Source organism: Gopherus evgoodei, chromosome 10, assembly GCF_007399415.2.
Source record: "Gopherus evgoodei ecotype Sinaloan lineage chromosome 10, rGopEvg1_v1.p, whole genome shotgun sequence".
Classification (NCBI taxonomy): Eukaryota; Metazoa; Chordata; order Testudines; family Testudinidae; genus Gopherus; species Gopherus evgoodei.
In genome coordinates, this window is record NC_044331.1 from 15,331,390 (window position 1) to 15,473,505 (window position 142,116).

General features: G+C 48.7%; 3 protein-coding genes and 1 pseudogene across 6 annotated transcripts; 1 reads left to right on the plus strand and 3 right to left on the minus strand.

The window, feature by feature from the left end:
• Window positions 1-2,002: 2,002 nt before the first annotated feature.
• Window positions 2,003-72,235, plus strand: ACAN (aggrecan). Its single transcript, XM_030579019.1, is given in 34 exon segments — window positions 2,003-2,060; window positions 35,394-35,449; window positions 35,452-35,469; window positions 35,951-36,136; window positions 36,139-36,330; window positions 37,772-37,924; window positions 37,927-37,945; window positions 38,708-38,835; window positions 39,489-39,686; window positions 39,689-39,730; window positions 39,733-39,780; window positions 42,058-42,519; window positions 43,107-43,127; window positions 43,130-43,280; window positions 43,733-43,779; window positions 43,782-43,859; window positions 43,995-44,099; window positions 44,102-44,188; window positions 44,191-44,286; window positions 44,715-44,897; window positions 46,215-46,263; window positions 46,265-46,539; window positions 46,542-46,685; window positions 46,688-48,388; window positions 48,391-48,482; window positions 48,484-48,547; window positions 49,143-49,256; window positions 58,771-58,865; window positions 58,867-58,885; window positions 63,742-63,900; window positions 67,281-67,363; window positions 67,856-68,000; window positions 70,084-70,266; window positions 71,956-72,235. Coding segments are annotated over 33 exon segments (5,475 nt in total). The 5' UTR covers window positions 2,003-2,060; window positions 35,394-35,400; the 3' UTR covers window positions 72,045-72,235.
• A 3,596-nt stretch (window positions 72,236-75,831) lies between these two features.
• On the minus strand, window positions 75,832-87,077 carry HAPLN3 (hyaluronan and proteoglycan link protein 3). Of its 2 annotated transcripts, none has more exons than XM_030577937.1 (5): window positions 86,988-87,077; window positions 83,286-83,439; window positions 81,365-81,733; window positions 78,482-78,784; window positions 75,832-77,319 (listed from the first exon to the last, which is right to left on the minus strand). In XM_030577937.1, exons 2-5 carry the CDS (start codon window positions 83,437-83,439, stop codon window positions 77,039-77,041), a joined length of 1,107 nt encoding a protein of 368 aa, XP_030433797.1. In that variant the 5' UTR covers window positions 86,988-87,077; the 3' UTR covers window positions 75,832-77,038. The 2 variants fall into 2 exon arrangements, with proteins under 2 accessions (XP_030433797.1, XP_030433796.1); XM_030577936.1 differs by having other exon boundaries at window positions 83,286-83,443.
• A 10,259-nt stretch (window positions 87,078-97,336) lies between these two features.
• MFGE8 (milk fat globule-EGF factor 8 protein) lies at window positions 97,337-116,460 on the minus strand. 3 transcript variants are annotated; one of them, XM_030578198.1, is made up of 10 exons: window positions 116,159-116,460; window positions 111,758-111,883; window positions 110,146-110,271; window positions 108,846-108,959; window positions 107,760-107,941; window positions 106,860-107,015; window positions 105,081-105,225; window positions 102,605-102,789; window positions 100,576-100,731; window positions 97,337-100,157 (listed from the first exon to the last, which is right to left on the minus strand). In XM_030578198.1, the coding sequence occupies exons 1-10, from the start codon at window positions 116,229-116,231 to the stop codon at window positions 100,014-100,016; spliced, it is 1,407 nt and encodes a 468-aa protein (XP_030434058.1). In that variant the 5' UTR covers window positions 116,232-116,460; the 3' UTR covers window positions 97,337-100,013. The 3 variants fall into 3 exon arrangements, with proteins under 3 accessions (XP_030434058.1, XP_030434057.1, XP_030434059.1); XM_030578197.1 differs by having other exon boundaries at window positions 102,605-102,807; window positions 116,159-116,394; XM_030578199.1 differs by lacking the exons at window positions 97,337-100,157; window positions 100,576-100,731 and adding an exon at window positions 100,738-102,141 and having other exon boundaries at window positions 102,605-102,807.
• An 11,397-nt stretch (window positions 116,461-127,857) lies between these two features.
• LOC115658784 lies at window positions 127,858-128,482 on the minus strand (annotated as a pseudogene).
• Window positions 128,483-142,116: the final 13,634 nt, after the last annotated feature.

Here is a 142,116-nt window from a genome sequence, read left to right on the forward strand (position 1 = left end):
CACAAGCCGTGGCATTAAACTGCAGTACTTTGCTGTACAGGTGACATTGTAGGGCTCCTTGTTTATCCTCGCAGAGTTTCCAGATGAAATGTGAACAGTGTAAAGGTGAAAAGATGTGTTTTTAAAGGTGCTATTCCAAATGGACAATATGGTGGTGGGACAATGAGAACCTTACAAATGATGGATAAACACTCCACCCAACCTTGAGGGCCCTCTGTTGGTGTGAGAAAGGTCAGGCTCCATAGCAAGGTCAATCCTTGGTTTTTCTGTTGAGGCTGCCACTAAGGTGTGTCGGTTGGGAGGTTTTCAGGTGGACACCCATCAACTAGATTGAATCCAGCTACTCTTTGCATATAGGCCACCCCACAGCCATCCTAGAGTAACAGCTTTTGATCACTATTGGCCTACGCTGGATTGGATATGGTAACCTGGAGATGAAATCCTCTGCAATGTCCCACCAGCCATCCCCTCTGCCATCCAGTCTTTCTACCAGCCAAGGTTTAAATCTGCAAAAGCAAATGTATTCTAGCAGTTAAGAGACCAGCTTTGCTGCTACTGGAACTTGCCCACGGCCAGTAGAGTGAACACCCGGTGAAATGTTTCAAATCGCTGTGCCCTCAGCATTTCCCCATGTCATCAGACTAACTCAGGACTAAGGCTGCATTCATTTATTGGAACCTAGCTGAGGTTTTTTGGTCATTGCTTCATTCCCCACCATTTCCAAGCTCTTCCTGGCTTGGCGTTTTCTCCCACCTCATCTTTTATTCCACCCAGCCTTTAAACAGGCTTTTTTCGTTGACAGTATCTCGTTACCTCATCACTTTTAAGTGCTCATTGGTTGCTGAGGTTTTGGGGCCCTTTCTGTTCCTTAGCGCTGGAAATCCTCACCAGCTTTCCATCTCTAAATTCTTCCTTCCACTGCCTGTCCCCCTCTTCTTCCTACTTTCATCCACTCCCCTCACTAAGTCACACAGTCAAAGCCACACCTGAGTGCTCTAAACCTGTGGTTCTCAACCTATGGTCCGCAGACCCCTGGGGGTCTGCAAACTATGTCTAAGGGGTCTGTGGACGGTTTTTGTAACCATAGAACTGTGGTTTTCAACCTGGAGTCTGCAGACTATGTCTAAGATTTCCAAAGGAGTCCGTGTCTCCATTTGAAATTTTTTGGGAGTCCGCAAATGAGAAAAGATTGAGAACCACTGCTCTAAACTTTTTAACATTTTCTGCCAGTTCCGGGCTCTCCCCAGTCTATGTTACTCCGAATAAATCTGTTAATTCCCAGTCAGACTGCAGTGATATCAACTGCATTGCAGGCATACTCGAACACTCTTTAATTAGTCATCTCTTGTTTTATTTAGCATAAACTCCGCATATTTCTCTCTCTTCTCATTACCTAACCTATTCCTTTCTATCAACTTGTGGTCCCCAGTCTAGCTGGTTCCAAACTGGAGAGCTATATTTAATCCCTATCCTCTCCTCCCCATTTAGTTTTCTCCCTTTGCAGTTTTTTTAAGTCATCTTTTCTTTTCTTTTTCTGCTTTTTTTCCTCTTTCCAAGAGGCTGGGCTTCCTTTCTGTCCTAGAGCCCTCCTATTTCCCCCTCTCCATGTGTTATTTCCCCTGGATGCCTGCCTACCTTTACTCTGAGAGTTTGAGGAGGATCCAATACACTTAGTAATCTGCCAGCTATTCCAGGAGGTATCTAAGGAGGCTGACAGGAGGAGTCTGAAGGTCTCTCTTACAGCCAGTGGCAGCTATGGTCTGATGTTGCAAACCGTCTCTCTTTTTTCATACTCACACATAGTACTCTTCAACCGTGCTGCTGCTCCTGCTGCCACTGTCTGAAAGGAACCTGACATACCACATAGGGAATTTTGATTTTTTCTGGGGGGACAAAAAAAAAAGGCTGGAAAACCCATCTGGAGGCTGTGAAGAAGACATACAGTAATAGCAAGAAGTGGCAAGCTCTTTCCTTATTAAACACAAAAAAGGAGAAAACCTAACTTCTCTGCCAGGTGTATGGGACTTAGATTCTTGAAACACTGCACTGAACTGTTAAAGGTAACGTATAGCACTTTCATCCATCATCTCTGCTTTGGTATTTTTTAACCTTTCTTTTTCTTTCCTCGGTGCCCTAAGGAAGCAGGGTACCGATATGTGGATTGGTTGTTTCCCTGGTGGGCAGGGGTTGGAGGATGTGAGGGCATTTGCTAACAGATCGATTCCAAACTTCTCTAATAAGTTCCACTCACACACACGCACAGCTCCAGCAAGAGAAAAGTTTGCCTAGAACGTAAATGTTGTTCAAGGTTGCCAGGAGCACTTTCTGGATTTCAAACCTACAGCCAGAAGCAGCAATTATGTATTGAGTTTGTTGGTTCCCTTAGCAAAAAAAAAAAAAAAGCTTAGTGTCTGGTTTTAAAGAAAGCTCTGCCAAGATCAACAGGTGGGAGTGGAGGAGGGGATTAGTTCCCCCCCTACCAGCAACTCCCTAAACCCTGAATGTCTCTTTAAGACTGATTTCAGCTGGCAGCCAAGCACCGAGGACAGTTCTCACACTAATGATGAGCAATGTGGGAAGGAGCTGCTGCTTCTTCATTTCTTTAGAAATGTCCTGACCTGGGTTTGTGGTGGTGATGGTGATGGTGATGATGATGATGATGATGTTCTACAGAGGGTAAAGGGAATAACTTAGTTAAAGGACTCTTGAACCCTGCATAGGAGATGACTGGTACATCAGTTCATCCCGGTGATGGGAATAAAATGGGACTGGATCCTGAAGGTGTGACAATGCACACTGCTCATGTTAGAGTCATGGCAGCTGGAACTGAACAACCTGTCGTGAAAGAGGCAGCAGAGATGCTAAGAGCCTCTCTAAGGACCTGTCTCTCTTTCTGAATGAATGCACAGAGTATGTTCTGAGCAATAGTCTGCAGGAAGTGCAGGCTTCGTGTATTCATTTCTCCCAAACAGCATCAGAATTTTTCTCCTTAAATCAGTTAATTGCTTTTAAAAGTTTTCATTTAAATCAGATGCCAAATAAAAAGCTTTCTGCCAAGTGCTGTGGAAAGCCTGCCCTGGTTTAACCCTTTCCTTCTGAGCTTTCTGGCCAAGCACTGAAAGCTTTAGTTTGTAAACTTTAATGTTCACCAAATGTTATTGGTTTTAGTCTGCAAAAAGGAAAAAGAATTCCCAAAGGACAATAGCAAGGGGGGCTGATGAGCCTTCCTTGCTGCTTTGGGTTTTTTTATTTGTTCGGGTTTTTTTCAGACTACAGATCAGGTAAAGAACTTTGGTTCTGAGGGAGGAAACAATCATTTGGGAACTGACCTTAGTAGATTTTTCAGACTCTTCACCCACCCAATGGCATCACACAAATTTGGAAGTTAAGCTACTGCCCTAATTCCGGTAGGAGTTTCTTTTTTACAACTTTAACATCTGGGGAAGCAAACTTCGATCAGTAGAAAGCTTGGGTAGCTCTGAACTAATCCTCTCTTCTTGGCATTGCTGGTTGCTGTGGATGAGTTACGCCACACATAATATGATTTTTTTTTACATTAAATTCCCATGCTTGTTATAAGTAGCTAGCTCGACTGATTCTGTCTCTAGAATGACAGATCAAAGTGGTTATTTCTCCCCTCACTGAGACATTTCAAGCTGGTGTCAGAGTGCTGGAGGGGGAGGGAGACATACTGTAGAAGCAAAGGTGTTGCTTGCTCACATGCCTCTCAGGTTAGCTTTGGAGGCTGGATTCAGGCAGCTGGAGAAGTCTGAAGATTTGCATACACAGGCTGTTCTCAGAAACATGCATGGCCTTTGGGGGGGACTTCCATCTGTTCCACCTGAACTACTATTTAACGTTTCCTCTAATCAACTCCACCTACAGCAGCAGTTACTTGGCAGCAGCACAATGTCTTGGACAATCAGTGGGGAAAGAAAGCTGAGAAGATAGGAAAGTGAGGGAGTGGGGAAAGGGAACATGAGAGAGAGAGACTAACTGAAAAGAGCATTAAATAACATTTAGCAGGCACCTGTGCTTTACATCTTCAGAATAAATAGGAATTCATCACTACTACACTCTTATGTAATTAGAATGTGAAGGTAAAGTGTCGGGGCGGGGGAGAATGGCTAATACCAAATAAACCAATGTAAGAAAAGATCAATACATATTTAAGTGACAGGGGAACCCAAGTTATTCATGGCTTGTTCAGTGCTCTGATATCTAACCAGGGATTCGCACAGCAGCCCGAAGTCTGGGGGGAACTTGTTATAGTATTTAAAGAGTGAAAGAGAGAGAGATCGCTTCTCGGCTCTATGAACTAGGATCAAGTATGGATTTTTCCTTTCCTGTCTCTGGTTCAGCTCCTCAGCCAGTGTAAATTGGCATAGCTCCATTGGCTTCAATTGACTTCATTGGAGCTACTGTGATTTACACCAACGGAGGATCTAAGCATGTCTGCATTCAGCTGTGTGCTACAGGAATTGTGGCCAGCTGGTCAGTTGCACCATCCCATTTTAAAAATCAACAGGATCCTTCTAAACATAATGAGGCAACTTTCCCCCTTACGCCCTCCTGCCCCGCCTGCCCCCTTCCCTTTGCAGTGTTAGAGCAGGGTGTTCTGCTACCACAAGATGATGCCAGTCTTGCCTGGTCTCCCTCCACACACTCCAATTTCCATGTGCTGAACAAACCAGCCTGTGTGTGCAGTTCACAGCCAGCTTCCCAGCAGCAGCAACAACAAAAGCCGTGTTCATGGCAGGGTCTGGACCACATACAGTGCCAGAGCTCAGCTGCTGCAGAGCTGCTCAGAACATTCAGGGCCATTTAAAGAGTGAGAGAGAGAGAAAGAAGGAAAGAGAGGGAACCGTTATATAAAAAACTGCTTGAGCCCAGTGCAACAACGGAAACCTTAGAGTTTACTTTTAAAAACTCAGTGCCTCCTTGTGAAAGAGCAGAACAGCTCAGCCTGTGTGTGCGGAGCTGATCTGTGGGCTCCGGCTGTATGGACAAGGGCAGAGTGTGTGTGTGAGTGGCTCCCTCTCCCTTGCTTTCAATGGACTTACAGTATAAACCTAAAGAAGCTTTTTGTTGGGCTCATGAATAGATGTGGGGGAGGCGTTTGTAACGGTCACCATCCAGCTTTTTAGATTCTCTTCACGTTGAGGCTTTGCTTGGATTTTTAATTTGTTTGTTCGTTTTTAAATAAAAATTTCCACTTCTTCCCTGTAAGATGCTCCCATCTCCTTCGGGATCAGTTTGCCCTTTGCACTCATTGCTCAAAGCTGGTCCAGACTAGAGAAGGCACAGGGTGTGTATGTGGGTGTGAGAACAGTAGGACATTTGGCTTCAATCCCAAATGATGCCCAAAAGCCTCCGTGGGCCTTGGCTTGGAAACCCCCAGGCTGTTGACTGGCAGGCGGGCAGGCAGCTTCTTTCCAGCTGCTAGAGTTTCCTCCTCTACTTTACAAACCCATCCCTGCTTGAACTTGTTGGCTTAAATGAACTTACATTAGAAATGGAGTTAGTCCATTACCTGATTAATCTTCATGAGTCTCCATGAGGCAGGTGGATATGTTATTGTCCCCATTTAGCAGATGGGTAAATCTGAGGTAGAATGAGGTGAAGTAACATGCCCAAGACAGGAGAGGAGAGTCAGAGTCAGGGCATGTAACAAACCTTTGGTGTTGCTGGCTCTCAAACCCATGCCTGCTGTCCTCAGCTGAAGCCACTTGTTAGTAGAGTTTGCATATTTTCCATGGTCCTGCATTTCACTGTTTCACTAGAGAGACCCTTGGGAGGGGAGGATCTAGTGTGTGTTTGGGAATCAATTGGTGATGACTAAGCGAAGAGGACAGAGCAATGTCACTTCGAGAGGGAGAGGTGACAGTGGAGAGGAGTGGGAGGCAGTGGTGTGTGCTCTAGATTTGGACTTTCTGCTTTGCAAACGTTAGTTTCAGCAGCCAAGACACCACTGCATGGAAGTTCACTAAGGCCGGCGTTCTGGACTCCGATGTAAGCTAGATAAAAGTGAGGTGTCTTGCACTAAGAGGAACCTTAGGGGAGGAGTAAAATTCGGAGATAAGCTATATGTGGGCTCCTCCCTTTCTCCCTTCCTTGCCCCCAGATTAACAAAGCTGGTCAAGTAACCAGTGTGAAGAAGATATAATCAACACTGCTAACCCTGGAGCTGGTTAGCAGGAAGGTTTACACAATGAGGAGGTGCGGTTATTGTTGTAAGGGATTTTGGTGAGGAGGTGTCTTGAGAAAGGGAGGTCTGTGCTATAGGGCCTGGGAGATGTGTGTGTTATTATGTGTGTTATTATTATAGATCAGAGCCCCATTGCGCTAGGTGCTGTACAAATAGAACAATAAGATGGTCCCTGTTATCATAGTGTTACCAGGCAATGATACTGGAGTGAAGGTTGTTCACAAGGACTTTGAAGTAATATGTGTCAGGGAGAAATGACGCGGTACAGAACCTTTTCCTAGAGCTTCATGTGCTTATACAGAAAGCCCAGTGGAAGGGCACTTTATGTTAGCAGAGGCAGTTCAGGGGGACAAATGAAGGTGCATTTATGAAGTGAAGGGCGACACAGAAAACCTCCTTGTCTTTTAGGTAGAAAATGTGTGTGACAGGAAACTATTTGGTGGGGCAGGGAGGGGCTATCGTTAGGCTGGAGAGAGTTGAAACTGTCTGTTGAACCATGGCCAATAAACTAGCTTACATTAGGAAAAAATATGGAACATAAAACCGTCATGCTCCAAGGCATAAGCCAACCACTAACTGCCTAGTGTTGGAAGAAACTTCCTCCTCAGCAGTTTATTTCATATTTTTCCATGATGGGAGCTTTACACTCCAAAGCTTTTCATGCTGACCACTGTCAGAGACAGGATATTGGCTTAGACAGGCCATTTGTTTGAGCTGAGATCAGGGCCGGCTCTAGCCATTTTGCCGCCCCAAGCACAGCGGCACGCCGCAAGGGGCGCTCTGCCGCTCGCCGGTCCCGTGGCTCCGGTGGACCTCACGCAGGGGTGCCTGCGGATGCTCCACCGGAGCCGCGGGACCAGCGGACCCTCCGCAGGGACGCCTGTGGGACGTCCACCGGAGCCACCTGCTGCCCTCCTGGCAACAGGCAGAGCGCCCCCCGCGGCATGCCACCCCAAGCACGCGCTTGGCGCACTGGGGCCTGGAGCCGGCCCTGTCTGAGATGGCAATTCCTATGTACCTATGGCTTCTGGAATGACATTGGTTAGCATCAGTCAGAGGTCTCAGAGACTTTGTCTTCAATAATGTAGGCAAAAACAGAAGGAAGGGAGGATTGAGAGACAGCCCAATGAGTAAAAGCCTTAAATTACTTAAGAGGGACTTTAGATTAGATAAGAAGTTTAATTTGAGAATGGAACAGCCTCCAAGAGAAGGCACTTGGGGACAACAAAGGGAAACATCCAATGTGAGATTAGATAGCAAACTGAGAAGGGCGAAGAGTCAGAAGATACCTGGCGGGAACAAGCACCTTATGAAACAGGTGGAATTGAACTGTGAGTCCCCTCCAGCTGGAGTCCTTATACTTCATCAGCATCTGCTCCTGGAGCCTCTGTTCAGAAGGTGGAGTAATCTGTAACTCTTCACTGCATGGAAATACTGACCACTGCAGGTCATTACACACGGTGGGCCATTGATTTCAATGGATTTACAGCACTGTAACAGAGCCACAGTAGGTCCAAAATTAATAACCGTTGCATCATCTGAAACATTGTTTCAAGATCAGCAATAACTAAGTAGTTCTGTTACTAGAAATTATAGGATAGTTTCCATGTAAATGATAACCTGCCATTGTTAGTTAGCTTGTAAATAATACCTAGGTCTGTATAGTATTTGGTGTGTCAATAACACGCTGCTGCTCTATAGGATTTAGCCTGTAGCTAATACTTGATGCTGTATAGTAGTGATTACCCTTGTGTTCTATACTAACTAGCTTGGAAATAATATCCTTTCCCTCTATTGGAAATTATACCCTGCTGCTGCTGCATAGAATCTGGCCCGTAAATAATACCCTTCCCTAGTATAGTATTTGGTGTTTAAATATTACCCTACCCCAGTATAGAACTTGGCATGTCAATGTCACCCTGTCCCTGTATAATACTTGGTGAGTAAATAATACCACTGCTGTATAGTAAATGATACCATTCCACTCTATACTGCTTGCCCTATACATAATACCTTGCTGCTTCATGTAGCATTTACTGTATAAATAATACCCTGCTGCTTTATAATAATTGATATGTATCTAATACCCCGTGGCTGTGTAGTGCTTGATCTGCAGTTAAGAATACTACCTGTCATCAGATAGTTTGTGGGCTACAAATAATCATTGAATCCTAGGACTGGAAGGGACTTCAGGAGGTCATTTAATCCAGTCCCCTACACTAAGGGCAGCACTAAGTATTATCTTGACCATCCTTACTGGAGGCAGTGTAGTATTTGGAATGCAGATGTATAGTGAAGGGCTCCCATCCAAGCACTGAGAACGTAGGCCACTGAGTATTATCTGCACTCTGTATCTATTCTAAATGCATCCTGGAGGGTCACGAAAGGCACTCAGAACCTATGGTCACAGCACCATAGAAATGCCTAAAATATATATAAATGACCAATAGAGGAGGATATCGTCTGGGCTTGAGCTCAACAGCCAAGTCAGTGCAGCAGCCTGGCTCTGCCTTCAGCTGGAAGGGTCATTACTGTCCCTGGTGACACGGATGAGCCAAAGTAGTAGGGAGGCAGACAAGTTATAACAATGCTGCCGAGTCCCCAATGGAAGTGATGGTTTCTATCAGGCTTTTCATTCCCCTTGCTGTATGTTTGCAGATATGGTGTGATTGTGTGGGATATTGCAGGGACAAGATGAGGTCACAGGATATTTCTTCACCTTGGACCTTTTCCAGCTGGTCCTTTTCCATTGCTGCTTTTGGAATCGGATTGCCACTGGAAAAGAGCGTTGGCCCTGATCAGTACTTGGATGGGAGACACCTCTGCTCTCCCTCCCACAGCAACTCCAGAGTGCTACAGTGAATGGTTTGGTAAGAGGCACTCTTCTCTCTGAACCAGCGCTAAATGCAATGCCTCAGCGCAGTGCTCATGGGGCTGAGCTGCTGGACCTTCCATCCCTCAGATGAGACATAAAACAGGGGTCTTGACCATTCAGGGTCCTTAAAGAGACCTTGCTACTTTACCAAAGAGTCGGGACATTAACGGTTGTGTCAGCAAATTCCAGCTTGGGTAATTACGTTTTGCCTTCCTAAAGCGATTCTTTACATTTCAACTGAACATAGTCTTCTTCGTCCTATCCTGAATGGATGAGTTGTGTGGCTGTTCAACAACAGCAGTGTTCCACCCCAGAGATAGCTGCATTTCACTGGGAGAGTGAAGTGATCCCTGTAACATTTAGAAGGCTCTTGGGCATCTGGTTTGCTACAGGAGAGAAGGCATTCCACTTTAACTAGCACTCAGCTCAGTTTCAATCTCCTCAGGCTTCTGGAAATATCTGGTTCACACTGGGTATGCTCAGAAGCTCACTGAAGAGATGCTCCCCATCTCATTTGCACAGTTATTCCCATACTAGTAATTTGATACCTACCCTTCATTCCCCCATCCCCTTTAAAATTATTTTAATTCATCAGTCTGAAACTCTAAGGCAAGACCTACAACTTTGAAAGAACATAGCAGAAAGAGGCTTGGTGGATTTGAAATACTTGTTGGAATCAGTGATTGTTTATTTCTGTCCCCATATGTGTCCGGATGGTTTTCTCAGGACACTGCCACTAAGAAGATTCACTCCAGGTGGATTATGTTGTGGTATCAACCCAGTGCTACTTGCGCTTGTGATGGCAATGCCTGCAATTATTCTGCATGAGGTGACCTCAGGGATGCACTACCTTTTATGGTTCTGCTGGCTGTGGTACAGTTTCTTATTCCCTTGCCTATTCCAAGCACAATCACATCTGCACCTGTAATTTTTTTTAATTTGTAGTTAACATCATCATGTAGGTAACTGGAATGGGTTACCTAGGAGGTGGTGGAATCTCTTTCCTTAGAGGTTTGTAATGTCAGGCTTGACAAAGCCCTGGCTGGGATGATTTAGCTGGGAATTGGTCCTGCTTTGAGCAGGGGGTTGGACTAGATGACTTCCTGAAGTCCCTTCCAACCCTGATAATCTATGATTCTATGATTAGATATCTGGGATAGCCTGATGGTTTCCTCTTTTTCCACAGCATATGACTGTGGCTGTGGTCTGATTTATGCTTCCAGCTGTTGTCCATCTGTTCTCAGGTAGAATGGTTGCTCAGCTGTCAGGATGAACAGTGGTTGTGCATAGTGTTATAGGAACAGTTTTGTTTCTTTTGCCTTTCTTCTGGCTGTATCTGTAAGACTTGTATTTGCTTTGGTTGGAGTAATCATGTCAGTTATCTGAGCTCTCATCTCAGCACAGAACTCTTTCTCATGTACACCCCATCTGGCAATGTAAATCACCAGAGGGGTATAAAGGGGCTTTAATGTAACTGAGAATCCAGCCCAGTGCCTTTTGCCTTTTATTTACATTCTCCAGTACCCAGATGAGAGAGATGTATTTAAATAAGCAGTTATTAAAATTAATTTCTTTGGGGCTTGAGTGCCTAACTCCCTTAGTCTCCTTTAAAATCTCAACCATAATAATTTCTCACTTAAATATAGCCTTTTAGTATAGTGGTAACTCCCATATGCCTCAATCAGGATGTCATTGGGCCGAGTGTTATTGTGTTGACCACTGTACAAACATACAGGGAGATAAGATCCCTGCCTCAAAATGTTTCTAATCTTCCTTCCCCCGTCATTCCCCTTTTAGTAAGATATGGTCCACCTCAATTTTGCTCTTTTTTAAGCCGCCTATGTAAAATGGTTAATTTCAGTTTGTTTAAACTGGAGTTGAGTGATTAATTGACTTTTTTGGTTCAATGGCCAACATGAAAAACTGGAAAAAAATTGTTTCAAGCCAAACAAAATATTTTTTTAATAATAAATAAGCTTCGGGATGTTTTTACCCCTTTTTTTTGTTTGTTCTTTTAAATAAATGTAGCTGAATTTTTAAATGAAATGTCACTTCAAAATGAAAAGTTGAAATGTTTCATTTTGAAAATGTCAAAATGAAACTTTGACTTTTTTAAAATTTTTTGCTTTTTCATTTTTTTTCCAGCCAAAATTGTTATGCTGAATTTAACCCACAACTGCATTTTTCAGCTGACAAAATATTTGTCCTAAAAATTATCGCGGGTTCGGTTTAAAACTGGCCTCTTTGAGTTTCAATTTGAAATCTAATTTTGAAGTAGTTATGAGCATGTGCTTCACTGCATTAATTTCATATTCATCAGTTTCTTTTATTGGTGGCTTTGATCTGGTTATTTCCCTGCTAAAGGAATTTGCAATGTGTAGTTCCTCATCTTATCTATATTCTTCCTGGGAAATCAGATCTTTGCAGTCTCAATGCCATATTTTGAATTCTAACAGGTGCCAAAGATGAAGGATTTTTTAAACAAAATTTCAAGTACTTTGTGATTTGTTTCTTTTCTTTCTCATATGCAAAACTTAGCAGAATCTTTAGGGTCTATTGGTGCCTCTATACAGTATATATTGCCAGAACTGAAGATAACCAAATACAATTGTCATCGTTTCCTCTTCAATTTAGACACAGTTTATTGCTGTCACTTTCTATTCTGGAATCTTCAGGCTAGTGCAATTGGTTACTCTTCCGGCATAAACTATGCACTTCTTTTGGCAAATACCTCTGCTGACAGTGCAACAGGCTTAGTTAAATACTACTAATTTAAACCTGGCGGATTGGTGAGTTGTGATTTTAGTTGCTCAAATGTCTCTTATATTTGACTCCTCAATGCAAGGTTATGCCATTTTCCAGCAGCTACTTTAAAGGATTGGGGCCAGATTTACAAATGGGTTTAGACACCATTAGATGCAGATAGGTGCCTAGTGGGATTTTCAAAAGTGTCTGGGTGCCCAACTTCCTTATCTGCCTCTTCAGGTGCCTAAATCCCTTTGAAAACCTGGCCACTATTGACCAGATTGGAAATTAATTTTGCTAAATGCTTTAAAATCCCCATAAATCTCCGTGGATCTATTTTATCCTGTACTGTGTGCATTTTAGCTATTGCTGTTGTTATCTGAATCAGTCATCAGTCTCTAATTTATATCATGTAGGGATGAGTTCCGTTAGACCAATTGTTGTGGTTGCTTAATGTTCAGTGTTAAGTGTCTTTCACTTCCTCTGCCCAAAAAAGAAAGGAACAGGCTGAACCAGGGATGGAGAATTAGTGTTGGGAAAAAGTGATTGAAAAAGATGGAATGGGTACAGCTGAGCAGTGTCTCAGTCTGACCAGGTTGCTGAATGCCTCAGAGGGAGAACAGTCTCAGAGAGACAGAGAATCTCATCCCTAAAGTCCGTTTCTATGTATGGTAGCCCTGAACGCTAAAATATCCTTGAAGTGACTGGTGACATGGCAACTTGCTAAGGCAGATAGAGTCACTTTGGGGCACCCCATTCCCTGGAAGATGTGGACCAAATGAAGGGAATTAAAACAAATGGAAGGATGAGTTATGAGGAAGGCTAAATTAACTAAATATGCGCCATACATCTTAGCTGAGAGAAGAGGGTACGGTATGGGAGAGCTATCTACTAGTATGTGAAGGGTGTAACTATAGAAGAGAGAGAAGAATTGTATAAAGTAGTGTGCAGAGGTGTAATTAGGAATCATAAGACAACATTGATCACAGGAATAAATCAGCATGAATATAAAAAAAAATGTCCCAAGAGTGGTTTGTGCTGGACTCTGGAAGAGCCTATCAAGAGAAGAGTTGGAAGCCCCATTGATAGAGCTGGTCAAAAATGGACAACGTACTGGATCGTACTCTGAAAGGCACAGTCCTAAGGTGGATGACTTAGTAGGTCTTTTGCACAAATCTCTGATTCTGTGATATGACAAAAGAATGAGGCCTCGGACTGCTGCTGCCTTTGTACTGGAGACAGATTGTATGAAATGTATATGCTAGAAATTTGGTGATGCTAAATTCCGCAAACAAACGTGAATTTCCATATGCTGGGGCCAGCTGAGGCAGGAAACTCTTCCCAACTCTCAACACACTTCTCTTTAAAGATCAGTTGGAGTGCTGGGAAAATGTGCTCCAGAGACCCAAAGTCCTGTGCTTACCTACAGAGCAGGTAGTGGTACAGCACAGGCAGTTGGAACACCAATCATGTTGTCTTGGCCTTGGAGGGAAAAGGGAAATGCACTCTTCATGCCTATTTAATCCTTAGCATCTCTGCTAAAACTGCCACCAGCAAGGTTAAGCATGGTGCTTTCTGGGATGTGAACTGAAATGGCCAACTACCTTCTCACACTGTAGACCACAAAATAGTTTAAGTGTGGTAGTGACATCCAGTTACTGTTGAACTGGACCTGACTGGGCCCAGCAGCATAAAAGTGGAAGACTGTTTCCCAGAACTGATCATCTACGCAGCATACAATTCCCCAGACTAGAGCCAGATTGGCATGTCTGATTTAGCAGTGAAAGGCTGTCTCCCATCTCTGATCCATGAGCCATTCAGTCACACCTTTCCTGGAGAAGCAGGATGTTTCTGAGCCACGAGTTCCCATCTGAGAAAGCTCCAGCTTACGCGTAAAGGGGCATGTGCTTCCTATGTCAGCGTCTCCTTCTCAGATTATATTTGGAAGGTCACATTAGTGGCCTCAGTTGGCACCGTGCGCTGACCCATGAAACTAGACTGCAAATGTAACACAAAGACGCCTGCTCCGGGTGAGATCCTTAGATACCAAGGTGTACCTTTATAAATACCATAGACACACAGGCAGCCCTAAAGAGAAACATACTCAAATGCTTTGACACAAGTCCTTTTTCAGACACAGGGAGAGGCAGGATCCTTTGTCATGAGTAGCAAAGTTCACACATGCTTTTATACAAGGTGCCGCTCTAGCAAGATGTCTGAACTGCTTGGTGAATGCTGGTGCCTAGTTGAACATGAATGAAAGAGCATCTTTCGCAATACGGATCTCCCTGCCTTGTGAAATGAGCCGCTTGCCAGTTTGAAGGGACCACACTGGTGTCAGTGCTTATTGCACATTTGTGCAGCTGGGTTTCCACAGGCAATTGATTGCTTTGTTTGAGCACTGGGAAAAGAGGGAGCGAGTAATGGATGATTGCCAACAGTATCTGGTGGCACCAGCATTAATGCCACCAATATCTGCCACCAGTATCAATGATCTCAGTAAAATAAAGAGCATTCATCCTGTATGAGGAAATTCCAGAGTTGTGAAGAGAGTGAGTGTCACACCCTAACCTCAAATCTTCTACAATATTTACAGCAAGCCAGTGGCATGTTGCTGGCCCATTGGCGCTGCCTAGTGAATATCACAAGAGAACATCTTTCTGTTTCCCAACTGCTTACCAGAAATGCATGGGACTCCTCCCATGCAAAGATGCTTTCATTTGCCCTATTGTCTTCCAGCGGCCAAAAAGGTTATAAGGGATGGAGGTTTCACCTTAAAGATGAAGCTAAATTGTTCATTCCCTGAACTTATAAGACAGGAAACAATTTGGTAGGAAAGTTTGGACTGAAACAGCCTCATTTAAGAGAATCCAAGCCCAGTGTTTACATAATGTCTGGAATTAATGCAGAGAAAACTTTCAGGTGCCAGCACTGGAAAGGAAAAACGGGGAGCAAAAAGGGGCAGATACTGGACCTATAACAAAGCTGAAGGCTCGTTACCCAAATGGAGGGGATGGTTGGAAAGTTGCGTTCCCACTCTATGCAGCAGAGAGACCTGGTTTTTCATCTCATACGCCATGAGCACCAGCCAGGTGGGCAGTACCATGCTATGTCCTTAGAGTCAGCTTGGGGTGTGGTCACATGAGAAAGCATGTGATTAATAACAGCTGTATATGCAATCACATGATAGAGTATGTCATTAACAACATCAGTGCATGCAGTCACATGCTATGTTATAAATACCAATAGGTGTGCAGTTATATGTTGTGTCTTTAATAGAAGCCAAGTTTGTAGGCTGTATGTGTAACCCCACACATGCACTAACATGACACTGAGTCACTAATGCTAGGTGTGAACTCACATGAGATGCAGACCTTAGTAGTAACTGACCAAGTCAATGAATGGTCCCAGGCACGGGTCTCTGAAATCTCTATTTGCCTTTGGATACTGTCTACTGTGACGTGCATACCATGGGTAACAAACTCCTCCACAGTAATGGTGTTACACTGACAGGTTCACCAGTCACCCTTGTTCTTTTTGCTACTGACATCTTGCCCTGTATTAGATTTTGGTGGATTTCAGTGCATTGCCCTCTGGCTGATCTAAGCTTAGACAATAGGGGTCTGTGATGTATCTAAGCAAACAACTTTAATATTTCCCTAGGGCACTTTCTAAAAAGCCAAGGTGTTTAATTAGGAATGATTTGATTAGAGCTCTTTAAAAGCCCATTTTGAACTTCCCTGGCTCACAGCCCAAACTGCTGTCTCCACACTTGGCACCCACAGATAGATCACTTTCTAAACTGACTTTTTTTTGGCTCTGTTTGACGTTTTGCCTCCAACCCAGGCTGCGGAAGGCTGCGGAGGGCCGGCAGTGGAGCTGGAAACCAATTGTTACTAAAATCTTGTTTGGTGTATGCAGAGCTCTATGGTAGCAAGAGGCAGCTAAGAGATAATATTACAGTTCGATGTCCATTCTGCTCCCACTGACAAAAATTCTGCCTCTGATAATGACCAAGTGGACTTGGGTCAGAAACTTTGGTATCCATGAAGATACCCAGTCCCTTAAGTCCTGCATGTAGGCTCCACAGCAACCACAAAACACCTGCTCAGCTGCCACTTAACCCTGTAAGTGCCTAAACTCACTTGGCTCTGAAGTTTTTACTTAGGTATGCACACCGCAGCCTCACTCTAGCCCCCAGGTGCCTGTGTCTTGCCTGAGCCCCAGACCTGTTCACAAGCAGAAAGACGAGCTGTCAGCTGTCGAAGTTATGTGCAGGGGCACCATCTGGCAGGTGCCTTCTGAGCATGCCTACTAGATCAGACACCCTTAGGTGAGTTCACACAAAACAGCTAGGGGCAAGAGGATCCACTCCCTTATAACTTTTACCCCAGTGTACTCACCTGGTATGTGGAAGACCCCCAGTTTGAGGTCCACCTTGAGGGGGAGAAGAGGTGTGAATAGAGATTTGCCACCTCTCAAGGGAGTGCCCAAACCACCAGGCCACACCATCATTCTAAATGCTGTTTCTGGTTCAAGTAGTATTTAAATAGTCCATTGTTTAATTAAAGTGAAACAGCTTCAAGAGCAGAGTTTGAGGGAACTCACATCAGAATATTCCATAGCTCGGTGGTTTGGACATGCACCTGGGAGATGCTCAATCCCTGTTCAAATCCCTTCTGCCACTCAGAAGGTGGAGGGTGCTGACCCAGGGGTGTCTCACATCCTGGGTGAGTACACTAGGTGAAAGTTAATAAGGGAGCTTCCCTTTCTCCCCTGCCAGCTGTCCTGCTTCAGGTCCCACATTCCACTTAGGCAGCTGTGCATCTATCTTCCCTGTTTGCGGATCACTAGCAGAACTAGGCACTTCGCAGCAGCCTGGGCTTAGATGCTTACCTCTGAGGAGGGGCGGGGCTAAGCACGCACCACGCCCACTGGAGGAGGGATGGGCCTACACATGCACCACTCCCACCGGCGGCTATTAATGATAGTTAATTAATGTTAGTGAATTGCTTACTAAAAGTAAAAAAAAAAATTAACACAAAAGGCTTTTTGGTCAAAAGACCACTTTTTTTTAAACAAAAAATATCACACAAAAACCTGTCATTACTGTCCAAAACGTTTTCCACAAAAAAGTTGTGCTTTATATATTGTTGCTAAATTTTTATTTAAAAAAATATAGAAAACACTATAAAATAGTTATACATTTTTCAGTTACAGAAAACCCAGGTTTTGGTAAATGAAACATTGCTTTAGCCATTAGCTATTTGTTTTATTACTTTAAATGAAATTTTTTAATTGTTTTCACAGTTTTGATTCAGTTTTCAAATTTTTTTTTAAACATATTGGAAATAAAATGTGCTTAAAATGTTTTTTAAAAAGGAAAATTGGATCTGTGTCCAACTCTTTCAAATTTCAAACATTTTTCATTAACCTAATAGTTCATCTCTAATGAAAAGTACTAATCATTCTTATTAGAATATAAAATAATTAATCTATATCATTCAGGTGTATGAGGTAGCTGATTCACTGCCTGCTGAGGACTCTCATCCTTCAGTGGTTCATTTTCCAATCACAGACTCCTTTTTACGCCTATGGGTTAGTGGCTGTAGCTTCTGCATGTGCATGTTTGAGAAATTTGTGCTGGGAACAATGGAGTCAGAGAGAGAAGGCTGGGTTGGCTTTCTTACACTGCTTATGTCTTACACAGAGTGAACTGCCAGCATTGGTTTGTGGCGTAAGAAGGAAAACCTGTCTGGGTCTGAGCTTGCGAAGGTAACTCAGGTCTGGTCTTCACTATAGAGTTTGGTCGGCGCAAGGCAGCTTATGTCAACCTAACTATGGAAATGTATCCACTTAAATTTCACTCCTGCTGACAATTGCCCTGCTATGCCGACTTAATAGCACCACCTCCACGAGCGGTGTAGAGTGAAGGTCGATGTAGTTAGGTCAATGCAGCATCAGTGTAGACATTGTGTTGCTTATGTCAGGAGCTGTCCCACAATGCCCCACTCTGACAATACAATCGATACAATCGCTCCTGGTGAGGACATGCACTGCTGATACAAAGAGTAAAGTGTAGACATGGACAAGCAATGTATTTAGTGTGGGTCTGTATGCAGATGTAAGTTAGGTTGACTTAATTTTGTACTGTAGACATGGCCTCAGTGATACAGAGACGGGTGCAAAATCTCTACACAGGCTCCCATCCTGCAGACAAGGATACTTCCACATGGGAAAAAAAGGAGAGATTCTATTCCCTAGAGTTGTTAGACTTTGTATCATAAAGTGCTGGGCAAACAGCGGTAATATGGACTAAAATGGCCATTTTTCTAAAAGCTCTTTTGTATTTAGGCCCATGCACTTCAGTGTCTGCCAGACTTGCACCATGTATGTGCATGCAAACTGGGCAGGGACAAATGAAGATCTGGGTCTTCGTTTTTTCTGGTTTCCTTTCAAGAGTGTAGGGAGGGGAAGGAGGGCATCTCGATGTGATTTATCCACACCCACAGAAATATATAGGGCCAGACTTGGCACAAGAGGGTGTCAAGGGGCCAGGTATGGTTTCCTGTCCTAACTCTGAGAGACTTAGAGTGGCTGTCAGGCTACTCTATGATACACGACTGGTATAGGGTTCTTAGATGGATTCTACGCCAGTGGAGGATCGAAACCATAGTGTTTCCTTTGCTGCCTCCCCTCCCGGCCCCTGACATGACCTGTGTCCATCCCGACATATCCCCTACACCGGGGATGAGGGTGGCTGTCACAGGAACCTTGTGCCAGGGGAACGCTCTCCTGACCATTTGCGGCCAGGTACCAGGCCCTTTCGCTGCATGACAAGTGCAGAGGGGACAGAGCTGATTAGCAAATCTGGCCAGTTTTGTTTCCCAGGGAAAATGTCACTTTCTATTTACCAGTAAATTGGAAACTAGAAACTACTCTTTTTTAGTAACAGGAGGAGTGATTTAAAAAATAAAATGCCCACGTTTAGTTCATGGGCTGCAATTTCTAACAGAAAAGCGCAGTTTAGGTGGAATTTGATTGTTGTTCTGGGAGGTGGCCTATTCCGCGGAACAGAGATTTCAGAATATCACTTATTTTTTATGGGTTAAACTCCCCTAAGGCCTGTGCACCATTTAAGTCCCCCTTAAGCCCTCAAAACAGGATTTGAGTAGGGCTTAAATGGTGCATAGGCCCTTGGCCAATCCTCCGCACTGGGATGAATTTCACTCTCTATGTATAGCTCTTTAAGGCAGCTGTCAGGTGAGCAAACGTAACAGGCTGAATTTGCTGTAGCTGATGTACCCACAGAAATGGCACTGCTGGAATTAATGCATTCAGGGGTGGAACAGGTAAAATTCAAGATGATTCTACCCATAACCCTGACCTGACCTGGTCGTAGCACAACCCAGTTTGATGAACCTCTGATTAGGCAATTCTCTTTGTGAGAGGCTTTGTACCCAGTGTTTAAAGCATTCTCATCTATATCTATCTAGGCATAGATATAGGTATAAATATACAACAAGTGGTGGGCGAGTAAGATTAAGTTGAAGAGAGGGAGGATGAGAGCCATGGAAGCTGGAGAGGGGAAAGTTCATCATCCTAGACAGAGAGCAGTGATGTGAACTGGGATTAGGCAGAGGTGACAGAGAGGAATGGGTGGATTTTACAAATACAGAAAGAGAAGAGATGAGAATGGATGACAGCCTGGATGTGAGAAGAGGAGGAAAGGGAGGAGTCAAAAATCTATGAGGAAAGGTTAAAAATACTGGTCATGTTTAGTCCTGAGAAAAGAAGACAGTAGAGCAGGAGTCGGAAACCTTTCAGAAGTGGTGTGCCAAGTCTTCATTTATTCACTCTAATTTAAGGTTTTGCATGCCAGTAATACATTTTAACCTTTTTAGAAAGTCTCTTTCTATAAGTCTATAATATGTAACTAAACTTTTGTTGTATGTAAAGTAAATGAGGTTTATAAAATGTTTAAGAAGCTTCATTTAAAATTAAATTAAAACGCAGAGACCCCACCTCCCCGAACTGTGGCCAGGACCTGGGCACTGTGAGTGCCACTAATGATCAGCTTGCATGCCGCCTTCGGCACGCGTGCCATAGGTTGCTTACCCCTGCTGTAGAGGGATCTGATAACAGTTTTCAACTATGGTAAGGGCTGCTACAATGAGGAGGTGATCAATTGTTGTCCATGTGCACTGAAGGTAGGACAAAAAGTAATGGGCTTAATCTGCAGCAAGGGAGATTGAGGTTAGATATTAGGAAAAACTTTCTAACTATAAGGATAGTTAAGCCCTAGAACAGGCTTCCAAGGGAGATTGTGGACTCCTCATCATTGGAGAACAGGTTTAGACAAACACCTGTCCAGGTTGGCTGTGTTATTTAGTTCTGTCTCAGTGCCGATGCCTCTCGAGGTCCTTGCCAGCCCTACATTTCCATGATTCCGTAATCCCAAGGCTGCAAGCTTGAGTGACAGAAAGAATAGCAGAATTCTCAATGGCGACAATGAAAGCAGGGTGGGGAGTGGGATGGAAGATCCAGAGACCAGCTGTGTTCAGGTTCGTCTCTATTTAGTTAAACAGGTGAGACTGGAAGAGATGCAAGCTTGGATGCGGGTGGCAAAGAGCAGGTAAGCTGTGCAGGCCAAATAGATACAGTTCAAGGAATTTAAAAGATCCATTGGCAAAGCCTACAGAGTTTGTACAATGAACAAACTAGATAGTGATGGATTTTTCCTATGTCCCCCCTTTTTTTCATTACAAAAATCCAAGGAAATGAAAACAAACAAATTAAGCAAACAAACAAAAAAGGGATTAACACAACTTGCAGAATGAGAAATCAACTGCTCAAATACCAGCCAGGCCCCAGTTTCTCCCTGACATGCTAATTCAGGCATGTTGCACATATGTAGTGTTGTCTTCCTGGGCACAAAGTCCAGTCTTCACATCTCCCTCGTGCACACTGTCCTCCTTTCTCCTCAGTGCTCCCTTCTCTCCGTGAGCTCCCATCTCTAATCTCCACTTGGATGCTCTCTACAGTAGTCTGATTACAAATCAGTGTGTAAGACCCATTTGATTCAGTCTGTAAGCAATTTGGGGCAGGTACCTCGTTTTACAAGTTTGTAAAACACTGTGCCCACCTGGGACGCTAAATAATAATGATAGGTGAGGGTTGTTGTCTGTCACATCCACCTCACTAACGGACAGAGCAATGAGTGGAATCATTGTGAATGTGACCACAGTTACTTCTTGAACCAGGACCTTTGAGGTTTGTAGGCAGCTAGTCTGCTAGACAAGGTGGGTGAGGTAATATCTTTTATTGGACCAACTTCTGTTGGTGAGAGAGACAAGCTTTCGAGTCATACAGAGCTCTTCAGGTCTGGGAAAGGTACCCTGAGTGTCACAGCTATGTGCAAGGTGGGAGAGAGAGTTTAGCATAAGTAGTTAGCACATATTGTAAAGAACCTTTCAAGGTAGAGTCGCCCGTTAACACCTCTGAAGTCATAGGACAAAAAGAGGGAGTTAGTGGATCACAGATTGTTGTAATAAACCATAAATCCAATGTCTCTGTTCAGTCCATGACTTTTAATGTCTAGCAGAGTTATGCTATCTTTTAATGTCTAGCAAAATTATCTTTTCAAAGTGTTGTGCAGGTTTCCTTTGCGGATGAGGACTGATAGATCAGATGTAGAGTGATCGCTCTGTGAAAAGTATTCACCTACAGCTGATGTGGTGTTTTCGTCTTTTATCATTTTCCTGTGTGAGTTCATTGGAGAGCGTAGTGATTGTCTGGTTTCACCCTCATAGTTGTTATTGGGACATTTAGTGCACTGGATGAGGTACATCACATGTTGTGATAGGCATGTGTAGGATCCATGGATCATATAAGGTGTGTTGTGGGCGGTATTGATCAATGTAACAGTGGAGCTATGTCTGCAGGTTTTTGCATCGGTTGTTCTGGCAGAGCCTGGTGCTGCTTTGAGTTGGTGTGATATGGTTTGTGGGAAGCTTGCTTCTGATGATGAGCTTGGAGAGGTTGGGGGTTATTTTAAGGCCAAAAGAAGGGGATCAGGAAACAATTCTTTCAGGATGGGGTACCCATTGAGTTTGGATTGTAGTTGTTTGATGATACCCCATATGGATTCCAGTGTGGGATGGTAGGTGACAACTAGAGTATGCGATCAGAGGGGGCGTTATTTCTGTATTTGAAGCAGGTTCTCTTGGGGTATTTGGGTGGCCCATTCCATGATGTAATGTACTTCTCAGGTGGAGTGTCCTTGTTTGGTGAAGGCTGTTCTGAGTGTGTTGAGGTGTGTATCCCAGACGTTCTTCTCGGAGCATATTCTCCATGATATCTGAGTGTCTGGCTGTAGATAACAGATTCCTTGGTGTGTTTGAGGTGGCTACTGGATCTACAAAAGCAGGTATGGTGATCTGTGGGTTTCTGGTATATAGTTGTCCATAGGATTCCATTGTTGAAGCTGATTGTGGGTCCAGGAGGCTGATGCAAGTGTGGGAATGTTAGAGTTTAATGGACGGGTGCTGCAGGCAAGCTGAACGTAAGCAGTCACTGGGAGAGGGTAGGAGATGTGCTGAGCTGATCTCAGATAGGAATCATTCCTCTGAGCAAGCCATAGAAGTCATGCTGCTGTATGATGTTTTAATGGAAGACACACTAAGAACAAAATTCAAGAGCAAATGAGCAGGTGCCAATTTCCTGGCCTTGCCTGCTAATGACACTAGATGCCAGTAATGATTTAGGGCCAACTTCACACAGAATGAAGGGAACATGATCTGCCCCGTGGTTCTGTAGTTTCATGGGGAGTGCACTGCACATGGGAGCACTATGGCGGAAGCAGGTGTTATGTACCAGGCAGGAGACTAGGATATTTGGAGACTGTTTGCAAGATTCTCGCTTAACATTAGTTCACTTATGTTAGGTACACAGTGAAACCAGTACAAGAGATCAGTCCTATTAAGCAACCTCCTGTTTTCAGAGTCTGCCCCCAAAGTATCCCCATGTGCACAGAGTGCAGTCCTAGAACACCTCTATTAGCAGAGCCAGCACTGTTATACAGCCACTCTTTGTTGGTTTCTTTAATGGTAGTTTATCACACTGTATCCAGCCATCCCTTTATCTCTCTCGCTATTCACACTACAACTAATGCATCACCTTTAGAGCTAGAGTTCAGCAGATACATGGGTCAGTTAATTAGTGTTTAAAGCACTATTTCCCACTGTTCATTTATTTATCAAACCATGCTTCTCCAGAGAATATGTTTCCCTGATGTAGACTCTGCCATTGCCTGATGGTTTGAAACAGTAGGTTGTTCCTAGGAGATTGGCCCTTTGGAGGGGAATACATTGATTTCTCTATATGAAGTGTTTTCTGAAATGTTAGAAGTATGTGATAAGATTCTTTAGCAGACTGTGTCTAGTAATAAGCAAAGGAGTTTACATAAGAAAGAAGCCACCAAAACCTTTTTTTAGAACTCTCTGTGAAGGTTTTGGTGGCTTCTTTCTTATGTAAACTCCTTTGCTTATTTTTAGGGTTTCAAAAAAGCCAGCTATATCAGAAACAATTTCCCTCACCAAAGCACTACCGCAAAGATTGTTCTCCCGATACTTCTCCGAAGTGTTTTTGTCTTTTATCATTTTTCTGTGTGAGTTCACTAGAAATCTCATGGCAGAACCTATTGTGGTGTCATTTCTAGCTTGGTTTACAGACCAGAAAGGTTCAAAAAAGCATCCAGACTTCTAGGTGAGAAATCAAATTTCTCAGCAGTTTTTTGAACACGCTGTTTATTCTCAGTCCGTATCACGGTGCCTCATCAGAGTCATAGTTTGGACATCTTATGCCCCTGTTCTGGATTGTATCTCTCATGAACAAAACTTCCATTCAGCTGCAATCGTCTTTCTACTTCACAGGGCTGAGCTAAATTCCCAAAAGAGTTCAAAGGCTGTGTAGGTGGTTTGTCAACTGCTTATTCCACTGTACAGGTCACCTAAAGCAGTTGAAAATCAGAATTTTCACCCTGTGGGAAATTCCAGTATTTCAAAATTTGTTTTTGTCCTTGTACAGAATCAGGGCCTATCTTATAGCCCTCTTTTCCTGTTTAGGTTCGAGTTTACACTTGCTAAGCCAGTTTCCTCTCTGGGGAAGTCTGTCTGGAGCCGTCTCACAGAATCCAGTGAACCAGTTTCCAGCAGTCAATTGTTTTGTTTTTTATTTCAAGCCTTCTTAACAAAACAAGATCAAAGCTTCACAGACTCTTCCCTCAAAAGTCTGTGCAGGCCAAGTGGTCCCTTCCCCAAAGCTGTCCCTCACACCCATAAGTTCATCAGTCCAAGCTTCCTGGCTCTCACTTCAGAACCTCAGCGGCAACAGGACTTCATACAGTCACCCATTATGTATTCGGTTCTTGGAACAGTTCCTCTCTGCAGTTGCTCCAGCCACAGTCCATCTGGCGCACAGCCACTAGCCCCTCAGCTTTCTGGCAGGTATTGTAGTCCCTCCCCTCCATGTCCTGCTGCCTTCTTTTATGAGGATCGGCCAATTAAGTTGAAGGTCTTTTACCCATGTGCAGTGGGAGGAGCTAATCAGCCAGTCAGCCAGCTGCAGGCCTCTGACCCAAGAGCAATGGTGTCCCCTTATACCTTCAGAAGTCCTGAATTAAGATAGAAAGCTGAAACATTAAAACTTTTCATGGAATAGAAAATTTCAATGCAGAAATATCAAAATGCTTCATTTTGGGTCAGTTCAGCATTAATCTGTACCCCTCTGCATTATCATGGTGCCTCATCAGAATTATAGTTTGGATATCTTATGTCCCTGTGTGTATCTCCTATGATGTGTATCTGGAGTGTGTCTCCTATGATGCGCCACGGTAGTTCAACAAAAGAAGAGACTGTCGTGCATCAGAGGAGGTATAGTCCATCAGGAAACCTGGCCCATGGAGGATAATGGAGGCATGAAGAGTTCCAGCAACTCAGATTGGAGTTGACCCAAAACAAAAAAAATCATTCTGATTTTCCCAACAGAAAATCAAAAATTTTAGACAACATCAAGAGATGACATTTTCTATAGAAAAAACTTTTCAACCGAAAATCTCCAACCAGTTCTAGTCTGAAGTCACGGATCTGAGAGCCAGAGGATGCTGGTTTCATGTCAGAGAAAGGAGAATTTTGTGGTATAAGTGACTGCTATCTATCCTGGCTCTAGAGAGAGACAGGGTGGCTCATGGTTAGTTGAGTGGACTGGGAATATGGACTCCTCTGTGCTGTTCCCATTTCTGTCACTGCCTTGCTGTACAAGTCAGTTCTCTACTCCATGTCTTAGTCTTTCCCAAGAATACAATGGAGATGGTGATCCTTGCCGCAGCCCTCATTGGCCCAGAGCAGCAATTCGAGGCCAGTGGAAGCCATGATCAGCCAGACCTGCGGACAGGGCAGGTAAACACACCAGCCCAGCCCGCCAGGGGCTTTCCCTACACAAACGGCGACCTCTGTTTGAGAAACCCTGAGCTACATGAATAATATAGCTAAAGTCAACGTACTCAGATCTACTTACCGTGGTGTCTTCACTGTGGTGTGTTAAGGGGAGACACTCTCCTGTCGATTCCCATTGTGCTTCTCCTTGAGGTGGAGTACTGGAGTCGATGCTAGGGCAATCGGTGGTCGATTTATTGTGTTTACACTAGAAACAATAAATTGACCCCCAATGGATCGATCACTGCCCATCAATCCGGCCGATAGTGTAGACAAGCCCTCAGTTAACTAACTTTTGTGAAGAGTTTTGTAATCCTCAGATGACACATGCTAGAGACGAGCAAAGGACAATTATAGTTGCTTGTATTTGGCACCCACGGATGTCCTAGGCTTTGATGGATAAACTAACGCGTAGAGAGGACCAGGAGACAGATAACTGCAGACATTTGCCCCAGCTCAACCATTTGCCAATAAGAATTAGATATATGAAGAACATGCTATCTCTTCAGTTTACAGGGAGAATGATATCCTAATCCTCTGTAATAGCTGGTGGAACAGATAACAGACACTCCCATCATAGGCACACAGGCAGCACAAGGAATTTGAGACCTGGAACCCATGCCAAGAATTGAGCACCTCCTGGGGAAAGTTAATAGTGAATCAGAGTTTTCCTTTATTTACCCTCCTAAATGTTGTAAATGTATTGTGGGACTCAGCAGGGAAGCCAGGGAGATAGGATTTCCTAAGCATTCATTTAGCTGACTGTCTAAGAAATGTGCATATACAACACAGTTAGAAATAGACATGGGTGATCCTTCTTTCCTGAATCACTGAGCAAGATTTTGAGATAATGACTTGGTCTCTATACATGACCTGCATTGGCAACCGCAACACTTCAGGAGTAATTCAGTGCTGATGTTGTATCAAGTGTGAAGAGTGCAACTTGTTTCCCACTCATTCCCAGATATATTACACCTTGTTCTTAAATGTTTGAATAGTGAAAACGTTGATGGTGTCCATTGCAGGTGGCAGGGCGTTCTGCTCTCTGCTACTAGTTTCACTAGTGATTTGTTGGAAAATTAATGTTAGTGGTTGAGTGGGAGATGTGACTGTGCTGTTGGGGGCCAGAAGGACAGTCTAACCTAATTCTGCTCTCACTCACGCCACTGTGACTCTGGAGTAACTGTTAATGTCAATGGAGTTACATTGGTGTGAGATGCGTAAATGAGAGGAGAAGAAGGTGGCCCATTGTGCGGTGGGTACAGCCCATAGTCGTTTATATGGTGTTAATATGCATTCAAAAGGAAATCTGCTCCATGCAAATTGTGGGGTGTGAATCTCCACTCCCTGAAACTTAGCAGTATTAGTGGTTCAGGGTTGTGACTGGAATCTCATCCTGGCATCTCACTCCTCAGACAGTGGGAGCTTGTCAGCCTGGTAGATGGAATGTGATATCACTGTATCAGTTGCCCTTGACACCCTTCGTTAGTTTGGTGTAAGTCTGTATGTGGATATGCTTATTTTGGTATAAGATTGCCTTTGGGTTGATTGAATTAAGCTGGTAGTTATAGTTATGTCATATGGAAACAGGGATCTTATATTGAAATGAGAGTGTGCAGACAGGGACTTAAACTGAAATAACCCAGGGTGTGAATTAGAGCTGGTTAGTTATTTCGGTTCCATTTACTGTATAGACAGATGAAAAGAGAAGGGCTAAACCATGTGTTCTTGAGGTGCACAACATTCCTGCCAGTCAGGAGGGAGGGGCCAAGTCCTGCCAGTGTACCGAGCTGTGTATAAGAGAGACCATGACCACAACAGTAAGGGGTACTCCAGGACAAGAGTGAGATAACTTGGCTGAGGTGTATGATGAAATCTTCTGCTTTCCTGAGTCCTAAGCAACCCCTCTTTTTCTTGCTACCCTCACTCTAATAAAGTCTCTTTCTGTGCCTCCAACTTGCTGTCTGACGCAGGAGGCTGATGTGGGGAATGTCAGCCCCCATCAAGCTGTGGGCAACACATTGCAGTGACACAATATCACAGTAACCACTGCCACGTTTCATTCTTGGTTCAAAAAAGACTTTCTTGTCCCAGGAATCACGTCAAAAACGGTCTTGGCAGGAGCAACATCTGAGCAGCCCACTGCATAAAAGGCTTAGTCTCAGAATGGTTTGGAAGTCAGACAGAATGGAATAGTTTTCCTATTTTCTTTACAGCTGAGAACACAAAAAGTCACAGGAGCATATTTATTACGATACTTCTATTCCAAAACTTGCTTTATTTAAAAAAAAAGAAATAAAATTGTTTCTCCCCATCCTTCCCCTCCTTTTTTTCTTCCTCCCCTCCCATTTCCTGGAGCAGGGTGGGGTTTGAACAGAAAAGCTCTCAGTCCTGGACAAGAGCTTGTAGCATGGGGAGACAATGGGGAATTTGTTTGTGGAGGTGATGAGGGAGCACTCCGTATTCTCACTGAAACAAAAAGCCACTGACAGTTCTGAAGACTGAAGGAACCTGGGACATCCCATAGATATGTACATGAGAGATCAAAGACCTGACATCCTCCTCTGTCAAGAGGAGGTACATTTTCTTAATCCTCCTTAAGCCTTCATCCAAAGTTTTGCCATCATCATTAAGTCTTGAAAGCAGCTGAACTGTGAGAGTTAGTTGAAATAAACAAGATTAGATGGAAGCAGTTGGTGTTCCCTGGAGAAACTGAGGTACATTCCCTGGAGGGGAAAAAAGGGAGACTAAATCTTTGAGGAAAGAGAGTGCAAGGCTAAAGTATCACTGGTTTGGTTTCTTATTAGATGCCTCTTTATATCCAAATTTTAAGAACTATGTTCTCCTGGAAAATGCTGTTATGCCAAAGGCACAGGCTCCTGCCCATAAATGTTTTATTACCAGTCTGAAACCCTACTAAGATTCTCAGAAGTTTCCATATCTTAATGTGCCTGGGTCAAATCAAAGTATGGGAGCTGTGTGAAGTATAGTAGCGGTCAGGTGAGTTTGCTCTGATGTTTTGAGATGACATTTGTATTGTCATGAAGATGGTGTGTTGCAATGCTGTAACATCAAGATGTGTAATTGTGTCCATTTTGTCCCAGATTTCAAAAGCTGCAGATCTCTGAGTGGGTAACAGGCTCAGAAACAAGAAGGAGTGAAATGATTCCAAGAAAGAGGGCATTAAGGATGATTAAAGTAAACTTACTTACTGCAAGGGTGATTAATGTGGAGTGGACAACCAAAAGCAGAAGGAAAACTGCAAATGGATATAGATTCAAAAGCAAGCTAGAAAAAGACTGGAAAATGCATGCCAAAAAGCAAATACATTGGATAGACAGACTGAGTTCTAAATGGGCCACATCAGCCTGCCTTCCTGGGATGTTACTGTGTAAATACATTGTTGGATCTACAACTTTCCTTTCCTCTAAAATGCAATTTTTACTCTCATAAGGTTTTCTAGTTCTGTGAAAATCTGGGGTAGGGGGTAGAAAGAGAGAGGGCTTTAAAAAATCTGAAATGCTCAGATTTTTCAAATATGCACTTTTACTTGTAGTCCTCTTGTGACTGTTTGCATACAATCCCTGGTACATGAGCAGAAACCAGAGGTTGTACACATGTATAAGTCCATCTTTGAAAAAAATGGGCTTAATATAAAATGGCAATAAACCCAAGTGTCAATTGTTCTCCAGGGAGGAAATATCCTGTGCTATCCAATCCTTCTCAGTTCTGGATGGTTTGGAAACTCCAGGTCTTTTTATCAATTACCTCCAGATCTGGCTGAATTAGGAAATGTGGATACATAAATAAATCCAGTGTAAAATGCTAACCAAGCCTCATTCCATTCTCAGTTAATGCTTAGAAGAGGAAGAATGGCTGGAATTTTGGGTGACTGGTAAGTTGTTGTTCATCCAGACTGGTTGACCTAGCATGTGCTCCGAGACTCCATGTGGGTGGCAGTGATCCTGTATAACACCTCCTACCTCCTCCTAGCCCTCTTTTCCACAAAAGCCAGAAGAAATTGTCTTGCAAACTCCATCTTCCCAGTTTCAATGGATCTGCAGTCTTGCTAAGCACAAACACAGCCTTTAAAGCACTTTGGGGGCTGGAAGATGTTGTTTCCCTATAACACAAACTCTTCTGAGATGCTCAGTACAATCCTGACTCTCCATTTGTGGCACTGGCTGCCATCAGAAACAATTCTCACCCTTTGCTGGTGCTTGGTAGTTCCTGTCTTCTCAGTATAACCTATTCAGACACCCACCCCCCAAAGTACCCATTCTCAGAATCTCTCTGCCTAGGGGTAAGGTTTTCTACTGGAGGATAATGACACCCACAGGTAATTTGGGTTTGCCTCTAGTGACTAGTGTTAGTTACAAACTAATTTTCTAGCAGTACAGTACGGGAGCATTCAAACTGAGACATTTTTAGAACTTCTGTGTTGCATATTTTACTTCTTATGCATTCTGTGGTTGGCAGCTTAATTATATCTCTAACCCTATGCTAAAATTCAACTTTGTAACACTAACCTTAACTATAATCCTAACTACTAACATTAACCCTGTCTATGACCATCAGAGTGACTGACCCGAACCACAACTTTAACTGTAAACCCCACATTAGCCCATACCCTCAAATGATATTTTGTGTACTCAGAAGGGTAAGAGCCCAGGCAGACTCAGGCAGGGAGGAGCTTTGTAACAGCCCTGTAAAGAGGCTTCCAGTTTTCATTTAAAGCATTTTATTTTTGTTGTCAGTCTCTATCTCTTTTCTTTGTGAAAAGCCTTGAAAATGCAACTGATGCAGGGGAGAACTGCCCCAACCCCCCATCCCAGCCAGTGGCAATCCATTTCCTAACTGTCCACCCAACCTATGGCTAGACTCAGTCCCCATATGACCAGTCAGCACACAACCAGAGGCCACAGAGTCACTTTCCTGCTACAACTGAGGAGGGCCACCTAGTGGAGCCTTATTGAGGTCCTGGGGAGGGGCCATTCCCATCTTTCCTTAACCCCCTCCAGACTCCAGGGCTTTTGCACTTGAAACAGTCACAAAATTAATGGCCACCAAGTGCCTTCCTTTCCTTGAAAGCCCATGATGTATCCCAGCCATAGCAACCACACACCACTGCAAGTTTGCTCAGCATTGTCCTGACTTGACCGTCACACACTGAGGTCTTTAGACAAGGGCCTGTTGGTTACAGGAGCGCTCTCTAAAACAGAGATGTTCACCCACTGTCGAGTGCCAGGCACGCTGACATCCCTACAGAAACAAAGCAGAATCATAGAATAGTAGAATATAAAATCATCACTGCTAATGATAGCAAATTATCCAGGCAGCACAGAGCAGGGCTTTGTATGAGCTGCAGGATAAGATTTCCCTGCGGTAGTTAGAATAGTGCAAAATGGAGAACATGTTGCAAACATGACCGTGAGGAATAGGCTGGCAGACCATGCACTCCACACACTATCTTCACACATATTGTTTGAACTGCCACTGAGAGAAAGAATTCACTGTCTGTGGGATATGGGGCGTTTCTTTTTCATGAATAAACCAAACTTGGAAATGTTCCTGTCTTCCCTGCCCTTACAGTATGATGAAATAGCCCCCTGTGTGAAAGACCAGCACAAGGCAAAGTGTAGGGTGACCATATGCCCCATTTTGGCAGGGACAGTCCCATTTTTAAGCTCTGCCCCAGGCGTCCTGACTTTTTTGACAAAAATGGGCATTTGTCCCATTTGCTCTTCCCCAACTGATCAGTTGGAAAGAGCAAACGAACAAATGCCCAGTTTATCAAAAACGTAGAGGAACATTGGGAGGAGGGTCAGCAACATGAGGTGCTGGGCTGAGGACTCAGGAGTCAGCCCCAGCCCCAGCTGGCACTGGAATCAGCCCAAGCTACAGCTGCATGTGGCATGGATCTTGGGAGAAAGTCACCCCCAGCACCAGCTGGTGTAGAGGTTGGAAGTGGGGGGCGTGCCAGCCTCAGCCATGAGCAGCACAGGGCTCTGGTACTCAGCTCCAGCTGCAGGGTGGCACAGAGCTCAGGGGAGTGGGGGTCAGCCTCAGTCCCAGGCAGTGCTGAGCTTGGGTGGGAAGATCAGCCAAGGGTGGCACACAGCTCAGGCACACCACCTGCGGGTGACACGGGGTGCAGAGCTAGGGGAATGGGGGGTCATCCCCAGTACCAGGCAGTGCTGAGCTGAGGGGGAGGGGATCAGCCATGGGTGGCACACAGCTCAGGCACTCAGACCCTTGGAGCTTTGGGGCGGGGGTCATCCCCAGCTGCGGGTGGCAAGGGGTGCAGAGCTCAGGGGGATGAGGGGTCAGCACCAGTACTAAGCAGTGCTGAGCTGGGGGGGGTCAGCCATGGGTGGCAAACCTTGGAGCTTGTGGGGGGAGGTCAGCCCCAGCTACAGGTGGCGCAGAGCTCGGGGGGAGGGTCTTCCACAGGCAGCACAGAGCTTGGGGGGGTCAACCATGGTTGGAACAGGGCTCGAGTGCTCAGCCTCAGTTGCAGGTCGCACAGAGCTCAGAGCTGGAGGGGGTCAGCCCCAGCCATGGGAAGTTCGCAGCCTCGAGGCAGGGGGTCCGCCCCAGCCATGGATGGTGGGGGTGGCTCTGGTAAGTCCTGCAGGTGGGGCAGCGGGGTGGCTTGGGCTCAGGCAATCCCCGTCCATCCTGTTTTTACTTTAGGAAATATGGTCACCCTAGCAAAGCGGGACTCCAGGGGTGCATGGGGCTTGTGCTGGCTTTCCATACAGGAGTGAATTTCACCCATTCAGAATAATCAGACTCTGCAAATTCCAACCAGCGCTAGCATGAACCTGCTTTCCTGCTTCATGTCTCACTGACAATGAATGCTGCCAGAAACAACTTTTTTGCTACAACTTTTTAGTGCTTGGTGACAGTACCAGCCTATAATAGGTAAAAGCCCTGGAGGCCCATCATATTTGATTTCTCTGTTTCAGTGCTCTAAGATGCTTCAATTCCAGGTTTCTTCTGCAGAAAAACCCAGACAAAAGGATGCCTGTCTCTTTGCTAATCCAAGGCTATTATTTTAAATCGTTTTTAGCATAATGCTGGCGCTGCTGAAAGGTACGAGATTTGCTGACTCTGGAGAAGTGACAGCTTGTCTTTAAAGCTAGAACAGGTACAACGCAAGCTGCGACAGTACGAGTTTCCGAAAGGCTGACCCCACCAATGTGCCTTCTGCCTTGGAGGCCTCCCCCCCACACCACCTGGGGATGATAGGATAATTCCATCTCCTTGGCCCATCCAATCCTTGGCCTCTCTATTGATTCTGTCATCAAGACATCCAATAGTCCCCAAGGCTGCTTATTGTAATTTCATATTTCACATAATGTGCTCACCTATCACATTAGAAACTGAATTGAGCCCCTTCTCCATGCTCCCAATTCATTTAATGTACAGAGATCACCAGAGGGTAACAGCTGTATAGGGTTCACTTTGAGTTGGAAGGTGTCATTTCCAGTCTGAGGAAACATCACCCACATAGCTCTGATCAAGTTAGCACACTAAAAATAGAAGTACAACCATAGCGAGGGCTAGACACCTGAGTACAAGCCCGTCTGAGACACTCGGATGTCAAGCCCCTCCCATCATTCGCTGTGCCTCAGCTAGTCTCCATATCGAGTGCACTAACTTGATCGGAGCTAGTGCAGGTATGTTTCCTGGAGCTAGAATTTACACCTCCAGCTCTCAGTGTGACATAGCCTAAGTCACCGATGACCTGGGCCTTATTACAACTAGTGACCTATTGGTGAAAGGCTCCCTATTACATAAACAATCTCCTGAGTCATGCTGTCTCCAAGGATTTGTTCTTTCTAACAAACTGGGAATACATTGCCGACATTTGGCTTGATTTTTTTCCCAGTGCTAAAGTCCTTACCTAGAGACTAGAACTGAGTCTGTCTGCTTTTACGGCTTTGGGTCTAAAGTGGGACTCCAAGCCTCTCAGCGTACAAATAAATAAATAGCAGCCAGCACTGAACTTAAAATGTAACAGTGATGGGTACGTAACTTCAGCAGCCAGAGAGAAACTGGAGTGTTTCCCCATGATACAAATGAATATCTTACTCCCTGTCTCTTGCTGGTTAACTTTCTACTCAGCCTCTGCATTGCTGTTTGGCAGAAGGCCATGGGGTACTGTGCAGACTGAGCAATGGAAATCTGATTCTGGTTTGTTTTTTTTTTGTATTTATTTTACAGGGAGCTTTTGGTCATGAATGCTACAAGATAGTTAAAAAAATGTGTATGAAGTAGTTATTGTAAAATGACTTTTTGTACTGCCTAGAGCCAGACATAATAAATAATACAAGAGGAAAGATTGAGACGTCTCATACATATTTCAGTCCTACCCTGCAGCACCCACTGCTGTTCCAGTCCTAGACACTCATATGACTCTACTACTTCTCCCAGTGTTGTCTGGTAGCCCCTTCCCCACCCCACTCCCCCTGCACATCAGTCCTGTCCTCCAACAACCCAAGTATTCCAAATGTGGGCCCACACACATCTCTGCCAATGCACCTCAGCCCTGACCTTCAGCAGCCCCTGCTAGTTCAATGTTTAGCCTCTCTTAGTAGAGATTTCCAAAGGGTTTAATATTTGGTTATGGGATAAAGTACCAGGTTGTGACTTATCAACACATTTTATCTTTCGGCTTAAGTAGGATTTGAACCCAGTTCTTCAGAAGTGAAAGCCTTTTGGAGGGAGGGATAGCTCAGTGGTTTGAGCATTGGCCTGCTAACCCAGCATTGTGAGTTCAATCCTTGAAGGGGGCCACTTAGGGATCAGGGCAAAAATCAGTACTTGGTCCTGTTAGTGAAAGCAGGGGGCTGGACTCAATGACCTTTCAAGGTCCCTTCTAGTTCTAGGAGATAGGGATACTCCTTTATTAATGGCCTGACTTTATAAGATGTAATTTACATTTTCTCGAGTCCTGTGCCAAGCTTTCAAGTATGCTAGTTAATAAACTTTACTACTGAGCCAACAGACACGTACGCTGTCCTCATAATGTTCCTGACTGCAGTCAGAGGAACACTAGCTGGGATCCCTCTAGTTCTCAGAAGACAAACTGCCAGTATTTGGATAAGTGACCGCCAGGGAAAACCTAAATGATTCAGTACATGAGGTTCTTCCTTTTGGCTCGTTCTGAGTCAGTGCTGCAGTGCAGAGTTAGTGGGTGCTGTGCCATCTTGTGAATGAAACATAAAACACTAGTGGTTATTTAAAATCCCATGGCATTATACACAAGACTAAGGGCATTAACCTTGCTCTCTGGCCAAATTCCAGTTTGGGTGATTCCATTCTGCCTCCCTTCATTCCTTCTGCCATTTCTGGATACAGGACAGTCCTCCACTGTCTGTCTGAAACTGTTCTGAAGTGGTGAGTTCCCCTGACGAACGGGATCCCTACACAATGTATGTCATGTAGTTCTTACAATGAAGTTGCTAAAGAGGTGTGGAATCCATTTGTATTTAAAGAGGTAGACTATAAATGCAGGATTATTTGTCGTGTTGTGATCTTTAGCCTTTTCACCCTGAAGGGGCCAGACTTCTGCTAGAATAGTTGTACAAATTACATCCAAGCAGCTGGCCAAGGATTGGCTTAGTAGAGGAAGGATACTGGTAATGTGAAGATGCTTCTATTTTGGGTGTTCCAGGCAACGGTGTAGGGTTAGGTAGACAGGCATCTGACCCAGTGGTTGTTCCTGGAATAGACGTAAAACAAATGAGAAACTCCATGGCAAAATTGTCTTTCTGTCCAGAAGTGAAGATCACAAGAACGAGTGCGAGAATAGAATAATAATGCTACTGACATAATGGGTACCCTTGTTTGGAGCAAGATGCCTTGAGCCTCCCTCTATTAGACAAGGTATTGCCCTGAAATCTCTCTTTTGTTGCTGGTCGTATGTAAAAAAAACCCTGCTGGGGTGTGTTTAGGTACTAGGTTAATGGGCTTGTTCCCTCTTAAGAGTCCTTGAAGGGTATCATTCCCTTATATCATCCAGCAATAATTAACCCCTGCCTCCCTGTGTTGTTTGTTGCAGGTAAACTATGACCACTTTACTATTAGTGTTTGTGTGTTTGCGAGTCATCACTGCAGCCTCTCTGTGGAAGTTTCAGGTATGTACAGGCGGACCACTGTTCAGTGCAGTGGACCATACATGTAACAAGCCGACATGCCCCTCACACAGCAGACACGAGCAACTTAACAGGTCTACCTATGAGCTCACTAATTTCACCCCTCATTGCCAAGGGCCTCTCTCTGAGCTGCTGCAACACCATGACTACATGGTGCCATTGCTGTGCTTGGTAGGGTGGAAGATAGTCACAGCTTGTAACCTAGCGCCAAGTTCCCCAACCTGCCTTCAGTGTAATAGCATTATATTCCACCAGGGCTGTTACCACTGCTCAGGGGCTGCTTTAGGAACATCAATTACTTCAAATTATATTTACTAGAATATACCTAAATATATATTTCCAAATATTGTGGGTGCAGATTTACAAGCTAGATTGAGGCTACTTTGAAAATGTTGGTAGTTATGACTGATGTGTGTTATTGATTAATCCTCACTTTGTCTCTCTCCATACTGGGACTGGGCAGATCATGGTAATACACTGAGTGTCAGCATACCTGAACGGTCTCCCCTGCGTGTCGTCCTGGGAAACTCTCTGACCATCCCCTGCTACTTCATCAACTCATTGGATCATGTCACCACAGCCCCCTATACACCTCCTCTGACCCCAAGAATCAAATGGAGCAGACTCTCCAATGGGAAGGAAGTCGTCTTGTAGTGGCCACAGAGGGCAAGTTCGAATCAACACTGAACAAGGAGGTGATCTCTCTGCCCAACTACCCTGCCATCCCCACCGATGCCACCTTGGAAATCAGAGCGCTGAGGTCCAATGACACTGGGATCTATCGTTGCGAGGTGATGCACGGTATTGAGGACAGCCAGGATACGATAGAGGTCATAGTGAAAGGTGAGGCCATTATGTCAATGTTTCCTCTTGGTGATAGTGTTGATTTTACATTGGTTTGACTGGGGAGAAAGAGGGAGGAAGAAATCTGACCAGGTACAGTATGAAAAGAAGTAGAGGCATTTTACCCTTTCCATGAGCATATGGTATCACTCGCTGTCATAAAGGATGCCAGACTTGATAGATCATTGGTCTGATCTTGTATGTGAGCAGCAGCCAAACATAGACCATTGATTTATTCTAATGTGGGCAGGCTCTGGAATGCCATATTAAACAGCCCAACCATGTCACCCAGTGTTGTAAAAGCTGGCACCAGTCTGTTCTGATATGGGCAGGAGATGGAACACTGGATGAGATGGATGGGTGGTGTGATGTGGTGTAGCAGGAAACATATTGGACCTATGAGATGTTTGGCCTCACTTAGTATGTTAGGATGGGATATTTTCCAGATGGCCCGTTGGCCTGTTTTGGGAGAACCATTCTTATGTTCTTTCAAGAAATGTAAAAGTGGTTCAGTTAGCTAATATGTAGACAATATTACACACAATTAAATTTCCCCCAGTTAACATTGTTACTCTCATCAATAAAATTGTGAGTGAGAAGAAGAGGGGCCAAGAAAGAAAGTATGCAAGAGGTTTAAACCTTCTTGTGCCATGCTTAAGTATGCATACAGCCCCCTACTCCTTTTAAAGGTCACTCTATATGGAACAGTATGGCTTAAATGCATTTGCAATACATATACTCTTCAAAACACATTTGCTATAGTATAAAATGTGTGTACCATCAGGGCTAGGACCATGCCTTCCTGTGTGTTTGAACAATGCTTGGTGTACTGGAGCCTCAGTCCTGATTGGGGCCATTGGACATTACCGCATTCAAGTCTATAATAAATTAGTACAACTTTGTACTGATAACCCACAATTAGCCAATTTCCACAGACTGTTTTTACAATGCTGTGCAGTGTCATGCCAGCCACTTTAAATATCTTGAAAGTTTTGGATCCTTCTGACAGTGATGTATTTGTTGCATTCTGGGATATTGGTTTACGCTGAAGCTGTCAACATTAAAACATCAGATTTAGATGTAGCATTAGTGTGCTCCAGCGTCACAGGAGAAAAGAAACTGGACTGGACAGCAGGTCTATTCCTGTAGATTTTTCTGTTCACCAAAGGGAGTACATCTAATTCCCCTTAGATTGAAGACTGGCGGCCTTGGGATGGTGGAATATAGCATGGGGAAAAACAGAGTGTCTTCAGAGCACAGTAGACTACCCATGCAATATGAATGATCTGTGGCAAACACATGATTTTCTACATGAGATAGAATTCCTTTTCTCTGACTTACTAAGCCTTTTGAAAGGGAAACTGGTGAGGGGCTGGTTCTTCACTGACTGATATGTGTGTGTGTGTGTGTGTGTGTGTGTGCTGGTGGATGTGTTTTCCAGGAATCGTGTTCCATTACAGAGCCATCTCCACCAGGTACACTTTGGACTTTGAAAAGGCAAAGCAGGCATGTATCCAGAACAGTGCTGTCATTGCTACCCCTGAACAGCTGCAGGCTGCCTATGACGATGGGTTTGATCAGTGTGATGCCGGCTGGCTGCTGATCAGACTGTCAGGTAATCAGCTGAAAAAGGGGAAGCAAGGTTGCCAAGAGGGAAGAAAAGGAGGGCTATCCAGGCAACAAGGGGCTGGGAATGGGATACAGAGTCTTTCACATCTAGGTAATTGGTTTAAATCCCATCCCAGGTAAATAATGACTAGCACTTATCATCTGATAGTCATTTGTTGTGGAATGAGCTGGTGGATCTCAGTCCAATTCCTGGTAGATAGGTGTCCACATCACAAAACCACTCTCACAATTGGCCCCCTTGTTTGGCAGTCACAGCTGAGAAGCTAAGGACTGAATGGCCCAGAGACTTGAGAGTGGTGATTTAATCCCGGTCCCCATGCTCTCTACTTTTGCCCATGCGAACTGCTGAGATGATATGCCAAGCTCAACAGATGTGACTGTATTTTGCACATGTCACTTAGTCATCTAGCAGAGCTCAGAGGAGTCTGAAAACCAGCAACTCCCCGTTTATCAGTATCTTTGAGGGACACCTGAAGGATCTTCTCCCCTCACTTCCAGTGTCAGGAATGGAAGGGAGTAAGTCCGCTTCTCCCTTGTCTTCTGTCCAGGAAAAGTTCTGGGGGTTTGGCCTCCCTCCACTTCCTCCCCCTCCCCCCAGAATGTCAGATCCCAATTCTGATTCTCCACCACCTGTTCAGCTTGTCCTGATGCCTCCCGCACCACAGAGCCATGTGACACTTATCTTTCTAATGAAGCTTCTTTCTGCTCACTAGACATTTCCTGTGCATGCTCCCTCTCTCACTCTCAGGTACCCAATGCACCATCCTCGGGAGGGTTGCTATGGTGACAAGGACGAGTTTCCTGGAGTGAGGACCTATGGCATTCGGGAGACAGATGAAACATACGATGTTTATTGTTATGCAGAGGAAATGCAAGGTGATCTTGGGTTTCTCCTATGTAATTCTCTAGGGAATGAGCTGGCAGTATCATGAGCATCCTCACTGCAGACAAGGATAAAACAAGAGACAAGGGAGCTAGAAGTCAGAAACATTAGAGATTCAAAAGCCATGTGAGATCCCATCTAGTCCCACCCCTGCCAAGGCTGGATTATTCCCTAAAGCCATTTTTCTGGGCTTTGTCCACTCTGCTTTTAATTGATTAAAGCAATGGAGCTCCCATTATTTACATCAGGGACGATTCCACATTCTGGAAATGATTTTCACAGATGCTGACCGCCCATGGCTACAACTGAAGTCAATGGGAACAGTGGGGCCATTGAAAACCAGGCCTCAAAATTCCTTATCTTAATGTCATTGCATGACTCCAAGTAGAACGTACACCCCCTTGTTCCACCCTAGAAAATTCCTCTCCCTCTTTGAGGTTTGCACTTTCCTAACGTTTGTAGACAGCGATCATGTGTATGTCCCCACCCTGAGTTGTCACTCATCCAAGCTGTACTTATCTAGTGTTTTTAACCTTTCCTTCATCCTACCAGCCCATAGGGAAGAAAAGCGAAGAGAAGAGAGAGGTAGATGAAAGAGAATTAAACACTACAGTCAGTCCTTGAGTCAATGGTTGTGTGATTGCAGGTGATGTCTTCTATGCCACCTCCCCAGAGAAGTTCACCTTCCAGGAAGCTGCAGAGAAATGCCTGAGTCTCGGGACCCGTCTGGCCACCACGGGACAGCTGTACCTGGCATGGAAGGGTGGCATGGATGTGTGCAGTGCAGGATGGCTGGCAGACGGCAGCGTTCGGTATCCCATCTCCAAGGCACGTCCCAATTGTGGTGGAACCTGGTGGGTGTGCGGACAGTGTACCTCCATGTCAATCAGACGGGTACCCTCACCCCCATTCACGCTACGATGCAATCTGCTACACAGGTGAGTTGCACTGGTTTTATTGAATTAAGTACAGTGCCTCTGTCAGTACTCGTAAGCAGCAGATTCCAGGAGCTGGGTATGGTGCTTCCCAGTCAGAGCTGAATTATCGCACAACCATGGACATTAAAGATGAAAAACTCCTGTTAAGTCCCATCTTGTCCAATGCCTGATTGTTTGTCATGCTCTGTTTCCCAGTGTTGTGTCTGCTCCTGGTTTTGAGTTAAGAGACAGAACTTCCATAATTTCCCTTGGGAGACCATTCCAGTCTATTCTATTAAAAAATAATTAATTAATAATATGATGATGATGATGATGAATAAAAATAGTTAGAACCACAGGGATCACACTAAACTTCCCTCCAATTTTAGTACTTCCTTCAAATACTTGCAGATGGCTATGAGATCCCCTCTTAGTCATGGCAGTGCAAGATTAACTCAAATATTATGGTGATGGCCACCAACATAAGAATCAGATACATCACTTGTCATCTTTCCCCACTGATCATTTCTGTTGTCTGTCTCTGAATGCCTTTGACTCTGTTGCTAGCCCCACCTCAGAATTAAACACAGAAAAGCTTCTTACTGTTTCACTTAAACAAGAAAAGCAGATGTAAATTTATAGACATCCAGTACCCAGCAGGCCAGTGCCCCTCCTTTCTTGTCCAAGCAGAGAAAGAAGAGTTCGGAGGGTATGTTAGCATTGCAGTACAACTGAGTGTTCTCAATGGGAGGTGAGTGTGATATGCCTCTATCCACTTCAGATTGTCAAACACCTTCCAAGTTTGATGGCCCTCCAGGAACCAGGCAGCAGAGATCAAGTGCTTGCATATTAAGTAATTTAATATTATAGATAGGAGAACAGAAAGAAGACAGTAGGTCAGCTGCTGAGCAGCAGTGCTTTGATAGTGCCTATGGTAGGGGTCCGTGTGCAAGGACTCCATTTTGCATTTCCTTGGTCCTGGTGTAGCCATTGTGCAAGGCTGGCCGACCTGCACTAATATTGGAGGGTTGCCTAGGCTGCAAATTTTCATAAGGGGCCCAACTTGCAGCTAAGCATCTGCTCGCCATGCCCCTGTCCTGCTGTGCCAATTGCCAGCAGCAGGCAAGGAGGGTTGTGTGTGTCTACACCAGGTGTTGGAGGTTCAAATTTAAAATGAGTGGGGTTATCTTCCCAGGGCCAGTGAAGCCCACTTTAGGATCAGATTATGCCAGCCATATAGCACAAAGTGGCCTGACCACACCAGCAAATCAGTCCCAACATGTCAGTGCCCGCAGTCTCTCTCAGGTGCTACTTCTTAAACCACCTAATATGACAGGTAAGTTTTTGAGCTTTGATGCCTGATTCTTGGAAGTCTCTCGGATCTGTGAGGTACTGGCGACCATGAACTAGCCGGGTAAAGAAAATGGAATTTGAAATAAACCAGCTGGGGAGGCAAAGCAGCATTAGGGTGGAGGTCTGATCGATTTGTTCTGCAGTGTTCAAGCCTGTGTTCCCAGCTTCCCACGTGCACTGCTCCCCAGCTCAGTCCTGCCTCGAAATAGGACAGGGACAGCACCCCCTTTCCTCTCCCCATTTTGAGCTTTGTATTTTAAGTTCCCTGCTGCTGGCACAAGAGATCACGCAAAACTAGATGAGTGTGTGTGCTAGCGGATTAGAGTCAGGAGTATAAGGTGGGGGTTGGGGGAGAAGGGAGCTCTGACTCCCTAACTCATATGAAAGCTATAGAACATATGGGAAGAAAAACAAGAGACTCCTCTTTTAATTCAATTAAATTCCACTGTAGAGTGTTTTAGAGAGACGAGGAGTAGCGGGAGGGGAAATGGTCAATACTTTACTTTTTAAAAGGTTGAGTTTAACCCTCCAAACAGGGGCACCCAGTACCCAGCAGGCCAGTGCCCCACAGGCTCGCTGAGTCCATTTGCAAGATGGAATAGCTCCTAGAGTATCCACATGCTGTCACTCATCGTGGCACCTACTCACATGGTCTATATCTCCCAACACACGTCTTGTGCAATAGCATCTCCTCTCAGAACACCTGTACAACTACCTCATTATCTACCCTAGTTCAGATCACATCACCCGCCCCATCTCCCATCACACCACCTATCGCCTACCCAGGTTCCCATCACAGCCCCCCCAACCATCCGATCGCCCTCCCCGTCTCCATTCAGAGCATCCGCACACCCAGCCCCTTTCTTGAGTGTCCATTCATTGATTTGTTTCCAAAGCCTGTGTCCCTTGGAGACACCAATAAAGGAAACGTGCCTCTTGTTGTAGATGAAGACTTTTTAGTCCCTGAGAACTTCACCATCCAGACCGTCACCCAGACCGAAGTGGAGATACCTCTTCCATACAATGTCACAGAGGAGGAAGCCCGAGGCAGCATTGCAACTCTTGAGCCAATCGACTTCACACCCACTGCCTCAGAGCTAGAGGAAGAGTCCACAGTGACTCCAGATCTCTTTGCCACTGGTATCACTGCTGAGACAGCTTTCCCGGAGGCAGAGAATGTGACTGAAGAGGGAGTCACAGCTGTATGGATGACTCCTGCAGAGGTCACCACCTCGCTCCTGGACACACTTTTCACCAGTTTGGCACCGGAGGTGAGCTCAGCGAAGGAGGACTTGGAGGTGACTGCCACACCAGAACTAGAGTCTGCCTCAGTGGAAGAGATGATTGTGCAGGTGACAGCCGCTCCTGCGAGCGGTCTCGTTCCCGAGCAGCCCATTTCTCCCACTGGTAAGTCATAGGGACAACAAGAAACCTCACAATCCATTTCCTCCAGGGCCAGCCACACTGCTGCTTCAGCTGACAAAACTGGAAAACTGTCTATCTACCAATGGATTTGGCTCTACTGGGGAAAGTGTTGTTTGGGCAACCCCCGCCTTTCCCCTGCCCCTAGAAGTTCATGCAGGAATAGCTATCTGCTTACTGCCAGCAGCTCTCCTTCTGTGCATGGCACAGGAATGGGCAGGGGAGCCTGGAGGGCATCTTCTGAGGTTGTAGAATGACCTCCTCTGTCTGAGGATGAAAGCTGCATTGGCCAACACCAGATTCCAATGTTCTGTGAGCACCCCTCTGCAGCTGAAGGGGAGGTCACTGTATTGTGATCATTGAGGGGAGGAATGGGAGACCCCAAGATAACCCCTCCTTTTATAGCCTCTTTAATAACTGCAGAGACCAGTAAACAAGGGATTTGGCTCAATGTGGCTCCAGAAGGTACTGCTCCTACCAGGTTGGTTTTGAAGGCCCTTCCTGAATATCCATCCAGAGTCCCTGGGGGTCTCCATGTCCATATGTCACTGCTCTCTCCCTTTCCCCACCAGGCGTCGTGTTTCATTACCGACCAGCACCAGCAGGTATTCCCTCACCTTCACCAAAGCCCAGCAGGCCTGCTTGGATAACAACGCTGTCATTGCCACACCCGAACAACTGCAGGCCGCTTACCAGACTGGCTTTCATCAATGTGACGCTGGCTGGCTGCGGGATCAGACTGTCAGGTAAGGGGAGGCCAGGTCAGGTCAAGATTACCTGAAAGAAACATTCAGCCATCAAATGGAGTCACTTGGATTACAGCCAATTTGCCGCACAGCCCCACATGGACGCAGGAACCAGTGACAGCACAGTAGCACCTGACCGGATAAAACACAGTTCAGACTATAGCGTAATGTGCTGCTGAATTGTGAACACGTTCCCCACATGTGCCACATTTTCCTATCTTGCGTGTCAATGACATATTTCTAAATTATACTGATGAAAAGGCCAATACAAGAGTTAGGTATTACCACCATTATTATTATGATTAAGGACATTGGGCACCTCTAAATGCTAAGTATTGTCATTATTCAATGGAGAGCTTATGTCCCTTCCACAGGAACACCCACCGACAGTCTTCAATCACAGGGTATGCAGGACCCTCACTGGGGAGGCCCCTTTCTTTCTGTTTTGACAGATACCCCATTGTGACCCCACGGACTCAATGTGTAGGAGACAAGGACAGCTCCCAGGCGTGCGGACGTATGGCATGCGCCCAGCTTCTGAGATGTATGATGTGTACTGCTACATTGACCGACTGAAGGGTATGTTCTCCACATGTCTGTGAGCACGGCTGTTATGGAGTGTGTGCGTGATTGTGTGTGTGCAATGTACAGCGGAGGGGCAGAAATATCCATAGTTCTATGTGCCACTGACTCTCACTTGATTTTTATCTCCAGGTGAAGTGTTCTTTGCAACCCAAGCAGATCAGTTCACCCTCCTAGAAGCCCAAGAATACTGTGAGAGCCAGAATGCCACCCTGGCCTCTGTTGGGCAACTCCATGCCGCTGGAAGCAGGGCCTGGATAGATGCCGTGCTGGCTGGCTTGCTGATGGCAGCATCCGATATCCCATTGTGACCCCACGTCCTGCTTGTGGGGAGACAAACCTGGTGTGAGAACCATCTACTTGCACCCCAACCAGACGGGATTCCCTGACCCACTGTCAAGGCACCACGCCTTCTGTTTCAGAGGTACTGACCCACTCTTCAGAGCCATCTACCATAGCACATACTGCTGATAGCACAGGGAAAATTCTGCATTCTGTGGGGAAAGGATTTCAAGAGGGAGATGATTACACAAGGGTTCCACTGTATGTTTACCAAAAGGAGCTGTTCCTTCCAAGGACACACAGGGACACCACATGACTTATTCTTTTGCATTCATTTTACTCTCACAGAATCAGAAAACCTGAGATGGAAACAAGGTATGAAGTCTCCTCTTCCCCTACTTTCTCCAGTCTAATTTAGTCTGTTTATCTCCTATTAAGAGAAATGCCATGTAAATAGACCATTCTATGTTGCTTTTCACCTTGGTATCGGGATAGTTAATGAAGCATCATCAGGTTTCTGAGAGAGCCAATTCTGCCTTAGAAATTCTCTTCAATATCTTTCTGTTCCAGCCCTGCCATCTATGGACAAGGATGAATTTGTTGAGGAGCAGATAGTAACCCAGGTGATCCCTGGCTTGGAAGAAGTACCCTCTGGGGAGGAGCCAACTGTGGAAACGGAGTTTGCCACTGAACCTGAAAATCAGACAGCGTGGGGAACAGAAGTCTTTCCAACTGACATTTCCTTGCTATCAGGTGGGTCGGGCTGTTCTCTGAACCCAGAAGGGCACTAGACTGGCAGAGGAAACGTTTAGGGCAAGGGCAATCCAGAAACAAAAATTCTGTGCCCTTACCAAGGAGAATCCCTGTCTGAATCCAGCTGGGAAGTAGCCCGATGAGGGAGGAAGCTTTGAACTGCAGCTCTCTCTTCAAAGAGAGTTGGTTCTCTGGCTCAGTAACCCAGATTCACCTCACATGCCCCTTTTAGCCAAGCAGAGCTCTGAGGCCTAGAGCTCAAGCCATCACACCCCCTGATCACACTGAGTGAAACATGGTATTCCTCATGGACACTACATTATCCACAGGCAGCCCAGGGCAAATGGGGATTAATGTAAATGGAGAAAGGCTATTCTGTGACAAGAAGTGTGGGCTCTGAGTTACTTAGAGCAAATAACACCTGGGACTCCCAGCTGTTCCAGCTCTGCTTGTGACAAGCTTTTTGGTAAGGGGGCCCGGAGAGGTCAGATGACCCAATGTATGAGGCATCTTTGGTTTTTTTTAAGCTGTTAGCAAAATCCAGGTAGTTCATTATGGCCCAAATTTTCGAAACTGCACGTACAGAATATGTGCAAACAGTTACCACAAATGCAGGTGTCAATTTTGTACATGCCTTTTCACTCACACAGGTCTGGAAAACTGAGCTCAGACATTTTTTTGTTTTTTAAAACAGATAATTCAGTGCTTCTTTTTAAAATAAAATAGTTAAAGTCAGCATATTGGACTCATTAGCCAACCCTACACTAACAAACTAGTGCCAACAGTCCCGCATTCCTGAGCTATCCTCCAAAAATGCATCAATGTGCATGTAAAGAGGGAAAATCAGTCAGGAAACAGATTTCAATTTCTGGCTTTCAAGGGGAGGTGCCACTTTACTGGAAGCAACACTGAGACAAAAACTGCAGGATAGGTTTGGATTTTTTCTTCTTCTATGTATTATCAGCAGAAACAGCAGCAGTTTCCATCCACTAATGGTTGCTGGAATGCTGGCTTTGTTCTGATGATTATCCTTTGGGAATTTGTGTTGCAATTGTACTGTCACAGGAGGTGATAAATTGAACTACTTTTCCAGAGTTATTTGAGATAATCCTCATTAACAGGGTTTAGGGGAGGGAGAGCGATCTGGAAAGTGTATAGGATTTGCTGCCCTCATCCTCAGAGTCTGTCACTATTTTATTTGATGTCCATTTTTATGCACAGTCAAACAGGAAATTTTCAATAGCTCCTTGAAACTGATTTGTTAAATCTTTCTTCCTCACTCGCTCTCTCCCCCCACTTCCCCTGCTTCTTTTCCAGTGAGTCCATCAGCTTTCCCCCCTGTTGCTGCAATACCAGATGAGCCCAGTGGAGACTTCTCTCAGTGGAGTGCCTTCAGGGGAGATATCTGCATCTGGAGTACTTGAAACCAGTGGTCAACCATCAGCTTCTGGGTGGATACCTGGAGAATTAGCTTCTGGAACATTTGAACCTAGTGGAGAGCCCTCAGGGATCGAAGAAAGCGGAGTGCCATCTGTAGACCTGGATTTCAGTGGATTTCCTTCTGGACTGCCATCAGGGGATGAAAGTGGGCTGCCCTCAGGCATTATTGAAGGCAGTGGGTTACCTTCTGGCGAGGAAGACTTATATCTGCTTCTGGAATCCCAGACCTTAGTGGGGTACCATCTGGACTGCAAGAAATCAGTGGAATTCCAGAAATCAGTGGGCTGCCTTCTGGAGAAGTCTCTGGTGTTGAGCTTACTAGTGGCCTGCCATCTGGAGAGTATGATGAGGTGGACTCCCATCTGGTTTTCCAACTGTCTCTCTTGTGGATACTACTTTGGTGGAAGTTGTAACAACAGTAGCAGAAAGTCAACTAGAAGGAAAAGGAACAATTGGGGTCAGTGGAGAAGGAGGCCTATCGGGGTTACCCTCTGCTGAATGGGACATTAGTGGAAAAGTCAGTGGGTTGCCCTCAGGAGTTGATATCAGTGGAGCACCATCCGGGATACCCGAAATCAGTGGAGCACCGTCTGGGATACCTGATATTAGTGGGTTACCCTCAGGAATTGATTTCAGTGGCGCACCATCCGGGATACCTGATATCAGTGGAGCACCATCTGGGATACCTGATATCAGCGGCTTTCCCTCAGGAATTGATTTCAGTGGAGAACCATCTGGGATACCTGACATAAGTGGCCTTGTAGACCTAAGTGGCCTTGTTTCTGTTGTTGATAGAAGTGGAGAGCCCTCAGGCATTACCTTTTTAAATATCAGTTTGGTTGAAGTGACAACCCCGTCAGTTACGGAAGCCGAAGCAAAAAAGTTTTTGGAAATCAGTGGATTGCCCTCTGGGGATGAAGATATATCAGGCACAGTGTCTGGAATTTTAGATGTTAGTGGTCAGCCTTCTGGGCAAATAGACTTCAGTGGAGGGGTTTCTGGAGCTCCTGAAATGAGTGGATTTCCAAGTGGAGTAATTGACATCAGCGGAGATACTTCTGGTGTTGAAGTTGTTAGTGGCCTGCCATCTGGAGTTTATGATTATAGTGGACTCCCGTCTGGCTTTCCCACTATCTCTCTTGTGGATACAACTTTAGTGGAAGTTGTAACACAGACATCTGTTGCACAAGAGGTAGGAGAAGGGCCATCTGGGATATTAGAAATTAGTGGACTTCCTTCAGGGGAAAGAGAAACATCTGGAGAAGTGTCTGGAGTTATGGATATTAATGGGTTACCATCAGGGACAATAGACATCAGTGGAGAGACATCAGGCATTTCATATTTTAGTGGAGAAATTTCTGGACTCACAGACTTAAGTGGAGAGTCCTTAGCAGTGACTGGAGTTAGTGGAGAGGCCTCCGGACTTCCAGAAGTCACCTTGGTCACTTCTGATTTGGTGGAAGTTGTGACAAAACCAACAGTTTCACAGGAGCTAGGTGGAGAAACAGCTGTGACACTCCCCCATATTTTTGAGTCAAGTGGAGATGGGGAAATTGGTAGAGAGGCCTCTGCATTTCCTGAAATTAATGTAGAAACATCTGGATTTCATGAAATTAGCATAGAAACATCTACAGCTCCTGAAACTAATGGTGAAACATCTGCATTGCCTGAAATTACCATAGAAATTTCTACAGTTCATGAAACCAGTGGTGAAACATCTGCAATATCTGAAATTAGCATAGAGACTTCTACAGTACATAAAACCAGTGACAAAATATCTGCATTGCCAGAAATTAGCATAGAAACTTCTACAGTTTACAAAACCAGCAGTGAAACATCTGTATTGCCTGAAGTTAACTTAGAAACATCTGGCATAGTTGTGGTCAGTGGTGAAACTTCTGGAGCACCAGAAGAAAGGAGGGAAGATTTTTCAGGAACGCTCGTAACCCCACTCCCATTTGTTTCAGGGGAAACCTCTGCACCAGAAGTTGTAATAAGTACCAGTATGCCAGACATTGAATTAACACAAGAGCCCATGGGTCCTGAAGAGCCTGGCTTGAAATACAGTCCTCTGCTCCCATGGTATCAGAACAAGAGACCAAAATAGCTATTGTTCAAGAAACTTTAGAGATATCACCCACTGCCACTGACTGCTATCTTGCCTCAAGTTTCACCAGAAGCCACCAATGTGCCAGAACCCACTGCAGAAGGTATTGTTAAAAATAGTATTGCTTTTCCAGACCCTTTTATAGAAAGGGGGTGGGGCTTCCCTTCTGTATACGGCAAAGGGATGTAGGATTTGCCTATAGGGCTGTAGGATGTATTTGCCACACCATATGAGACCATTAATCCCTCAAGTCTAATATCTGCCTCTCACAGTGGCTGATAAATGATGGAACAATCATAATGCTCCTGGCCAATTGTGCAGCTCTGCACACTGTGGGAATGTGAGGGGGGTTGCTCTTTTCTCACACCTGCAGCAATCAGGTTATGCCCTGAAACACAAAATATCCAACTGCTTTTATCTTAAAAAGCACAACTATCGGTGCTATTATTGGCCATACAATTATCCCGCCCTCCTCCTTCCCCATTGTTTGACTCTGACCTTCCATGACAGTGGAGATAAACTAAAGTAGCCTTAAACCAAAGATAAGTGCAGAGTAACATGGCAAGTAGAGAGTGAAGCAGCACTGAGACATGGATGGCAGGCACCTCCCCTCCTGTGCAGCAGCTGTAGGCACACTATATAACAGCAAAAGGCATCGGTATAATTTGGCTGATATCCTTCTCTCTTGGGAGTTACAGTCATACCCAAGACATGTGATGAGAAGCCCTGTGGAGCTGGAACCTGCCAGGAAAGAGATGGAAACATCACCTGCGTGTGCCTGCCTGGATACATGGGTGACCACTGTGATATAGGTAAGCTCTGTCCTCTGCTTTGATGGGGGATGTGCAGCAAGGGGAGAATATTTTTATTACCTAAAATGAGTGTTGCTGTGGACATGTCCATGAGCACAGCATATCTGGGGGAAACCAGGAGTTCACTTTCCTGTCACCGTCATTGCTGAATGTTGCTCCAGCCTAGAGAAATCAGGGAAGCTCTGTTCTCCTGAAGCCCTAGAGAAGGCAGCTGCTCCTTCCTCTCTGGATCAATAGGAGAATTTCATCCTGGCAATTGAGGGGGTGAGAGGAAGAGGCAGAGAAGCACTGTAGAATGGGATAGTCACCACTGTCCTATTTCCTTATCACCTATCCTGACCTATATATATATATATATATATATACACACACACACCCCTATATCCAGAACATTAGGATCTATATATACTTATGGGTGGATGCCTTGTGTTTCATGATGTTTGTTATGGTGCACTAGGTCTGCTGTTGTGGACCTCCTGGCTTCTTCTGCAGCATTCAAGGGTCAAAACAAGCCAGCAAGAAAATCAGAAGTTTTTGCTCTCTGAACTGCACCTGCTGGAGGCAGTATGTGCTCATCCAAACCGTCTTCCTAGCCCTTCACATTGTCCCTTGGCAACTGTTGGCAGACAATACCTCACCACCCTTAACTTAGCCTGGGTGCCCTTCTGCCATCAGAATCCTACTGTCACTTCACTATCTATGGCAGCTAGGACCTTTTGGACTTTCATCCCCATCCAAGTTTCAAGGCACTTTGCATCAGTTTTTCAGGCCCAACTATGCATTGGGAATGAAAGAAAATATATTTCTTCAAAGCTTTAAAGGAAGAGAAGTGAACTGAGGTTCTGCTTGATAGTATTGGGTCTTGTGCCTCTGTTTGCTGGAACTGGCTACAAAGGATGATGCACATGAAATGGAGTCTAAAGCAAATTAACTTGTGTTTTTTATTGGCTCTTTTGGCACATGTCTGTTTCACTACACTCTTTCAACCTGTGGATTGGTGGGCTCATTCACTGGTGTACATATAAATTGCTACGGTACTTAAGATTGTGAAAACATCATGTGTCTTTCATGGTAGACAACCAGCTCGATATAATTCATACAGTGAGTGTGTAAGCTGCCTAACCTGATGCTACTGGAAAAAGTCATCCCTTAGCAATTAGCCAGGAATTTTCTTCCACAGCAATCGCTTCCCTGGCTGTTGCTGCCTGTCAGGGTGAGGAGAACTAAGTCAAGGATAACCCGAAATTCCTTGGCACTTCTCGTTCCTGGTTCAGTTTCACTTTGATACCAAGACAGAATGTATCCTGTGCTAGCCCAAGTCAAGGTTGCAATAGGCAAGGATGGACATGCACTCTGTATAAATATAGGCCTCTTTTTAAGAAACCTTAGGTCTGCACTCGTGTGTATGTTTTGTGCATAACTGTGCCTCTAGAGTTTTTGAAATTTTGCCTTCATGTATATTTGCTTATACATGGTACAATCTGTGAATGCAACCGGACTTGCTCAGTCATTTCTAGTGAAAAAAAAAATCCATTATCACAGCCCCCAGAACTATTTTCTCAGTTTAACCACTAATGCATACTGCTTTGGGTTAGTTAGGGGCTTTTTTGGAAGCAGCGCTTCTAGTGGTTGGAGTGGAGGGCTGGATTCTAATTCCATACCTGCCACTGAATCACGGAGCACCTTTGGGCAAATCACTTTACAACTCCGTGCTTCACTTTTCTCATCTAAAAACAGAGAAATTAATAATTATCTACCTCAGAGGTAGGTTGTGAGGTTTAATTCATTTCCATTCATAATGCATTTGATACCCTCAGGTGGATGATGTTATAGTGATATAAAGTATTATTATGTCTATGAGATCTCAATTGGTCATCAAGCTTGTTGTATTTCTGATACGTCGGTGCTCTCTTGCTCTCTCCCCACCTCTTTCTCTTTTGTCTTACTAATAAAAGTTTTACTTTGTCTGATACTTTCTTTGATGGTGTATCCCTTGCATGTGATCATTACTTCAAACCCTGCCCATACCTTCAGTAGCCAATCAAATGGCAGTCTTTCCATGTTTGCAAGGTTACCAGCAAGATATAGTTCAGATATGAAGGACCAAGCCCTGAAATCAGAGCCTTGTCGCTTCTTAATACCCAAAGATGGCGAACAGGGGACAGGAGCCAGCCTCTATCTTCATGAAGCTTCAGTACTGTGGAGCCTACATGACTCACTGGAGTCTCCATCTCATTTGAGTTGTAGTCTCTCCCCTTTGCTCATGAATCAGTGAAATCAAAGGATTCTAATATCCCACTTGCACTTGTCATTCCACTGTCACTGCGGTGACTCTTCAGAACTGACCTGAATACCCCAACATGGTAGCAGGGGACACGTGCGGCAAGGAGCAGTGTGGGTGACTCTGTAGGGGCACTCCTCCCTATGACTAAGTATTGACCGTGATACCCCAGTACAGTTCTAGGTGCACTGTGCTGCAGGGAATGGTGTGGGTGACTCGGTAGAAGGCACTTTCCTTTCTGAGTCAATACTTGCCCCTGTATGTTCCTGTGTTGGTGTAGGCGACTCAACAGGGACATTACTGAACCACTGCATTTATGTGACACCAGGCATGGGGCTTGGCACTGTACTAATGGAGTTATTGTCCTGGTCATTAAATATTCCGCAGCACTTTTTGCAAGAGTAATAGGTAGTGTCATTGGCCCACCACTGTTGCCACGTTTCACCCCAGAGGTGATGAGTAGCAGTGAAGGAGGAAGTGACTATATGGCTGTACATTAGAACTCAGAAATAAGTTGTAAGAAATAATTTGTCTCATAGTTTTGCTTCTTTTTCTATCTGTAAATTGCCAACAAAAATTGCAAACGTCTTATGTTAGCTTGTTCAAAATTCTTGGCAACTCTCTTCAGTGATCTGCATCTAGAGCTCATTGCACATGTTCAACATCTCAAATGTGCTTTGTAGTGGCAAGTTACAAAAATCACAATGTATTGTTTCTGTTTGTTAATTGGACAATTTATGTAAGTAACCAACAGTATAAAGTTCAAACGAATATATGACAGTTTATTATGGGGTTTAGAATTTGTGTTCAGTGACTATTCCAGCATTCAAGCTGAAAATGTGCCTTTTAGGCTAGTAAAGCTCATTTGGGAACGTATTCATGGAGAATGAAATTCACCCATGGGCAAAAAGCCCACACAAGGCCTATTTCAGAGCAGAACTTAAGGAGGCCTAGTCCTTGAACCAGCCTTCCACAAAAGGGTGAATTTCATCTAGAAGTAATACCTAAATGTGTAAACAAAGTGTTTTTTTTTAAGATGGAACAAATATTCACAAAGATTGTTTTGCAATATTAGCTCAATTCTACTATAAAGATAGTCTTCAAAGTGCTTTGAGATGAGAGATGCTAGAGAAATGAAAGAGGGAATCTGCATATTGAGAATACTAGTATATAATAATAGACCTATGCTGCCTCCTTCTTCTGGTTCTTCTGGTGTGTCTTGTCTTCCTAATCTATAAAGTTAGCTCTTTGGGACAGGCACTATCTTGATAGCTGTGTCTGGTGCTGTGCTGAACATTGGTGGGACCAGAAGAATGATCAAAAAAGATAATTAATAATAAAGTAGAACGGAATCTAGTTCATCTTGCAAGAAGGAGCCCAAAGCAAAGACCCAGCTGAAGTGGGGCTTTAGTGCTAGTTTTTCATATACATTCCTACTAAGCCTACTTTGATAAGGTTTTCAGTGGATTCGTGATCACAGGTTTTTTTTTAATGAAAATTTCTCTACTCTACCATACCCTATGATTCCCCCAAGATACCAATGCCAGAAGCCAAAGTCGGAGTTGTCAGCCAGTGGATTGAACGTTAACCCTTGGATGCTGGCATTTTCCAGGCTTCTAGCCAAGGAATGCTAAGGTCCATGTGATCAGTTGTCAGCATTCTATTATTGCCCTCAGAATTAGGGTCCCACAAGAGCCTCAAATTTGAAGTGTTGTTCACTTAACTGATCTCTTTATCCAGACTTTTGCCAAATGTGTGCAGAAGCCTGTTACAATTGGCAAAATTTGAGGGCACACAAGTATTAGCAAAAATACTGTGCTGGCATTTCAGTGAAAAAGCTGTGGTTTGCACTAGCTGATGGTTTTAAAGACTTCAGTCAGGTCAAGGGAAAAAATGACATTTGCTGAATTGTCAGCAGTTTACCAAAAGGTTTGCATCTCTCTGGAACTGCTGCCCATCCAGCCAAAACAGCTGAAGTGTATTAGGTGATTTTGAAGGAGTCTTGATGGGTGCAATGCTTTTCTATGGTCTGAAGGATATTTTCTGTTGATTAAAAGAAAGCAGTAGAAGAAAAACCTTTTTTAAAAAATCACACAAGTGATTCATACAATTCTATTTAATGTGAGAGTCGGGCTATGAAGGAGGGTAAGGTAGCTCTAACCAGTTCCAGCTGAGAACTAGGCACTGGCAGATGTCTTTACTGGCCAATCTAGTTATTTGGTGTTCTTGGCTGTTTCATGACATTAAGCCAAAGGATTACAGTATTTGCTTATGGAAAACCTGCTCTGAGGATACAACCTAACATAATGGCCTGTTGTATAGATAAAGTGAGTTTTCTTTTACAAATAATATTGTGGAACCAAGGTTTCCCGAGATTTCTGAGGTCTCAGTGCTTGTAATCAAGTCATCACTTGTAAACATAAAACTGAGAGGGAGTACCACAAGATAAACATGTTTCCTGATAAGTGTCTGAGTTTCGTAGTTTAATAGAATATTTTCTATGTTATGGCAGATTATTTTCTCCTCCTCTGTATCCTGAGGCTTAAATTTCATTTTTTATTTATTTTTCTATGGCTTAAGTCAGAGAAATTGACTCTTTCCATCTGTTGTCAAGCCACTCCTTGGCGGTACTATTGCCGAGAACCATTACTTATCTCTTACATCTAAAGAATTGTTTTCTCCAGCTGCTTCTTTTCTGCTTTGATCAGGATCTGGCAACAGAGGTAAAGTGTGAATGGAGTTATCTTTTACGTGCCACCACTGGCTTTGGGATATTCTTCCCTGCTTAACCCACCAGATCAATGTTCATAATGGTCCCAGGAATTCCTGGAAAGCAGAAGCAATGATTTCTGGCAAGATTTTCTTGGCTCTCTAAAAAAGTATTGTTTAGTCAGTCTTTCAAGTCCCTATTTAGCGGTTCATACACATCAGTAAACCCTATAAAAACAGGTCAGTGTGGGGGATGTACACCTGAAAATCTCTTGCTTTTCAAGCTGCAGAATGGAGTCAGGATTTTGGATGCCAAGTTGTATTTCCAAACAGATTACTCTCAATCCCAAGAAAACTGTAGGAATTTTTCAGTGTTCAAGTGGTGTTTCATATCCTTCCTGCTTGCAAGCTGTTCCTCCTTAGTGACTGTTTTAAACACAAAACTAAACTCGTTTAATCAGTCTTAAAATCTATCAGTGACCTAGGTTGCCTTTTTAATAAAATACAGGGATTGTATCTTTAAAAAGTCCACGCCACTGTTACTGCCAATAACATCTTAGATAATTAAAAGGGAAACAGTTCTGAAATGCTAATGTAGTTTCCATCGCTGAAGCTGCTTGTTCATGTTTGCAATTATAGTAAAATGGTCAGTTTCACTTTTGTTTATAAATGTTTTCTCTTGCTGTTTCTTGCATTCTAGTATAGTGTTATTGTGTTTAAGTTGTATACTACTTGAATGGAGTAGGAGTGAGTAAATGCAATACATACCTGGGAACATTAGAGCCTAGGAAGGGAATAACAAGCTGGTGAGGCTATTTTGTGTTTGCCTAAATGAAGCATCCAGAGTAATCCTGCTACCTCCCTGCTTTTGTCAATCGACAGTTGACATCTATTAAATACGAAACCCTGTTTTCATTTTTTTTAAATCACGAAAACGTTTTTTTTTAAAGTGAGGCCTAAAATGTTAGTCCCTTTAAGAATACATCAGCTAGAAAACCCATGTTGTAACAAGACATTTGAATGGTCTTTTTCAATGTTCTGATGATAGCACGGTAAGTATAAATCGTCTTCTAAAGACCCCTTATTTTTGTGATGCCCTCCAGAAGTGAGTTAATGTTTTAAATGTGCTCCCTGTTCTCGGCTCCCCATTGCATTCTGTCTTCCATGACTTTCTCTTAGACTGGAAGCTCTTCAAAGCAGGGGCTGTCTCATTCTGTCTTGTACTGCCCCACGTACATTGTTAGCCTTAAATAATAGTAATAATCTTTTCTTCCTGTCCTAGTAGAGAAGCTATTTGAGGAGGACCAGCAAGGGAGTCGTGAGAAGACAAACATGCATTTTTAGGAAAATTTACCATAAAATAACAAATATCTAATAACAGTGGCTTTGTAAATTCCTTCAGTGTTAAGATACATGACAGCTGCCTGCCGCTGAAGGGTCCCTGCACCCTCATGTCACCTCTGAGAGTCTCCTTTGTGTAGGGTTGAATGGTGAACAAGACTATGGATGTGTAATATATGCTTGTGGCAACTAAAAGGATAACAAAAAATGCCAAGCATTAAGTAATTGGGTGATTTAACATTTCTTTTACCAAAGTTTCCTTCTCATATCAAACCTGGAGTCCGCAGCTTGCGTGCAATATCATAGTTCCATTCTCTAGTCTATCTAGGGCCTATATCGTGGCTGCAGCAAAGACTCCTGTGGCAACTTACAGACTAACTATATCATGACTGATGCTAGCAGGTGATATTATTTATTGTTCTGAAAAATCTCTAAGACCAAGTACTACAGGGTGAATGGCAAATCAGCCACACCAACTCCATACGTGTTGACATGTGCAAGACTCTAAATGTACCAGAAACTGCCGGGACCAGGTGCTTTCTAAATACAGAGGAAGGCACAGTCCCTGCCCCAAACTGTTAACATGCCAAATGGCTAGTTTGAAATTTATTATCCTCATGTGTTTTAAATGTCATCTTTCAAAATATTTACAGCATGCCTTAAAAAATATTTCTGTATTTCCTTGCTTTATTTTTACAAGACTGTTTAAATGTACTCTGTGTGTCTAGAGAGACAGAGAGAGAGAGAGTATCCATATAGTATGTATAATATGTACACTGCATATTATATACAAGCACAAAAGCAAGTTCCATTCTAATGTTATTTCCTGATATGAGAATATGACAGTGCACTAGCTGCATGTGTATCTGCTGCCTTCTTCTTCCAGGACTTGCGTAGTGGGACCACTGCAGATCATCTATATCTGAGAGAGACCTTGGGCACATAAAATGTTAGTCCTTGTCACTGAAGACAAATGAAGAGCCATTATTCCCTGCTAACATTCTGCTTTAGCTCCTGTACATGCCTTATTTCCATTTCTACAGCGTGCTTTCCACTTAATAGAAGCTAATGGACAAAGGAGAACCCTTCCTTACTTGTTCAGGTGGAGACCACTGTGATTGGCATCAACTTCCGCTGCTACTGTTGCTGGGGAACCTGGTGTGTACTGGGATTTTAATCTTCTCTCAACACATTTCAGTTTCCCTATTGTGTTGTAAATCTTCTAAGATCCAAAGACGTGAGCAGATAAATAGTAAACAACCTGACTCATCCATTCTTTTCTACTAGGTCAATAATTCCTTTTTTGTTCTGGGAAGTCCCAAAATGCTTATTAGCGTTGATGAAATCTGGGCATTTCACTTCCCTCCCATTACACTAAAAATAATAGCTCTGAAAATATTAATTAGTATTTGAATGTAGAAGCAGACCCTGAAGAGGCCAAGTGCAAAACTGGTGTAAGTGGTTCATAAGCATTTGGGGGAATATTTGCAATATCTTCAGGGACACAAATTAGGATATAAATACAAGGCTTTCAATCCTCGTGCTTCAAAGTGCAAGGTGACTACCAGCTGATGCCAGGAAGACTTTCCCCCATCATTTAATACTTTACAATTTAATGTGCTTTAGGAGTTTACACTTTTCACTGAAGCATCTGGCATTGACCCCTATGGGTGACTAGACTCATAGAGAAGGTAAAACACTTGTCTGTTTTCTTATGCCGAATCACTGTTTTGCTCTGGTATAGCAGGAGAGAGGATACCAGACTAGACAGACCGTTAGTCTGATCCAATGTGGCAGAAGTCAGAATATTGAACTAATGGATTGTTGTTCTGCTCCATGATGGCCATGTCCACATCCTTCTGTGATTCATCTTCTCTGAGTCTGCTTTCCCACTAACCCCTCTAGCACTGAAATGTAGAGTGAGGTGTCAGCCAGATGACTTCTGTTAAAGTCAGCATCTTTAAGACTTCCCAGTACTTCAGAGTCTGAGAAGCAAGACTTTGAAAGAAAGAGAATAGTCTTACTTAAAGGAGATAACCAGCAGCTACTATTTTTAGTCTACAATCCTTTCTGTATGTATTTGGACACAAGTACATTCTTACTCTTTGGAGCTTCTCTATGGTTCTTGAGCTGACTTCCTCTCTGCCATCTTTTCATTCTAATTAACTTATTTCTTCCTTCTGATTTCAAGACTAACTGAGGAGTAGGATTAAGTTTCAGACTGGAGACATGTTAAGAAAAAAATGTAGAAGGATGGATTTGGGGGCATATTAAATACAAACTGTCCATTTTGGTCTCATTCTAGCATGATACTCAATTAATCCAAGCTTCTTCCCTCCCCTTCCTGAACTGGCGAGGCTAGGCATGCCATTACAGTACTAACATGTACTGTCCATGTTGGGATAACTGACAGACTGTAAGACAGAGACTTTGGGACTAATCCGGCCCACCCAAAGGGCTCTTTGTACCAATGGAGCAGTAGAAAGAGTCCATGAAACTGTCCTAAATGGGCAGCCAGCAGTTCCCACAGTGTGGGGAAATCCTTGATTGATGTAAAGCTGGCACAGCTGGCTTTATGTTAGCCCAGTCACAAGCAGCTGTGCTCTGGAACAGGTGAGGATTTAGCCCTGGGAGTTCAGGATCAAGGATGACATCTGGACTCTGGTTAGAAAGAGTCAAAATGAGGAGTCAAGGAGGGAGAGGGAAGAGATTACACTGTGTGTGAGGATGTTGCTCTTACTTAAGAGAAGCCCAACATCTGTCTTTTAGACTTTAGCTGATGGAGGCTGAGACACAGCCACAAGTTTGCACATTTGATCAAGTAGGCAGAAAAGATGGACAAGGAAGAGACACAACAGATGTCAAAAGATACTGAGCAGACTATACTGAAAGTCATCCCTCCGACCTTGGCTGATGTTGCCCTGACATCACCATAGTGTTGTTCAGGCATCAAGTGACAGAAATTTGAGTGGAAAATGATGTCAGTCTCCTCGGGTGGGTTGGCTTTTTGCTTCCATTTCTTCAGCAGTAGCAGCAATAGTAGTTTTTAAAATGAACCCGTAACCCACTCTTGAGCTCTCCCAAAACCATTGACGGTCCCTGCTGAACAAGCAAAGAAACAAGTTCTCCCGTTGGTGGAGTTCCCTGCCCAGAGTCCTAATGGCAGCCCTTGATTTCTTGCAGACATTGATGAGTGCCACTCAAGCCCCTGTCTGAATGGAGCTACCTGCGCTGATGGCATCGACTCTTTCAAATGCTTATGCCTTCCCAGCTACGGAGTGGGACCTGTGTGAGATCGGTACGGCCTACCTGGCTTCAGCTAATTTTACTAACAGCTGCACCCTGCAAAAAACCTGATCCCCACCAATCCTGCCCTCATCTCATAAGCTAACTCCTAACAGCAGATAAAATGCATCTTACTGGGGAAAAGATTTAAGCTGTTTGCTTACAAAGTAATTATTATTTTTTTTCCATCACAGCATCTTGTTTCTCTGGGAAATTTCTCTTAACTTCTAGGAGACAGTGACAGCTTAGGGCTTCCTAGGGAACTTGTGTCTCCTTGGCTTCTTAGAAAGGAAATTATTCTCTTTGCTGTAGCTTTCTCTGTGAAAATTTCATAAAGGACATGATAGTGTGATACTGTTTGCCATAAGCACAAACATGCTTTTGGGTCAAAGAAAACCACTTCCAATCCACCTGTAATAATCCACCTGTAATAATCGGGCAATGTCCCAGGCACATCTTCATGGCATGTGAACCTTCTCTGCTCCTCTGAGATTTCAGTGAAAGATGCATGAATTGAGCCATGTGAGGATTCACTTTGTGAGGATTCACCCGTGAAGGGCTTTCATTCACTCCTGTGAATCTTCTCCGCTTCCACCTGACCTTTGTGTCATTTCCTCAGGCGAATGCAATTTTCATGGTGACAATGGCGAGCAGTGTGAATCACAGAAGGGAAAAATGAAATATCTTTTTTCATCAGAATAACACTTTCCTGTGTGCACAAATGCTGTTTGTTTTGGGGGAGAAAACAAAAGAATATTTTGTTTTACTGCAAGTCCATGAAAGCATTTCTCAAGGAGGAAAAATGTTCCTGCATTGCTCAACAAGGCCAGGGAGAAGTGGGTTGAAAAGTACTAGCCGTTCACCTTCGAATGGGTAATAGGAAAGCACATTTGATCTTCCATCTCTCATTCTCTGCATCTCTCTTTCTCCTTTTAATATGAGTGCGTGGTAGAGCTCATGAAAGGAGAGGAACTGATAGAAATGGCTAGAGCTTGTGAGCAGGCACTTCCTTCACTTACCTCTTCCAGTGTACCTCAGTCCTGACCTTTAGCACCTCCTGCTACTCTGCCACAGGAGCCTCTCCTGAGATGAGGAAAAAGACCTCCTATAATATGGAGTATTCCTCCTAGCTGCTGTATTGAAACACCACTCCAATGTTTGACCCAAACCTAGTCTAATCTCTTCTCTTCATAACGGTTGATCTATTAATGGGATCTTGCCATCAAGAGGTATCTTTACCCTGGATTACCCTGGGACATATGAAAGCAGACTATTGCCCTAAATATCAGTGAAAAAGTCCCCTTTAATACCCCACATTGCCCCCAAGGTAGAATATATGATCTACTTTCCCTTCTCTAACTTTTTTTGATTCCATAAGAACATCTATGAGCTCTAGCATTTTAGATGAGCTCTTCTGTGCCATACACACAAGTCAGTCATTCTTAAATGCCTCTAAAGCCTGGAGAAAGTGCCACTTCATGGGATTAGATTTTACCTACAACTGCATAGGTTTTTGCACAGGTAACTGCTATATAGGAAAGCCTCACGTTTTCTGTTAGAATGTCCTAGTGAGGCTGTATATTGTGTTCCATCCCAATTCAGTGGTTGTGATACTTTACAAAGGGGGTATGACATAAGCCACCAGAAAAAGAGACTTAGAAAGGCACATTACGTACTCCCTTCCCTGCTCTCGGAGATGTGGTGAAGAAGATCTAGGTTTGTGAGCGCTCTCACAGCTCCTGCTCCCCAAGGTTGGCCCAGCAGAGATGGTCTGCTTGGTCTGTAGAGGAAGAAGGCAGAAAAAGAGAATTCAAAGGCCCCACCAACCAGCCAATCTTTGGAGGGTCAGCCATTGAAGTCTGCATGGGGTCTGTGTTGAAGAGCTTCACAGGAGTGGAGTAAGAGGAATTGATGAGTTGAAGGGAAATGGGGTACTCTGGAATGCAGAGGTGGACATTAGCCAAGGTGAGAGTTTTTTTCATGAAAGTGGAATATAGAACATTTGTCCTGCATGAGGTTAGAGGGACATTTGCTGAGGGGCCAAAAGGAATAATGAAATCCCACTACCCTAGGGCAACAAGGAGCTGAGAAAGGATGATGGATGAACTCTCTCTGCCACTGAAAGGCTGCTAGTAAATAAATCTCCATCTTGTCACCACTAGATCTTCCTTCCACACCAGTGCTCCTCTTTCTCATCTATTGGCTGTTCTGATTCTGGGTGCTAGTCAGTGGAGGAGGTGATAAGAGATGATGGGACATAGTAAATTCAAGGCCCAAAAGACATGGCAATTCCATGGTTTGAGTGCAACTGCTTGCAATGCAAGTGACTATTTGGAGGAGATGGTTTTATCATCATAATTGCATCTGCCCCAACTGTTGTCGTTTCCGCATCTGTTCCTGTTTCTTCTTGGTTTACAGAAGGTATTTGTATGATTTTGTTGATGGCAGAGAACAAAGGATTTCCCAAAGTTCCATCTTTTGTTTATTCCTTTGCATCTGCTCTACCTTTTTCCATTTTTTAAAAAGACTGGGTTCTACTTTTCTGTATTTCCTGTCTTACATCCCTCACCTACCTTTTCTCCTATGTCCCCACACAGCTAGTCTCATAGTCCCTGTGGCCTGTTAGTCAGTTGCCAGAGTTTCTGTGGCCTCAAGTATTCATTTCCAGTGCCCACACTTCCTGATGTAGGACTCATATACCAACTGATGCTCTTTCCTGAGTGTCTATTCCATGTATGACCCCAAAAGAATCCCACACACATCCTTGCCACACTGGAACTAGAGCTTCAGTTCAAAAGAAACAATCTCCCTTGTTCAAATAAATTAAGCTGATTAATTTCTCTGCAGGGAAGAGGATAGGCGCAAACTTCCCTTTTAAAGTAATATAGAGACAGTCAAATATTTTGTGCCTTTAATTTGCTTTGATGGCATTTCTTAATAATCACCAGCAATAACCACTTAAAGGAGGTGATAGATTTTTGCTTTTTTTTTTACTCCTTTTTAAAAATATTTTCTTTAGGGTTGTTGTTTTTATTGTGTCCCAGTGCTCCCATATGGTAAATCCTGCCCTGCCTCCCTTTTGTGTGATCTCACTGGGTTGCTTATTCCATTTGTGAAGGCTCAGAATAGTGATGTAGCCAACTGAATCTAAACTCTGACCTCTCCTGCCCTTCTCATAGACTCATAGGTCAGAAGGGACCAATATGATCATCTAGTCTGCCCTCCTGCACAAGGCAGGCCACAGAACCCTACCCATCCACTTTTATAACAACCCCTAACCCAGGACTGAGTTATTGAAATCCTCAAAATTGGTTTGAAGACCTCAAGCTGCAGAGAATCCACCAGCAAGCGACCCATGCCCCACGCTGCAGGGAAAGGCGAAAAACCTCCAGGGCCCCTGCCAATCCGCCCTTGAGGAAAATTCCTTCCCGACCCCAAATATGGCGATCAGCTAAACCCTGAGCATGTGGGCAAGACTCACCAGCCAGCACCCAAGAAGGAATTCTCTGCAGTAACTCAGTTCCCATCCCATCCAACATCTCCCCGCAGACCATTGAGCAGACTTATCTGGTGATAATCCAAGATCAGTTGCCCAAATTAAACTATCCTATCATAACATCCCCTCCATATACTTATCAAGCTTAGTCTTAAAGCCAGATAAGTCTTTTGCCCCCACTACTTCCCTCGGAAGGCTGTTCCAGAACTTCACTCCCCTAATGGTTAGAAACCTTCGTCTAATTTCAAATCTAAACTTCCTAATATCCAGTTTATACCCATTCGTCCTCGTGCCTACATTAGTACTAAACTTAAATAATTCCTCTCCCTCCCTAACGTTAACCTCCCTGATATATTTATATAGAGCAAGCATATCCCCCCACAGCCTTCTTTTGGCCAGGCTAAACAAGCCAAGCTCTTTGACTCTCCTTTCATAAGGCAGGTTTTCCATTCCTCGGATCATCCTAGTAGCCCGTCTCTGGACCTGTTCCAGTTTGAATTCATCCTTCTTGAACATGGGACACCAGAACTGCACACAATATTCCAGATGGGGTCCCACCAGCGCCTTATATAACGGTACTAACACCTCCTTATCCTTGCTGGAGATACCTCGCCTGATGCATCCTAAAATCGCATTTGCTTTTTTAACAGCCGTATCACATTGGCGGCTCATAGTCATCCTGCTATCAACTAATACCCCAAGGTCCCTCTCCTCCTCTGTCGCTTCCAACTGATGCGTCCCCAACGTATATCTAAAATTCTTATTATTAATCCCTAAGTGCATGACCTTGCACTTTTCACTATTGTATTTCATCCTATTACTATTACTCCAGTTTACAAGGTGGTCCAGATCTTCCTGAATAGTATCCCTGTCCTTCTCTGTGTTAGCAATACCCCCCAGTTTTGTGTCATCCGCAAACTTTCTCTCCCATCTCTAATGCATGAGTGCTGATTTGAGGGAGTAAAATGCAGGTTTCAAAGGTGAAAGCTGCTCTCCAAGGCGAGAAAAATCAGCAGGACAGCTCTGGGGGGAAAGTGGTGTTGTTTGGGGCTATTTCTCAAAGCAAGAGTCCCAGAACCTGACTGGGAGTTTGAAATGTTCAGAAATCTAACTATTCGATTTTTCAAAAGTGCCTATCGTGACATCAATTGCGGGGCCTTTAACCTACCCCCCTCCATAAACTATTCCTTGTTTAGCTTCTGATCATTTTCCTGTGGATGTGACATACAAAAATATCAGGGTTTATATTTTAGTGGGTGTGACAACGTGTTGTATTTTTGTTCCCTGAAAGCTTGGGCAGCGGAGAGGTGAGTTGAATGGCACTTTGCCCTGAGGCTTGCAGTTCCCTTTCATTCCTATCTTGTGTGTTTCAGACCTGGAGGACTGTGACGAGGGCTGGATCAAGTTCCACGGCCATTGTTACAAACACTTTGAACAGAGAGAGACGTGGGTGGAAGCTGAGACCCGATGCCGGGAACATCAGTCCCACCTGAGCAGTATCATCACTCCGGAAGAACAAGAGTTTGTGAACAGTGAGTGCGGAGGGTAATAGCCAGGATCTGAGGGTGGTTGGGCACAGATCAAGCTGTCCATTTTGGCCTTAAAAAATCCACCTTCCCTGCTGGGTGAATTCCACTAACTCTCACAGATCCTGTCAATCAAGACCCTCTTGTCCTGCAGAGGAGGAGGAATTCTCATTTTCATATAGGGAAACGCAAACCCAGCTCATTTCATAGATCCGTGGCTCAGACAGATTTGCCTTGCTATCCCACTGCCACATTAGCTGCTTCCCAAGGCATGAGCACCTGTTGGCTTGTTGGTTCGTGCCAACACAGAGATTTTGTGGGGAGCAGGATATTGGAGGATGTGGGTGTTGCTGTGGGGCAGGTGCCTAGTGGCTTGTGTAGGAGGAGGGGATAGGATGAGAGACCAGGACCTAGCTGGGAAGGAGGTGTCTGGGGAGTGGGAAGGTGTGAAGTAGGTGAGAGAGGAAAGGGAGGTTGTTAAGGAGTGGGAGTGTGATGAGGGAGAGGGGAGCTGGCAGGAGGGGGAGGCAGCAGAAGTAGGGGGCCTGAGGCAGGGGAGGGGATTCTTGGCAAGAACAGGGCATGTGGAAAGTGGGATCCCAAGGCAGGAGAGTGGGGCTTGATAGTATGTTTCGGGGTTGGGGGCCTGAGGCAATGGAGGGGGCCATTTGGGGGCCTGAGGTGGGATTGGGGGTGGCCTGAGATGGGGCAGGAGAGAGTGGGAGGCAGGAGAGGGGGGCTTGGTGGGGACAGGGTGTATGGGGGCCTGAAGTGGGGTGGGGGAGAGTGGGGGAAAGGGTAGGGGGGCTTGGTGGGGAGGGATGGTGGGGACCTGGGGGGGGCAGGGGATAGTGGTAGAAAGGGGAGGGGGCTTGGTAGGGGCGGGGTGTGTGGGACCTGAGATGGGGTGGGGGAGAGCGGGGGAAAGGGGAGGGTCTTGGTGGAGGTGGGGAGTGTGGGGGCCTGAGGCAGGGCAGGGCCAGAGTGGGGGAAAGGGGAGGGGACTTGGTGGGGGTGGGGAGTGTGGGGGTCTGAGGTGGGGGAGAGGGAGGAAAGGGGAGGGGGCTTGGTGGGGGTAGGGAGTGTGGGGGTCTGAGGTGGGGGAGAATGGGGGAAAGGGGAGGGGGCTTGGTGGGGGTGGGGAGTGTGGGGGTCTGAGGTGGGGGAGAATGGGGGAAAGGGGAGGGGAGCTTGGTGGGGGTAGGGAGTGTGGGGGTCTGAGGTGAGGGAGAGTGGGGGAAAGGGGAGGGGGGCTTGGTGGGGGTGAGGGGTGTGGGGGTCTGAGGTGGGGGAGAGTGGGGAAAAGGGGAGGGGAGTTTGGTGGGGGTGGGGAGTGTGGGGGTCTGAGGTGGGGGAGAGAAGGGAAAAGGGGAGGGGGGCTTGGTGGGGGTGAGGGGTGTGGGGGTCTGAGGTGGGGGAGAGTGGGGGAAAGGGGAGGGGGCTTTGGGGGGGTAGGGGAGAGCAGGGGAAAGGGGAGAGGCTTGGTGTGGGTGGGGAGTGTGGGGATCTGAGGTGGGGGAGAGTGGGGGAAAGGGGAGGGGGCTTTGTGGGGGTGGGGAGTGTGGGGATCTGAGGTGAGAGACAGTGGAGGAAAGGGGAGAGGGGCTTGGTGCAGGTGGGGAGTGTGGGGATCTGAGGTGGGGGAGAGAGGGGGAAAGGGGAGGGGGGCTTGGTGGGGGTGGGGAGTGTAGGGGTCTGAGGTGGGGGAGAGTGGAGGAAAGGGGAGGGGGGTTTGTTGGGGGGGGGATGTAGGGGTCTGAGGTGAGGGAGAGTGGAGAAAGGGGAGGGGGCTTGGTGGGGGTGAGGAATGTGGGGGTCTGAGGTGGGGGAGAGTGGGGGAAAGGGGAGGGGGCTTGGTGGGGGTGGGGAGAGTGGGGGTCTGAGATGAGGAGAGTGGGGGAAAGGGGAGGGGGGCTTGGTGGGGATGGAGAGTGTAGGGGTCTGAGGTGGGGGAGAGTGGGGGAAAGGGGAGGGGGCTTGGTGGGGGTGGGGAGAGTGGGGGTCTGAGATGGGGAGAGTGGGGGAAAGGGGAGGGGGCTTGATGGGGTGGGGAGTGTAGGGGTCTGAGGTTTGAGAGTGGGGGAAAGGGGAGGGGGCTTAGTGGGGATGGGGTGAGGGGGCCTGAGGCAGGGCAGATGTATGGGGAGCAGCCCACACCAGCCAGTAGAAGAAGCCAAAGGGAGCCAGTCTCCCCCTGCCCTCAGCACTGTGCCCTTGGCGGCCAAGAGGAGGAAAGGCAGGGAAAAGCCCTGCTGGCTGTGGGAGATTCTGCAGGGCTGGTCCACAGTGCTGACCAAAGCAGGATGCGCAGCAGCCCTGACTGTTCTGCCTCCCACCTCTGCAGTCCAGGTAGAAATAGCAAGGCCTGGGATTGAGCTGGGGTGGGAGCAGCATCTTCCTTACACTGGAGCCAGTAAGATGCCTCCCAGGTTGGGCAGCAGCTCCAAATAGCTCCAACCCAGAGCAGGAGTTGGTCTCACCGCAGCAGCTAGGAGGAGAAGACGCAGGAGGAGTCTGGTCTGGTCACTTCAGGAGAGGAGGAAGTACCTTTTGCATTTTTCCAGGGGAGGGGGAGCTGTGTTCCCTGTCCCCTGTGCACAGAGACGAGAGCACACACCATGGATCTGGTTAGAGTGGGATCCTCAAGCAACTGGGGTTGGGTTGCAGGACCCTGTTCGACCAAGAGTCTAAGGGAATTAGCACTGATGAAGCTTGTGCTGTGGTGCACAACCTTGTCTGGGACTCCTGGGAACATGCCTTCTGCCGACACCACTCATTTGTCCCTTTAAACGAATCTGAATGCCAGTGTGCAATTCCCTCACCCACCATTAGTGAGTCAGGAGACCTACGGGCCAGCAGGTATGTGGAAAAAGTGGCCCAATTTGGGCCCAACTGGAGTTTTCCTTTGAGACATCAAGATTAAACAGTTCCCTTCATGTTGTGGCCTCCCTCTCTGTGGCTTCGCTCTGAAGGGCTGATGGACCACAAAGTAAGAATGGCCCTCCGCCCACACTAGGACTAATACCTCCAACAATAGTAGGCACATGGCTGCCCCTGGCACAGGAACAGCAAACCATCATGGGACAAATATGGCAAACTGGAGCCACCTTTACAGTGACACTCCAGAGCATTGCCAGCTCAGACACTCTTAGTTCCTAACTGAAGGAGATTTATCCACCTTACGTTTAACCAGTCTGGCTTCGTCAATCAGAACTGCCCCTTTGTCAAGCAACCCTTGATGTGGTCCAGATATAGACCATGAAGCTGTGTGTTCAGATCCTTGGCAGAGTCCTTTTGCGTCGCTTAGGATTAGCGTGGGAGAAGTGAGTGGTGGAGGGACTCCCTTTCCCATTTCTTACCCTTCTCTCCCTGTCTTTCTTTTTCAGACTATGCCCGGGATTACCAGTGGCTTGGACTCAGTGACAGGGCTATCGAACACGACTTCCGCTGGTCCGATGGAAACTCCCTCGTGAGTTGTGTAGAGGGGTAGGGATGGTATTTCTTCATTGAGAGTCATTTCAGGAAAGAACCACCCGCTTCCATGCAAGCTTTGACTTTTTGTGCTGTGTCAGAACATGAAGCTGCTATCTGGGGACAGAACCTTAGAGCCATTGGAGTGAACAGCTGGGACAAGTGCTGAATGGAGTCAGCCATAAGCTATTTTGGGGTCAGGAGGGACCATCATTTTGTTCTGAGTTTGTATAGTGTCTAATACAATGGGATCCTAGGTGCTACCACAATACAAATAATAACAATACATGATTTCCATTGATGAGAGAGACAGACCCAGGAGGAAGAGAGAGAACCAATCAGAAAAACAGAAGCGAAGGAGAGTGAATGAACAAAAGTACAAGGAAAAGAGCAAAAGGGGAGAGAGAAGAAGCAAAGGGAAAGGGAAAGCTGAAGAGAACAAAGAAAGTGTCTCCGTAACTTAGAGAAAGGGCTTCTTGTCTCTTCACAGCAATACGAGAACTGGCGGCCGAACCAGCCCGACAACTTCTTTGCCGCAGAAGAGGATTGTGTGGTGATGATCTGGCATGAGCAAGGCGAGTGGAATGATGTCCCATGCAACTATCACCTCCCTTTCACGTGCAAGAAGGGAACAGGTGAGTCCTGGTGCTACTCATTTCTGGGTTGGGGTGTATGTTGAGGGTTAGGCTACGGCTCTTAAACCTATAACACAAGAGAAGCCAAATTTTGCCCTACCAACGGTCCCACTGGCAACATGCTAGGGTTCTAAAGGTTGTACATTATGTGGATCAAATAGGGCATTTTGCAGATCCCTTCCTCCTTAATATGCAATGGCAGCCTGCAAGATAACTAGTCTCAGAAGGCAATGTGGGAGTGTTGCAGGCTGAGATGGAGATGGAGCATTGCAGGCTGAGATACATACCCTCCACAGAGTTCACCAAGGCAACTGCAGGACTCAGTGGTCCACATTTTAGTCACTCCTTGACTCTAATAGGAATAAACACTGGCTGTAAACCCGGGAAACTTCACTCATTCCTTGTGAACCTTAACTTCTGCACGTGTAATCTCTGTGTAAGAGATTAATACAGGAAATGAAGACAAATCCTATGTGGATTTGAAACGGCAAAGGGGATTTATGGAGGCAGAATTAGAATTTGGCCAGGACCCCAGTATGAACACACCTCGAGTCTTGGGAAAAAGTGCCCTAAAATCTTTAACACTCATGGTCAGGACTTTGGCTTTATGCGTCATCCCAAGGATGGTACTTCCAGCAGCATCACACCCCCTGGCATTGTGCTGGGCCCTAGAGACCATCCCCCTACTGAGACACCCACCCATCTCTTCAGCACAGCGCTGTCTAGAGCTGCCTGCAGCATAGTACTCCCTAGCACTGCACTGGGGAGAGGTCAGTGCTGACTCAGAGCACCCACTGCTGGGTCACTCTCACTGCTCTTTGCCACACCGGGGTCCTCCTTGGAGGTCTCCTATCCAAGCATTGATCCCATCCAGCCCTGGATCAAGTTGAAGAGGCGGTGTGACTGCAGAGGGAGTGGATTAACAGGAAGCTTATGGAGAATGGGAAGTGCCCTTCCATAACTCACAATCTTCCTATGAAATAACCCCCAAATATTCCCCCTTCCAGGCTCCAGGGGGGATGTACTACTCCCATTTCCCCTATCAGCCGCCACATCCCCCATTTGGACCCAATTTGTGCCCCTCTTCCAAGCCAGCCAGTCAAGTCCAATTTCCCCCAAGCCATCCACTCCCATCCACCAGGACCCCTAATGGCACAGAAACAACAAAAGCCTTCCTGACAGCAGCTTTCTTGTGCCGGACACTCATTGTGGTCCTGCCTCTCTAGAGGGAAGGGACGGAACCCTTTGGAACGTTGTTGCTAAGTTTCCCAGCCAGCCGCAGAATTTCAATATCCCCCATGACTAAATTTCCAAGCCAGTAGTAACCGCAGCAGAATCTCAAAAGCAGTTTGGGTTGTTATTAACTGCCTTTTATTTAGTGCCTCCATCTATAGCCCCCCAAATGAAGGAAACGATCCCTTCTTTGTTAGCTGCTTCCGTAGCCCACAAGTCTGGCTGACGGACGTGGCACTACAGCAAGTCAGGCCCGGGTGATGGCAGGCACTTAGCAACACTGGCATCAAGTGCTGGCATGTCATAGATGCCAAATAAAGCTCCAGTGCAGAATCCCCTTCCCTGTCTGGATCCAAGGCATCCGCAGGGAGATGGCCATGCTGTCTGCACTGCAGACAGGTGTGCTCGGCCCTCAGTGACTCAGCCAGGCTGATGCTTTATCTGTGTTTCAGAGGTAACAAACATTCAGAGTCCCAGCCACTCAGGCTCAGCACAGAGCAGCTCATTCTTCACCCTGTGCAGCGCAATAGCAGTGAGCAACACACTAGCCATTCAGCCAATTTCTGGTGGGGTGGGAAATGATCCCTGTATATGCAGCTGCCCCTTTCCACCACAAAAGTGGCTGCATTTCAGTGGTAGATCACGCAGTCCTTGTCTGTACAGCCTGTAAAGCACTTTGGGATCCTTTGGGACAAACTGCACAAGGGAAACATAGTCTGTTGGTTATTATTCTAGGGAATATATGTGAAGGTGGCCAGCTCCTTTTAAGCAGCACGGTTAGACCCAAGTTGCTTGGTTTGTGGCACACATTGAGCTGCCAGTTCCTCATTGTCTGGTTTGTCTTTGTCAGTTGCCTGTGGGGACCCTCCTGTGGTAGAGAACGCCAGGACCTTTGGAAGGAAGAAGGACCGATATGAAATAAACTCCATGGTGCGGTACCAGTGCAACCAGGGCTACATACAACGCCATGTGCCCACAATTCGGTGCCAGCCCAATGGCCACTGGGAGGAACCACGGATAGCCTGCATAGATCGTACGTATTGTTCCTCATTCCTACTGTATGCACCATGGCCCCTGCAGGCCTCTGAGACTCCAGCCTGGCACTCAGCTCAGGACCAAGCTCTAGGAGTTCATAGGCTGATGCCTGGAAACAATCCACATGATACAGTGCAGGGAAATGACTTGAATTCAATAGCACAGCCCCCAGAGGGGACTAGAGAGCTGTAGAGGTAACCCAACCAGGGAGAGCAGCGACTTTGCCTGACACACACCCCAGCCTCCCTACCTGTTCCAGGTGTAGGCCTGATGGCTTCTGGAGGGAGCTGCCTCCATTTCTTTTTAGCTGGAGCAACTTGAGGGACATGGAGCAGGTGGGTGAGATGGATGAGAGCCAAAGTACAGGAGGAAGGGAGATACTTATGGCTCCCAGACAGGGGTGTCCTTCATCCACTATCTCATCCACAGAAGAAACTGGTTTGCTGCCATTCAGGCCAGTAGGAAGGGATGCTTTCCCTCCCTGTGCCAGAGAGTCAGGTTGTTCTTTGCCTCAGGTAAAGCTCCTGTGTTACCAGGATTATTGGATCTGACATCTCCCAAGTGGGTCTGGACCATGGGGACCAGCTGGAGACACAACCTGGGCTCTTCTGAGTCAATTCAGCCAATAGCTGAAAAGCTTCTGCCCAGTCAAAACACCTCACTCCCTGATGCGCTGGCTCCTCTGAGCCCAGAGCTCCTCACAGTTGTTGAGGAAAATGGGGGACAGCTCATGGGGAGGGCAGGAGAAGCAGCTAAAATGGATCTACCTGGGCTTCCAGGGAGGGAGAAATTTTCACTTTGGGCTGGGGAAGAAGCTTAAATGGTTTATTTTGGCAATATCTGCAACTGAGCTAGAGGCACTGAGCGAAGGAGTGAGGAATGGATGATGGTGGGGGCTCCCCTTAAAGAGCACCCTGAGAGCTCCCTGAGATTCAGCTTAGGCCTGTCTACCCAGCCCTTGTTCTGTGCGTCCCTTTCCTCCAGTGAGGCTCTGAACAGAAGCAGGACACATAAAATATCAAGGAAGGGTTAGCCCAAGAGCCACGCAACCATGGGTTAAACTGGAATTATCCCCCTTTTACAGATAGGAAGACTGAGGCACAGACAGGGGAAGGGAGTTGCCCAGTGCCACAAAGTGCAGCAGTGCTATAGCTGTGGACAGACCCCAGGGCTCCTGCCTCCCTAAGCAAAATATATGGGTGCATTATGGGTGCTTGGGAGGGGCGGGCTCCTTCCTTGCTGGGCCATGGGTCTGAGCTGATCTGGCTGCCTCTGTGCGTGTCTGCCCACAAGGAGAGGGAAGAAATACAGAACATGTCGGATGGACAGGAGCGGCGTTGTCTCTGAACAGGATGCTTTTGAACAGGCTCCCAGGAGGCACCTGACTCTCTTTAAATTCAGTGTTTGCGGGGGGACAGGGGCCGTCACTAAGTGCACTGAAAACGCCCCACTGATTCACCAGGTCCCGGAGCACCAGAGGCGAGAGAAGGCCTGATTGTCTGGTGGCGAGCGGGCTGGCGCCATGGCCTGTGCTACCCGGCTGGCCAGAGGCAAAGCTTGCACAGCAGCCCCTGCAGTGTTTTTCCAGGGAATGCCAGGCCTGGGGTGAGCCAGCTCAGGACAAGCAAGGGCTCTGTAACGTTCTTCCAGTAACAAGGTGCCTTTTCTTCTCCTCCTCCTCCCACAGCCTCCATCTACAAACGCAGACTACACAAGAGGAGCCCAAGGAATCGGTCGAGAACCAATGGCAGAGCCGCACAGACACCCACCCATTAGAGAGGGGAGCGAGAGATTTTACGGAAATTATATTAGCAGAGGCAGTTTCTTCTTCTTGATGTTGTTGTTGCTTTTTGTCATATAAGGAAAAAAATATATTAAAGAAAAAAACCCACCTTTGTGTATATATATATAAAAAACAAACCAACCTCAGCGCACCAAAGCAAAGGGAATTAGATTCCAGCATTTTGACTAGCTGTCCGGTTCCAAATACCTTTGTGCCTTTGGGAAAGGGGTGGGAGGGTTGCAGAGGGCAGAGGGGTTAAGTTAAATAATAAAGAAGATTATTTTTTCCTGATTTTATCCACGAACAATGTAATTATTTCTGTTATTTAATGGCTGGGGCGGACGCCACCCTTGTTGTATTTTAAAGAATCCTTCCGTTGCTGCAGTACGGCGGGGGTGGGGGAGACAGTCAATAGATGGGAAGTGTCGCTGAATGTATGAGAGGGGCATGTAAGGTGGGGGAATGGAAGGGAGAGAGTGAGATGGAGGGATGAGGGGGGAGGGAGAGATGGAAGCTAAAAATCTGGGCCCAGATGCCTCTTGGATTTCGGCCTCTCCCCTCTCTCCCACCGCTGGTTCCTGGACGCCGAGTCTCCCCATCCCCAGGCCGCATGGCGAAGCAGCTCCCATCCTGTGATGGCGCGCTCTTTTCGGGGGACCGTGCAGGGCACCAGGGTTCCCTGCACCTATTTATATTTTTGAAACATGATGATGATGATGCTAATGATGAGAAATGATAATAAAGAAATAAAAATTGGAATAGTCTTTTTTTGGGGTGGGAGGGGTAATTTAAATGGCTTAGCCAAAGTCTCCAGGATGCTGGTAGGAGCCTGTGTTGTGCATGTCCTGAATTGCGCTTTTGTTCATGACGAGGGGCAGGGAGACCCAGTCTGGGAGGGGAGCTTTGGGGTTTTGTTCTTGTAAAAAGAAAAAAAAAAACTTTTTATTATAAGTCTTGTGCCTAAAATGAGAACCTGACACACGGCAGTGCCTGCTGCTGTCAGCGCTATTGTGAAACCTGGATAATAAAACTGGTTGTATTTTATTCTTCCTGTTACCTGGTGGACTGCGTGTAGGCAGCTGTGTGGTTGTGTGCCACTGCGCGTTTGTGCATGTGCTTGTGAAATGTCTGTGGTGTGAGTCGAGCAGCCCCGCTGTGCCCTACCCACAGAGGCTGGAAGTCATCTGCAGCCCCCAGCTTCAGACCCTGGCTCTTTACCTCACACTGTAGAGGCTGGTGCTTTTAGCTCTAAAGTCCCCCTGGTTGAGTACCCTGATGTTGGCCATGATGGCATCCATCACACAAACACCCAGGTATCTGTCTGTGTGAACACTCTGTGTGCATGTGGATGCATGTTATCCGTGGGGAGCAGTGTGCACACACAGTTGGGTGGGCGGGGGTCTCCTCCCCAGGTGAATGTGTATATAAGTGGAAGCAACAAATATGCTTTAAAAACTCGAGCAAAAGGTGCCTTCCTGAACAGGCCAGGTAGTGTGCTTCTAAGGGAGAATGCAAATGGGCCTCCCATGAGCCTCTGAGCCCAAACTGACTGTGATTGGTTTCCTGCTGTTGCTGCTTCTCCAAACCTCTCCGGAAGTCTGTGGTCTCCCATGGGGCAGGAGAATCTATAATGCTTAGGGCAGCGAGGTCTAGGATGCAGCACAGCAGGAAGAGGGTTTCTCCCTTTCAGAAGCCCTCCCATGAATGTCCCATCCCAGCTTTGGACACCCATCTGCTGCTGTAGCTCATTATAGCCGTGGGGTCTCTTGCTTGGAAAGGGAGTTCAGTGCAGAGGAAAGGTGCTCCATGGACAGGTGTGGAGAGTGGGGCCTCTCGTTATCCAGCCAACAGGCAATGGCAAATCACACTAGTCCTCCAGACACGTGCTGCTCCTTGCACTGGGGGAGCTCTTGGAGATACTAACTCCTCTCTCTGTTAGAGAACTGTGTGGGGATCAGCTTTCTTGTTAGGGGCAGCAGCAGACGTCTCGGGATTCCCTGTCTTCATCCAGACTCACCACAGCAGGTAGGAATCGGGGGGGGGGGGGGGGGGGAGAGAAACCTACATCCTCAGAGCACAGCAGCTGCAGCAGATGAGTTAAAGAGGCACCACCCCAGCTCCATGGCATAGCCAGTCACAGCTATCGCTTCCCTCTCCCCAACACAACACAGCCTGTCTCTAGTGGAGGTCACTCCTTCCCACGTGCCATTGCATAGACCCCACTTTTCCTCCCATATACAGTCAGCCAGCCTCTCTTCTTCCCTCTCTTCCCATTCATGATTATGCAGGCCCCACTCTCCACTCACTTGGATTACCCATGGGGTACATACCTAATACCCTGCTACCATAGAAAATTAACAGCAGCAGAGTATTCAATGAACTTTTAGCTTCTTTTACTACAGGGAGGAGACACATGCCCAGCCAGCTCTCTGCTAGCCACCAGCACAACATCAGTAGGCCATTGTTTGAGAGCTCCCCAACTGCAGTGTCTGAGACCTGCCCAGCCAGACCAATTTCCTATCAAAGTGTTTCTCAAACTGGGGTCGCTGCTTATGCAGTGAAAGCCCCTGGCGGGCCGGGCCAGTTTGTTTACTTGCCGCGTCCGCAGGTTCAGCAGATCACAGCTGCCAGTGGCTGCCGTTCGCCACTGCAGGCCAATGGGGGCTGCTGGAAACAGCAGCCAGTAAGTGCCTCGGTCCATGCCGCTCCCAGCAGCTCCCAGTGGCCTGGAGCAGTGAACTGCAGCCAGGTGCTTTCCCTACACAAGCAGCAATCACAGTTTGAGAAACACTGTCCTGTCATGAAGAGGTTCCCCCATTAACCTTTAAAGAAGATTCAGCAGCCTGTCCAGCTCAACAACACTCAGCATTTCCTATCTGGCCTGGGCAATTCATTAGCCCTAATTAGAGAAACAACTGACGAGACTGCAATTATTGAGAACCCCAGTTCCTAGGCCTGTGCTGCTGATCTCATATCCAGAGTGCCAGCACCTTTGGGAGCTCACAGCTGAGACAAACTCTGACACATTTCAGCAGGAGACAGAGGAGACTGAAAGGATTGCTTGGGTAAGTCCAGGGAGCTGCTGCCCGTAATAGAAATGGTATTTTAAGGGCATGGGAAAGCACCTAATTTACCAATATAGGGAGGCACCAGCACTGTGTTGGGTAATTTGTTTGGAAAATCTCCTGGTTGTTTAAAAATTCCAAACCATCAGGGGAAAGGGGACACTGATCTGCTGCCAGGAGAGTTATGGGCCACTGCAGTTAGGAGATGAGCAGGCTTCCAACTTCCCCACACACACACTTCATCCCCTGGAACACACTTCAGTCCTGCCCTCACAGCTACTTCAGTCCAGGGCTTCCCCCATATACAACTGCTGATGTGCCTCTACCTGGACCTGCAGCCTTCCACCCTGCTCTTCCGCTCCTGCCTTCCCTTCCCCATAACCTGCCAAGGCGCCTTAATTCTGCCTTCCCCTAGCTCCAGTCCTGCTACCCCTCCCCTCAGTTCTGCCCTAACCTCTAGCCTACCCCCTGGGCCTGCTATGGCATATGGCTTTGTTCACACACAGCTGATGCCCTTCGGTTCTTATCTCCAACACTTCCTGCTCTTCCAAGTCCTGGATGCCCCACTTTGAGCCTAGTACCCCGAGTACATTCCCTTTCTAAAATCCTCCACAGAGTGGTGCCCTCAGAGCTGCTGCCGGGAAGAACACAGCAGAATTTGCCCTACCACCGAGGACACAGTTGCACACCTCTGGGGCTTTCTCCAATGCTTTATTTGAAGAGGTCCAGGAGAATACATCTTTTCACTACAAAACGCACAAAGACTGAGCCCCTGGGATTCAAGTGGTGCCTGGGAGAGAGGCCCATGGAGAACAAGGCAGGCAAACTGAAGAGTTCCACCTAGTACACACATAGTAGCACCTTTCAGTGCCCTTGGAAACCGCCAACCTCAGACTGGAGTCTCAGAGAGTCGAAACACATCCAGATCCTCTGGGCTGGCTCTAGGGTTTTTGCCGCCCCAAGCAAAAAAAAGCAAAACAAAAAACCCTCCAAGAGCGCAACTGCCAAAACAAAAAAAACCCATCCAGAATGCCACCTCCAGAATTGTGCCACTCCATCCTTGGTTTGCTGGGGTGCTAGAGCCAGTCCTGCATATCCGGCAAGGAGGGGAAGGGAGAGAAAGAAGGGACTGGAGGGGGGTGGGCGGTGGAGAGAGGGAGTCTCCCGAGACGCACAAGGCCTAAGCTATGTTAGGTCTGGGCCTCTATGCTTAGAATGATGCCTAATATCTCTGACCTCATCTGTGCTTCATTGGGAGGGGAAGGGGAAGGACTTTGATGAGCTGTGAGTCACTTGTGTGTGGTTGATCATTCGCTCATATTAACTGGGGGATGGGGGAGAGTGACTCGCCTTACTCTAAATTCCGGCTTGCAGTTGATTTGATGCCTTCCATGCTGGCTGGGATGGGATTGGCTGGGATGGGATGGCAGAGCAGTCTGCGCATTAGAAACAGCTGTTCCCCTTTGGAGCCAGTGAAACTGGAGCACATCCAGGGGGCATCTGCCTTTGCCGTCAACCAGTCGTGCGCTCTGTGCTTCTCCGATGCCTGGATGTATGACTGTCTAGCCCAAGTGGACGAGTGTGAGCCTGTCTCTTCTTATCTAGATGACCTTGTGACCAAGGGATAGAGCCACCGGGTACCAGACACCAAGCTCCCCAACCCGAGATACCATCTCAGTCTCTCTCCACTCTCTGGGTGGAAGGAGATCTGGTGCCCCATTCCCAAGGTGGCAATCAGCTGATTAGTGAGACGCCAGGGCCCAGCCACCTGCAGAAGTTTCCCTTTAGTGAAAAAAATGTAAAATTTAAAAAAACAATTGAAATTAAAAAATATCCCAACACCCAGAAACCTGATCCTTTAAATCCAGGAAGCACCAGGCAGGGAAGTGTCCACTGGCAAAGAGGGAGACCCTCCCCATTCCTTAGTTCAGCTTGTAGCAATAAACCCCAAACTTGCCCTTATCGGGAAAGCCGAAACTCCGGACCCCCGGCTCCGGTGGGCCACAGTTGGGCCGGGGGAAGGCAATGGGGTAGCGAATGCTGCCATCTGCCAGCCAGCCAGCATCGCAGCGATCCAGGCTGAAGAACTTCCACGCCGCATACAGCTGCCCCACCTTGGCAATTTCAGCCCCGTCATCCTGGCAGGCCTGCTTGGCCTCTTCCAACGTTAGCTTCTCCGGGTGAGCCAGGTAGTAAACTTTCCCTGGAGGGGAGAGGCAGAGGGGATGGTCACTGGGAGGCAGAGGGACACTGAGCATGGCCAGCCCTGCACAAATACCCCTCACATGCAGGAGGTGCTAGGAATGGGGGTTCATCCCATCTCTGCCTGGATTCAACGTAGGTTAGGGAGTTCAGAAACAACAGGCCATGATCTCCCTGCCTCCCCTGCCATAAGACTGGGGAAGGGGCCAAAGGGATTTGTACCATCTAAACCAGCGGTGGGCAAACTACGGCCTAGGGGCTGCATCCAGCCCTTCAGACATTTTAATCTGGCCCTCGAGCTTCTGCCAGGGAGCAGGGTCTGGGGCTTGCCCCACTCCGGTGCTCCAGCCAGGGAGTGGGGTTGGGAGCTTGGTCTCCGCGCTACTCCCGGAAGCAGCATCATGTCCCTACTCTGGCTCCTATGCTTGGGGTAACCAGGGGGCTCTGCATGCTGCCCTTGCCCCAAGCACCGCCCCCATAGTTCCCATTGGCCGGGAACCACAGCCAATGAGAGCTACAGGGGTGGCACCTGCTGACAGGGCAGCACGCAGAGCCACCTGGCTGTCCCTCCATGTAAGAGACAAAGGGGGGGCATGCCACTGCTTCTGAGAGCTGCTTGAGGTAAATGCCACTCGGAGCCTACACCCCTGACCCCCTCCTGTGCCCCAACCCTCTGCCCCAGCCTCGATCCGCTATGTGGAGGGTGCCATGTTATCCATTTGAATGACACAGCTTTGCCAGTCTCTCTTGCCTTGCATCCCAAACCGATTTGTAACCTAAATGGAGCAATTGCTTTACTCAGTGACCTCTACTGTGGGGCACGTATGCAGCATGCAGCAATGCTACCTACCATTTCAGTCTGGGCAATGGAGGAGAATCGCAGATCTAACTGAAAGTGCTCTGAGAATTTAGGGAGGTGGATGGAATTACCCAGGTTAGAATTTGGCTGGATCAAACATCCCAACTCTTAGAGAAACTCTGCTGGGTCTTTGCAGGCCCTCAGTTTTACATTTCAGAGGAGAAGTGTCCCTTCCAACAGGCAGCACTCCCTGCCACCACACTGTGCCCTGAGAACAGAGCACTCCCTTACTGGTCACCCCGCTTCTTTGCAGCATCAGGCCAGGCTCCTGCCTGACTCTGAGCCCTGCAGATGCCAGACTCACCTTTCAGAGCAGAGGAGAAGCAGAAAACGTCAAAGTAGTGCAGGTTCTTGTGGCGCTCGCCATAGCTTCGAATGCCAGGGGCCAGCCTCTTGCCGCCACAGGGCTCCCGGGGCAGGGAGATGGGGTACTGCACTGTCCCGTCCAGCAGCCAGCCGGCGTTGCACCAGTCCAGCCCCTCCTCCCAGGACTTGAAGAGCTGCTCGAAGGATGCGATCACAGCGTCCTGCTCCTCACAAGCTTTCTTGGCTTCATGGAAGTTGAGTCGATAGCGGCCGTGGTGAGGCTGGTATGGGAAAACCACCCCTAGAAGGAAAGAGAGCGGGATTGGCTGAGTCACAGAGCCAATGTGAAGGGTGGCCCCCTCGGGCTATGCCCGCAACCTGACCCACGCCCCTGAGGTGCACGGTACAGATCTCCACCGACATACCCAGGATGAGGCTCCCAGCCAGCAGAGGGTGTCACAGCAGCACCCTGCCTCTCCCAGGCTCATGCCTCCAAACTCACTGGAGCGAGGCCTAGGCACAGACTAACCCCAAACTGTGCTGGGGTTCAGAGACGCCCCAGAAGGGTCTCCAAAGCCCCTTGTGAGAACAGCCTCTCTCTGGGGTTTCACTCATGGGATTGTCCAGGAAAGAAAGTTCCCGGAGTGCCTCAAAGTTCAGGCCCAGGATCTCATCTGAGTTCAGCGCAGCCCCGGTCTGATTGGAATCAGGGGCCCAGTCCAAAGACCAAAGGGACAATGACACATGTCAATGGTGACACCTGGTGGCCAGAATGAGGCATGATCACTGCACGCTCAGAGTTAATTGGGAGAGCTTTGAAGGCTGGTGTGAGTAGCCAGCGAACTTGTCCCTCGCTCAAAGCCTCTGTCCTCCAAATGGCTGGAAGGCAGCTTGGTACAAGACCCTCTGCTGCAGAGCAAGTGAGTGGCACTGCATCGGGAACAGGGCTGGCTCCAGGCACCAGCCCAGCAAGCAGCTGCTTGGGGCAGCCAATGGAGAGGGGTGGCATGTCTGGCTCTTCGGCGGCAATTTGGCAGCGGGTCCCTGAGTCCATCTCGGAGCAAAGGACCAGACGCCGAATTGCTGCTGAAGACTGAAACGGCAGCAGTAGTGCCGCAGATCGCAATCGCGGCTTTTCTTTTTTTTTCCTGCTGCTTGGGGTGGCAAACTTGCTGGAGGATTCTCTGCAGCTTGAGGTCTTCAAACCACAATTTGAGGACTTCAATAGCTCAGACATAGGTTAGGAGCTTGTTACAGGAGTGGCTGGGTGAGATTCTGTGGCCTGCATTGTGCAGGAGGTCAAACTAGATGATCATAATGGTCCTTTCTGACCTTAAAGTCTATGAGTCTATAACCCTAGAGCTGGCCCTGGTCAGGAACACAAGGTGGCAGGAAATGTGACATTTCCCACCGTTCTGGGTGGGTGTGAGTCTGGGACCATGATGTGGAGCTGGGCTCTGAACCTATGGAGAAGGAGAACATCCTAGGGGGTGACTTTCCATCTGGATCACAGAGCCACAGGCGGGACGTTTCACCCTCGTCTTAGTCTCTTTCTCCAGCATCAGTTCCCTGTGCATTGTGCTCTGCACTGCACAGTTTGAGCAGTGAGAAATTAGGCCGGGGGTTGGGGAGAGAGACACACATGTTCTGTGGTCTGATGCCCCCTCCTCCCACCTGTGAAAGCTACCACCTTAAATAAAACCACTACAGCAGTGTTTCTCAAATTGGGGTCACCGCTTGTGTAGGGAAAGCCCCTAGTGGGCCGGGCCAGTTTGTTTACCACCCCATCTGCAGGTTCAGCCAATGGTGGCTCCCACTGGCCGCAGTTCGCTGCTCCAGGCCAATGGGAGCTGCTGGAAGCAGTGGCCAGTAGGTCCCTCGGCCTGCACCATTTCCAGCAGCTCCCATTGGCCGAGAACAGCAAACTGCGGCCAGTGGGAGCTGCAATCGGCCGGACCTGCAGACAGGGCAGGTAAACAAACTGGCCCGGCCCGTCAGGGGCTTTTCCTGAACAAGCGGCAACACCAGTTTGAGAAACACTGTACTACAGTGTGGCACAGCACCAGGTCCCCAGTCCTACAGCAACACAACTGGATGTCACGCCACGCCCCCGGGGTTGGAGGTCACTTGACCACGGAGCCTTTGGGTCTTTAAACAGCCACCTCTTCTACTTGGGGTCAAACACCCAGCTCTGTCAGCACAAAGCCAGCAGCAGACTCCTATACTCAGCCTCCACTAGGGGGAGCCACACTGAGTGGCTGTAGGTTACAGGTGCACTTCGGTGGGCTGCACTGGATGGCGGATGAGCCACAGATGTCTAGTGCAGTGTTATTTGCGTGCTGCAGTAGTACTGCACCTAAGGGCCCCAGTCAAAGCTCAGAGCCCCACTGTGCTCAGTGCTGTACAAACAAGGAATAAGAAGACATCCCTTCTTTCGCCCTTCCCCAAGAAGCTCCTGCAAGTTTAACCTGCCAGAACGCAAGTGCAAGATGATGGCACGTGGCTATAACACTGCAGGGATGCCGATCTGTGTGGGCAGGGCCATAGGATTTGGTGGCAATTTTTACGAGGGAGGTGTTCCTTCCTTCACTCTCACTCATCCAGTGGGAGAGCGTCTGTGGGAGCGTCTTCCTGAACTGCTGTGTCATGGCACAAGCATAACCCCAGTGTTGGCTAGGTATGGGAGTGCCCCAGCAAGGGGCAGCCACAGAAGGACCCAGAACCTATGCTGATCCCACTCAGGAGCCTCAAAGGGGACAGCTTCTTGGGTGCCTGTTACAGTCCACAGGGGCTTTAACCCCATATGTAACCTCTGTGTGAGGGGGAGTTGCCCCATCTGTTCCCCTGCCCCCTCTCCCCCACTGGACATCGGCCCACTCACCTCGCAGCTCCAGCTCCACAATGCCACTCTCGTCCTCCAGCCCGTCAATCACCTCACAGCGGTACTTGCCGTAGTCTTGCAGGCGCAGGTCGCTGATCACCAGGGACGCCTCCTGCTCGCCCCGCTGGCGCAGGTGCACGCGGCCCCGGAACTCGCCGAAGCTGCGGTGCTTCAGCCCAATGGCCACCAGCACGTCCCGCTCCTTGGTGTTGTCCTCCCGCAGCTTGGACCACTTGATGCGGATCTTGCGTGGCATCTCCAGCTTGGGCTCGTAGCGGTAGCGGCAGGGCAGCGTGATGTTGGCGCCGCGGTAGGTGAAGATGGCGTCTTCCGGGGTCTCCACCACCAGCTTCACACCATTGAAATGAACTGGTGGGGGAGAGGGGCGAAAAGAGGAATGAGCACTGCCAGGGGACCCCATTCCTCCAGCTCAGGACTCTTCTGCAGCCCACGGGGGAGTGGATTCCCCACGTATGCTACAAGAAGGGGGCCACCTACCCCACAGGCATCCCCACTAAATGGTTCTAAGGCAGTTACTGTCCAGCAGGGCAACCAAGCACCCAGCAGCGGCCGCACGGCACCTGGGAAGAACTAGACGTGTATAGGGAGGGGAGGAGGGAGCAATCTGCCCTGCTCTGAGCACAGTAACTCCTGCAACTGACACATCATTGATTGACACCAATCTGGCCCCATAAGTCCCACCTCCTGCACCCTTGTTCCCACCGCCCTTGTACTCTGCCCCTTCCCTCACACTATGTACCCCCTCCTCCTGCACTCGCTCACCACCATCCCCTGCCATTCATCATCACTTCCTCCCTCGGCGCGCACCCTCCCAGCGCATGTAGGAGAGGGGTGGAGAGAAAGGGAGGCAGGTGGCATCAGGTGCTGCTGAGGTTAGAGGGAATCCAGTGCCCAGCAGAGGGCAACTTCTCTATGGAGCAGCAGCTATCTGAGTCCAGTACCCACCAGCTGCACAAGCATGCGAACCTGAGAACTGACAGCCAGGATCCCCTGGGAGGGAGATGAGTTGTTCAGGGTGGAACAAGGGGGTAGAACTGAGAGCCCTGAATGGGATATTTGGCCTGCATCTCAGGAAGCCCTTTCGGACATCAAACCCCCGTTAGGCTGAGCTGTCATCTCCCCAGGGAAGGGGTGCAAGTCGCTGGGGCTGCTTGCAACTGGAGGAGTCGAATCTCCAGGGAATGGGTTACAGGGCCCAATCCGGCCCCAGCCCTATGGGCAAGAGGGTGGACCCAACCGGATGGGAGCTCCTCAGGTGCTGCACCTCCGCTGTCTCTAATTCTGTGACTGCACAAGACAAGGGGACCCGGCAGGAGTGAGACGGAGGAATAGGGCAGAGGTCCCCATCAGACCAGATTCAAATCAGCTCCATTCTACTCCCACAGGGATCTTCCAACTGAAGCGAGAGCCAAGAGGATGCAGTCCTGGCATCCTGGCAGGGCAGAGGCGGGCAAGAGGAGATTTCCAGGTAAGATGGTGGGGAAAACTCCCCTACATTCCACCTGGAGGAGGGGAGCTTTAGGGAAGGGGGATGATACCAGCTGGCTGCGGGGAGCAACACCCCCAACATGCCTGGTGTGAGCCTGGCAACAGTCATCCTCTCCTGAATTGCCCACCCGAAGTCAGGAGGCAAAGACTCTCCACTCAAACCCACATCCTCTCCCCACAGCTGCCCCAGCCTCCTTCTCAACAGCTCTCACCCTGATCTACGCCTATTGGCAACTCTCCAATCTTCCACGCCCATGTGCCTGCTGCCTCAGGAACTGGGGAAGGGCGATGGGTGTGCGATGTCTGCCCAGCCTGCCACAGGATTCCCCACCCATAAACACGAGCAGTAGCCTCCCTGGATCATGCACTCCTAGCGGCTGGTACTAAGGGCCAGCCTCTCCCCCACACGCACCTTCACCGTTGCCGTTGCCGTTGCCCTTGTCATTCATGACATGGTCATAGTAGAAGCCATTGTAGAAGGGGAGCCCACAGCAGCCTCTGCCCAGCTGCAGCAGCATCACGACCAGGGATAGCAACAGCATTGCTCCCGGGAGGCGGACGAACATCTGCCTGTCCAAGAGAACGAGGAAGCTGTGTCAATGAATACTGGGGTGTCTCCCCATCAGCCCAGCTCCTGCACTGTGGTTTTGCACAATCGAGTTGCTCTGTGTGCAGTTCTCGTGTGATTGCCTGTGCATACGCACGGGTTAGAATTGACATGCACAAGTCAGTTTGCACTCACCCCTGGGCCTGGCACATGTATGTTTTGTCGCTAGCACACACACACCATACAGGCACCTGCACTGTTAGAAAATACTCCTCTACTGTTTAAAGTATATCCTACTGAGAGAGACTAGGCCTCGTATAGCAAGGAGCTATTTCACAGCCAGTGCTCCGAGTGCCATCTCCCACAGTGCCTGCACAAAACCGAACACCCTAGGCCTGCCCCTTTCCCGAGGCCCTGCTACCACTCACTACATTCCTATTCCCTCAGTGGCTCACTCTTCCCCACCCTCACTCACTTTCACAGGGCTGGGGCAGGGGGTTGGGGTGTGGGCTCTGGGTGGGGCCACAAATGATGGGTTCAGGGTGCACGAGGAGGATTCTAGTACCTGTCTGAAGAATAGCCACCGAAGCAGCATTGCAAGCCCCTTATTTCCTCTCCTGTCCCGATGCCAACAGTCCCCTGCTCACCACTCACTTAGCTTTCCAGGGAAAGCACGTGAGGGCAGGATGAGACAACGGGTGTTTCGGAGAGTCCATGGACGTTCTCGCCCTCTGGGCAGCTTCTCTTGTCAGTGACCAAGTTTGCAAGGCCTTACGCTACTCTTGGTGGCATTTCTCTGTGCAGAATCTGATAACTTTTGAGTGCTGCATATGGACACCAGGGCTTGTGGGGGAGAATGGGGGACCCTAGTATGGGGGCACACAGAACCTATGGCATGGGGTGGGGGAGGAATAAGAGAACACCCAGGGCCCATGGCATGGGGTAGGGGAATGGGAGACAATGGTAAGGGGGAGGGGGAACATGGAGGGAGAATTGAGAACCCTGGCATGGGGGAGAGGAAGATTGGGAGCACACGGAATCCCTGGCATATAGGAGGGAAGGGGCACAGAGGGAAGGGGCCAGGACTGTCTTCTTCTTGGTATGTGTTTGTACAGCACCTTGCACAATGAATCCACGACTGGGAATCCTAAATGCTATAGTAATACACACAATAATGGGGGGGCTCACAGAGCCCTGGCATAGTGGGAAGAAGGAGGATGCTGGTATGGTGAAAAGGGGCAAACAGCATTCCTAGCATGAGGGTGAGAAGGATCGCACAGAGTCTCTGGAATAGAAGGGGATGAAAAGGTGGCAAATAGGGGACTTGTGGAGGGAATGGAGGAATCCAAAGAGCCCTGGTGTCTGCGACCCCCTAGTTGAAAATCTGAGGGAAGAACCTGGAGTTAGTGCTGGGCAAAACTCTTTGGCTGAAACGGTTTACCATCTAAAACAGCAGATTCAGCGACACTGAAACATTTGGCAAATTTGTGTCAAACCTGTGTCAGAAACACGCAAACGTTCTGAAAAAGTGGAAACATTTCGATTTTTCAGATCAAAATGATTTTTTGTTTTGAAACCTCTTTCGGTGTCATTTAGAACCAGTCACGGCCCCTTTAATATGGTTGGAACTGGACTTCCCATGTTGGCTGTCCCGGAACCATTGTTTTCATTCTTGTTTTTGGAATTGCCAAGGACCCTCCCAAAATCCATTCCTTGCCCTCCTCTCCTGGGAGCTTCCTTCATTCTCTCAGTCCTTTAACGCCGCTGGACAGAACCCTGCAGAGCACCCTCTCAGGAGCAAATCTGCCCCGGAGCTGTGCTTGGCAGGGGACTCTCCCGCTCTGACATCTGAGTCTAAGCCATGTTATCACTAGGACAAGAGTTGACTGGGTTTGTCATGTTCAGCAGGTGGCTCTTTAACATATAGTAAGTGGGAGAGGTTAGAGCTGAACTAGGGAAAAGAATAATTGTTTTGAAAATCCCAGATCTCTCTAGCGGAAGCTCCTCAGACCCTCCAGCACTATGGGCAGACACTTCTTAGGGTTTCATAGGCCATAGAGAACCAAATCAAGTGGATCCAGCTCAATACCGACTAGGTGCAACTCCCAGAGATGTATAGATTCTCAAACCAGCAGGGACCACTGCAATCATGTAGTCTGCCTGCCGCATACCACAGGCCATAGCACTTTCCCCAAATAATTCCTGGTTTGAACTAGACCGTATCTTCCAGAAATGTTTGGCTGGCTGCAAGCTCCTTTAGAGCCAGCAGAGGGCGCCCTGTACTCGTCAGCTCTCCAGTCTGCCACTAGAATGGGTCCCTGGAAGGAATGTGACATCGGTGCCCCCTGTTTAGACAGGGTTTACAAGTTCCTTTGAAACCGCCACCATCCATCCGGGGGATGTGGGATGTGAGAGCAGGGGGCGTGCAGAGACAGGGCAGCCCGAAGGCAGGAGGCCCGTTCCCTTCAGAGTGATGCATGCCAGAGCCACACAGTCAGCTCCCCACTGCAGCAGCCCGGGCAACTGCTCAAATGTTGCCCCAGGGTGGGGCGGGGGGTCTAGTCCTCGTGTAGGAGCCGCACACCCAGCCGCATTTCTGAGAGTGAGGCGGCTTGTGGCCAAAGGTCAGGGCGGTGAGTGAGGACTCCTGGGTTCTATTTGCACCTCTGACACTATGTCCTGGGTGACACTTTCCCCCACTCTGCCTCAGTTTCCCTATCTGGAGGGAGATACTGGCCTGAGATCTTCAAAGGAGGGAGCAGGTCACAGGCAGAGCCCCACTGCTCTATAGTCCACTAGCTCCTATTGTCATTTACACGCCTCTGAAACCAGGTCAACCAGAGATCCACCAGGACAATCCTTCCAGCCTGGGACATCCCAGCACAACGCGCCGCTGCTGCCAGCTACACCCAGATACATACGCTCCCACGTGCCGATCTGCGCCTCTCAGGATTCTGCATTTGAAGCTTGGGCTCCCTTTATCCGGCTCTTGTGTTTCATCTCGACTCACACCAGCCCTCGCCCCCCTCTGCCACTTCCTTCCTCTCGCCCCCAGTTATTTGTCTTTCCATTTGTAACCATTACTTTGCTCTGTAATGTGCCTGGGCTCCAGTTACCCTGAAGGACACTGTTCAGAGCGCCAAGGGCTGGTACTATCAGAGCCTCACCACTGGGGCAGCAAAGCCTTCGCTAGCCCCTTGCCCTATATCCAGGGATTCACCTTACCCTGAGAGTCACCCTTCGAGACAGATCACAGATTGGTTTTAAGCCCCAGGCGATCACGCCTGTGCTATCTGTCCTGTCCCAGCGGAACCTCCAGCACCAGCCTCACTCCCAAGGGCGCATGGTTAGCACGCAGATTCCATGCAGTTAACAGGGTCCCTACAGCCCCCCTAACTTCCAGGGGACTATTCCTTGGCAGCTCCCTATTCTTTCCAATGCTTCTTGTCCCCACCAGCAGATCCACACTCAGTCCCACTGGAAAGGGTACAGAAAGCAGGATTTCTGCTCTCCCACGCTAGCCCCTGTGAAGAAAAGCTCTAGGGTCTTCAGTTATCCCCTACTTACGCGTGGGAGCCGGTTAGTGTCCTTGGGAAAGTTGAGGAGGCTCTTGGGTTTCCCCGCCTGAGTCAAGCTGGAGGGCTGGAGTGAAGTGTGTTTAGGGATCTTGCTTGGGCTAAAAGGAAACAGCAGCAGGACAATCCTCGCTGCTCCAGAGCCAGCCTCTTAAAGGGAAACACACTCCATTTCCCATCTATGCCTCAGAGAGTGGAGAGTGGGGGCAGAGGAGGGATGGAGAATGAAGGTCACTGAGGGCTTGTCTACATCACAAAGTTGCAGCGCTGGTGAGGGGGTTACAGCGCTGCAACTTAGGAGGTGTACACATCTGCAGGGCATCACCAGCGCTGCAACTCCCTGTTTGCAGCGCTGGCCATACTCCCGTTTTGTCTCGGGTGTAGAGGATCCAGCGCTGGTGATCCAGCGCTGGTAATCAAGTGTAGATACTTACCAGCGCTTTTCTTGACCTCCGTGGAATAAGCAGGTATCCCAGCATACCTGAGGAAGCCTCTGGTAATCAAGCAGGTCTCCTTCCCCGGTTTGCTCTCGCGTTCCCCGAACCCCCGAGCAAGCAAGTCTCCTTCCCTGCGGTTTGCAGGGGGGTTCGGGGAACGCGAGAGCAAACCGCGGCGAAGCTGGTCTCCTTCCCCAGTTTGCTCTCGCGTTCCCCGAATCCCCGAGCAAGCAGGTCTCCTTCCCTGCGATTTGCAGGGGGGTTCGGGGAACGCGAGAGCAAACCGCGGCGAAGCTGGTCTCCTTCCCCGGTTTGCTCTCGCGTTCCCCGAACCCCCCTTGAAGCCGCCCAACAGCGCTGCAGTGTGGCCACATCTAACACCACTTGCAGCGCTGGTTGCTGTAAGTGTGGCCACTCTGCAGCGCTGGCCCTATACAGCTGTACTAATACAGCTGTAACAAAAGCGCTGCAAAATTGTAGATGTAGACATACCCTGAGTTTTCAGTCCATTGTCCAGAATCGAAGGGGAGTTAGGACAGTGCTTCCGCAAGCGGTCGAAGAATTTCCATTAACATCTCGGCATCGCCCTAGACCAGTGGATCTCAGACTCTGACCGGCACCCCACAGAGCCCTTGTGCACACTGCTGCCCCTGCACTGGGGCCTGGGGAGGGAACTGGCCCAGGTGAGGATCTCGTCTCTATAGAGTGGCCCCCAGAAGGCGTCAGATGGAAGCCATTGCCCAAAGGAGGAAGGGCACATCTGTGACAACCTGCCCCACAACAGAAGGGAGCTAAAGGACTGAACTGGGGATCCAAGCCCTGTGACGATGTCCTGCCCCAGGCAGGTATTTGCTGGGGTGCATCACCTCCTGTCAGTCTGACCTGTACTATCTTCTAAACTTCGGCCATAATGTATATAGCTTGTTGTCAAGTCAAGTGGGCAGAAGCCTACGGGAGAGGTTCTTTGAGACTCCAGGAGGGAATGGCCCATGCACTGCAAGAAGGCACCATGCCAAGGAAATGATTGCAGAGCCTGGCACTGCCGGGCATGGGTTAGCGGGGCCTGTTGGCAGCTTCCCCCTTGAGCGTCTCCTGAGATCACAGTCTGGATGGAGACTCTGAATCCTGCTAGTCCAAGGCATGTGCCTAGCTCAGACAAAAGTTTTTGTGGTTTAGCTTCGTGGGCAGAGGAGGCGCCGTGGAGCCAAAGAAAAAACAAGTGGCCATGAGAGGAGAACTTGGCAGGGACCAGAGCAGAAGCTGGGTGGGAGAGCTCCCTGAGTGTGTACTCTGCTCTCCCCAGCAAAGGATGCTCTGATTAGAGCTATGAGTTTCATTGGGGGGTCAGGCAGCACGACTGAATATTTCTTTGCTTGATGTCAATGAGTTTCAAGGTGCCAGGGCAGCGTGATGATGCCGTGGTCGTTAGCATCGGTAAATAAACAGCCCACACAAGCCTGTTCTTGGGTTTCACACGGGGCCCTGGCCTAGTCACTAGGTTGCTGCCAATACTTCGTGGCCTGGGAAAGGGCACCAGAGAAGGTCTGACAGGGAGGAGGAGGTTGGTCATTCTTCTCAGTGCAATGCAGGGGCAGAGGTGGGTGAGAGGGATAGCTCAGTGGTTTGAGCATTGGCCCGCTAAACCCAAAGTTATGAGTTCCATCTTTACGGGGGCCACCCAGGGATCTGGGACAAAATCAGTACTTGCTCCTGCTAGTGAAGGCAAAGGCTGGACTCAATGACCTTTCAGGGTCCCTTCCAGCTCTATAAGAGGGAGGGATCCATTGGCACACTGCTAATATCAACAATTTGGCCCTTTTGGGTATTAGATTGCTGCCATTCTTTGGGTTTACAAGACAGCATCCACATACGTATTAGCATCAGTGGTGAAAGTCCTCAGGCTCCGGTCCTGGGGGACAGAGAATAGATGGACTGTTTCCGCACTCAGACTCCCCTAAGCCAGGGATTCCACAGGCCTTGTTCCTAGCTCTGTGCTGCTGACAGATCTGCAGGGTGTGAATGAGAAGAGGAATTGGAGAGCTGTGTGCGCAGTGACCCCTCTGACCCTTGACCCTCTCTGGGCCCGGGCTCTCCAGCCACACAGCTCAGGTTTGTTATTTTATGATGAGGAAATGAGCTGCCCCGAGTGAGGCTCTGGGGCCCGGATCCAGCTCAGCCCTCCAACCAGGAATCATTCAAACCGGAAAGAAAACAACTCTCAAAAATAAACCACCAGCTCTTCCCAGCCAGGCAGCCTTTCCCGTGACAGGTCGGGCCTCAGAGCTGGGGGCAGCCTTTCCTGGGCTGAACTGGAACTCAGAGCTGGATGGGGTGGTTCCTTATGTACAAAAGAATCAAGGCCCTTAGGAGCTACAACTGTATACACAACCCTCAGTGATCACAGAGACGCTGCTTTTCACCATGGTACCAGCCAAGGTGTGTCTATGGGCAGGGAGGAACGGGTTGCTGGCTACATTGCTCACCCTTTGCAGCCGCAATGAGTGTGTTCAGTGTGATCCCATTTCCCTGAAAGTTGCATCATCTCCTTTGATCTCTGTGGTGGAGACATCATCTGTGAGAGGCCAACTGCTCCCCAGTGCCTGGAAGTGGTTTTATGGGTCAGCCCCTTCACTAGCCCAGGGGGAGGGATAGCTCAGTGGTTTGAGCATTGGCCTGCTAAACCCAGGGTTGTGAGCTCAATCCTTGAAGGGGCCATTTGGGGATTGGTCCTGCTTTGAGCAGGCAGTTAGACTAGATGATCTCTTGAGGTCCCTTCCAACCCTAATATTCTATGAGCCCAACTGCTCCTGTCTCTGATAGGCAGCACTGAATAGGTGCTGTGACCTCCCAGCCCAGCTACTCCTTTCCAGTGGCTCAAGAGAAATAGGCATCTGGGCCTGCTAGGAAAGGCATGAGAGGATCAGTCTGTGATGGGAAGCAGAGTGCTCCAGTTTGCTTTGTCACTAGTCAGGGATAACCTCCCCCTGGATACGTTCACGGCTGAACGAAACAGCAAGTCCCTTTGCTGCCTGTTCTCCCACTGTCTGCTTAGACCAGCTCAAGGTGGAGCCAGCTGTAGTGCACGGCAGGGGGAACCTTGCTGTTCCGCTGCTGGGGTTATTTGCACAGTGGTAGAATTTATCTGCTTTCTTGATGAGTTTATGTTTCCTGCCGGAATGCTGTAAACAAGCAGGTGGGTGCGTGGCCGGTCAGGCAGGCACTCTATGCATGCACATGCCTTTCACGTGCAAACCAGTTCCTGGTCCCTCCAGTGAGGTGTGGGGAAGATGACTTGACAAGACAGAAATAGGGAAAACATTCCCTGGGCCAGCTGGATACCGGATCGCAGTGGGAAACGGAGATTGGAGCTGCTATCTAGCTGTGCTGACTTTGGTGAAATGGCATCTAACCAGGGGGCAGAAGGAAAGCCCACAGAAAAGGGGGAAGGACAGTTTGGGGGAGATGGCCTACGAAGATGGGGTGCGTAAGGCTACTAGCAATGTCTGTGGGGGTGGCTGGGCAGAGCTCACTCCAACTTCTAGGTTTGTGGGTTTAATTCCAACAGCCAGAGGCAGGCTCAACTCTGATAGCCCAGAGCATTAACACAGGGGCTGCCTTTCTGGGGGATGTTAGACCAGAGTCACTTCTATGCATCTGCTCTGAGGCCCGGCTGGAAGTTAAGAGTCCCAGAAGGCTTTGGGAGGGCCTGTGCTGTCAGAGCTAAAGCCTCTAACATTAATGCTGTAATACAGGGCCCTGCCACAGCTTCACAGCAGACTTAGCCTGAGCACTGGGCTTGGCTGGACCAGGTGCCTGGCACCCATGTTTGATGCAGATGCCGAGTGTTCACAGGGAGCAGGATGGCTGCTGCTTCATCCTGCCCTAGCAGCATCTACCTGGCAGCCTTTTAACATGGCTGGTGCCTGCATGGATTTGGGGAAACCCTCATTTCTACATCACCGAATCCATTCCTTGTTAGTGGGCCCTGTGTGAAGGGCTCTGGAGAGATGCCTGGTCACTGCTTGTTAATCCTCCAACAATCTGCTTGGTTTTATCTGCTGAACAGTTTGCTAGAGAGCCAACAATGAGGGCCTGATTAGATCTCCCTGGCACTCAGCAGGAGGTTGTTATGGTAGCTGGTTCCTGAGGACTCACCCTGCAAGGGGTTTTGGAGTCTGAAACCTTCTCCTGAAATGCTATAGGTGGTCCAGTGCAGCTCAGGACCTGCCCTCGCCTTTCCTGCTGCGCTGGTCCCTGTATACTGCCCATCTTGATTCAAGCAGCGCAGGAAGATGCTTCCTCCTTCTCTCTCTGCATAAGACACTGACTCCTCAACTAAGTCTGGGGATAAGGCTCCATGGAGCGAGTGAGAAAGGGTCCACAGCCCTCCCAGCAGCCCCAGGCAGAGCAGAAGCTGCCATCTGGATGCCCCCTGCCCATCGGCTCAAGCTCCCTGCCCCACCTGTGGCAGTTTTCTTGGCCACTTTTTGTTTCCGTGAGTTGTTTTCTTGTCCCTTTGTCTCCCCTCCGGCTCAGTGTTTCTAGGAAGCACTGTCCCTGGCAACCCTTCAAGCAGGGCACAATGCTCTTTGGCCAGACGCTGAGTCCCCTGCTCCATTGTTTCATTGGGGAGGAAAAAGCTGCACAGTGCCCTGTGTGCCGGCAGCCCTGGCTCCGCCGAGACCCTGGAATGTGCTGGGGGGAGATGAGTTCTCTCTCCTTTCCTGGATGCTTGGCCATGGGAGACCACGTGCCGTGCCAGCCACCAAGCCAGGCTGGCCTGTGCCTAGCAGGAAACCCGCCAGGGTGAGGGAAGGAGGTGACTTTTCATGCGTCTGTTTTTGGTGGCAGCTCCTTCCCCTACTGACTTGGCTGCCCAATGCTTGTGACTCCTTCCCTGAATGGGCTGAGCAGCATCAATGAAAAGAGGGGCAGGACCTGAGTGGAGGGTGCCAGAAGCAGGGGCAGGGTATGCACCACTCTGTGCTGCTCAGACAGAAGGATGCTGGGGCATTCCCCTCTAGGCCACCCTCCCTTTTGTACCAGCCAGCTGGGCTACCTGGAGGAGTCCAAGAGATGCAGGGCCCATGCCATTCAGTGCCCAGCTCTGCCATACCCCTCCCAGAGGCACTCCTAGCGGGAGGCTGGACCCAACTGTATCGTGGAGCCTTGGGGGTTAAACCTAGGGCAAGGTTCAGCTGGGAATGTCCCTGAGCTGAGACAACAAGGTGCAGCTGAGCCTGGTTAGGTTCAGAAAAAGGGGCAGGCTGCTGTCATGGGGTTTCTCTGAGGGGGAAGAGAAGGGTGGTGCGGGAGGAGGTTAGCTGAAGGAAGGAAATGTGACCAGACACTTGCTGCTTTAGACCCTTTGGTTAAACAAAAGCTTTGTAAAGGAGGAGGGTCTGGCTGCAATCTGCAGTGCCTGAGCCCCTGGCCCAGCTGCAGCTTCAGAGAAGCCCTTTGCTTGAGCACCAGGCAGGGTCACGGTGACCAGCACCTGTGTGTTGATGCAGGTTCCTGATCAGATAAGAGGCATTAGGCAGGATGGGGCTTTGTCTCTGCAAGGTTTACATGGATAACATACCTTGGGGCCCAGACTGACAAGGGCCCTCTAAGAATTCCTGTTTCTCTGGGCCTGCGGGGTGGGGGTTAATTAATCAGAGGAGGGGTCTCTTGTGGCAGATCCTGATTGATTTGTGCTTCAGCTGCAGGCTAGGGCAGGCCCTGCAGGGTGAGTCCTGTTGAAACTTAGGTTTTCCAGTGAATGAGCCTGTGTGTGAAGTTGCAATGGGTGCCCTGGGGAGGGGAGAGCCCAGAGGAGGGCTGTAATCTTGGCCTGGCATTTCTTTGTGTTGGTGGGGGAAAGTGGATCCTCCCCCTCCCCCTCCCCCCCATGTTTCCCAGAGCAGCAGTCTCCTGGGCCCTTGGCAGAGCTGACAGACTGATGGGACTGAAGCATGAGGTAGTAAGGGCCTGTCTCCACTCTGCTGCATGACCTGCAGCCCAAGGAGCCTGCAACCAGCTTCCTGCCTCTGCAGCCCAAACCCTGCAAACTGCTCTCTGGCCTCTTCCAGGAACAACTTCCGAAGGATGCTGCCAAAACAAGAGAGGGGGCCTGGGCCATGAAGGGAGAGCTTGAGCCCTGTCGCTGCCCTTGGGATCAAAGAGGGGCCGCATCAAAGGGCTGCCCTGGGGATGTTTGCAGCAGGGGCTGAGCGTGAGGAAGGTGGCCTCAGCTGCTGTACTGTAGCCCTGTCAGGAGGGGATGAGGCATCCAGTGTGTGTATTAATTTGGGGTGTGGACAGGCATGAAGGTGGGAGTAGGCTGGTACCTACTGAGCCAGGCAAAATGAACACTAGTTGGGCAAGTCTCCCACCTGTGTGCACAGTGCTGCAGATGCAACTAAGCCCTGCCCTGCCTTGCAGCACTCCCAGCCATTCTACTGCTGGGCTTAGTCCTGACCTCCAGGGCATGGGCTGCTCCAGGATGACTGTACGGGGGCTGGAAAGGAAAAAAGAAACTGCTTCCAAAATAACTGATTGGTAAGGCTTAGAGAGTCCGAAGCCATCACTGCCAGGGCCTCTGCAGGTGGGACTTTTCCCCCTAGGCAGGAAAAGCCTTGCTCTCTAGCCTATGGGAATGCTTCAGATAAAGCTAGGCCACTGGGAACCCTGAGTGGCCCCCTGCACTCCCCTCTGCTAGAAACTCTCCCTGTGCTTACCATACAACCCATTTCCCTGCTACCTCCTTCCTTCCTTCCCTGATCCCTCTTCTGTGTGCCCTACACAACCCCCCTGCTGCTGGAAACCTCCCCCCCTCCAGCCTTGAGCTCCCCAAGCAGCCTCTTTTCCCACTGCTGCTGGTCCAGGTCCACTTGGCTGGAAACCATCCAGAGGGTTAGTCGGTTAGATACATTCATGGAGGTTAAGTCCATTAATGGCTATTAGCAGGATGGGTAAGGAATGGTGTCCCTAGCCTCTGTTTGTCAGAGGGTGGATGGAGGTGGATGGCAGGAGAGAGATCACTTGATGATTGCCTGTTAGGTTCACTCCCTCTGGGGCACCTGACATTGGCCACTGTTGGTAGACAGGATACTGGGCTGGATGGACCTTTGGTCTGACCCAGTATTGCTGTTCTTATGTTCTTAGCCAGTTTGGCTAGGAGTGCACCTCCCCAGGAGTCAGGGGGGTGGGAGGCAATTGCCCCTGGAGATGGAGTGCTTTGTAGGGGGCTCATGGGAGAGCTAGGGCTGCAGAGTAGGGTTGGTTCTCCAGGGCTCAACAGCTGGGTGGAGGGGCAGGGATAGTCTCTGCTCCACATTGTGATTCACTGAAGATGGGTTTCCATGAGTAACAGTGCCCTGGCCTCCTCTTGGACACTCTGCTTCCTGCAGGAACCCGAGATGAGGAACGGGTCCCTCTGCAGGACTTTCATGCCTCTCACATTCTTTGTTCTGCCCAGGGATCTGCATCATGTTCCTGGCTTCATCCTCCTGCTTCCCTACAGGGTTAGCCACTCATCTGCATTGCCCAGGAAGGTTTCACTTGCAGTGCACCAGGGGGTGCCAAACAGCATCCGCACTGCCTGGCTGGGACAGAAGAGGGTTTGATGAGTATCAGCTGCAACGAGTGGTCAAGCAAAGCCCCTGGGGGTCAGCTTAGCAACTCTCACCCAAACCAAGAGCACACAGTGGGGTGGGAGCTGCTGCCTCCCAGCTCAAAGATGAGCCAAAGCCAAATGAGGATGTCCAGGGCTAAATTACCCAATGGTCCAGCTGGGCTGCTTGATTACTAATCATAGCTCTCCATTGCTGGAGTCCTTTCCATCCCCAAGTGCTGTGAAGGCCAGAAGGGCAGAGAACACTTGTCTGCCCACCTCTGAAATGCAGCCACTTCTGAGGAGACACCAGCTATATCACCCACCTTTTCTTTTTTAAGGGAGACGCAGTGAAGAACTGGGAGGTGGGGGCAGGAGGACCCAGGTCCTCAAAGGTATTCCAAGCTTGCATTGGTCTCGGTGGAAGGTAGGCACCTAAATACCTGTGTGGATCTGGGCCAAGGTAACTACCCAACAGGGCTGTAGCAAGACACCAGGCTTAATGCTATAACAGTACATACTAGTAGGGATAACCCTGTGAGAGCCTGACCCTTGTTATGGGACCAGGGCCAGGAAAATTCAGTCTCCAGACAGTACCCCTGTGTGTCACACCCATGTTATAAACAGCCTGCCTCTTGGGGAGCAGCTTCCTCAAATGTGCAACGAAACCTAACAGCCCAAAGCAGCCAGGCTTTTAATGTCTGCACTGGAAAATGACACCTCCCAAAGCACCCCTGGGAACTATGCTGAGTGTCAGCACTGATTCAGAAGAGGGAGCAACCCCAGCTGAGACATCCCACCATCTCCTGCAGATTGGCATCCACTAGCAATGTACTGGGAGTACCAGGGTCAGCACTGACTCAGAAGGGAGAGTGTCGGTCCCTATGGAATTTCCCAACCATGTGGCCCAGCCTGTGCTGTGTAGGCCCTGAGCTGAGGGGGGGTGACTATAGTATCTTCAGGGAGGGAAAAATGCTTTGGGGCTGGCAGAGAGCTGCCTTGGGTCAGTGAGTGACCCTGTCCAGGCTGCCAAAGCTCTGCCAGCCCTGGAATTAGTTACAAAGATGGAGAAACCCATTTCCCGTCCCGCAGCACCCTAGAAATCTGGTCATGTGTAGGGAGGGAGGGGCAGATGGGCTTGGATAGATGAGACACTGGCCTGAACCTTTATCCAGACTCAAATACCCTTTCCTGAGCCATCGCGGCGGCTCGGTTCTCCCCACAGCCCCTAGGCATGGGAAACATGCTCTGGGGGCAGAGTCAGCAGCCCTAGAGCCTGAGCCACGGAACAGAAGTTCAGGAAAGGGAAACGTTTCAAGAGCATCCCTGAGCCAGACTGGTCAGAATTCTCCCATCGCTAGATTTGGGGCAGGGCATGATCCCACCCCACCCCCATCAAGAAATGGCCCCTTCTCATCCCCCTCCACAGGAGGATTTGCAGCACACTGTGACAGAAAAGCTCTTAGCCCAGGTTTTACTTAGGCTCCTCCTGCTCCATCAGCTCCTGCCATGTTACTCTCCTCACCCACCCCATGCTGCCCTATTCCAGTCCTGCCAGGTCCTGTTACCCTCCTGTCAGCTCCCAGTTCTGCAGGCTGAACCAGACCCTCCTGGGCCTCTGAGTTTACAGCTTTTCCTGGCTCCTGATGCCGCCCCAGAGCAGAGGAATTTTCCTCTTAAGCGGCTGCTTTGCCTCAGACCTTTCTTCCCAGGAGCAGCCGTCACCGCTGCTCCTCTCTGGGCAAGGAGGCTGCAGCTGGAGTGAATCCGACTCTAATCCCAGGCCTCAGAGCATTCACGGAGATAAAAGGGAGCTGGGCAAACAGAGGGAGTTCCCAGGCTGCAGGCGGATGCTCTCAGAGCACAAGGGATATGAGCTGAGTGAATTGGGTAATTACGGTGATAGGTTGAAGGGGGCACTCAGGGAACTGACAGAGTTCCAGGCCAGTACCCAGCTCCATGACAGTGGCCCAGCCTCCAGCTTTGTGCTGCTGCTGGCTGCAAAGCAGAGCCCAGGAGATGCGCCATGGAGGGAAGCGGCTGACGCCATGCTACGCTGGCAGGCTGTGTGGATGGAATGGGTTTGAAGCAGTGGGGACATGAATCCCAGGCCTGAGGCATGGGGCATCCCCTATCCTCCATGAACTTCCCTTGGCTCTTCCCAAAGAGACACAGGCTTCAGAAGTGCCAAAGGGAGTGATATGGGGTGCAGCCGCAGGCAGGGAGCAGGGCAGAATCCTGTTCCGTGTTCAGCACTGCACCAGGTATGACCCGAGTCACAGACCCAAATAAGCAGGTGGACACTCATGAGTTTCAGCTGGTTTTAATACTGTCAGACACTCCTACAGGGTGCGCTGCCTTCCCATCCAAGACTCACTCATTCCATCACTTACACCAAGGAACCCATCTCCCTCCCAAACACACGTGAAGAAGGTCCAGCTCTGTATTGCGCTTCAAGTCAGGTCCCTGCCAACGGGGACTTATCCTAAATCTAGAGCCTCTGCTCAGCCAGGCGCCAAGCCATTGCCCTGTTGTGAGGTCAGTGAGGGGCCCTCCCTGTGGCACAGTTGCTGTGCCCGTCTGTCCCCACTCTCTCTTGTAGTGGCAGCATGCATGGATGAAGCCACACTGCCATCCCAAAGCACTCAAGTATCATGAGACAGGCCCCCTAAAATACAAGATTGGCTTAAAAATCCTGAGATTTAAAAAAGACTCAAATTTTGGCTTAAAAATCTTGAGATTTAAAAAAGAACCAATGTTGGGTTCTTCTGGGTTTGGAGCATTTAATGGTCATGTTTTCAAGCTTTTCTCTTCAGCTAATAGGACCAGAATCTACTTTCTGTTTTTCTTTAAGTAAGAACTGAGATTCTCCTGTAATCACCTGACCCCAGGAGCTGGGGCTTTGAGAAACCACCAAATAGCATGAGACTCACAATAAAATCAGGAGAAGTGGTAACCCAGGTCACGGGTAGGCACCCAGGACTGAATGTTGATAGGCTGCGATGGGCACCAACCCCGTTGAGGGCAACCTCTGCCCAATGATGGGGGAAGAGTTATAAAGACACCGCTGAACCTGGGCCCCTCTTTCCCAGAATTAACATCCTGGGACTGTCCCATGGGAAAGCAGGGGGAGTTATTATGCAAGCTGAGCAGCCTCAATGGGAGGTGGCCAGGGGCCTTGGCAGATCAGCAGCGTAGAGTAAACTAAGTGTCCTCCCACACCACACATTCTGGACAGACCAGATGCTCCAAGGAACCTGGAGCACTCCGGCAGAAGTTTGGTTCAGAACCAGCACCGAACACCCTGAATCCCCATCCCAGGCTCTTTCATGTGTCATGCAACTTGCCAGTTGCCTCTGTGCCAAGGATCGTACCATGGGGTTTGCTGTCTGCTAGGGAGTTCCCTGCACCTGAAGCCCGGTTTGCTCTGTGTGCCACTGCTGCCTTGCACTACTCTGCCCTGTCCTAAGATGATGGAATTGAGGAAACATCAGAAAACATGGCTAGAGAATCTCTAGGTTCTCCTTTAGCTGGGCACCAAGATGGGACTCGATACCGCAAAGCACCATGGACAAACTGTGTTTGCTCGGGCTGGGCTTTTGGCCTACAGGAGGGTTTGGGCTGTGGACTCACCATAATGCACTACGATGGCTGGAGCCCAGGAACAATGGCTGCCTGGGCAGGGGCATGGGGCTTCACTTCTGGGTGGCAGTGGGGGATGAGAACCTTGTGGTGACTGGCAAGTTGGCTGGGCTCTCCCGTATGAATTCCTGGCCAGCTGGGTGATCAGAAGTGATGCTCATGGGACCACAAGTAAGTGGGAAGGCAGATAGCACTTGCCCTGTCCTTGTGCCCGCAGTGTTTGTGAGCAGCATGTGTACCGGTATCTGCCCTGGAGCATTACTGGCAGGTGCTGGACATTGGGTCAGTCACTGTTGGCCACATTCCCAGCCCTGCCAAGATTTTACAACAGAAATTACACATATTCCCCCTTTGTGTCCATGCGCCCTGCAGGAGAAAGGCAGCTTCTGCAGTGCAAAGCCAGAGGCCCTGTGTGTACAGATTCCCAGCTGCCAGCTTCTTTCCACACTGGAGCCCTGTGACTTCTGACTTGATCTATGCCCCCGCCTCTTCTCATCACTCCCTTGGCACTATGCTGAACTGACAGGACCCACAGCAACATTGCTGCTGCGCAGCGGCCTGCAAGGAGGCAGTGATCGGTGCACTCAGGGGCAACAGATTCTTTCCAAGGGCCCTTCTGAATTACTTCAGGAGCCAAAGAATTGGAAGCTCCCTCTCCCCTCGACACACGTCAGGGGGAAGCCAGCTACCTGCCTATGCTTGAGAGACAGAGGCCATGAGTGGAGGGGCCTGCCCCGTCTCCAGGGCATCTCACTCAAAGGCTCCCCTGAACGCTGAAAGTGATGGAGACAGAAGAGCTCTTGACTGATAAGGGCCCTTCAGTGGAAGCAGAGCTAAAAGGGCGAGTAGTTTTCAGGATCTGATGGAGGTTGCTAGGGCCTCTATTTGCAGGGAGCCCCGTAAGGGCCTGGATGGGAAACATCTGGACCAACATGAGGGGCTCAGAGGGGAAGAGCCCCTCATCTGGGACAGCCCCCGAAAGTGCAGAGCTGTGGGCCCAGAGAGCTCCAGGGGCCTCTGTGTATTAGTGCAAGTATGGTAGCCCCACCAATGCGGGGCTGTCACATGCTCTTCTAAAGCAAAGGCGAGGGGGACCCAGAGCCCTCCCATGAGATTTCTATCAGCTTCAGCTACAGTCATGCACTCACTGCCCCTCTCCAACCCTCCCCACTGCCAGACCAGGAACCAGACACAGACATCATCATGGGACAGCGTGGGTGAGACACAGAGAGGGGGATGTTACAGCAGCAGGCGTGCAGGGGAAAGGCCAGGAGTGGGAGGCTGGGGACAGGGAGGGGGCAGCAGCCCAGTCCTTGCCTTCCACGCCACCATCCCCAGCAGACTACTCATCACAGCCCAGCAGCTCCATGCGCAGCGTGATGCGGTTGTGCCACGCCACGGGCAGGATGCGCACAAAGCGGGTGTAGAAGGGCATGTCGAACACGTTCTTCTTGTGAGAGGTGTTGTCATAGTTTCCTTGGAAGATCTACAGAGGGAGGGGAGGAGCCATTAGAACGAGGAGCTGGCCCTGCCAGGGGAGAGGGAGCAGTGCCGGGTTGCAGGCACTGTGGGAGAGGACACACTACAGGATCATAGGCCTATGGGGAGCTGCCCAAGTGCCCTGCTGAGCAGTTCCCACCCCCCGCCCCCATACACAGCAAGGATGGTCAGTATGAGGGTCCTGCCACATCTACCTCATTAAACCCCAGGTACAGCAGCTCGTCTCCTGGCTTTCCTTGCTGATGACCTAAGTACTGTAGTATCACCAGCAGCTCTCTGGTTAGTGAAACCACTCCTCTGACCCTTTGTCATCACCATCTGGGTGCCTTCTCATTCCAGCCCCATGGGAATGCTGGGATTTGTAGTTTCCCCCTGTGCTACCGAAGCCCCTTCCCTGCACCCACCTTGCTGCTGTTTGTCCTGTTGTCCTTGTAAACGGTCCAGGACGTCCCATCATCACTGTAAGCCACTTTGTAGGCCGCCACGTACTGAATGTGCCCAAAATCCCGAGCCCCTTGGGTGACGACGCCGGTCACCTTCTTCTGAGTCAGCAGGTCGATCTGCCAGAGATGTGGGCGTTTTCAAAGGATGTCCGCTCGCTTTGCCCCAAAAGCGAGGCAGGTCCCAAGCAAGCTGAGAGAGTCAGGAGCTATGCAAGCCTCGCCCATGCAGTTCTGCTGATGGCCCTCAAGCCTGACAGCAGCCCCTGTGCTATTCCAGTCCTGGGCTCTGCATGTACCCACTCCAGCTCTGTGCATCTTTGCTAAGTGAAGATCCACCGCTGCCGAGGACAGCCCACTGCACACATCACATAGCCGACCTGGCAGACTGGGAACATGGGCAGATTCTGCCCCTACTCCAGCCCAGAGCATTGAGGGGGTGGAAAAGTCCCCTGAGGAATACCCTGTGCAGGGATGGCATGGAGCCAACAAAGGCAACCCTACGCTCCTGCCTGGTATAGGGCTGTGCTGGGGCATGGCCAGAGGCGGGAGTGGGCAGCTCAGGGTTAGGAGAGGGAGTGGCTAGGGCTCTTTGTGCTCCAGCTATTCTGGGCTGCAAAGCAGCCACATAAATCATGCAATGTGCACCAGGCCCCAGAGCAGCCCCCAATTCGGCATGCAAAGCTTCCTTTGCCGTCCCCCAGCCAGGGTGCCATTGCTGGTACTGAGCCTTCTCACAGGTGGGCAGGGAACAAGGAGGGAGAGAACAAGGCTGGCCTGGGGCCAGGCTGGAGCCAAGGGAGCAGCAACCAGGTTACATAAGAATATGAACCAAAAGATCTCATATAGGACCAGAGACACTTCAGCAAAGGGAGGAGCTGGTAAAGGGACCTGTCTGGTATGCTACAGCATTACAAGGAAGATCAGATAAAGGCAAATGCTGGGGAAAGGTTTGTTCTGGAGGGCCCTGCCTGGGTCCCAAGGGCAGGACTGACTGCTCAGCTCCCTAAAGACTCTCTGGCTTGGAGGGATGGCACCTTGCTTTTCCTGCCTGAGCAGCACCCACAGAGGATTCTGAAATCACCTGAGGAAGAATCTGGGGCCTGGGGTAATGACAGGAAACCTGACAGATTCCTGCACTGCAGGAGTCTCTGGCCCCTCCTGTAGCCCGCCCCTGGGCCAGCAACCAAACTGTAGGCAGGCTTTGGAGTAACCATACTGGCTTCAGGAGGGGATGAGAGAGCTTCCCCTGTGGTTCACTCTGCTGGCTGGAAAACCAGCACAGAGCAGGAAACTGGGGCCAAGTGGCAGCCAATTCGGAGCTGGAGGGTCAGGCACGTGGCAGAGGAGCTACGCCAAGCTCCCATAGGCTGATCCATGCAGAATGGGGATGCCGATCTTGAGGAAGGGTGCTGTGGGGGGATGTCACAGGAGACAGGTGGTGGGGCTGAAAAGGGTTTCTGCCGCCCACTCCAAGCAGCTTCCAGCCACTCATACAAATGGTTAGATCTAGGGGTGCAGTAGGGACCCCTGGAAAATAGAGAGGGAAAGAAAGAGGGTGAGAATGGGAAGAGGGAAAGTTGGGGGGAGTCCAAAGGGTCTATGAATCCCTTGCTGAGATTCCTTTGCCATCCCAGATGCACAGAACATAGCAAACACATGGCTTTTCTGAAACAATAAGGCTCCAGCCACTGCTTGTATTCTGCCCAGTATCCAAGCTCCCCTCCCTGGGACCTTGTAACTCCAAAAGCATCCAGCCCTTCACAATAGGACTATGTGGCCATTCAGGCAGCTGTAATGGACTATTAGCCCCATTTTACAGATGGAGAAACTGAGGCTGAGAACTCAGGTGCCTTGCCCAAGGCCACAGAATGAATCCGAATGAGTTTTGCTATTGGAGCTCAGGTACTCCTTGCCCATGGGCCTATGTTCACATCACCAGACTTCCCTACCTCCCTGCTGGGAGAGCCACTGTGGGGTGATGGAGACACACCTGCAGCCACTCAGACTGGTCGTTGTTGAGTGCAGTCCAGGCATTGGTCTTGCCTGTCTTATCCAGGCGGGCGTAATGTGGATACCAGGTGAAGCCATCGATGCCCCATGTCTTGTAAACGCTGGAGGCTGTGATCTGCTGGTCAGAGATCAAGCGGGATTTCATGCCCAGCGGCTCCGAACAACCTGCCGTGTTGAAATAAACTGTAACACAATGGTTTATAGACACAGTGAAAGGGAGGAGTCCAGCAGCATAGTCATCCCAAACAAACAGAGCGGGACCCAAGAATCCCAAACAGACACTGAGCAAGGTCCCAGGAATCCCAGATAAATACAGAGCAGGGAAACCAAAGACGCAAAAAGCAGAGACCACAAATGTAGAGGCATAAAAAGCACTGAGCCATGAGCACAGAGCAGGAACCCCAAATATACACAGAGCTGGGACCTCAAAACTCCCTGTTCCTCTCGAGAAGGCAATAGAGGTCATTGGATTGGCTGGGTTTACATTTTTCCCAGTTCTGCATTTTATCCTCTGCCTAATTTCCCCTGGGAGGACCATTCACTGTGTGGCAGCGCCCTCTGCTGCAGGAGGGCTATAGGGACAACATTGTCAGTACTGCCCCTCCAGAAATGTGGTTGAAGCCCGAGCCCCCATGCCCAGTCCTTTCCGAGGGCCACTCCTCTCTAAGCACAGCACACAGCTCCCAGGCTATATGTGCAGAGTCCACTCCAGGGGCAAGGTCCCTTTTCCTTCTGGGCCCAGCAGAAATCCCCAGCCTAGAGAAGCCTCTTGAAAACCACTGTCATAGGGAAACAAGCCCCAGGTTGGAGTGTGGAGGCTGCCTGAGGCCTTGCAAGCCCCCCAAGTAGGGAAGTTGGAGCAGCGCCTAGCTGGATTGTTCCATGGGCCAGTTCACACTGTAACTTTGAAGCCAGGAAGATGCGACCAGCCCTGAAATTCTCATTGTTACCAGTGGGTGTCACTGTGATCACTAATGCTGACAAAGAGAAGATTGGTGTGTGGGGAGGAGGGAATGGAAAACCAAAGCACAAACACTACTGGAATTAGACTTGAGCTCCTAATGCCAAAGTAGCTGGGCCCAGACCTGCCAGGCAGCGTCTGGCCCCAGGACCACCTCTAGTCCCCACCACAAGCATTGCCCACTTTCCCTGAAAGGATCTGGAGTTCATCTGGAGCCTGTGTCCATACAGACTAATTCCAATTGCTTGCCCTTGGTGTTCCCAGGGATTGGACCCTTATTCCAGTATTCCTGCGGGGGGCTCTTTCTCCCAGGTTCCTCACCCCTCCCTGTGAGGGACAGGGCCCTAGCAGAGTCCAGGCACTACCGGGGTCATGGCAGGGCTCCAAGGGCACAAAACATAAGGTGAATTTAGAAGATTCATAGTGCTAGAGACGGAGGCCTCTATCTCCCAGAGCAGTTCCAGCATGGGCCGTGGAAGGACAAGCTTAACTCCCCCTCCACCCTGCTCTTGGCCCTTCACCCCTAAGGGGAGGCTGATGTCCATGCCTCATTTGATCCTTGGCCTTTGCTGAAGTCCCCAGCTGTGGCACGGACGCACCAATCCCACTAGCAATATACCGGGGCCACCAAACAGCAAGGCAACAGAGGCTCATTCCCAGCCTCCCCAACAGCACTGACTGGACAAACACACGACGTACAACATTTCACCCAGAATAGCAATCCTGGAGCAATGCAGAGACTCGGAACTGGGCCCATTATGCCAAGCACTGTCAGCACATGTCTTGTTAGGAATGCTGAGCTAGCGAGAGAGAAATCTGATTTGCTGAGCCTACTGCTAAGTTTCATTTTCTAGGGGACTTTGATCTTAAAGAATTTTGCAAACTCTACAGAAGCTGTTTCAGCCAGCAGGGAAATGATCTCAGCAGCTGTTCAACAGCCGCACAACAGCACTACTCAGGGGTTTGGGACGGAGTGCAGAAAGATCCTAACTGAGACTGCCTGGGAAGGATTTAGGGAGTAGAAGGTTGTTATCTAGGATGTGATTTGGCTGAGACTCTCTTCTCACAAAAAGAGCCAACGGATCTTTCACAACTCAGGGTTGTCAGGTGTCGTCAGAAAGGCAACACCTCCAGCAGCACAAAATCCCATAGCACTGCACTGGGATCAGTAACGACTCCAAGGTGACAGCACCTCCCCTACCAAGTCACCCGCACAACTCCCTGCAGCACAGCGCCTTCTAGTGCCACATTGGGACATTAAGGTTAGCACTGACAGAGGGAAGAACATCCCCTACTGAGTCTCAATAGCCAGTTCCTACATCTGGGATATCTTTAGAGGTCACCCATCCAAGCACTGACCCAACCCAGCATGTGTGATCAGATGAGATCCCAGTCCGTGCTGTAGACATGCACATCCACCCGCCTCAGAGATCCAACAGATGGGCGTGAGTGCCCCAGAGCAGAAGGCTATATCCTTGGCCCAGTAGACATTTACCATTCAACTCGCAGCCAACCAGCTCAAAGCGCAGCGTGCAGGCCCTGTGACACATCACAGGGTAGATGCGGATGTACTGGGCTGTGATGGGAGGATTGAACGTGTTGGACTTCATGCCGTCATTATTCATGTTCCCCGGGAAAACCTGCAAAGGCACAGGCCAAGATGAGTGTGTTTAGTGGGCAGGAATGGGGGCCAATATCAAGTCCTCTACCCCAGACTGTTGTCCATAGTAATCCCTGACCTACCGGTCCGATTTTTATCTTGTAGACTCAATAACAAAAGCCATGCGACAGAACAACTCACCACCAACACCGAAGAATGCTTTGGACTCAGTGTTGCCAAACCAAAATGTTACAAGATCATGAGTCAAGCCCCAAAAAACATGAGATTGGCTTAAAAATCATGAGATTGTTCTAAAACAAGAAATGTTGGATTCTTTTTATCCACTTGTCTAGTGTTTGTTTTGTTGTTGTTGTTTTTCGTTTTGTTTTTACCCTTTAGAGCAGTGGTTCTCAAACTAGGGCCTGCGTTTGTTCAGGGAAAGCTCCTGGCGGGCCAGGCCGGTTTGTTTACCTGCTGCGTCTGCAGGTTCAACCAATCACGGCTCCCACTGGATCCCATTCCAGGCCAATGGGAGTTGCAGGAAGCGGTACTGGCCGCCGCTTCCCGCAGCTACCATTGTCCGGGAGCGGCGAACCGTGACCACTGGGAGCTGCGATCAGCTGAACCTGTGGACGCGGTAGGTAAACAAACCAGCCTGGCCCACTGGGGGCTTTCCCTGAACAATCGACAGCCCTAGTTTGAGAACCACTGCTTTAGAGTACACTGGGGTCACATTTACATGCTTTTCTCTGCAGCCATGAGGGTTATAATTTTTTTTTTTTTAAATGAAGGATAAGATTCTTGTATAGTCAAAGGATCACAACAGCCGGGGTTTTAAGAAGTACACCAATTATCACAAGATGTGTGATAAAATCCTGAGAGTTGGTAACACTGCTGTCAATTAGTAGGTCAAATTATACATCAGGTGACTTATAGGGAAGTAGATACACTATAGATGTGCTACTGGTTCTGTAAATATATACATATATAGTATTGTACACCGTAGTATATAGTAGAGACGCTTGATTTATTTGTTACCAGTTCAGCCCCCCTAGCAAATTGTTCGAAGACCAGTCCTGTTTCCCACAAATGTATCTGCTGTCAAGACTGGTCTGATGCGGCTGAACAAATCATCGACAGCTTTAGAGAGTTGATGTACCCTTCACTTTGCCTGGTCACTGTTTGCTCTTCTTGTTGTGTTGCTGGTCACCCAAGAAACAGAGCGTTAGGCCTGCTCCCTGATAGCTTGACAAACATTTTAAACAGGAGACGTACTACCCAGAGGGTGCCCAGAAGCTTGTGAATCAGAGCAAAGCAAACTTGGGGTGTTAGTCACAAATCAGGGATTCTCTGAATGTTGTTGACTAGTTGCTGTGCTCTGTGTAGGCAGGTGTAGTGTGTGTCATTTATATTATTATGAAACCGCAGGTATTTATTGTTCTCAATACCATTCTGAGACCCCCCCTGTCCTGTTTGCAGCCCCTGCAATGACACAACATCTCCTCTGAGCAGACGCCACCCCCGCCAGTGCCATAATTTCACAGTGGTAACATACCCATGTGCCAACACCCCTAGTGCATTGTTCTCCTTGCCCCACACTGACACAGCCCCACACACACACACCTGTTTCCCTCCCACGTTTGGAGGCAGCAGGCCCATTACTGCAGTACCCACCTTGTCTCGATCCTGGTTCTCGTCCCTGTAGAACACAAACACGCGTCCATCCAGGCTGTGCGCTACTTTGAAGGTGTGGACATACTCGGCCCAGCCCGCGCGGCGGGCACCCTGCGTGATGATCCCTATCAGCCGCATCTTCCTCAGCAGGTTTACCTGTGGCATGACACAGGGTTACTTGGATGGGATGGGGAACATGCTAACGAGCATAACACAGAGTATGGTCTGCGTTACAGCCTTGGCCTCCCAGGTCTCCCATAGAGTATTAGTCTATGTGACCTGCAGCCCAGCTGGACTCCTGGGAATCAACTCAGCCTCGGCACCCTTGAAAGGGGCTGTCCTGTGATGAGTGCTCTGTCCATCTGCAGGCTGCCCCATTGTTCCTGTGCTAGAACTCCCCATCCCCACAGCCTCACACCATGATCCCAGACCTCTGATCAAGGAGGGAAGGATGCCCATCTGTACCACCAGAGAGAGCACTGCTGCAGAGCAATGCAAGGTGTTTCCTGACTGCCTCCTCCCAGGAGATTGAGCATCCTGCATCAAGAAGTGCCAGCTGCCTCCAAAGGGATGCTGCCCTGGGACACCCCTTCTTATAGTCATGTTAACATTAGGAGGTTTCCCATCTGAAACCAGTCCTTCTCCAAGGTGGAGATTTCAACAGGGAATAGGACAATGGGTTCACATTCCCACTGGCCAACAGAATTCAGAGCAATCCCCCAGTCCCAGCTCTGGAGCAGGGGGAAGTGCTGGTAGGAACTGCCACATGAGAACAAACCAGCGTTCTAACAAGCCCAGCATCCAGCGCTGGCCAGTGCTTGGTGCTTCAGAGGAAGCCTGTTCTGCAATGAGCTCATGACCCACCCAAGGGAAAGTTTGTGTGTTCCAACCAGCTAGTACCTGAATCCAGGGGTTCTTGTCATAGTTGCTGGAGGTCCAGGCATTGACAATTCCCTTGTTGTTGAGTCGGGCCAGCTCAGGACCCCAGCGCTGCAGGCCTAGGAACCCATAGTACACAGATGAAGCCGAGAGTTGGGCATCTGCAATGGCCCTTCCCTCCATGCCCAGCAAAACAGCACAGCCTGGAGAGAAGAAGGGGAAACGGGGAAAGAAAGGGGAGGGAGATTGGGAATGAAAAGGAAGAGGGGCAGGTCACCGGTAAAGGAAAAACAAGAACAGAGAGGAGGAGGAGAACAAGAGAGAAAGAGAAGGTGACATTCTGACCATCACATTCCTGGTTCTCTGGAGAGACCTCTTGTCTCATGGGCATGAAATGGAAACTAGACCAGAGCAGGGACCTTCATTGCCCACTTGGGGCACTGGTTTGGTGTCTCATTAAAATGAGGTGGCTGGTATTTCCTGCTCCCCAGCCGCATCTGGCTTCACCCTAACCCCTCAGCACAGCCATGCCCTCAGCACTTCCTGAACCAAGATTGTTCAGGCCCAGCTGGTCAGCAACTGTCTTGAACACTCTCAGAGAAGAAGATGTCCAGGTGTGTGCAGAGCTCTCCATGCAGGTTTTCACCACCATCACAGGCCTGGAAAGCCTGAAAAGGGAACGCTCCTTGTATGAACCTCCCTTCTCCACAATCCAGCCACCACAGCTGTCCCATCACAGCAACAAGATGTAAAGAGATCTGAAAAGGGAAAGCCCCCTCTGTGATGGGTTATGATCCAGTCTCTGGGACTATCCCAGAGTCATGAGATGAGAGAAGAGCAGGAGATCCTCCATAGGGGATTCAGTGCTTTCTCCAGGTTGCCTCCTCCAGCACTAATTTCAATAGCACTGGGCTCTCCAGTGTCATGGGGCACATGGACAACAACGAAGCTGACTTCAAAAGCCATCAACCTCCGTTTTAACTAATGCCAACCAACAAGGCCTCCTCTGTGCTTGCGGGTACTGCTGAGAGCAGAGCAGGGCAACGGGAAGTTTTCGGGGGGGGCGGGGGCAGCATCTGTAGCCGCTTGTCACGGTCAGGGACTTACGGACATGGCAGGTCTTCCCCAAGAATGGAGAGGGGCATTTGCAGGCATAGTCACCATTCAGGTCTAGGCAGGTGCCTCCATTTTTGCATGGCTGTGAGGAGCACTCATTCACATCTAGGGGAGATAGGAGTGAAGAAGATGAGAGAGAGATTCTGCTCCCCAGTCTCAAACCCAGCACCACATGGTGGGACAGGGAGTCCCGTCACCCATGCAGACAGTTATCAGCAGGCAGCTGCCCTGGCAAGGTAAGTGAGCATTTTAATCCAACCTGCATTCATACCAGCCCTCAGGTGCATGCCGCGCAGCTTGTAGAAGTGGGGTTCTAGCTGAGATGCCCAGCTATGCCACTGTGGGAGGGAGCCTCTCCTACCGGAGTGGACTGGGCTTAGGGGCACTGGTTCTTCTATGCATCTGTGTGAAGCTCTGTGGAGGGTCCCACTCTACACTGCAGATGATGCACAAATTCCCCTCTAGAGCAGGCAGAGCCCCAGGTGTCCTAAAAGCAGAATTGCCATTGACCGGGCTATGGTTAAGATGCAGAGGCCAGACACACCCTTTGCACAGCCTTCTCCCTCAGTATCTTTCTCATTTCTATAGTTCTCTCAGTGCACTCAATGCTGAACCCTGCATCTCACCTGGTGCCAGCCTCTGCATGCTACCTGGCTCTGGTCCGACATTGTACTCATCACCTGGCCTCACATCCTATCAAGAGTTGGCAATTGCATCCTACCCAGTACTTCCATCTCTTCTGGCACCTCCCCACATCCCACCCAAGACCAGTCCCTGCATCTCACCTGGTTCTGGCCTACTTATCTCAAGTGGCACCAGCTCCCACACCCCACCTCATGCTGGTCCCTAGGTCTCCCCTCCCACTCCAGCTCCCAGATTTCCAGGGGCAGCTCCAGAACCAGCGATCCAGAGCAGATCTGACAGCTGGGCTGTTGCAGAACGGATGGAATCACATAACCCCTTCCAGCAGGCACCAGAGCCAACAAGTCATTTCAGAGGCATGTGAGGGGAGAGTCATCATGCGAGGCTGCCCAGTGCATTCCCAGCAGCTCAGGGTGAGAAACATCCAATAAGTTGGTGTAAACAAACCCAGTGGGGTATTTTGCTGGATTAGTCACTTACACACACCCCAACAATATGTTACACAACCACAATCCACTCCATGGACACCTGGTCTCCATGCTCCCCTCCCACCTTGGCAGCTCCTCCTGCAGGGAGGTCTTCTGTCGTGTTCCCATCTCCCCCAGAGCCAGTGCTTGGTGCCACCCTCACAGAAGCAGCCCTTACTCACTCTTTTGGCAGTGGGTGCCTGCATACCCCGCAGGGCACTTGCAGACATATTCCGTAAAGACATCGCCCCGGTTGGGCAAAAGCTGGCACTCGCCATTGTTATGGCAGGGATTAGAGTGGCAGGGGCCTGGGGAAAGAAACAGAGGAAGCAAACAGTTGTCAAATGGGACCAGGGAAAGGAACAATCCACACGGTTCCAGGGCTGCAGGGCTCTGGCACAAGCGTGCCTGTTACTGTGACTTGGTGACCCTGTAGGCCAAAAGCCTAACGGGAAGAAATTGTCTGAAGTAAAATTGTACTCCATTTGACTTATTTTGCCTTATACTCCATTTTGGTAGTTTTGAATTAGTAAGAGAAAATTGTAGCCTTGAATTAGTAAACTGTTCTGAGTTTATTCTTGTTGATTGTGTTAACATTCGCTCTTAGAAGGATAAAAGTTTTATGGCTGTAATTGCCTTATTTATGGTTTGGTGTGAATGAAGAATGTAGGTGATGGCCGGATGGTCAAGAAGGGAGTGGAGGAGTGAGAGGCACCAACTTTATTACGGGATAGCAGATTGACAACCCTAAAGCAAAGGCATAACACCTCAAGGACGAGATACGGAGCTGAGCCAAAGGGACAGATAAGAAACAGCTGCAGATCCTCCCGGGAACAACTCAAAATAATGCTAAACAGCAACCTTGAATACCTCATGACTGACAGCTCCAGTGTGACACAGGAAGGTCCATAGACTTGTATGGGAACGTATCACCATAGAAGAAGGGTGTATTGCCATGGGACTTTGGGTTTGTTCTGAATCAACATCGGAGCTTCAAACGCGTTCGACAGAGCCCAGCTCCCCCTCCTTCGTGTGCAGTTTCAGCTGGCCACTGGAACTGACTGAGCAACACTAAGGACTGGTAACTATAAGATCCAGATGCTGAACTTTTTTGGAGGGTGGCAGGGTGGGTGTGGGAGTGAGTGAGTGAATGGAAGGACACGCTGATTTCAATGCTCAAATTGTACTCTCAATAAACGCAGCGTATTGCGTTATCGCCTTTTAAAAGATTCTGTTTGCATCTTATAAGCCTAACAACCTCAAGTCCTGCATGGATCTGACATAGCTGCATTTGGCTCTGGGTTAGTGCTCCTGCGGTATGTGAGAATCTGGTACAAGCCTGCACTGGTTGTCATCGGTGTTTGAAACTGGGACCTTCGGCTCCATAACAGAGATCTTTACCACTCCGTTGCCAGGTAGCAGTAGTACGATGTTATCCTGCAGTACAGCAATCACTAGAGAAATGCATGACACATACTTTGACAGTCTGTTAGTTATTTCTCCATGAGAAGAAGCTCATCCTAAGAGTCTAAGATCTACCTGTGTTCATGTCCTTGTTATAGGCACCAGTTTTATAACACCACCCTGCACAGATCATCGGCAGGGTTGGAACTTGGAAGCAGCCAGTGGAGAGGGTCAGTACATGGGAACTTTGCTATGTGCTAGTGCCCTCAAGGCATACGTGGATCCAACAGATCCATGCACATTGCTGTGTTATTGCTGATGCATCACAACCACATACAGATGAGATTCCAGTCTTGGAGCATCTGGACCCGCCTCCCGCATGGGCTGTACCTTTCTCTGTGTCATTGCAGTCAATCCCAGTGAAACCTTCAGGGCAGATACAGAAGAATGGAGTCTCATTGCTACCAGTCAGGCAGGTACCCCCATTCTCACAGTGGTTCACATCACAGAAGTCACCTGTAACCAAGACCACAAGTCATTACAAACACTAACTGCCAGGGAAACCACACATGAGCCAGCTACAGACCCAGGTTTTTGACTGAAATCTGATCTTGCAGGAAAATTTAAACACAGGTACCCTGCCTTTACAGAGCTCATCCATGTTACTTTGGGTGCAGCACAGTCTGAAGTGCAGTGGCACAGCTGAATGGGGGGCCCCAGGCTGGGTTCACACACGATGCTGCAGGGCAGGATCCAGATGCACTGGCAGAGCTATGTATGGGGTTCCAGGACTGGAAGAGCAGTCAGGACAGAGGGCACCGGCAGAGATGGGAGGAGGGAACTTGCCTAGCTCCCACTCTCACAACGCACATGGCCCGGACCTACATTCTCAGTGCAGTTCCACAGCGTCTGCCCAGGAGACCAAAGTCCCTCGTAAGTTCCCCAAGGAGTTTCCAGCTCTCCTCCTGTGCCTGAATGTCTCACCCTCCTCCAGCACTGCAGGGTAATGCCCAAGGTGAGGCGTGCTAGGAGCAGGAGGGTGTGGGAGGCTCAGGGAGAGGGGAACCATCAGTACCCACTGTTCTGCAACTGGGCCTTTGCTTTGACTCCAGCTGCGCTAGTGAGCCACCAGTCTTCCCAGCATGTCACCCCACATCTTGCCATTTGACAGTGTCAGTCCCCCATCTCCCATGCCCTGCCCCCTCCGCACAACAACCCCTCCACACACCTTGACCATCCTGCACTGGGGACCAGGGCAGCTGGTTCCTCAGTCTGTGCCCCATGGCTTTGTCCCTAGGCAATCTGTTTTCCATCATGCAGATCTCACTCTTTGAGAACATCCCTATTATTCAGCCTAAATGTGCTTTGCTCCAACCCATTCCTCCTAGTTCACTGGGCCAGGGGCAGCTGTGAAATGACCACAAACTTCCTGGGAGGATGGGGTGGACTCATAGCCAACATTGCCCTCCTTGGGGAGTAAGCGGAGAAGCGAACATTCCTCCTTCTACCCCCTAGACCTGTATCCAAGCAGTGCAGGGAGCAGAGCGGAATGGTGCAAGCTGAATAGAGCATCAGATGCACTCACACCAGGAATCAGATGGGCCAAGCATCTGATATTTCAGTTAAGACGGTTTATATTGAAAGATTGAAAAACCAGCATCTCCTAAGGAACAAACACTCTGAAAGCCCAGGAGAAGCTGAGTGGAGCAGAAGGGGTACAGGCCAGTGGCCTATCACTGACTGGAGACAGGGCCAGCTGCTGCTCCAAACAGCAAGAGAGACGAGAAGGGTCAGCCCTCCAGGCGGCTCAGACCTGCCCCAAGAAAATCCATCTTACCCAGAGGGCACTTCCTGTCTGTGTCCATTTCCTGGGTGCAGAGAGAGGCCCCCAGGGTCCATCAGGGCATCTGCCTCAAGTAGTGCCCAGCAGAAGTCTTCCCACCTGCTACCCACCTGCAGATGGCTCTGTGCAGCACACCAGCATTTGCCCAGGACCCCGCTCCGTGAGAGACTCCCCTGGAGATGGAAAATCTCCATTCCTAGGATAGGTGTAGTTCACACAGTACAGGGCAAGCTCCTCCTGCCCCATCCCCTGTCAGCCAGAGAGGCCTCTGCACCCTCAACAGGGGCATGAGGGAAACTCCTCTACAGCCATTCGGCCCCTGGTTTCGCTAATGACACTGCCAGCTCAGGAACCAATTGTGAAAGTGATTTTGGCTGTGCCCGGGAGCTTGGCTGAAACCCACCAGTTTATTTCACACAGCGGGAGAAGGGGTCTGCCAAACAGCTGGCAGCTGGGTATAACTTCTAGGGCCCTCCTTGCTGACCTGGGCGGATTCAAATGGGTGACCTCTGGGTGAAAGGTTGTGTCTCTCATTAGCAAGCACTGGGGCAGCTTGTCTCCTGACACCAAGCTTCTCTCTGCCACATCAGCATCTGCAGGCGTTAGAGCAGGGGATTAGCTCAGGTGGAGATCCCAGGGACAACCTCCCCTGCCCGCCCACCCCCCACACTACCTGTGTGGGTAGTTAATGAGCCGAGAGCTCACTGCCCAGAGCTGCATTGAACACCGCTGCTCTCATTAGCCTAAGCCACTGCTCAGGGAGTTATTACTAATTAGTCTTTTAATAGCAAGGCTCCTTAGAACTAATCCCACATCCCAGACCTCCACATCCGCAGGGTGTGCTCGTGGCAGATGGAGCGGGCCATCCTGGGTTAACTGGAGGCTTCAGAAAAGCTGCTGCTGCTCCTTTAGCCCAGCCTGAGAAAGCGGAAGAGCTTGGGCACCAGGTCAAATTGCTGCCTGTGCCGCCCAGCCTGGCTCTGGATGACCTCATCTTCCATCAATGCACTGCCATGAGCTACAACAGAGGAGGAGGAGGGAGATGCTGAAGGGCCAATGGGGCGTGGGGATGTCTTTGCCCATTTCATTCACCAAGGAGTGGGGCTATTTACTTGCCCCATGCTCCTCAAGTCTCCTGGGCACCCGGAAACTCAGAATCAAGGATCCTTATAGCCAGCTGGCCAAGGCTCTACACACAGCACTGGGTCTGTTCACAGAGAGGCACTGGCTACTTAGAGAGACACATGGGTGACAAGTGTGTGTCCCCCAAGCATCTGCTGTGCCAGCTGCCTCCACTACGGAGCATCTGGTTCACACTGGGGCCAGGACAGGGCAAGGCAGAGGAGACCAGGCTGGAAAGACCACTCTACCGCATTCCTCCCCAGGGCAGGGGCAGAATGGGCCCCCTCCTATTTCCAGCAGGTCTCATTGGCCACACCCCTTTGTTAGCAGGCACTGGAAGGGCCAAATTTTCAAAAGCCCCCAGTGATTTGGGGTACCTCAGTGTCTGGGACAGCTGGGGCCAGATTTTCAGAGCCATGCAGCACTTCCTGCTCCCACTGCCTTTAACTGGAGCTGTGAGTGCCCTGAGAATCAGACCCCAACTGTCCCACATAGGGCTCCCAACTGAGATACCCAAAATCACCAGCCACCTTTGGAAATGTTTGCTTATGCGGCCCCAAGAACTGGCAGGGAGGCAAAAATGTCCCCTGGGCTCCGTATCACAGCCCTAGCCTGGGTCAGTCCAAGACATTGTCTTGTGAGGGGAAAATGGGTGCCCCTCCCAACCAAAACTGACAACACAACCTGCAGGTGCCCCACTGCCCCTGTGCCAGCCTCGGTCCCTTACTGCCCCAGGGCCCCCCACTGCTCCAGCGAGCACCCCCTGTCTTTTCCCTCTACTCCCCGTGTTTCATCCCACATCCTGTCCCTCACCTCTCATATTCCACCCTCTCAGCCCCTCACCCCATCCCTACCTTCCACCCCCAAAGTACAGCCTCTTCACCACCGCCCTGTCTCTCGCCAGCCCTGTGCTCACAGCATGCCCAGTCTTCCCTTCCCAGCTAAGGGCCGTGCAAACAGGGCAGGGTGTTTTGTTATATAAGAGGGAAGTGTTATCTAATAGTTAGAGCAGAGGTCTGTCAGCCAGAACTCCTGGGATCTCTTCCCAGCTCTGGGAGAGAGAATTGGGGCCTGGGGTGTCTGTCAGGACTATTGGCTTGTGTAGCGAGTGGCTAGAAGCTGGGAGCCAAACTTCCTAGGTTCTATTTACAGCCGCTGGGTGTGAGTCCAGAGCTGTACCCACAGCCTCTCCCTGCCCTGTGACCTTGTTCTGTGCCTCACCTCCCCCTCTGTAAAATGGGGACAGCGATCCTGACTCCAGGGGGTGGGATGCCAGGACCTGTGCACTCACGCCAGCGAAGCACTACTGAGGAAAGGTGCTAAGAGCTAGGTGTTAGTTTGGGTCTTACTGCAGAAATGCTGAGCGATCGCCGTGCAGCGCCATACCCCTCCTGCTGTCACCCCAGGGGCCCATTCTCCCAGCTCTCAACATCAGCCAGAAGTGGAAGGGGATTTAGCAACTGCTACTTGGCCCTCTCCACCCCCACATCTCGGGACGAGACGAATCCCACAGCCAGAGGATCCCAGACTTTGATCTGCAGCGGCAGGCGGGCCAGGCTGGGTATGGCCCCCCATGCCAGCGCGGATTTTCAGCCTGACTGTGAGACACCCGGGAGATCCTGAAGCAGGACAGACGGTGGGAGGAGGGAGAGGCAATGATCCAAACCATAGACGTAGTTAGGGGGGCAGGAGGGGGTGCTGCCCCACAAACGACACGCCTCAGACAGGTACAGAATTGGCCCCCACGCACAGCCCCATTGGCCAGAGTGGAGCTGCCCCACATCCCCAAATACAGAAGTTAAACTGAGCCTATGATCCAAACTCACCCGTCACAGCTAAAACCACCGAGACAGCGAGGATGGCACCGAACAGCGTCCGCAAAGGGCTCGATTCCTTCATCTCCCTCCCCTCGGGCTCAGGCTCGCCACTCCGGCTCTGCGCCGCTCCCTGGCCCGTCCGGCTGGACTCGCTCCTCAAGTCTGTTTGTGTCCCGACTTCTCCTCCAGAGGGATTAGAGTCAGCGAGTGAGTGAGTCAGACGGGCGCCCTCCCCTCCAAGGCTGAGCCTGCAGATTGCACCCAGCCCCACGTGCTCCAGCCGGCTGGCCAATGGCACGCGGCACCCACCCCAAACAGCAGCGGCGAGCTGCGCTTGGACCTGGGTGGGTGGATGGGTGTGCAGGGGACGGGCGCACGCCTGGGGCAATGCAACGCGAATGGCATGGAAACTCCCTTCAGAAGGAAGTGGAGTGAAAGTCCCTCGCTGTTTGGAGGCAGCCCAAGGAGCAACATGCAAACCCAGTGCCAAGGAGTTGTGCAAGAAACATGAGTGCATGTGCCCTCACCAGGTCCCCCTGGCACCTGGCGGTTTGGCAGTCCATAGCCCCAGCACCTCTGAGCTTGCTGCATCAATTATGTAAAAAAAAAAAAAAAAAAGTTTGAGTCCGGACACCTCTTTCATTACAAATTCAGCATTGGTCTTCACCCCATGCACCTCACTCCAGCTCCACAATATTGTCTGCTATTGCAGCCCTGGGCTCTATGCACAGCTCTGCCAATGCCCCTCAAGGCCTGACTTGCAGCACCCTATTGTTCAAATCCGGGCTCTCCATACATCTCTCTCCATGCAATTCACTCTTGACACGCAGCCCCCAAGCATTTGTGGAAACTGCACTCAACTGAATGCTGTGGGGCGGGTGCATCTCTTTGTTCTGTGTTTATACCGCACCTAGCACAGCAGGCTGGGCCCTCTAGGCACTGTTGCAACACAATAATAAGCAAACAGGCCTCCCACTTGCCAATGTTTTTTTTTAGTTCCTAATTAACTGCTGCTTGTTATAGTGCAAGGGGGAAAGTACATTGGCTTGCACAGACCTATGTTTGACAAAGCCCTGACTGGGGTGATTTCATTGAGGATTGGTGCTGCTTTGAGCAGGGGGTTGGACTAGACGACCTCCTGAAGTCCCTTCCAACCCTGATATTCTATGTTTAATTAGCCAACATTCATCATCATCACCTACACATAGACTGCTAAGGACCCTTGTGCCCGTCAGAGTGACCAAGGTTGAAGGCTTTGCACCAGGCATCATGTAGTGAAGTTCCCTGATCTGGCACAGTTCTGCGGATCCACACATCTCTGGGGCAGTCCCAGGTAGGACAGGGCATGCACCCCTTCACACGTCAATGGAGAGTTTGAAAGCACATTTCACTGAGGTGGTTTTGTCCATCGTGATGATGTGGCCAAAGAGCATGCAACACTGCTTTCAAATATAATGAGTGAGTGAAGAAAGGCCAAATCTTTGGGAGACTGTGACATTCGCACAAAGCCAAACCACTTAATGCTCAGGATTTGGTGCTGACAGTGCATAGGGAGTGCCACTAGCCATTCCAAGTCTGCCTGTAAGAAAATCCAGATTTCTGACCCGTATAACAATACAGGTAGTCAACATTCAGTTACCGAGAATGTTTTCAATATAACTTCCATTTCTGTAGGACCTACAAAAACTATGCTTTCTATTCTTCCTGTGCAGCAGCAAAGTAACTTACCCTCTTCCTGGAGTTGTGCTGGCATCATCTGGGGAGTGGAGGCACAAGGGAAGGTGTGTCTTTGCCATGAGAGGGTGCTAGATAGAAAGTCTGTGTTTATAAATCTATGACTGACAAATAAATAATGGGCCAAATGGATAGGAGACAATATTTCCCAGTGAATGGGAATAGCATCTCACTTCATCCAATTATCTCCTTGGCACTGCACTGCATGCCCGAGCACACTGTATGCCCACGTGCAGAGGGAATCACTGCCACAGCAGATCCTTCTCCCTCAGCCCTTCCTAACATCTGCTTCAATCACATTGTCTCTTGGTGGCATCCCAGTTCACAAAGCTCTTAGGCCCCAGGATGGGCCTAGACAAGGAGGGAGAATCGGGGTAGGTGCCAGGGTTGCCAGGTGAGATGCTAATGATCAACCCAAAGCAGATAACAACAAGACACATCTCTACCCCTTCCAGCCCATCATATGTCTCTTTTCATTAGCTCTTGCAGTCAATGGGAGTACATGGACCAAGACAGCAAGATCTGTTATTGATTGTGGGGAGCTACAAAAGGGTTGCTGATTGGTTATATAAAATCTGGGGATGGGCTATGCTTCTGGGATTCAGTTCCAGCCTCTGTAGCCTGCAACTACTGGCCAGATTTGAGGTCTCCCACGTTTAGGCTGCTGCAGCTCCAGAAGCTCAGGTCTCCTGCAGCATAGTACTGAGGCCTAGGCAGAGCAGTGATCAGGACCCCAGCCCCAGTCAGGGAGCAACAGACCAAGACTTGACTGGATGCTCTGCAGGGCAGTGCAAGGCCCTAGCCAGGAGGGCACTGCTGCTGGTTTGGGAAATGAGAGAGCAGGCCAGAAATAGCACATGGGTTTCACCTGGAGAAGTGCCCAGCCACCGGGCCTGCTCCACAGTCAGAGCCATTAGTAACAAAGGTGAGAAATAAAGGGTTATGAATCTGCCATTGTAGACAAAGTTGCTTAATTAGCAGCCTTGAGGAGTACTAATGAGCTGTTTGCAAGGCTCCAACCTCCATGGCCCCTTTCAGCCCCTGTGTTGGGGCACAGTTTTTCCACTGAAAGTCCCTGTCCCTTGGCATGGTGGTGGAAGCTCATGCAGATAGGAGAGGCAGCAGGGCACTTCCTGACCGTGGCAGCTTCTGCAGCACCTGCCCTCCTCCTGGCAGGAATATGGGGACAGAGGGCTGGGTTGGGCAGTGCCAGCTGGATGGGTCTAGCTTCACTGCTGCCAAGGCTCAGCAGGAGGAGTGACCTTTGTGCAGCACAATCCCCCCTTTCTTGTCCCGTGTCAGGCAGGAGAGAGCAGAGGGGAAGGACATCATGGCTCCTGCCACTTCTGGGGAATGGTGGAAATGAACTTCTCACTGCAGCAAATATGCTGGGTGGGCAGCCTCTGTCTGTGCGGTCTGTGTGGGCCGCCACATCTTCCCAGCCCCCCCTACCCCCCATTAGTTGTGCTCCTCCACCTTGCCCCTGCTCTTCCTGCATCTCCAGGGGCTCTTCACCCCCCTTTCCCAGGGCTGGGGGGCTGCAGCAGGGTCCCTGCTCCCTCCTCCAGGCTGGGAGTGCAGCTCCAAGGATTCTCCCCGCATGCCTGGAGGGGAGAGGAGTTGCTGAGGATCTGCCCTGCACCGCTAGCCCCTTTCTGCTCCCTCCTCTCCACCTATGAAGAAGGTGTCAGGCTGATGAGGGGAGGAGGAGAGAGCGCTGCCTACCTTCTACAGCAGCCCTGATTGGCTGCTCTTCCGCAGGAGGCAGGCAAGTGGGGCAGGCAGCCAATCAGAGGGGCTTTCCTGCAGGCAGGGTCTGGAGCTTTGGGAGATTGGCTGTCTGGTGCCTCAGCATTACCCTTAATTTTACTGCTGTTAATAGTGCTGCTGTTGTCATTGTGGTTTCTCAGTCAATCATCTGATCATCAGCCATGCAAACTACAATCCTTCCTGAATGGCCCCTGTTTCCTTATGTGCTGGCCTTCTCCCCCATCATATATGCAGAGCAGTTCAGAGTAACAGAAATTGCCCAAGGCACTTTGACAGGAGGTACCAGGCATTTGCTGCTCCTTACTGGAGGCCCTGCCACCTTGGCTCAGCCCTATGAAGCTGAAGAAAAGAACAGCGAGTTTGGATTTCTGGGGTTGCCTAGATAGGGTGACCAGACGTCCCGATTTTATCAGGACTGTCCCGATATTTGCTTATTTGTCCCGTGTCCCGACCTACCTTCGGTTGGGACACGAATTGTCCCAATATTTTGTCTCCACTCACAGGCAGAGCGGAGCCTGGAGGGGGCTCATGCCCCCCTGCCCCGACTCCGTCTCTTCCTTCCCTCATTGGATCCCTCCCCAAATCCCCGCCCTGGCCCCGCCTCCATCCCCGTCCCCTCACTGCCCCATTGGATCCCTCCCCAAATCCCCTCCCTTGTCCTGCCTCTTCCCCAAGCACCCCGCATTCCTCCTCCTCCCCGCTCCCTCCCAGGCTTGCGCTGATCAGCTGTATGGCGGCGCGAGCGCTGGAGGGAGGGGGGAGGTGGAGACAGAGTGGAGGCAAGCTGGTGGGGGGTGGGGTGGGGCGTGGAGCTCCAGCGGCCATTTTTTTCTCTGCCCCCCCTGCTCCCCCACATCCTGATATTTCACCTATGTTATCTGGTCACTCTATGCTTAGATATGTCTCCAAGGATCATGTGCTGGAAGAACCAGTGAGACTTGTCCCCCAGTAGTCAGAAGGGCTAGGAGCAGTCAGAGGCCAATCAAGACCCAGCAGGCCAAATAAAAAGGACTGGATGTTTATCAAAAGCCAGTTCAGGGTGAAGCTGTGGCAGGGACCTAAGAAACCTACCCTGGTCAGGGGCCTACTGCTGACAGTACATTTGATTGGATCAGCGAAGGAATGTTGGTTTACATTATGGCCTTTCATGGCCAGGTGGCCATTTGGAGTTAAGGGATAGGCCCACACCAGCTAAATAAATCCCAGGAGCACAGCCCCATACCGCCCGTGCCCAGGAAACACAGGGACCTATTAGCCACCTATTCCCCTCCTAGCATCTCCATCTTCTGCTGGTGGCATCACAGTCAATGACTGCTGACATGAAGATGACTCCACAAAGAGAGGAGGTCACTTCAGCTGGAGGAGAAGCTGTAGGAGGAAGTGGAACAAAGAACCTGCTTTTTGTAGAAGCACCCAGTACTGGGGTAATTATTGTTGTTGTGTTCAGAGCAGGCTAGGCAGCTGAGAGCCTGAGAGAAAAGAGGCCAGAAAGGAGAACCCAGAAGTGGGTGGGGTGAGGCTCCCGGAGTTGTGAGTCACTGTACAAAGGTGTTTACCCTGTAACTCAGCCACAGAGGCAGTTCTAGGGAGATGGATGGTCTCTGAAAAGAATAAAAAGCAGAATCTTTTCCTTCAGTCTCTAAGGACATAAATGCCACTGTGTTCCTGGCAATAAACAGGGGAATGAGTATTTTTTAAAATGCCATGGGGAAGCCAGATTGTCCCTAACTAGGATAGAGTTCAAAGTGTTCCAGGAAGCAACAGTGGCTTGTTAACAGAAGACCTGTGAAAGGGAGTGACAGACTTCAAGGAATCATAGAAGTTAGGTTTGCCCATCACCTTCCAGCCTTATCTCCCTGAGCCCAGTGAATGAATACACATCCTATGCACCAGGAATTAAATAGGAGAGTAACTGACCTGTAACGTAAAAGAATAAATCAGCTATGGATGGAGGCAGCTTCTATGTACTCTAAACCGAAACCAGGTTTCACAGAGCAGCCAAGCCACCTGCAGGGGATGGGTTATTTAAAAGATTTTTGAGGGGAAAGGTCAATTTCACTGCATCCTACTGCAACAATCCAAGCTCCATCATGGAAGGTTTTATTGCTAGGTTTAGTTTCTTTTGCATCTGCTTCCACCAGGTCAAAGTATACTCTTACCCCTTTCAACCCAAGCTGTTAGCCAAAATCTAGGGCTTCAGGATTGTTTCAGTTAGGAGGAGAAATTGATGATGGAGCCATGTATTTCTTTGATGCAATCCTGTTTATTACCAAGAATATACAAAGTCAGGTTCTGTTTCTCTGAACTCAGGAGGACTGGAACAACAGTTTGCTCACAGTTCCAAGACCCCTTCAGCCAGCACTCCGGCTCAAAAGCTCTCTAGGCTTTTACTCAGGGCCATAGCCTCCATTCTTTTTCTGCTCTCTTCTTGGCTTTCTGCTCCTTCTCTCTCTCTCTCTCTCTCTCTCTCTCTCTCTGTGTTTCTCTTCTGTTTCCTGCTGCTTCCATCTCATACATACAGACACACTGCTCCAGTCCAATCAGTCCCCTTCCCCTTTGTTTATCAGATCATACTTGACCTCTCCTTGGGCCACATGGCTAACGTCTACTCCAACCTTGCATGAGGCTTTCAGCTTTGTTTTGTGTGGAGGTCCTTGTAGTTTCAGCCATTTATTCCATCAAGGAGCTCCAGTGCTTGTACACTTATCCTGAGTGAAAAGTGGCTGTTACACCCACCAGTTTCAACGAAGTTTAATCCAACTCATAACAATACCATAAACTTCCCTCACTCTCCAATTAAGGTTCTGAAACACCAGCCCCCATATCCTGATGCTTCTGCCTGGAAGGGCTTTCCTCTCCCACTCCCAGAACTGAGTGGGTTCTCTTCTTGATAAAAACAAAGTTCCTCTAGAAAGGAATGGAGCCAGGCATCCAGACATGATCTGGAATATTACAATGGCCTCTTTCAGTATGTAGTAAAGCCCAGTGCATTGTGGATTCTTCTCTTCCCAGGGGTGGCCCAGTACCAGCTTTCTAGGCATTTTGGTTCTAGGAACTCCTACTCTACTCAGTGCTGGTTACTCCTCAGCTGGAGTAATGTGTCCAGTTTTGGTCACCAGTGTACAGCAAGGATGGAGAGAAATTGGAAAGGATCCAGAGGTGAGCAACAAAGATGATCAAAGGGATGGAATTCAAGCCATATAAGCAAAGGCTGAAGGGACTGAGAATGTTTAGTTTGGAAAAGAGCAGATTAAGGAGGGATGTGATCGCAGTCTTCAGATACCTGAAATGCTCCATAAAAAGATGGAGAAAAGTTGTTCTCTTTTGCCACAGAGGGCAGGACAAGAGGCAATGGGTACGATCTACAGCACATCAGATTTAGCATAAATCTCAGGAAAAACTTCCTAACTGTAAGAACAGTAAGACAATGGAACAGACTGCCTAGGGAAGTTGTGGAAGCCCCTTTGCTGGAGGTTTTCGAAAGGAGGCTGGAGCCATCTGTCTTGGATGGCTTAGACACAACAAATCCTGCATCTTGGCAGGGGGTTAGACTAGATGACCGTTGCAGTCCCTTCTAATGCAATGGTTCTATGTTTCTGTGGTTGTCATTTAGGGCAGCACCAGGTACTGAAATCCCTCCTGACACTACACGGTTGGTGTTTGAATTCACACCATGGCAGATGGCATTAGGATCAGCTTGCTTGGCATTTGCATCCACTTTTTGCCTTAAAGTGGACCAATGTTAAACTTGATAGATTTCCTTCCAGCCTAGAGGCCAACCCCACTCCCATATCTTCTGCGTCTTATTAGGAAACCTTTTTATACATCGCCCCCAAGTCACTTCAGCATTCAGGCCCCAAAACCACCTCTCTGCTCACTATGTATCTGCAGCAGGTTCCCTCCCTTCGGCCCCACAAACAGAGGAGTAAGTCACAGCAGCACAATACGGGCTATATTTTATACCTCAATATCTGGGTCCTGGAGAGATTTCCTAATGCTATGAAATTAAGCCTTCTATAACAACACACATGCTTGTTACTTTGAGGAGGAGGAAGGTGCAATCTATAATGCATTCTCAAGAGGATTAATCCCTAGCCTGTTCCTAATCCTTCTGACAGGGCAACCAGGCACTCGCTGCTGGGATCTGCACCCAGAATCACCTGCTTCAATTGCTTCATCTGCCCTGACCTAGTCACTGGCCAATCTGCATCCCAAATCCTGGCGACTGATGGCCAGAAAAAACATCTGGGATTTTTCACAGTCTCTGCATGAGACTTGACCTTTCCTTATTCTCCCCATATAAAAGAGCTTCCTAAATTTTTACCTCCCTTACTGATAAAGGGCCATTATTTGTAGGCACCCAGAGTATTTGGCTGTGCTAAAATTTAGGTAACTAAGAACTCAGGAACATCTAAATAAACCCACATACTGAAGGATAATAATTTATAGCACATATTGCTTTACAGCCATTTCTTGTCCAGTTCCCCTGGGAGGGAGGGAGAGCATTATTGTTCCTGGGTTATAATGAGGAAAGTGCAGTGCAGTGACATGATTTTGCCCAGTTTACCGTGCAAATCTGTTTCAGAGCTGAGACAAGAACCCAGGCGGCTTGACTTCATGGCCTCTGCTCCAAGCTCAATAAAACAAGATTATATGCAGATTAATATTAGTATCTCGCAAGTACTTTTATATAACCCCCCATTACTGTTGTATCTGAGTGCCTCCCAGTCTTTAATAGGCTTATCCTCACAATGCCCTGGGGATTGTGGAGATTTCCCCATTTCCATCTGGGGAAAGGAGGCTCCAACTGGTGAAGTATCCTTCTCCTAATAGCACATATCAACATTCCTTTCAGACTGGCCTAGACAAGCTACAGAACAAAGGAACCATTGTAATGATTAGCAAGGATGAGTGGACTGAATCTTCAAATACAAAGCAGATACTTGCAGGCAGATAAGCACTAAATAGTCCTTCTTTTTGGAAACCTATTGCCACACACTCCTACATCCTAACTTGTGCTCTCTCCTAACTTTACTCTTGCTATTTCATTTGATAACTGAGTGATTCCCCGAGCCAAGGGATAAATACTGGTCTTTATTTGACAATGGCCTATTCAGATGAGTAATGTTTACTCAGGCAATTTGTCCCATTGATGGGATTAGTGTGTGGATAAAACCTGGCAGGACTGGGCCATGAGTTATATGCTGTTGCGCTTCCATTTAGTTGGGAACCACACCCTCCCCTGGCAGATGTGGACGCTTTGTTGCAGAGCTTCCAACACCAGCTGCACTAATTGCTCTAATCACCCTTCTGGGTGACCTTCATGCACTTAACATGCAGAATTGCCACAGCTCTGGCACAAGAAAAAAGAAAAAGGACACAGTGGCACCAGGAAACAGCCCCCTTTAACCTGTGAGGAGATTCCCCATGTCAGGCAGCTGGATCAGCACCTTCTGCCACCACATCTTGGGTCCATGTAGTGTCGCTCTCTCATCCTGATACAACACCTGGGTTCTTTTCACGTCCTGCGGAAAATGAGACCCGCTCCCCACATGGGGACTTTCCCATGATATTTAAATTATGCTGGGGAAGACCCTCACAGGAGGGGGGACATTCTCCTAGACCAGTGGTTCCCAAACGGGTTTGTGAACCCCTGGGGGTTCACGAAATGTTACAGGAGGTTCTTGGGGAAAAATTCCCTAATAGCAGACAGAGCTGTCCCTAGTGACTCCAGGCAGCATGGGGCCAGCAGCTTGGAGCCCCTGGACTTCCAAGAGCTAAGCAGACAGGGACGGCCCACAACATTTTGACACCTGAGGTCGGGAGGTCAAATGATGCCTCCATGCCCTCTTGCTTGGGCCAAAACTTTGAAAAGTCTCAATTCTGCCTTCTTCCTGTTCTACTCCTCTCATGGTACTGCTCTGCTACCTATCCCAATAAAGGACAACTAACAACTTAAAATGCCTTGTTCAAAAATGTTAAGTAACACTTAACTTTCAAATACCTGAACAGCAAATGTAACTTTTCTTGTCTGCATAGTAAACGCTAGCATTTTTATCTGTTTGAATAATCAAAGTGGTGCTTTCCGTGCCTTCTTGGTTGCAAAGATTTGAACCTGTTCTGTGCCAACTATAGTGGCTCTCAACACTCAATTGAAGGGGACAAATAAGCAGGCTGGTAGCAGGGCCTGAGTGAGGGAAGATATCAGTGTTTTAAGGGCCTAACTGGCTCCTACTAATTCAGTTAACTGCCTGTTCTCCTCAAGTGGGTTCAGGGAAGCAGCAGGAGATAGGAAGCTCCCTGAGAAGCTGGTGTTAATCAGTCCAGGCTCCTGGGAGTGCTAGAGAGGTACATAAGAGGCTCCTCCTCCTCTTTGTCCCTGCAGCTCCTGCTGCTTTCTGTTATTCCCTCTCACCTTTCGTCCTGCCTGCCTGTTATGTCTCTTGTGCCCTCCTTCCTCCAGCACAGCACTCCACCATTTCTGTGCATCTAGCGCAGTGCTTCTCAAAGCCGGTCCGCCACTTGTTCAGGGAAAGCCCCTGGTGGTCCAGGCCGGTTTGTTTACCTACCACGTCCGCAGGTTCGGCTGATCGCAGCTTCCACTGGCTGCGGTTCGCTGCTCCAGGCCAACGGGGGCTGTTGGAAGGGTGGCCAGCACGTCCCTCAGCCCGTGACACTTCCTGCAGCCCCCACTGGCCTGGAGCGATGGACCGCGGTCAGTGGGAGCCACGATCGGCCAACCCTGCGGACGTGGCAGGTAAACAAACCGGCCCGGACCACCAGGGTTTTTCCCTGAACAAATGGCAGCCCTAGTTTGAGAAGCACCGATCTAGAGCAGAGAGAATATATATGCACCAGCAGCAGACACAATGTTCTACACTCTGGGTCTAGTGGCACCCCCTTCCCCCCCCAGTCTGGCCACCTTAGTTCGCCTCATGGTAAGGCCAGGCCTGTGCAGATCAAAGCAAGCATCTGTATCACACTGAGGAGATTTAAACTTTATAATAAATGGAAAGGGAGGTGGATTTTTTTGCTGTTTTTAAAATTTAAATAGGCAGCTCGTATAGTTTTTAAAATTACTATTAAGAACAAGTTTAAGCTTTGTTGTAATGTGCATTGTTTGCCTGGACTGCTCAAGACCTAACTGCTTGTGTAGGAGGAACTCCTTGAGGTGGTTTCTTAAATACCTTCATGCTGTTTCACATCTGATATTCCAAGGAGCCTTGTCTTATAACAGGCTTATTCAAAGTGATACAAGCTACAAAAGTGAGATCTTGGAAAAGTATTGCCATTTTCATAATGTAATAAAAATACTGTACTGATAAATAATAAATAATAAAGTGTGTAATAAGCATAAAAACAAATTCTATATTTCCAAGAGCACTGCTTTTATAATTTATACTCAGGTAAAGGAGAAAATTCCTGGAAATATTCATTTTTAGGAGGGGGTTTGCAAGACTTGACATTTTAGTGAAAGGGGTTCACAAGTTGTTAAAGTTTGTCCTAGAGAGACCCTTCCGAGTCAGATTTAACTGGGAGTTTCAACCTGCTCCTGGAAATGGTTGATATCAAACTTGTAGGAGCCAAGATTGTCTCTTGCTCTGTATTTGTCCAGAGGGGCCATGTTCTCCATTGTGGCCTCATAGTGCTACCATATAGAAATAAATAATAACAACAATGAATAGAGACGACATAGTCTTCCAAGGAATTTACAGAAACCTGTTCTGTCAGCTAGTTAAGAGAGGCAGTTTCTTAAAGCATATTCTTCTTTTGCTTTTCCCTCCCCAACCCTCCTCTTTTCTCCTCTCCCCTCCTGAGCTTCATATCTATGTAAACAAAGGAGAGAGATTCCTTCCCATGCCTGGCCCTGATTATTTCACTATGTTTCCCTTTGATCTCTTGATTTCTGAGTTTAATTAGAATGTCTAAATTCATGCCTCAGCCGTTCTGCCTACATGCCTCCCCCACCCCGCTCAGATCCCCCCAGGGCCTGGTGAGCAGAGTAGGATTTGCCATAGCTCAGGGACTCGTTTATTCAAACAGCAGTACTTAAAAGACACATTGGGTGCCCTTTTAAGAAGCCTTTCAGTTGCCATTTCTGAGACTGGCTGAGACCAGATAGCTTTCTACTGGAGTACACAAGTCTGTCCGGATCCCACCGTCTCTCTCACCCACCCACCCACAACTTTTTTTTTTTTTTGAATTTTTTCTGAGTTTTAGGTGTGTTTTTTTCTGAGAAGGAAATATTAATTTAAACAACGCACCAAAGGCAACTAAAATCAGACTCGGTAAGAGGGAAGCAGGGATGGGGGGGACTCAGACCAGTCCAAGGGGACCCCAAAAAAAATCAAACCAAGGTGGCCCTGTCCCAGGGAGAAATAGGAGAGGGAAAGGGGCTGGCTTAGGAGATGGGGACCCAGGCGTTCGGGTGGAGGATCAGCGGATGGTTTTGACAGGGCTCTTGAAGTTGCTGGCGGCCTGCCGCTGCAGCTGATATGCCATGGGGTGGATCTTAAAGCCATAGAGCCTGGGGACAAACTGATTGGCTGGCCGCTTGGGCCTGTACTCGGGGTGCACCATGAAGAGCATGTGGGGGAAGCCTGTCCTGAAGTAGGCGCCGTCCGTGTGGTGGTGGCGGGAGGACTTGGGGGTGTAGACGTCCATGCACTTGGGGCAGCAGAGCTTCACCATGGCCTCGCCGGGGATGTCAGACAGGCCAATGGGCAGCATGGGCTGGTTTTCACAATAGACACGAGGACAGTAGCCGAAGTCTCCCTGCTGGGATTTTCCAGGCTGACTATGCTTGATTTGGTTGCAAGTCTTACCCATTCCTTCCTTTCCCCCTGCAGTCCCTAGGGCTAAAGGCAGCTTTGGCTACTTGGGGCCCATTGTGTTCCCATGGCTTTGACTCAGGTCGGTGCAGATCTTTGATGCAGTCCCAGAAGGGGACAGTGCTTTACAGGTGAGGCAATCATATTAAACTGTTCCTGTCTCAGCCAGGTTGTCTCAGATGCCAGGAGACTCCTATAAACCATAGGGCTGACTCCCATGGTGCCTCAATTGAAGTTCAGTGGGAGCTCAACACAGGACTAGTGGTGTCTCTGGGTACGTCTACACAGCAAAAAAGGATCCATGGCAGTGAGTCTCAGAGCCAGGTCAATTGACTTGGATTTATGGGGCTTGCTCTACAGAGCTAAAAATAGCAGTGTAGCTGTTCAGATTTGGGTTGGAGCCCATTCTCTGAAATCTAGCGAGGAGGGACAGTCTTGGAGCCCAGGCTCCCTCCTCAGCCTGAATGAGTACACTGCTAATTTTAGCCCTGTACAGCAAGCCTGAGTCAATTCACCTAGCTTCGGAGACCTGTGTAGATGTGCCCTCTGAAGCCTACAGGGGCAGGGGGATATGTAAGAATGGATGAGGCCCTCTGTTCTGAATACAGATTGCATTTAGGTAGATTACAGATGGGTTCTTCTCTCTGGCTCATGAATTCAGCCTCCTTCTCTGCAGCTTCCTGCCTCCTTGGCTGCAACTTCCCAAAACCACATGTTTGCAGGGAATGGAAACAACAGCAGGAGATGGTCTGGCATCCCCTCCGCAATGTCAAGGTCCCACATCCAGAAGAGTGGCTCCAATCACTCATTTTCTGTTCCCATATGACTACTCCTTTCCTCAAAAGGCAAACAAAAACCCAAACTCTAAGCCGGGCATGTGTCCCAACAGCAATCCGTGTGGGAGCGTCAGCGGCAGAAGTCACCCACCAGGGCTCAGCTCAGGGTCATCAGCAGCTTACTATGCAGGGACAGAGCTTGTGGCACATTGTGGAGGTGAACAAGAAGGGAAATGTGCATGGTGGATCCCACATGTTTGTAAAGTATATCAAAATGTATAACATGCTCTGTAAGCACTGAGGGGTTTTATTACATCCAGAATGCTCAGTTTATAAATCAGAAGAGAATTTTTGCAGCTGCTGCCACTGAAGATTCCACCTGGCTTCCACTACCTCTTCTATCACCTCCAAGGATAGAGACTCCCCAGTGGGAATTCAGCTGGCAGCTTGGTTGGGACGTGGGCAATCAGCTCACAATCCTGAGGATGTCTCAGCTCCGTAGAGCTAGTTTTGTAGAAGTGAAAAAGCCCTTTCAGTCCCAACTGGCTCATCTCTGGGGGGCTGCTGCAGGATTTTCCCTATGGGACATTTTCTAGACTTGGCTTTTGCCCTATCTAGTTTTAAATGTCCCAAGTGATGGGGCTTCCATCTCTGGAGAGACTATGCCACCAGGAAATCTATGTCACTGCCAGGAAGTTTATCTTGACATTCAGACTAAATTTTGTTTTCTTAATTCCATTCCATTTCTCTTAGTCATACCCCATCAGCCCCCTGAAATCATTCCTCTTTCTTCTCAAGACAGTTCACTTGTCCCAACTCAGGCCTTCTTGACCCGAGGAAACCTAGGAACTCTAACTCCTCATTGGTGCAGCTCCACTAGTGGTAGCAAGGATGACAGTGACACAAGAGTGAAAATGCTCACGGATCATCTATGCTACAGCTTCCCTCCCAAAGCAGGAGGAAAGAATTGGCACAGGGGGAATCATTCTGAAGAGTAGCCTGTTCTGGGAAGCTTCCATTTTCATTAGAAAGATTATTTCTCTCTTTCTTATACTTTATACCATAGTTACAGGCTACATTGTAATATCCTGATTGAAACATTTCCCCATATTTCTGAAGGGAACTGTTAATCAAGACATTAAGAGATTCCCATTTTCCCATCACAACCGTCTAGAAGCCTTTGTATTATTGCGCTGCCCTCACTTGTGTCTCCAACTCCCCCCAGTTCAATATCTGCTGCAAATTCCATGCATTCCTTGTCTTCCCAATTGCTGATTGAAATGAAATGGACCCAGCTGTAGCACTGACTCCCTGGTGAACCCTCTTGACAATTCAGTAATGGCTATTTATCCAGACAGTCCTTCTCTAATAAAGTCAGCATGTCTGACCTGGAGCCATACAGGAAACAGATATTGGGAATGAGATGGTATTGATTCACAGTTACTTTTCAGGCCTTCACAGCACTTGATATGAATAGCTTTGTTGATCATTTGCTCAGTGGCTATTTTTTTTTTTTTTGCCAAATATCTGGACAGGATTTGTTTCTTCTTTTGCTCTTTAATGACATGGGGCCAACATTAAAACACAGGAAGCAGCGTTCCCTTTAGGGGGACGTCCAGACTACCCTCCGGATCGATTTATCGGGGATCGATATATCGCGTCTCATCTAGACGCCATATATCGATCACCGAACATGCTCCCGTTGACTCCGGAACTTAACCAGGGTGAGCGGCAGTAGCAGAGTCGACAGGGGGAGCCGCAGCCATCGATCCTCGCCATGAGGACGGGAGGTAAGTCGAAATAAGATATATCGACTTCAGCTATGCTATTCCTGTAGTTGAAGTTGCATATCTCACATCAGACACCACCACTCCCAGTGTAGACCAGGCCTTGGTGTCTTCTGGGAATGTGTGAGCCGCAAGGAAGTGTCTTAGGCACTGGTGGAACTCCCCCTGGACATTTACTTATTTAGCCCCACCACATTCCAAAACATTTCAGAGCACTTAGCAGGGGAAAGAACCTGACTCATTACAGGGGAGTCTAGTAAGCTAGGAACATACACATTTAGGTTGCTTGCGTCCAGGGTTTGGCGTTCCACCTATTATTTTAATGGAAAAAATGCTGTGAGTCACCTCCATCTGGACCTATTATGATTCAAATCAATTCAATAAGACTTCATTGGCATGACAAGCTACATGAGTGCTCCTAAGTGTCAGGCGAGGACAGAGCTCTCAGAAATCCATCAGCGGTGAACATGACCCACCCTGGACATGGTTACATATTGTAGTTACGGTTTGATCCCCTCTGTCCATACCTGATCTGCTGTCAGATTCCTACTTAGCATGATGCCATCTGAGCTGTCTCTCTGCTTCCTCCCAGGATCTGACACAGTCTCCTCTCATCACTTTTAGCCAAGACATCTTTTATGATGCCTAATCATTGGAAGAACTATATTTTTTGCACATTCCTTGTATTACGACATTTCTGTTCTATCTCTCATCCTGAACCCCCTGACTTTGTCTGTGTCAGTCTCTCATCTATCCTTCTCCCTGCTAGGCCTGGCTGACTCCAAAACTAGCCACATCTGATATTGGGTAAACGGGAATGGAGTCAATTAAGTGCACTGTGGAAATTGCCTATTCAGACTCACCAAGGATAGGAGAGCAGCGATCAGAAAGGAAGAGCAGACCAACAAGAGGGCCTTGCCATTTGCAGCTGGAGATGCAGAGAAATCACCCTGTGAATCATTTAACATGGCTGCAGCCCTTAATTGCTGTACAACAGCTAATGCAACCTTCTTCATTCCTAGGGTGACCGGACAGCAAATGTAAAAAATCAGGACGGGGAGTCGGGAGTAATAGGAGCCTGTATAAGAAAAAGACCCAAAAATCAGGACTGTACCTATAAAATTGGGACATCTGGTCACCCTATTCATTTTTGTCTTTTCTTTATTCTCTATTTTCTCTCCTCTCTTATCTTCTTCTCTCTGTTTTCCTTTCTACACTCTTTCCCCTTGTTTTGCTTCCTGCCTCCCCTTTTTATGTCTTTCCACGTCTTTTTTGCTAGTTTTTTTTTCTCTTTTGCTTCTCCCTCTGCTGTTTCCTGTCTCCCCAGCTAATCCCTGGTTGCTTCCTCTCACTTTTCCTGAAGTTCCTCCCCACTCCATGTGTAAGAGAGAGCAGGAAAGTGACAGTAACACACTCCAATCTCTGAAATGTGGGCATCACTTTGGACATCTTAATAATTTTGCTTTGCTGCTCTGCTTACACCTGGAGCAGAGCAGAGAAAATGTCTCTAGCATGCTGTGCTATCATCTGTATCACTGTACCTTTCATGCACCTCAACTAGGATGAGCAGATGTCCCGATTTTATCGGGACAGTCCTGATTTTGGGGTCTTTTTCTTCTATAGGCTCCTATTACCCCCCACTCCCATCCCGATTTTTCACATTTGCTGTCTGATCACCCTAACCTCAACAGTACCTACCGCTCCCCTAGTAGAGGCTGCCCTGTGAGCAGTGCAGCATTGTGGGTGGCAACAAAAAAGCAGGATAAGATTGGTTGGGGCTCACAATATGTAAGGATTACAGAATTTGGCCTGGATCCTGGGATTAACATCCCCACTCTTGTAAAAGGTACCAGGAGATCTTTAATGACTACAGTTGGCTAAAACCTTGGTTTTCCATCTCATCTCAAAGACAGCATCTCCAGAAGCCCGTTATTGCTACCTTGGAGCCTTAGCTCATGTCTCAAGAGAGAAGAGTCACTATCACCATTTCCTGCAGCATAGCACCCCCTAGCACTTGCTCTTTGCTAACTCAGAGGAGTGCCACCTATTTAGCCACTAATTCTGATATTTCCTGCAGTACTTTGCTTTACGCTGCAGGGCTCTTTTCCAAGTACCAACATGATCAACCCTGCTTAGCTTATAAACTCTCTGAGAATCAAAGTGAAACCTGGGGCATGAATTCTACATAGATCAAAAATGAGGAAAATGTTCCCATAATCCTTGTGAGGTGGTAATTTCACATGGACTTTTGTGCTTGAACTGCCAAGTTTTTCAGACTCCTCAGTTTCATTCAGAGCTCTGCATGAGGATTGACAAATTTCACAAGGACCCCTGTATGTGAACTAAGTTTCACACAGACTCTTGCATGTGAACTATTGAGTTTTACATTACTGCAATAATTATTATTTTGATATTATTCTAATAGGAATGTCTAAGGTGCCCATACTCATGATATCTGGGCATGTTACACGCATTAAGATGCACGTCAGTTCCATCCTGGAACAGAAACAAAATCCTCCATCCTCACAGAATGAAGTTTCTTAATAAGAGGAATTAGTAGGTGATTAATCTCCTTGTGCATCTCATCTTTTAGGAGAAGGATCCCCAAAGATGATGAGGCTGGCATCATGTCCTAAACACAGTGAAACTAGGGCTCAGGTTCATGTCTGCTAGGAATAAATTCCAAACCTAATGTTTTTCCACTAAGAAGATCCTGTTTGTAGGGTCAGCATCTTGAAAAGAGCTTGGTATTGTTCTGGGCAGCTTAGGGTGACCAGATGTCCTGATTTTATAAGGACAATCCTGATTTTTGGTCTTTTTCTTATATAGGATCCTATTACCGCCCACTCATCCCGATTTTTCATGCTTGCTGTCCGGTCACCCTAGGGCAGCTGTATGTTAAATCAGCTGTAATTTCCAAATGATTTTCAGGGTTAGCCTTGCAAAGGGGAGCATAACCCTGGCAGAGTCAGGTTCCCACTGAAATCAGTTTGCTACGGAGTCAGCCCCATTACTTATTTCTCCTGATTGTTGTATTAATTTGACCCAATGGCAACATAGGCATCTGACAGAGTTTGCAAAAGGGTAACTATTACTCATGCAAATACAGGTAGGGCTAGCTCCAATCCTGCTGCATATTTCTACAGCTACTGCACGGTGTAGAGTGTGGTGTGATTTCCTGGGATGATTGTTTTGCCCCCTGCTGTGATTTTGTGGAATTGCTTCAGTAAAAGAACAGGAAAGTTCCCTGATATATTTATTATGGAAGATTTGGTAACACCTCCATAGCTGAGGCTGCATTGAGCTTTTCACTTAAGCAGGATTGAAACCCCTGTTTCACTCTCCACATTTACCATTATTCATACAGCAACTTTTACAGAGACAATATTGACAAAATCAATCAATTCCAAAATTTGGGACTGACAGTCTCACTCGTTTGGCTTCCTATAGCTAGACAATCGTAGTCATCCCAAACTCCCAGCTTCACAGAAACTCAGAACAATGCCAGCTAGGCCACTCAGAACTAGGCAGAAGATAAATGGTGTGAGCAGTCTGGTTCCATTTTGGTTTAGGTGGAGCCTATCCCTCCTGTAAAGGCCAAACCTTTCCCGGTTCCTAATAAACCTAAATCCCCTCCTTGTTACACTATTGACTCATCCACGCATTGAGACCTTGCAGTTCTGCCTGTCTTACTGGCCCTGCACATGGAACCAGAAGCATTGTAGAAAATGCTACCATGGCTCGACTAGATACTTCTTTTTTCCACCCACAGTCCTATCTATGAACACAGACTGTCTCACATACAAATAGCATATTATACGCTTTGCACCCATGCCTGTGTCTACACGGCACACATCTTTATCTCTCTGAGTAAGAACGTGCAGTGCTTGTGAAGAACTAGCCATGTGTGTTGCGGGTGGTTCTGTGTTGGAATGGAAAATGAGGCTGCTGAGGAATCTGGTGTGTGTGTCTGGGTGGGAGGGCGCACAAGCTGAGGTGGACGTGGAGAGGAGGGTTGGCTGAACAGATGTTTTCCTGGCTGTTGCAGTGGTTGCACTGCTAGGAAGTACACCTGAGCAGGATGCTTGCTAGGTCAATGCTGGTTTTGGTGTGGTTTATCTCAGGGAAGGGCTGGGAGCAAACACCTCTTTTATTGGCAATGAAGGAGAGTCCTGGAAAATAAACCAAATATTTGTTCCACAGAGGCACCAGGCATTAGTAGTTATTATGATGGATTTGTTAGGCTGCCAGGAGCACCAGAAAGCAGGAGCCAAGTGCACCACAGAGATAGGAATTTGGGGGCTCCTGGCTCCATGCATGCCCATCTCTCCCACCCAGAAACACTGCTGACGGCCACAGCACATCCAGGGTAGGACTAGCCCTTTAAGAAGCTCATGCACGCCCGCCCACCCACCTACCTTACCTCCCACCTCCTCTACTTCCTGCTGAAAGGATTCAGCAGCAGTTGCTGCCAGGAGGACCCGGGAGTTGTGTCTTTACTGGCCTGGGAGTCAGGAATCTGTGCGGGGAGGGAAAGGAAACTGATTTGCTGGCTCAGTGAAGCAAGGTCTGGCACTCAACTGGATGGCATTTCTGTCTGTCTGTAACAGTAACTTTTGAACACAGCAGCCAATTAATTCTTAAATGTCATGGAACAGTCTGTGCCTCAGTGAGCAGAACCCTATTAATTCTGGGCTAAATCAGAAAAACTGAATGGAAGAAATGGGGAGCACAGGGAGCCGCTGGCATCTGGTTAACAGAGGCAGCAGCTTCAAATGTCTCTGGCATGGTGAGAGGAAGGGAGACCCTCGTCTGTGGGGCATGAGGGATTGGGGGGCACACAGGTTCCTGGCACAGATAAGGAAACTGAGGAATGTGGAGTATCACACTGTCTGGAGTTGGTTCTCAATCAAGAGTGTCAACCTCAGGACAGACTATCAAGAAGCTGCGCAGAGACCCCGAACTGGTTGTGTTTGTGTGTTCCATAATTAGATCTCACCCACCGCCAAACAAGTGTGATTTCCTAAAGCACTATGACAGTCTTACCATGGAGTCACAGACAGTCCCCTTGGCCATTCCAGTTTTTCCTGCCACCCCAGGAATAATGGACTTAGTGTTAGTCGGTTACTATACACCAAAGATCACAAAATAATCAGGTTGCTTCCAGTCCCAGGAGACCAGTCGCTTACCCCGGGTTAATTTGTATCTCAGATCTCACACTAAAGACAACGCTTGTGATCACTCCTGTAAAAAACTAACTCAAGATTTATTAACCAAGAAAAAGAAATGAGCGAGTTATTACAAGGTTAACGCAGGCAGACCTATATACACAAATGAGTTACAGTCTCTGGTTTTAAAAGGTTATAGTAATCTGTCAGCGCTGAATGACTTTTAGGGCTAACCCAGGTCGACTCTGGGGCTCTCTGCTTCTGTTTCCTAGCTCCAGCCCTATGAGAGTCCACAGGTCTTCCTGATGGTTAGAAGATGAGCCCTCCTGACTGGGTTTACTGTTTCAGAGCAAACATCTTTACAGTCATAAAGCAAAAACTTAAATGTCACTTATAGCATGTGATCACGATATTATAAGTGAGATTAATGCATGCAGCAATTCACAAACATTTCATATAGACTAAACACGTTGTTGTAAGTTCAATACCCATCTTAACCATCCTAACACACAGGGGAAACAGACTGGTTTTCAGCAATGAATTTGTCAGTGCTCATATGAGGTCTAAAGCCTAGGCAAGAGCTGCCAGCATCCCAGAGATTGGGTGATCCCTCCTGCCCCGACATGAGGAAGTGGGATGGGGGGAGGTTATAGGGAGTTCCTGAAACGGGGGGAATAGGAGGGTGCCACACAAGTTTCTTGTGGGGGGAATGGAAGGAACCCCTGGTGTATGCAATGAGCTCAGCCTACAGAAGCTACAAGGTGTGTGACTCCCTAGTGAGGGAGACATGGGAAAGAGGATAGTAACTGAGTAGAGAGTTAGCGAATGGGTAACATAGCTAACGGGGTTTCTTCTGTGTTAAATCAATGGGTTGGACAGGACTGGGGTGGAAGTGGGGTGACAGGGTTGGAACTTGGCAATGAGGAACTGGGTGAGGGATAGTGAGAAACTATGGAATGGAGTCAACAGTGAGCGGGGGTGGAAATGGAAGAGGGAAAAGCACTAGATGAGAATTGGCCAAGAGCCACCTCATTGGTTGGTTTGCATGCTGCATCCCTTCTCCCATCCCTGCTCCGTGTCTGCAGACCGTAAGCTCTCTGGAACAGGGACCTGTCTATTTATAGATCTGCAAAGTGCCCAGCAGCCTTTTGGGCTCAGTTTAAAAAAAAAGAATGTGTACACAATACAAACAGCCCTGTGCATCCGCAGTCACAGAGCTCACCGACCTCAGGGCTGTTTCACACTCAGCTCCCTAGCTGGGGAGCAGCTCTCCATTTCTCAAGGCAAAGCATGCAGAGTGTTGCAAGAAGGAAGAATCATTTCCTTTGAATAGCTTACAATTTTCATAGCTTTCTTCTTTTTTTTTGCTTGTCATTGACCAGCACTAAATTAAATTTGCTGCAATTTGGCAACCAGGTCCCTGTGACAAGAGATTTTTCTTTTTCTGTTCTATTCTTGCCACATTTGTAGAGTTCTACATCTCAGCACACCCTCCAAGGGTGTGATGGGCTCCAAGACTGAGGTACTCAATCAGTGGGCAGGCCTGATGGTTAGGAGAGAGACTGAAAAAAAGCATGGGACCTTAGTGCAAAGCAAGATCATGGCTGAGAAGGTATAAAAATCCCCCACGGTGGCAACAGCAGCCAAAGGAAAGAAGGAGTTGAAAAATTAAAGATAAAGGTCCCTGAGGCCCTCTATCCCCTTGGCTATACAGCTTTGGGCCGGATTCTCACTGCTTTGCACCACGTGTCATCATGTACACCAGTTCATTTTGGTCTAAGGTGCAGAATTCTGAACTGCAAGCCTCTTTTCAGCCACTTCGCACAGGGGTAAATGACCACACAAGGTGCAAGACAATAAGAATCAGGCTGTGTTTTTTCTCTGTCTCTACAGCTCCTAGCACATTTGGGTTCTTCTCAATATAAATAATTAATCAATAAGGCTCCCTCCATCCAAAGCATTTAAGCAAGGGGATTCTAGTAATAGCCACATGTATCATACTGCCCTTTTGGAGGGAAGTCAGAAGCATGGAGCTGCTGGCATGGGGCAGCCAAACCCTTTCCAAGTAGGGAGGCTGCCTGGAAATTGGACACCTCGCTCTCACTCACTCTTCATTTATGAGATTTTTTTTAGGCTGCTGCTCAGATGGCATTTCCTGAGAGCTGCACAGACTCAGCCTAGGCTCCTGGCCAGGCAGCTCCACCCGCCTGTACCACACTGCTTGTCAAAACACAGACAGTCACAGGAGTACTGCTGTGCTAATCAACACAAGGGTTTGACCTTAGCAACACTGGCTCATGCCATGCATGGGGGCAGAGAGGGCGCAATTTCCCCAACACACATGAGCTCTGGGGCCATTTTAACATCCTGCAGGCTCATTTACGTTCACACACATGCAGGGCCAGCTCCAGCTTTGTCACCGCCCCAAGCGGTGAAGAAAAAAAAAGATAAAGCCAATAGGCAGCACTTTGGCGGCAGCTCAATCGTGCCGCTCCATTCTTCGGCGGTAAGTTCAGTGGCGGGTCCTTCTCTCCCTCTCTTCCTCTTCAGCAGCACTTCGGTGGCAGCTCAAAGAGGAACAGAGGGACTGAGGGACCCGCTGCTGAATTGCCGCCGAAGACCCAGCCGTGCAGCACCCTTTCTATTGGCTGCCCTAAGCACCTGCTTCATTCGCTGGTGCCTGGAGCTGGTCCTGCACACATGTTGCCTCCCTCCCAGCATATCCTTGTTCCTGAACCACAGTGTAACACTGAGGACCTGTGCCTGTTCCCTCGGAAAGCCATAACAAACTCCCAGTGACTTCAACAAGAGCAGGCTAATAACGCCCCTTCTCTGGGAGCATCACTTCTCCTGCAGCAGAAGCACAGCTACTAGCTCCACTCCTCCTGTTCTATAGACTGAGTCCTGCCAACCTGCTGTCCATCAATATAAGGGTTTGCAGTGCTGGCTATTCCCTTCTCTTCTCAATAGGTTCTTATACTGTGCTCATCACTGTAATATCAGGAGCGCCTGCCAGTAGCAGTGGCTCCCAAGCTACCTGGACCACAGTTTGGAAACTTGCAGTACTGCATTAAGCAGTGTGATTAACAGGTCTCCCATATTTGTTCTCTTATCCTCTCCCCTTGGGAAGAAATGTGTGTGGTGGGGTGTTTTGCTATATGTTTATGTTAGAGAGGATATCACTGTAGTATCTGGGCACCTCTCATATTAACTAGGTCAGCAATAACATAGATTCTTATAGTTAACATTGAGAAGCCCTTTTTGCGTAAAGGCTAACTCTTCTCAGTCCCCTAAAATCTGCACACTTACTCAGGTTGACTTGAAATATCGCATGCCTCATAGGGGCCCAGGGTACCTGTAGTGATCCAAATTTGAGGTCATATGACCTGTTGGTGCCTGAGTCACAGCCTGCCGAAGTAAACAGCTTTTCGAAAGGCATATTCTGGCAAAGGATGGTGGTGGTTGTTTTTGGCCTAGATCTAGAGATCAAACCATGGCTTTGATCCTGGCACAACGGCCTCACTTATTTGAGGAAGCCTCAACCACCAGATAGATTACTCTTAGCCTGTGCAGAGAGTGAAGCCAAGAGGATTTGCAGGGGAAAAGTTTTCACTACAGCTGGATAGCTTGAGGGGGAACAGCAATAAGCTTTTGATCCTGCTGTTATGTAGTTTGCGTCCCACCGTGGGCAGAGATCTTGAAAAGTCTGCATGCCATATTGCTAAAATCTGTCCCTCTCCTGCTTGTGTTTTAGGAGTGGGGGAAACAGGGGTTCGCTGCTCCAGGCCAATGGGGGCTGTGGGAAGCAGCGTGGGCTGATGTGCTGGCTGCCTCTTCCCGTAGCCTCCATTGGCCTGGAGCGGTGAACCGCGGCCAGTGGGACCCGCGATTGGCCGAACCTGTGGATGCGGCAGGTAAACAAACCAGCCCGACCCACCAGGGGGCTTACCCTGGCAGGCTGTGTGCCAAAGGTTGCCGATCCCTGCCATACAGAGAGAGTGAGGCCTGCAGAAGCCTTGAAGGCAGTGCTTGCGTTGCCAGAGGCTGGTGGTTTCAGGGAGCTGATCCCCGGCAGGCACAGACAAGAATTCCTCAAGCTAAGGGCAGGTGGTGGCAAGGTGCCTCACAAGCCTGGCTAACTCTGGGTGGGGGGTGGGTCTGAACTCCATTCCTTACCCTCCTCATGTTATCTGGGATATGGGGGGGGGACGCTTGCCTCTCTAGGGGTGTCTGAGGCCCATACCCTTGCCTCTGTATGTGCACCAGGATCTGGGGCCTCCTGCCTAGATATGGGGTCTGACTCCTCTCCATTCCTCTTGTCATGTGAGGTAGATTTAGGAGAGACTTGCCTTTCTGGGGGCATCTGAGCCCCTCTCCCCACCCCACCCCCTTATGTGAGCTGGGAACAGCCATCTCTTGTTGAGGAGCATCATCAAAGAGAGCAGAGTTAAGGTTAAGTGGGCATTTACCTTAACTCAATATTTCCTGATTTTCAGAAGTTTGAGTTTGCTGAACTCTACATTCGAGAAGGGCATGAGCAGTCACTGGGCAACCTTGACTCTGTGTTAACAATGTCTCCTGCTGTTTAATAGAGTATAAGGCAGGCAGGGACCACTGATCATCTAGTATCCCGTCCTGCAGACACCAGCCATAGGACTTCACAGACTCCTGGCTCTTTTCCCTTTGGGGCTACAGAAAGCACTGCTTAACAACACCGGTACACTTTTCTAAAATGGTTGTCAAGCAGTTTGCACTGTGTCCCGTGACCACCCAACCCTGCTTGAAATTGATTTGGCTGGAATCACATTTAACCAGGGTAAAAACTGTTTTCAAACCTGTTTAAGGCTATGTCTACACTACACAGCTTTTAGTGACACAGCTGTGCCGCTACAGCTGTGCTGCAAAAAGGCACACAATGTGGCTGCTGTTTGTCATGGGCAGGACATTTTCCACCTCAAGGAGCAGCATTAGCATTGTCGGCAGGAGAGTGCTCCTGCTGACACAGCACTGTTCATACCCGCGCTTGTCCTCAGCAAAACTTTTGTCTTTCTCTGTGGGCTTGTCTACATCAGAAAGTTGCAGCGCTGGTGAGGGAGTTACAGCGCTGCAACTTAGGAGGTGTACACATCTGCAGGGCACCACCAGCGCTGCAACTCCCTGTTTGCAGCGCTGGCCGTACTCCCGTTTTGTCTCGGGTGTAGAGGATCCAGCGCTGGTGATCCAGCGCAGGTAATCAAGTATAGACACTTACCAGCGCTTTTCTTGACCTCCGTGGAATAAGCAGGTATCCCAGCATACCTGAGGAAGCCTCTGGTAATCAAACTGGTCTCCTTCCCCAGCTTGCTCTCGCGTTCCCCGAACCCCGAGCAAGCAGGTCTCCTTCCCTGAGGTTTGCTGGGTGGTTCCGGGAAGGCGAGAGCAAACCGCGGCGAAGCTGGTCTCCTTCCCCAGTTTGCTATCGCGTTCCCCGAACAAGCAGGTCTCCTTCCCTACGGTTTGCAGGGTGGTTCGGGGAACGCGAGAGCAAACCGCGGCGAAGCTGGTCTCCTTTCCCGGTTTGCTCTCTCGTTCCCCGAACCCCGAGCAAGCAGGTCTCCTTCCCTGCGGTTTGCAGGGTGGTTCGGGGAACGCGAGAGCAAACCGCGGCGAAGCTGGTCTCCTTTCCCGGTTTGCTCTCTCGTTCCCCGAACCCCCGATCAAGCAGGTCTCCTTCCCTGCGGTTTGCAGGGTGGTTCGGGGAACGCGAGAGCAAACCGCGGCGAAGCTGGTCTCCCTTCCCGGTTTGCTCTCGCGTTCCCCGAACCCCCCTTGAAGCCGCCCAACAGCGCTGCAGTGTGGCCACATCTAACACCACTTGCAGCGCTGGTTGCTGTAAGTGTGGCCACTCTGCAGCGCTGGCCC

Bases quoted from the DNA above. Each gene is read 5' to 3' on its own strand.
- HAPLN3 (XM_030577937.1), bottom strand. From the start codon at position 83,439: ATGTTCGTCCGCCTCCCGGGAGCAATGCTGTTGCTATCCCTGGTCGTG. The intron at 81,734-83,285 runs GTGCGTGTGGGG...CTCCCCCACCAG, and splicing joins CGGCAACGGCAACGGTGAAG to TTCATTTCAATGGTGTGAAG. The intron at 78,785-81,364 runs GTGAGTGGGCCG...CTTTCCTTCTAG, and splicing joins TGTGGAGCTGGAGCTGCGAG to GGGTGGTTTTCCCATACCAG.
- MFGE8 (XM_030578197.1), bottom strand. From the start codon at position 116,231: ATGAAGGAATCGAGCCCTTTGCGGACGCTGTTCGGTGCCATCCTCGCT. The intron at 108,960-110,145 runs GTGAGTAAGGGC...TATCTCCCCTAG, and splicing joins AGGCACCCACTGCCAAAAGA to ATGTGAATGAGTGCTCCTCA. The intron at 102,808-105,080 runs GTAAATGTCTAC...ATTGTGTTACAG, and splicing joins GGTTGGCTGCGAGTTGAATG to TTTATTTCAACACGGCAGGT.